At 51.7% G+C, this 124,383-nt stretch overlaps 29 protein-coding genes across 29 annotated transcripts; 14 read left to right on the top strand and 15 right to left on the bottom strand.

The window, feature by feature from the left end:
• Positions 1 to 9,709: 9,709 nt before the first annotated feature.
• UCRPA7_7851 (putative upf0220 domain protein) lies at positions 9,710 to 10,385 on the bottom strand (the record flags this gene model as incomplete). The annotated part of the gene is made up of 2 exons (XM_007920373.1): positions 9,710 to 10,132; positions 10,293 to 10,385. 2 exons carry the CDS (start codon positions 10,383 to 10,385, stop codon positions 9,710 to 9,712), a joined length of 516 nt encoding a protein of 171 aa, XP_007918564.1.
• A 1,160-nt stretch (positions 10,386 to 11,545) lies between these two features.
• UCRPA7_7850 (putative glucan synthesis regulatory protein) lies at positions 11,546 to 13,298 on the bottom strand (the record flags this gene model as incomplete). Its single annotated transcript, XM_007920372.1, has 3 exons — positions 11,546 to 13,107; positions 13,164 to 13,216; positions 13,288 to 13,298. 3 exons carry the CDS (start codon positions 13,296 to 13,298, stop codon positions 11,546 to 11,548), a joined length of 1,626 nt encoding a protein of 541 aa, XP_007918563.1.
• Positions 13,299 to 16,569: 3,271 nt separating this feature from the next.
• Positions 16,570 to 18,519, bottom strand: UCRPA7_7849 (putative ribosome biogenesis gtpase protein; the record flags this gene model as incomplete). The annotated part of the gene is made up of 1 exon (XM_007920371.1): positions 16,570 to 18,519. The coding sequence occupies one exon, from the start codon at positions 18,517 to 18,519 to the stop codon at positions 16,570 to 16,572; it is 1,950 nt and encodes a 649-aa protein (XP_007918562.1).
• A 617-nt stretch (positions 18,520 to 19,136) lies between these two features.
• Positions 19,137 to 20,291, top strand: UCRPA7_7848 (putative low-temperature viability protein ltv1 protein; the record flags this gene model as incomplete). The annotated part of the gene is made up of 1 exon (XM_007920370.1): positions 19,137 to 20,291. One exon carries the CDS (start codon positions 19,137 to 19,139, stop codon positions 20,289 to 20,291), a length of 1,155 nt encoding a protein of 384 aa, XP_007918561.1.
• A 5,590-nt stretch (positions 20,292 to 25,881) lies between these two features.
• UCRPA7_7847 (putative arginine biosynthesis bifunctional protein argj protein) lies at positions 25,882 to 27,362 on the bottom strand (the record flags this gene model as incomplete). Its single annotated transcript, XM_007920369.1, has 2 exons — positions 25,882 to 27,198; positions 27,249 to 27,362. The coding sequence occupies 2 exons, from the start codon at positions 27,360 to 27,362 to the stop codon at positions 25,882 to 25,884; spliced, it is 1,431 nt and encodes a 476-aa protein (XP_007918560.1).
• Positions 27,363 to 28,217: 855 nt separating this feature from the next.
• On the top strand, positions 28,218 to 28,553 carry UCRPA7_7846 (putative der1-like family protein; the record flags this gene model as incomplete). Its single annotated transcript, XM_007920368.1, has 2 exons — positions 28,218 to 28,264; positions 28,334 to 28,553. The coding sequence occupies 2 exons, from the start codon at positions 28,218 to 28,220 to the stop codon at positions 28,551 to 28,553; spliced, it is 267 nt and encodes an 88-aa protein (XP_007918559.1).
• Positions 28,554 to 29,676: 1,123 nt separating this feature from the next.
• Positions 29,677 to 30,909, bottom strand: UCRPA7_7845 (hypothetical protein; the record flags this gene model as incomplete). The annotated part of the gene is made up of 5 exons (XM_007920367.1): positions 29,677 to 29,686; positions 29,761 to 30,091; positions 30,151 to 30,378; positions 30,434 to 30,666; positions 30,725 to 30,909. The coding sequence occupies 5 exons, from the start codon at positions 30,907 to 30,909 to the stop codon at positions 29,677 to 29,679; spliced, it is 987 nt and encodes a 328-aa protein (XP_007918558.1).
• A 5,962-nt stretch (positions 30,910 to 36,871) lies between these two features.
• UCRPA7_7844 (putative deah box polypeptide 37 protein) lies at positions 36,872 to 40,534 on the top strand (the record flags this gene model as incomplete). The annotated part of the gene is made up of 1 exon (XM_007920366.1): positions 36,872 to 40,534. The coding sequence occupies one exon, from the start codon at positions 36,872 to 36,874 to the stop codon at positions 40,532 to 40,534; it is 3,663 nt and encodes a 1,220-aa protein (XP_007918557.1).
• Positions 40,535 to 41,035: 501 nt separating this feature from the next.
• Positions 41,036 to 42,296, top strand: UCRPA7_7843 (putative 2- -hydroxypropyl- dehydrogenase protein; the record flags this gene model as incomplete). Its single annotated transcript, XM_007920365.1, has 6 exons — positions 41,036 to 41,087; positions 41,148 to 41,381; positions 41,850 to 41,908; positions 41,966 to 42,015; positions 42,071 to 42,215; positions 42,267 to 42,296. The coding sequence occupies 6 exons, from the start codon at positions 41,036 to 41,038 to the stop codon at positions 42,294 to 42,296; spliced, it is 570 nt and encodes a 189-aa protein (XP_007918556.1).
• A 163-nt stretch (positions 42,297 to 42,459) lies between these two features.
• Positions 42,460 to 43,396, bottom strand: UCRPA7_7842 (putative mediator of rna polymerase ii transcription subunit 6 protein; the record flags this gene model as incomplete). The annotated part of the gene is made up of 2 exons (XM_007920364.1): positions 42,460 to 42,966; positions 43,016 to 43,396. 2 exons carry the CDS (start codon positions 43,394 to 43,396, stop codon positions 42,460 to 42,462), a joined length of 888 nt encoding a protein of 295 aa, XP_007918555.1.
• Positions 43,397 to 45,562: 2,166 nt separating this feature from the next.
• Positions 45,563 to 50,713, top strand: UCRPA7_7841 (putative neutral zinc metallopeptidase protein; the record flags this gene model as incomplete). Its single annotated transcript, XM_007920363.1, has 1 exon — positions 45,563 to 50,713. The coding sequence occupies one exon, from the start codon at positions 45,563 to 45,565 to the stop codon at positions 50,711 to 50,713; it is 5,151 nt and encodes a 1,716-aa protein (XP_007918554.1).
• A 4,561-nt stretch (positions 50,714 to 55,274) lies between these two features.
• UCRPA7_7840 (putative formate dehydrogenase protein) lies at positions 55,275 to 57,009 on the top strand (the record flags this gene model as incomplete). Its single annotated transcript, XM_007920362.1, has 4 exons — positions 55,275 to 55,346; positions 55,827 to 55,981; positions 56,052 to 56,596; positions 56,663 to 57,009. 4 exons carry the CDS (start codon positions 55,275 to 55,277, stop codon positions 57,007 to 57,009), a joined length of 1,119 nt encoding a protein of 372 aa, XP_007918553.1.
• A 398-nt stretch (positions 57,010 to 57,407) lies between these two features.
• Positions 57,408 to 59,326, bottom strand: UCRPA7_7839 (putative amino acid transporter protein; the record flags this gene model as incomplete). The annotated part of the gene is made up of 2 exons (XM_007920361.1): positions 57,408 to 58,253; positions 58,310 to 59,326. The coding sequence occupies 2 exons, from the start codon at positions 59,324 to 59,326 to the stop codon at positions 57,408 to 57,410; spliced, it is 1,863 nt and encodes a 620-aa protein (XP_007918552.1).
• Positions 59,327 to 60,620: 1,294 nt separating this feature from the next.
• On the top strand, positions 60,621 to 63,305 carry UCRPA7_7838 (putative leucyl-trna synthetase protein; the record flags this gene model as incomplete). The annotated part of the gene is made up of 3 exons (XM_007920360.1): positions 60,621 to 60,872; positions 60,936 to 62,039; positions 62,157 to 63,305. The coding sequence occupies 3 exons, from the start codon at positions 60,621 to 60,623 to the stop codon at positions 63,303 to 63,305; spliced, it is 2,505 nt and encodes an 834-aa protein (XP_007918551.1).
• A 5,558-nt stretch (positions 63,306 to 68,863) lies between these two features.
• UCRPA7_7837 (putative phospholipid-translocating p-type atpase protein) lies at positions 68,864 to 70,945 on the bottom strand (the record flags this gene model as incomplete). The annotated part of the gene is made up of 1 exon (XM_007920359.1): positions 68,864 to 70,945. One exon carries the CDS (start codon positions 70,943 to 70,945, stop codon positions 68,864 to 68,866), a length of 2,082 nt encoding a protein of 693 aa, XP_007918550.1.
• Positions 70,946 to 76,631: 5,686 nt separating this feature from the next.
• UCRPA7_7836 (putative copii coat assembly protein sec16 protein) lies at positions 76,632 to 79,730 on the top strand (the record flags this gene model as incomplete). Its single annotated transcript, XM_007920358.1, has 4 exons — positions 76,632 to 76,750; positions 76,814 to 78,075; positions 78,652 to 79,101; positions 79,153 to 79,730. The coding sequence occupies 4 exons, from the start codon at positions 76,632 to 76,634 to the stop codon at positions 79,728 to 79,730; spliced, it is 2,409 nt and encodes an 802-aa protein (XP_007918549.1).
• Positions 79,731 to 80,214: 484 nt separating this feature from the next.
• UCRPA7_7835 (putative checkpoint protein hus1 protein) lies at positions 80,215 to 81,425 on the bottom strand (the record flags this gene model as incomplete). The annotated part of the gene is made up of 3 exons (XM_007920357.1): positions 80,215 to 80,241; positions 80,295 to 81,207; positions 81,277 to 81,425. 3 exons carry the CDS (start codon positions 81,423 to 81,425, stop codon positions 80,215 to 80,217), a joined length of 1,089 nt encoding a protein of 362 aa, XP_007918548.1.
• A 561-nt stretch (positions 81,426 to 81,986) lies between these two features.
• On the bottom strand, positions 81,987 to 82,742 carry UCRPA7_7834 (putative checkpoint protein hus1 protein; the record flags this gene model as incomplete). Its single annotated transcript, XM_007920356.1, has 1 exon — positions 81,987 to 82,742. The coding sequence occupies one exon, from the start codon at positions 82,740 to 82,742 to the stop codon at positions 81,987 to 81,989; it is 756 nt and encodes a 251-aa protein (XP_007918547.1).
• A 922-nt stretch (positions 82,743 to 83,664) lies between these two features.
• On the bottom strand, positions 83,665 to 85,620 carry UCRPA7_7833 (putative phospholipase c protein; the record flags this gene model as incomplete). The annotated part of the gene is made up of 3 exons (XM_007920355.1): positions 83,665 to 85,041; positions 85,090 to 85,454; positions 85,506 to 85,620. The coding sequence occupies 3 exons, from the start codon at positions 85,618 to 85,620 to the stop codon at positions 83,665 to 83,667; spliced, it is 1,857 nt and encodes a 618-aa protein (XP_007918546.1).
• Positions 85,621 to 92,324: 6,704 nt separating this feature from the next.
• UCRPA7_7832 (putative cytokinesis protein sepa protein) lies at positions 92,325 to 96,712 on the top strand (the record flags this gene model as incomplete). The annotated part of the gene is made up of 2 exons (XM_007920354.1): positions 92,325 to 95,076; positions 95,133 to 96,712. The coding sequence occupies 2 exons, from the start codon at positions 92,325 to 92,327 to the stop codon at positions 96,710 to 96,712; spliced, it is 4,332 nt and encodes a 1,443-aa protein (XP_007918545.1).
• Positions 96,713 to 101,615: 4,903 nt separating this feature from the next.
• On the top strand, positions 101,616 to 102,364 carry UCRPA7_7831 (putative uncharacterized conserved protein ucp014753 protein; the record flags this gene model as incomplete). Its single annotated transcript, XM_007920353.1, has 2 exons — positions 101,616 to 101,622; positions 101,673 to 102,364. 2 exons carry the CDS (start codon positions 101,616 to 101,618, stop codon positions 102,362 to 102,364), a joined length of 699 nt encoding a protein of 232 aa, XP_007918544.1.
• Positions 102,365 to 102,765: 401 nt separating this feature from the next.
• Positions 102,766 to 104,170, bottom strand: UCRPA7_7830 (putative phosphoserine aminotransferase protein; the record flags this gene model as incomplete). The annotated part of the gene is made up of 3 exons (XM_007920352.1): positions 102,766 to 102,942; positions 103,002 to 103,194; positions 103,254 to 104,170. 3 exons carry the CDS (start codon positions 104,168 to 104,170, stop codon positions 102,766 to 102,768), a joined length of 1,287 nt encoding a protein of 428 aa, XP_007918543.1.
• A 1,769-nt stretch (positions 104,171 to 105,939) lies between these two features.
• Positions 105,940 to 106,752, top strand: UCRPA7_7829 (putative short chain dehydrogenase reductase family protein; the record flags this gene model as incomplete). Its single annotated transcript, XM_007920351.1, has 1 exon — positions 105,940 to 106,752. The coding sequence occupies one exon, from the start codon at positions 105,940 to 105,942 to the stop codon at positions 106,750 to 106,752; it is 813 nt and encodes a 270-aa protein (XP_007918542.1).
• Positions 106,753 to 107,347: 595 nt separating this feature from the next.
• UCRPA7_7828 (putative l-aminoadipate-semialdehyde dehydrogenase large subunit protein) lies at positions 107,348 to 111,118 on the bottom strand (the record flags this gene model as incomplete). Its single annotated transcript, XM_007920350.1, has 6 exons — positions 107,348 to 108,100; positions 108,160 to 108,489; positions 108,547 to 109,707; positions 109,820 to 110,288; positions 110,340 to 110,435; positions 110,487 to 111,118. 6 exons carry the CDS (start codon positions 111,116 to 111,118, stop codon positions 107,348 to 107,350), a joined length of 3,441 nt encoding a protein of 1,146 aa, XP_007918541.1.
• A 3,160-nt stretch (positions 111,119 to 114,278) lies between these two features.
• Positions 114,279 to 116,133, top strand: UCRPA7_7827 (putative hypercellular protein a protein; the record flags this gene model as incomplete). Its single annotated transcript, XM_007920349.1, has 2 exons — positions 114,279 to 116,072; positions 116,128 to 116,133. 2 exons carry the CDS (start codon positions 114,279 to 114,281, stop codon positions 116,131 to 116,133), a joined length of 1,800 nt encoding a protein of 599 aa, XP_007918540.1.
• A 3,280-nt stretch (positions 116,134 to 119,413) lies between these two features.
• Positions 119,414 to 120,034, top strand: UCRPA7_7826 (putative aminodeoxychorismate synthase protein; the record flags this gene model as incomplete). Its single annotated transcript, XM_007920348.1, has 1 exon — positions 119,414 to 120,034. One exon carries the CDS (start codon positions 119,414 to 119,416, stop codon positions 120,032 to 120,034), a length of 621 nt encoding a protein of 206 aa, XP_007918539.1.
• Positions 120,035 to 120,339: 305 nt separating this feature from the next.
• Positions 120,340 to 120,800, bottom strand: UCRPA7_7825 (putative vacuolar protein sorting 55 superfamily protein; the record flags this gene model as incomplete). The annotated part of the gene is made up of 2 exons (XM_007920347.1): positions 120,340 to 120,473; positions 120,539 to 120,800. The coding sequence occupies 2 exons, from the start codon at positions 120,798 to 120,800 to the stop codon at positions 120,340 to 120,342; spliced, it is 396 nt and encodes a 131-aa protein (XP_007918538.1).
• Positions 120,801 to 121,357: 557 nt separating this feature from the next.
• Positions 121,358 to 122,281, top strand: UCRPA7_7824 (putative proteasome subunit alpha type-1 protein; the record flags this gene model as incomplete). Its single annotated transcript, XM_007920346.1, has 3 exons — positions 121,358 to 121,395; positions 121,450 to 121,561; positions 121,631 to 122,281. The coding sequence occupies 3 exons, from the start codon at positions 121,358 to 121,360 to the stop codon at positions 122,279 to 122,281; spliced, it is 801 nt and encodes a 266-aa protein (XP_007918537.1).
• Positions 122,282 to 122,601: 320 nt separating this feature from the next.
• Positions 122,602 to 123,425, bottom strand: UCRPA7_7823 (putative lysine decarboxylase protein; the record flags this gene model as incomplete). The annotated part of the gene is made up of 2 exons (XM_007920345.1): positions 122,602 to 123,152; positions 123,230 to 123,425. 2 exons carry the CDS (start codon positions 123,423 to 123,425, stop codon positions 122,602 to 122,604), a joined length of 747 nt encoding a protein of 248 aa, XP_007918536.1.
• Positions 123,426 to 124,383: the final 958 nt, after the last annotated feature.

Here is a 124,383-nt window from a genome sequence, read left to right as displayed (position 1 = left end):
GTCTCTGTCTCTAATTTCTGGTTGGGATACACCCATGCTGCATTCTAGCTGCAGCAGCAACAGGGAGCAGGGAGCAGAGAGCAGGGAGCAGTTGCAGCGGACTAGCAAATAATAGCCAGTTGGGCAGACAGACGCTGCTGATGCTGCTTCTTCTGCTTCTGGGTCTGATGCTGGCTGATGCTGGCTGATGCTTCTCAATTACGTGCTGCTCCCTCCCCTCCATGCAGCCAGTGAGGTCAGATGGCAGGCTCTGGGTCTCAGAATGGGACTGCATGTACTCCAAGGTACCCGATCCTCGACTCACGAGCTCCTGACCCAGGTTCAAAGGAGGGGCAACTACTCCCTGTGAAAGGCAACGGATGGGCTACCTAGTGTAGGGCAACGACGAAGAAAGAGTAAAATGACAGAGCCGTAAAAGGAGAAGTGGAAAATAGGGAAAAAGGGAGAGGGAAAGATAAAAATGCACATACGGAAATCTCGAAACTCGCGCGCACACACACGAAACCACACGGTCGTCTTACAAGGTCGCGGAGTGCAGGTCGATCCAAGTGGACAAGCGTTCACTTCACTTGGGGAAGCGTAGGAGGAGGAGAGAAGAGAGGAGAGGAGAGGAAAAGAGTAGTGGCAGCAGGCAGAGCTGAAGCTGAAGCTGCCGGGCGAGTGAGTCGAGGAGGGGTAACAAAATAGACAGACGCCTGAGGTATAAAAACGGTCGATGATGTGGTTGGTAATGCCAGTCCTCAAAGATTGAAGTGGTAGCTGTGGCTGTCGTCTGCCCTGCTCGAATCTGAGCGCAAGACAATCGAAGTCAGCTTCTCCCCTCAGGTAGGGCTGAGGCGAGATGGAGCTAGGCAGGTCGCGGGTCTGCTCGAGCCCAGGGGAAGAGTCAATCAAGGTCAAGGTGAAGGTGAAGGAGGTGGAGGGAGGAGACGGGATCTCTGAATTGCCTCGTGGCGGTTGGCTGTGTGCTCTGAGCTCTGAGGTGAAGATGAACGACAGAGATCAGAACCAGTCAGTCGTTTCAGTTTCAGTCCAAATCCCGTCAGTAGTAGTAGGTAGGAAATAATAGCAGGCAGAGGACGAGAAAGAGGGGCAGGCAGGTCGACACAAGCTCGAAGAGAGGCAGGGTAAGGTACGGTACGGTAGGTAGGTAGTCGCTTTGGTCCGTCTGTCGGTCGGGAGCGCGGTAAGGAAGGTCAGGTAAGTAAGGTAAGGTAAAAAAGTAAGGTCTACCTAAGGGTGGAGTAGTACCTGAGGTCACTCCAGGTAAGTAGGATGAGGATGAGGTACTTTGGGTCGTGGTGGCTACGAGGTCAGGTAGGGATGTAATGCGAGGTACCTTAGTTGGGTGTTATATGGGTACCGCAGCAGCGCTTTCGTGAGGTCGGGTTGGCGCCGCCTTCGTTTTAAGCGTGGTTGTGGTATCGTGTGATGCAAAAGAAAAAGGTAGCGTGTGGGCTGGGGCCCGTGACCGACCGCCTGTGACGTGACTTGGACAAAGCAGATGGCCAAAATAGCCTCAATGGCTGGGCTGGGCTGCCGGGGTCGTCAAATGCAGTCAAATGCAATGAATGAGCACTAGGATTTGTCCGAGGCTGGGCTCCAGTTACTCTCCTCATCTCCTCTGTTTCAAACAAATTTGAATTGAATCTCTCCACGAACACCTAAATACCTGTCTTAAGGTTGGAGCTCTCTCTCTCTGTCTTGTTTTCTCATATGCAGGCCAGTCGGGTCCCAAGTTACCTAATCTCAAGCAAGACTTAGCCCCTCTCCATGTCGACTCATGTTTGCTAGCAAAAGGCCACAACTAAGCAAATACATGGCCAGAGGGCCTGGTCCCGTCAGATGGTGCTGCACGTAGTATATACTTGAGCCTGTATTTGTGTGCGTGCGTGATGTCCAAACTCTGATCTGATCTGATCTGACTTAATCTCCTATGGCTCATCTCGGCTTCTATGCTCATGGCCCCTCCCCGTCTTGCCCACTCGCTCAGAGAATAGTGAGAGCAGCCTTCAGCTGGATCTAGCAGGTTCTTCTGCTGGATCATTGCCACCAATTGCTCTTTCGACCTTGATATCTCATCGTTACTGGCAAAGGCAAGGGCTGCTGACTTCCTCATCCCAGCGCCGTGGCAATTGGAGATGTGAGGCGGCGAGGTCTACAGCACCGTACTTTTTACCTACCTTCCTCCAAGTCCTTGCAGCACTCATATAGGTTTAAAGTGCACGCGGCGCCAGGTGGTCGAATTCTGTGTGCGTGCCATACCGTGCCCTTGTTCTTTCTTGGATACGTATGACGACAGGGAAAGCATACATACCATGCAAAGACAAGCAGCCGTAAATGGGAGCGGATCCTGGCTGGCACTTCTCGTTCCAATGGATCCGCCGGACTGGGGGTCCCAGTCCGTTCAAGAGGCTCCTCTTGCTGCTCATGTGCTCATCTGTGGCCCTGTGCGAGCCAGGCCCGCAGGCGCTAAACACTCGGCAGCAGAAGTCAAATCCAAGGACTGGCAAGCTTGACCTGCTGAGTGACCCGACGACCCTGCAGGGTCTCAGATTCTGTTTGTAGAGTCGCTCGAGTCTGTTGTTGGTTCGCCTGCTATTTGTGCGGCGACTCGTCCTCGACGAATTGGCTCCTTTCCTTGCCCGTTCAGCGGTCATAAACCCGACAATTGCCACGGGCTATCAGGCCCCTCAACTTGTGAGCGAGCAAACCGGCGAGCTTTTCACCTGAAGTGACTGCCGGCTCCCAAGTTGTGATTCGTATTGACTATCGAACCTGTACCAGATGGGAAGAGCCGAATGGCGATCTGAGCAACGCCGACTACGGAAGGACCGGTCCCTGCAAGCTTGGCCGCAGGGAGACGAGGAGAATCATCGGGTCTCTTTGCCATGGCCCACGGATGTTTTCCCAATCGTCAGGGTACCTCGAAAGCCGCACGCAGAGATGCCCGAGTGTTGGGCTGCATGGGGGCACGGTTCACCTAGTGAGGGCACGGCGGCCCGCTTCGCGCATGTCAGGATCTATACCGCCTCCATGCCTGAGACTACAGGGGCATCGGGACATGGACAATTCGAAGACTTAAAGATCGGTAGAACGCCCTCAACAAGCCCCTGGTGATTCAAAAAGACAATGGAGTGACTCAGAACTTCCCAAAATAGGGCTCATGTCTTGCTCGGACAGTACATTGACGGGATGAGCCCGTCCCTTTCGTCGGGTATCGGCATACAATGGATTTAGTTGTCTCCTGACACATGTAGACTTACCAAAGGATAAAGGGTGAGAAACGGTGGGAACTCGCATACATTGAATAGTCAAGCTGCGGTGGTCGTGACAGAGGAGCACCTGACAGGGGTGTGTACTTGACTGCCATCCTCTCACTGTGGATGGCTACCTCGTTCCGTCCAGAATGGGATCCTCAGGGCAGGTGCCCTCGAACTCTGTTCAATACTGTTATGCAAGTATAGTTTGATTTGAAAGCCGCCACTCTCTACTCGCGGGTGTCATTAGCGTAGAGCGTCGTAGGAGAGACGGGTGCCTCTTTGGGGTCAAGTCTATGGCCACCGATCTGGGCCGCCCGCATGGGCTTTCTATTTTCAGGTGAATCGCGAGCCTCAAGGGCAAGGACTATCAACAAGGCGAGCATGGTTACCGGCGAAACAAGCTCCTGAGACCAGGCGGCTACACTACTGCGGGAGCAAAAAACGATGTCGTCTGATCGGTACCACAGCAGGCGTGGACGCGGCAGCCAGCTTTGTCCAGCTCGATGAGAAAAGCCCTAAGAAAATTGACCGTAGATGAGGTACCTAAGGATACCCAAGGGTCTCAACCACAAAAGCGAGGTGATCACCTATTACCCGCATGTTCTGGTTTATTACTGGCGTGGATCATAGACGAATCAGCGAAGGCGCTTCCCGGCGCTTCTGACGTTTTCCCGAAAAGTCTTCAGATGTACGGACAGGGATCCGCCGTCCTCTTTCCAAGTTCTCCCTGGCGAAGAGCCGGTGCACCAGCCAGCCGGGGGTCGATGGGTTTGAGTGTCTCCTCTCGCCATGGTCAATGCAGCAACAGAGCAAGCCTCTCTCGAAGCTGTCCGTTCCTGCACATCGGATAGGTCGATGGCAGAACCGCCATTGAAGGCCCAACCATCGAGATTCTTGGAGGAAGACGTCTCGTGGGGCTTCTTCCCACTGCCTGGCATCTTCGTCTTGCTTCAATTGATGACAGCTCGACTGAATCCACATAAGAAGAGAGCCACGCGCGGTCTCCAGGTCTCCTCCAGAAAAGGAGGCCACCGGAGTTCCCACAGCAAGTGCGGGGCAGCAGAAGCGTGGCTACCTAGGTAGGGGTGGAGGGGAGCAGAGGCGACACCAAGGAGGTGGTGGAGGGGTGCAGTGGTTTGTGACGGAGACTGGAGACCTGGGAACGTGTGGGTGTGGTGTAGCTGTGCTCCCCTGCTAGAGGACCACTCGTTCTGTGGGTTCTCTGGAGAGAGAGTGGATCCCCAGAAACACACGACCAAGTTAACATTGGTAATATGTTCCCTTCGGCTGGACACCATGTGGGCATTCACAGTCATTAGCTGCAATGAGACGAAACGGACGGCTGGAGCCGGCCAGGCAGCCCAATAAGTAGAGGAAACGAGGGATTTCCAGGCATTAGATCCGCTGCGTAAAGGTATGGTCTTAGTGATGGGTGAGCGAGAGAGAGAGAGAGAAAAGACTGGCAGGGAGGGAGATGTGATCGTTAGGTGGAGAGACCAGACAGCTCTCCCGAGCAGCCGTTCTATCTTGGAGGATAAGATAAGATCACAAGCTGGCATAGGTAGATGGACTCACTCCCTGACACGCCTAAACTCAGCGATCCAATCTGCAGCTCCTGCTTGGATTCGGGTAGGCAAGCTGGAGGCAGGGTAAGCAATAGGGCAATGGACAATACCAGGATGCTCTCTGCACTGCTCCCTCGACGACCACAGCTTCTTTCGAGTCCCGCAACTAGACGGTCTGCCGTGGCCAACAGCCATCATCATTAGTCCGGATGCCGTGAGAAATGGTGGTACACATTCCGCACATTGCATCAATTGACTTTGCCCGGCACCCAATCACCAGGATCAAACACATTGCGATGGTGCATCGGTACCTGTGGTACCTGGCTCTGCAAGAGCACCTCAGGGATCCTTGGCCTGTTTCTGGAGCAATGAGAGGTCTCATGACCTCTCAGAAGCCACGCTAATCACGGCTTTAGGTTCATGTTGGGCCAGGAGCCTTACTAGATCTCACCACAGGTACCTATAGGAGGTTTTGGGAGCAATATCGAAACGAGCCAGCGCGCGGCAAGCGGTTTGACGGACGCTGGATCATTGGGCTTGCAGAACGTCGAAACTGCCGCAGCCGGCCATGGACCAGAGGTTTATCAATGCATCATCGGATCTGTACCATTTCGGGCCTTGGGCATGTGTGTTGTGATGGACCACCATGAGATGATCCAAAGGAATGAAGCAGGGTACGAATGTCACCAAAACCACCAACTAAACTGGCAGCGTGCATGAATTTGGTGGGTAATCTCTGTCACGAGGCTGTTCTGCGGTCCCCTATTGCACACGCAGTAGCTAGGCCTGTCAAATTCGTGCGATGTTGGGTTACCCTGTCCTTTGGAGAATCCAGTGAGATTTACTCTTTCGCCAGGGCAATAAGCTTTGATTTTTAAAGGGTGAGGATACCAAATGTTAAAAGCCATGATACTCAACGAGATATCGAAGATACAGTTCATTACTAAGTCTATTGACTTCTACAAGTGCAGTAATCCCCCGTTGAGGAGGTAATAATACTCTTGTCAAAGTAACATATCACCCTGGCGGACGAGTACTGCGAAGAGCGTGCGTAATCATCCCCTTTACCGACATATCTACCAGCCATCATCCATGGCGGAGCACAGACATCGGAGATTCGTTTATTTATTCCATGTTCGCCGCATGACCCTGGTATCCGCCAATTTTCTTAATACGCCCGGAAGCCCGTTGGAACGTTTACTTCCATATATGTACAATGTTTGAACTTGGGCGTTGGTTGGAGGTTCCGGTGCATGCCATTGCTTCAGGATAATCCTTTCACGGTCGGCGCGTCAGCTTCCAGATCTCGCAGACGAAGGCCCCAGCCCACCAAACACAACTTGACATGAAACTCTGTACCTACATGAACTATCATACTGCGCACTCGCAGCAAGCAGCCGGATATAACCGACATGTTGTACATCGGGCCAGGGCTCGCCATATCATCTAAAGCACAGGCCCGGCGCAGATGCTGTGAGATGGTCACACGGTTTGGTGCTTGCTGCTAGGTCATCGTGGCAGCATCGCCCCTGCTTATGAGCTGCAGCATCTAGACCTTGCGACATGTGATTGCCAATCCATGTGTCAATATCTCACCACGATGAAGATGGAACAAACAAAAGAAATGCGTCAAGATAACGACCGAGCTGCCGGTGAGCGGCCACGCCGTAAGTATGTCTCACTACCAGCCCGCTAACATACTCGGTGAAGGCGGGGTGTTGAATATCTAAGACAACAACCATAAAGTACAGTCTATTGAAAAGTTTCTGTGAGGAAGATCTGCCCGAGGTTTATTATCCCAAGTTTCGGAACTATCATTCATAGGATTGGATAAAAATAAAGAAAAGATCGAGAGGCATCTTAGATTTTGAAAGGTTAGACCACCACCTCATCATGGTCTTTTTTCTATGCTCATTCTTCCCCTTTATCTGCACACATCACTCATCGGTTCTCATATCCCAGTCATACCCTTTCTGTTGGTGTTTAAATAATGTGAACTCCTATACTTACCGTCTATTTACGACGTCTAAAAATGAATTGATAAGCCTCAGATCTCCGAAACAATGAGGTCTATTTCCCGTGATCATTTCATGTAGGATGAGATGGGATCCGCCATCGTGCTTCAAACAGGATGGCCGGGACCACATTCCGCCAATCTCAAACATCTCGTGATCATGCTTGGGTTTCCAGGCTGCATGCGTCAAGAACTCTGTTCATTCGCCCAGAGCACGATAGGGAAGCTATTGGCTTGAGAAGGAGGGGAGTCGGACACTAGCTCCCGGCAGAGGGATCACTTCAACCGTGTAAGCCTCCTCACCTAACATGCCCAAGTCACAACTACAGTCAGGCTTTCTTAAAGTAAGCTCATTGTCTATCGCATCTAGAAAGTGACTTCAAACGATCGAATTCAGCAATTTTCAGGAGCCATCACCATCGCTAATGGAAACATTGAGCCTCGAAAGCCTGGTCTGTCTTTGAAAGTGAGGCGAACAAGACGCCAGGATGCTAGGAGCTTGGGCCAACTGAAGCTCCCCCTGTCATTATCTTACATGTAGGTTTGGAAGAGGGGTCAATGACGGGGGTGTTTTGACTGTTACTTGAGAGGTTCCAAAATACTTGACCAGCTTGCCGTTTCTCCCGATCCATCGTGAGTGTGATTTCAGATCAGCCTGGGTGCAGAAGCGAGAACCGACGATCTTTAACTTCCATTGAACGTGTCTCCAAAAAAAAAAAAAAACTATCGTCAATATGCAAGCCGTGGTCATCCTATCTACCACATTGATAAGCTTCTTTCAGGCACTCAATCTGCCCGGCGGGGTAGAGTTACCTCTTACTTGCATCAGCCAGGCCAAACCTCCTTAGAAGTCTCCTCCCCAATTCTGTCATTTATGACCACTCCAATCCCATAATGCCAAATTCCATGATGCATCCAAGGCATCATTTCCGTCATCTGACGGCGCAGCCCTCAGCCATCCAGAGCCATGAGCTTATTGCACAGATGCTAAGCTATGGATTGGGTTTATCGGCCCTACCTTATCTCGCAATATGCCCTTCCCGGACCTCTTAGACTTTCGCTTTACTCATCAGAATGTCTTTTCTTTACGAGGGACTTATGCAAGTTGAGAGACAATGACAGACTCTTCAGCTTACGATCGACAGGACCTGCTGGGTTGAGTTGTGCCACATGTCCCCATTGGGCTGGCTGCATAGCCGTCGAAACGTCGGGTCCCGTGCAGTTCACCGGTTTGCGATCCTGGTTGCCTCCTCTGACTCGCTCCTCTTATGTGAGAAGGGTCGGGACGAGGCGAACGTGGAAAATTGGAGGTGAATGATTCACCGAGCACACCGTATATTTTTGATTCTTCAACGCCCTTTGCCCGAGTGACGAGACATCGAAGTCAGTTCTCACTTCACTTGCACACCATTACCAGTCACCGCAACACAAGGTCCTAGGCAACACTTAGAGAGCCACACGTTGCTCAAGTGCATTCAACAACCTGTTGATCGTTGATTGGCCGCGGAAACTACGCCATGCTGCTCCCAGAATAGCCGGGTGCTGCAAGCATGGTAGTACAGACACATCCAGACGGGGCAGGGTTTAATGTGCAAGGTCATTCCTTACCACGTGCGTCTTTTCTCAACTGCAGATATGCTTCTGCTCGCCAGCCTTCACGATGATGGCCGGCCGTGTGGTCTTATCCTCGCGGATTCATCCCGGTCCTCAACAGGAAAAAGCAACGACGGGTACCGCAACCGCTGCATAGTGGTGTGACTAGGCCAATACTGGCTGCGGCTGGTGCGAAATGGCTTTTCTTCCCAGCGCTTGCCTCGTCTAGAGCGGGTTCTGTCGGCTGTCTCTGCCGTTGTTACCTCCGTCTTCGTAGCTTTCGATGTGCCGTCTTTTGGTAAATCTGCAGCTGCAAACACCACAATCAGGCCACGCATGCCAAAGATACATGAGCCCGTATTCCTTTACGAAACCCCTAGACCATCCCGTAGATATGTTAGTCATTGGTCTTTGATTTCGACTCGTGACGTATTTTATTTTCTATGGAGTCCAGGATAGAATATGAACTATATCATAACTTATTGAGGACGCACTTTGAGACCAGAACTTTGTGATACTGAATACTGTGACTGAAAAAGGAAGAGGGTTTCAGTCTTACTGTATGTACAATTAGTACGGTCTATAGATTTGAGGCTCTAACAACATCAAAGGTTGATACTTGCTCGCTCTGATACCAAATAGCTGTTGAACCAGGGTGATCTTGTTAGGTATGATTGTACCAAAATCATTGTAGTCCCTTCACGTTGACTACTTGAGCCACTGGTATTCTCCAGCCATCATCCCATAGTCAAGCGGACACTTGCTACCGGAATGCCTGGCCCAAGCTGATTTACCTAGTGCAGCCCGAATAGGTCTCATATGAACTGTGCTGAATGTCAGGAGGGCTCGACAAGCATCCGAAACAAATGTTACATGCCTTTGACATGACCGCTGGATGGCTGTCTGTCGTGGTAGCTTTGAATTTAGATACTCCGTCCTTACTAGAGAGTCGTGATAATATACTTGGTAGAATCTTCCTCCGACGGGGAGGAAAGCCCGCCACGTAATGCAACTCTGATTTTGACTTTGATATTGATAATGCATTGCTTGTCGCTGTAAACACCTATTGATACAAAGATGCAAGAAAAGTGCGGTTAAGCCTGTCCAAGATGCGCCGGGCTACCGTTTCTCAACGACCCTCGAAGCAACAACCGTCCGCCCAACCCAACACCCTTTCGCTAGCCGAATCTGAGTACACTCCGGTTGGCTGCCCAGAGCCGTCCCTCGTTCTTCCGCCAATCTATCGTCCCTCGCCCCCATCGTCCTCTTTACCCTCACAGGGCCAGGTTGTATGAGTACTCGTCCTCCATGTTCTGGCTGATCCACAACACGACGCTGCTCAGGCCGACCAGGGCGTTGGCAACAACGTTTTCGACGCCCATGCCCATCATGGGCCAGTCGACGTGGGGGACGACGAACTTGAGCACGAACACGGTGACGCCGCCGGCCATGCCACCGGCCAGCGCCGCGAAGCCTAGGAACAGCACCACGCGCGCCTTCCAGGCGACTCCGGACCCGGAGTAGCTGAACGAGTCGGCCGACAGCCGCGTCTTCTCCACGCTGTTGATGATCAACATTCCCAGGCTGCTGAAGATGAGCGGCAGCCAGTCGATGAAGTTGACGTGCACGTCGGAGCCGTTGCGCCCGGACTTTGACCACACGGCGGCGTCGAGGAGGCAGTAGAAGGCTAGCGAGTACTATGTGAGGGGTGGTGTTAGTTTTGACCTGCTGGAGATCGGAGACGTTGGGCTAGAAGCATGAGGGATCCCATGGACAAGAAGCAAGGCTTCCTGGTTTGGCCGTCTAGACTGCCTACAGCCGGCTGGGAAAGGAAATCTAAGATAGATCAAAACATACCAGACCACCAGCTCCGTAGACACCTGCGTTGCGCGCCCATGCGCTATTCAGCCATTCTGGCTTCGAGAACTTCCAGAGACGCTCCTCCGACATTGTCTCGATAGGGTTGATCCAAGAGGGAATGTCTGAGGTGGGGGATATCTAGAGGTAGATTTTTCACCTCGTTTCGATATAGTTGACAAGAGAGATTTCCAAGCGAACAAATAAGACGGAGAAAGGAGGCACCAAGCAGCGGTGATGTTCGTGGTAGGTTGCGGTGTTCGTTGTATCAGGTCTGGGAGGCTGAAGATGACGACGTCTGAGCTGGCTTAGCTGGAGCTAACCCACCTGGTTAAGCCTCGCGAGCTCGGCACGTGACCTCCATTTGAGACCTGGATCTCAGATACCAATTCATATGGTAGTGATTGTGTAGTTCAATCTACAAGTGATATTCTGGGATTTCGGTGTGGCTTGCTTTATTGCGAATACCAGATTCGAGGTCTCAATTTCGCTTTATGGTCACGGAACAGCTACAAGGAAACAAGTCACTCATCAGTATTCAAATAGTTCCAAGCATCCACCTTGCATTGATGTGCCCCTACTAAGACAAAAGCTATAGACCGCGCCCGCCTCTCGTTTCTTTCCGATGCTGCTGTCTCTCAGTGCATGTATGCCGGACTAACAGAACAATGGATCTGTGCCATCCAGAACGCCGTGAAGGGTAACTCAACCTCAACTCCAAGTGTTGAAACCAACGATCCCCGTAGGGTAGGTGCAGGGTTGTTGTAGAATGCAATTATTGAGTCTTTTCATGCAGATAAGTGTGCCATCAGCCTGTCGTCCCCTTCCGCCATATTATACAGACAAGGCCACTCGCATGTAATATGAAAATGCGGTGGCATAAAGTGTAGCCTTTCCAGTGAAAATGACTTGCCGGGAAGTCTTGTAAAGTCTCCCGCTAGCGAAGTGGAAACAGAATCCAATGATCTAGTCATACAAGAGAGAAACGTTGAAATCGACTGGCTGACCATGGTCACGAAGGTAGGCTATGTCCCCAGAATCAGTATTTGCGCGGAATGTCCAACTTGGCCAGGAGACGGTTCGTCACGAGGCAAGAGTACTGATGATGAATGAATGCCAGAAACACAGGCTGCCACTTGTCGACTTTCTATGAGACCGTAAAAAAAGACGCCACAAACGCCGATCCGCTCCTGGTGTTGTAGTAATGCTTTTCAGAACCTTTAGAGATGTCGTTATTTCATTGTCGGAGCGTTTCAGATCTCAATTTCCTTCATGGCCTCCTCGATGGTGATAGGTTTCTTGCCATTCGCCTTGGGAGAAAGAGCCTCGCCATCATCGGATGCCACAAGTTGACCATTCAGGCCAGACTCCCGCTTGGTCAGCAACGCAAGCCTTGGCGCCTTCACTCCATCCTCACTTGGTCGTGGGGTCTCAACTTCTACCAACTTTTCAGGCTTCTTCACGCCATTTGACAGAGCAGCTTCCGGAATCGCTATTTCCTCGGTGACTCGGGCAAGCGGGCTGGGTTTACCGTAGCCAGGGCGGTTAGGGCTGGCCAAGGGAGAGCTGTTGCTCAGACGTTGCAGTTGTCGACCACGAATCTCGCCGCCCGGTTCGGTCGGACTGGCATACGGTGATGCGGAGCCGGTAGGAGAGGAGGCGCCGCCAGGAGCCATGGATCTCCTCTTGGCAGCGCGGCGACCGTACTTCTGATCCATTCGCCATCGCAGAATATCGAAGTAAGCTGGCTCGACACGAGTTGCCTTAAACTCACGCAGTTTCAGCTCATTGGTGTCCTCATCAATGAACCATTTACCGCTGTTCAAGTCATCCGCGACCAGAGCTACGAAGGCCGCCCACGAGCGGGCAACCACGTACTTGGTATCGTAGTCTCGACCAAACATGATGATCTGACCCCAATGGCCAGCGGGACCAGGCGCCAGGTCCACAGCCAGATTATTACCGCCCCAGTCGCGAACCAAAGGAACCCAGCCTGGGTGAGCGTAGGCTTTTTGAATGGCGTTCGGGGGCACGCAGTCCTGGCGGGCGAGGAGGTCTTGTCTCCAATGAGGGTTATTGGGCGAGGTCGGACTTGGAGCGGCCTTTGAAGACGAAGCCTCGTTACTCCCGCCAAATGCTTTCGACGGCACCGCGGGCTTCACCACATTTGTCTCCAGGAGGAACTCCTGATTCACTCTCCGCCACTGGTCCCATTCGCGGACAATTTCTTCGCAGTCGAGCAACATGGATCCAAAGATGATACCCGTGGGAATGCCGCCGATTTCTTGTCCGTCATGTACCTGCCAAGACTCCCTAACATCCTGAGGTAAAGAGCAGTCAAGTTGGTGCTCCAGCTCGTTGATGTCGTTAACGGTGCATCCTTCGCCTAATTGGTCAAAAAGCTCTGGGTAGTTCTCTTCGCACCATGCATCGATACGGCTCCAGGTGTGGCTCACGGGTGGCGGAGGAGGGAGGCCATCTTGAAAGGACTGCATTGGAATTTCACCAGCAGGACTATGCGTCTCGAAGCCGTCATTCGTGTTGGAGCGGGCATTCAGAGAACGCAGACCGGGGGAGTAAGGTCTGCCCGAACCAGGGCTCATCGGCAGCACGGGAGAACCACCCGCACCTTGATACGCGGTTGCATTGTTGTCTAATGCAGATGAAGAGAACCTCCCGGTCTCGTCTGTGTAGGGCGAGGTGATGTCGGCTCTTGATTCCGATGCCGTCGCGACTGAGGTGAGAACACCCATCCTTCCTCCCTGGCCAAGGGGGACATGTCGGCCTGTTCGGTACGGTGAATCGTAGGTAGAATCTAGCAGTGAAGTCAGTTTTGATCGCCCGGAAAGCTGTCAGGTTGCCAAGACATACGTCGGTCATAGCTGGTCATCGTGTGCCAGAACGAACGGAAAGCTGAGCCGAAGCTAATATAGATGGACACGGTCAGTATTGACGTTCTGGTAATGCATGGAGGCGCGTCAAATCATGCACTTACGAGGACGCCATCCTGGGCGACTGTTCTGCGGCGTCCAACACGTCCGTTCACTGGGTTGCTGAGCAAAAAAAAAAAACGCGGTCTCGATGCGTCAGGGGTTGGTGAAAGGTCGATGACAAAGAACGAAGGTTTAGAGAATTCGATCCAGGTAGCCTATCGTGGGGGAGCGATTGCGAGGCAAGGGGGTTGGATTAAAAAAAGAGCAAAAAAACGAAAGGAAGAGCGATCCAAGGGGGGACAAAACGTGTCGCGATCAGCTTTCAGAGCCGATCAGATCAGGGTCGTCGCGGGGGAGGTGAGAGTGGGAGAAGGGTCTCCTGGGTTGGCGTGGTGTTGAGGAATGCCCCTGTGTTCTAGGTCGAGTCCGACTGGAATCTTTAAGTGAGGCAGTGCGCTGCGATCCTTCTCAGACGCCGTCCGTGTTGGTTTTTGGCGCCCTTTGTTCTCAGCGGGCAAGACAAAAGGTAACGTTAGCTGCTAGTCGTCATCCGCCGTGCCATGCAGAGGAAATACGAGAGAACAAATAGTCCGTCCGGTCCACAGGATGCAAACGGATGATTCTCGCAGTGTGTGCGCTTGCCGGTGGGAATGGAAAACCAAATAACGAGTGATTGATTTTTCTTTTGATTTTGTTTGTTCACGAAAGACGAGAGGAGAGGAGAAGAGGAGGAAGGAGGACGATGATGTCGTTGAAGGTTGTGGAGAGCGAGATGGAAGATCAATTTCCAGTGATATTAGAGATTGGGGAACAGGCCATCCCGGGGAGGGCTGCTGGTTGGGCTGGGCGATTTTGGGGGGGCTGCTCCTCCGGTCTTCTGCGTCGTGGTCGTGGTTGCAGGATGAGCAGCTAGAATCATTGGATTCTTCCAATTAATTGGCACCTGTGAGTGGGCGGGCCACGGAAAGGGGGCAATTGAGGTAGCTAATCTTGGTGGCTGCGGAGAGTGGGAGAGGCAAAGAGACAGACCGAGAGACAATGGAAGAGAAAGTGGCAGGCACGATCCAGGGCAGGGGCAGGGCAGGCTGGCAGGGTGCCTGCCTCCTGTGACGCTGCAGCGGGTGGGCTGGGGGACCATGGGATGGATGTGCCGGTGATAGCGAGATACTTCATCTTACGCACGAGGTCGATAGTATCTTCAAGTCCTGGCTATCAAATCCGTGCTCTACCGTTGGTCCTGCATGGAAGAACCCTGGCCACAACGTCACTGAGCGTCCATTCAAGTTTTCCATTTGCAGGCTTGTCAATGAATCCGCAAATGAGCGGCCCCCCTCCCATTCGACATTATCATCGCCCCCTGGCCCAGTCCTGCTAATTCTGCTAACGCGGCCAAATTTCCCCCCATAATGATAATTAACAATCAGGTACCGTACTGTGCAGTGACCTCTAGATACAGTACCTACATGTAGGTACGCTACTCAAGATCCTCTTCCCGCCCGGAGCTTCTTCAGGAGAAGCTTGTGCTAAAAGAACCGCCGTTGATTAAAGCAATTACCTCGTTTGGCAAGGTCAGGTCCGCGCGGATGGCTCCTTCTAAACGCAACGGTGCCGACCGGGCCTGCCGTTAGCTGCTACCGCAGCACTGTGCTCAAGCTAAAACGTCGAAACCCCCCTTTCTCAGCCCGCCGGTTCGATCTTTTTCAGCACTCATGGATCGCTAACCCGAGTCAGCCCAGCGCTATCTGACTCGCCCCGGCTGGGTCAGCTTGCGTGTCGCGGCACAACCAACTCCATTGTTTATAGTACAGAGTCGGTAGGCAGGTAGGTAGATGCTGGGACACACCTACAGGCGGGAAACAAACAACTGAATCTGGAAGAGGAGGGGAGGGGGACACCATCCAAACTCTTCATCCAATGAGACCGACCGTTTCACAAGAAAACTGCCAGGAGGAGCTTCAACGATGATGGCGTCTCGGCTGCCCGTTGGTCGCAGATGCAACCTTGTCGCAGGCTTGTTTGTCCTGGTGCAGGTGGTGGCTCTCACGCCCAGATCGTCCGCTATCTCCTACAAGCGTATCTGCTACATGGTAGCTTGGGGCACCGTCTGATCCCGTTTCGTTTCTCAACGCCCCTCTCATGCATCATGGACGTCAACTAGCGATCCGCCAGCCTCATGCCTTCCTTTTGCCACCGTACCTACGCAGTAGGCCTTTTCCCAAGAAGCTCGACGAGGTAAGGCGGCGGCGTTGACACCTGCAGCCGTCGTCGTTGACATCTGTACACCGCATCTCCCAAAACGGGCTCGCAGACCGCACGATGCCACCTTGTGACGACCCTCTGATCCCGGATCGTGCATTGAGCGCGGTTTAAAGATAGCAATCGCCACGCGCCGGCGAACGGGATGCTGTAGGGGGCCGAGGAGCCACGAGAGCCTCTCGGCTTGTTATCACTACCGCCAGATGTGGCAGATAGGAAGCGAGGGGGCCTATACCTTAAGTTTTATTATGCCTTACAAAGCGGGCGGCGCCAGCACGCATCTCGCCTCCCTACTGCGTGGGTGGTATGGTAGTACCTACTGTAGGTAGGTACCCCGCAAAGTGCAGAGCGATCAGCAATCGACTGCTAGCAGGCAAGTGCGAAACAGATCCTCCTTTCGCGATGCTGTCGCAATTGGGCTTTCTTGATTCTCGACTGGAAGCCCTAGGGGCAGTGCACCGCCACAGGTCTTATCTGTCTGTCGAATTTTCCGCCCCCCTCGGAGCTGTGCTCCGCTTTCTCATGTGCTTCGACGGGCCGAGGAGGCTCTACTGTTGCGGCGTTCCGCCATGAACAGATGGATCGCCATAGGTCATGAGGTTCCTTAATAGCCGTGTTATGCAGCATCTCTCCGCCAACCTTGGCAGACGTGCATACGTCACGCATTGCTACAATGAGCATCCTCATGAGCCATTGGAGAGCTCAGGTCTACAGATAGAGCAATCGTGATGCAAGAAAGTCGTTACATGAAACAAACATATTCGCTGGCAGGTAATCGAGAACAACGGGAATCCTATGCATCAACACGTGTGATACGTGTGCAGGTATAGCACTTCCGTTATCCTCAATCCTAGAAGCCGCTGTAAAATGTCCTGTGATCATTGGCTAGAAGACTTGTTGGTTAGAGACTACTACGCCAGTCACGTTGTTGAGCCTCTATCGGGCCTAGAGTAACAACATCAAAAATATATTTTAGGTAGTCGATTTAAGCAGCAACTAGATGCGGCCCATGTTGGGGGCCTGAAAGTAGCTTGATGAATAAGCCCTACTGCTTCGCCAGACTACATAAAGGTGTACCATAAGCTCGTCTAATTATCGTCGTCGGCCTTATTGGCGCGACGTTTTCCTTTCCCCTTTTGGCCGCCTTTGAAATGCTTCTTCCCGGACAAGTTCATCTGCACATCCTTCGGATCGATGTCGTTTTCCAAGGCAATCATCGCTCTCGCCTTCCGCCCGGTGAGCTGTTTCCTCGCCGCCTCTTGACCTTGCTGAGAATACTTGTAGCTGAACGGCCTGGCCACATGCCCTGCACTCCCACTCCCCGGTCCAAAGAAGGTCTTATCTAGCTTCTGGGATTTCGACCCAGTGGCGGGTAGAGGAATGAAGTCGGGATCTGCCATAGACTCGCCATCGTCTTCAGCGACCGACATAGCCTCCATAGCCGCAGCTAGGGCAAGCCGTCTCTTTCCGGTAAGGTGAGAGGGGTCGTACAGCTCGCTATTGAACTCCCTCGCGTCGAGATCGCCTGGGGGCGGTTCACAGTAGAGGAGCTTTCCGTTCACGTAATCCTTCAAGATATATCTTGCTGCCCTTGATTCATCCGGATTGCCTTGTCCCTGTGTTGCGAAGCCTCTTGCTCGAGCATAGGCCTTTAAAAGCTCAGATCCCGTCGGAGTACCGGTACCTCCCTCCTCCAAGGGCCGTATGTTGATTGTGATACCATACAGAGCTTCTAAGAAGCTTTGTGGTATCCTCTTGGTAACCAGAGCAGCTGGGCCGCTGAATTCTCGTAGCTGGTCGATCGGGAGCACACCGTTGCACACAAGATCCGCTTTTGTAGTTGCAAAATTAGGAAAGACCAATCCAGGACAGTCACAAAGCACAACCTTATCACTGAGGTGGATAGTCTGGAAGTGCTTTGTCTTTCCGGGCGTTGATGAGACGGAGACCTTTTTAGCTCCGATGAGTGCGTTGATGGTCGAGGACTTGCCGACATTAGGATAACCAACAAGACCAATAGTGAGTTTCTGATCCGGGTCCTGACTGTCCGGCGCATGCTGCAAGAAGATATCCTCCAGCTCCTCGACTGTCAATATCCTAGTGTCCACATCGTCCTTGTCCTCCTCTGCGTCATGCTCTGCTTCGCTGTCGCCTTCTTCCTCGTCCTCTTCGTCCGAGACATCCTTATCCTCGTCTTTTGCTGGCCTGGAACCATCACTCTGACCATCAACCTCCCCCTCTGCATCCAACTTGGACTCGTTCAGCTCTTTCGCCATACTTGCAGAGAAAAATCTGTACGCGATCTTGGCACCCTTCAGGTAGGAGGCCCAAGCCCTGCGTTGCTTGTACGTCATCATATCAGCTTTGTTGATGAGTAAGAGATTCTCCTTTCGTTTATCGACGTCTTTCACGTATAACTCCAAGTCCTCTGAACGAAAGAGGAGGGGGTTTCGAGCATCAACGATCTGGACGATCAGGTCTGACCTCTCAATAACTCGCCATAATTGTCTCCAAACCTCCAAATTCCGCTCAAATGGTGTCATAAGCAAGTCGTTGTTCTCCTGAAGCTCTGCTAATCCTCTACGCCAATTCAAAAAGCTCTCTCGCTCCAGGACATCCAATTCGGCCGGCGTAGTGGAAGCATCCCAGTGCGGTCGTCGCGGGACAGTCAGCCTCCCCTTATTTTCCTTGTGTTTCCTCAGCGTGTTCCTCTCTTCTGTGGCAGAAAGAAGATAAGGATTCTTCTGGTCGGTATGGATGATCTTGACGTTGTTCATCTTCTCCGCTGTGAAGTCTGTGCCTGCCAGCTCCGCCGTCGCCAGAAACTCGTCGAGGGCGCCCTGCTCCGTAACGGAGCGCATTTTGACCCATGCTGCCTCTTCCTTTGAGTTCGTGATATATTCTTCTCCAGTTGCATGATTGATTCTGGTGACTCCTTGTTGTCCTCGTTTTCTATCTGAGCCTTTGCCCTTACCAAACCGGTCATTCATCAGCGTGTTGCCGAGCCCAACGGCATTCTTGGACTTTGCTTGCGGCATCGTGACTGTTGCTCTCTTCGAGCGAACTCTTGATTGAAATGCGAGTAACGGTCGGCGACCGGATATGGGATCCCCTTTCTTAAAGAACGGAGAGTTGTAGAGTGAGGTCGCAGGAAAGGAAATAATATTCCAACTTCCCGCTGAATAATGGCGGGGCAAAATTTCGATATAGAGAGAATGAGAAAACCACCTGCAAACCCCGCCAATAAAAACACCGATAAGATAACTGGCACGCTAGTGAGATACTTCTTTCATATTGTGCTTTAGTTGTTGAAAAAGGTTTCTAGCTAACAGATATCGTCCATGTCACTGTGCCCAGGTGCGCCCCGCCAAAACTTTTTTATCCTGCAGCATAATTCTTGTCGTGGTCACGAAAACCATCAACGCCTAAACGTCGTCTTCACAATTATCCCACACCACAATCGAGTAAATTTTCATAGCTCTGTTGTGAGACTGGCTCAAAATGCCCCGGAGAAAGTGGATGTAAGACAGATCTACTCTCCATTAAGAGTTGGTACTGACAGGAGAACCGCAGCGACAAGAGAACTGCCCAGCACTTTACGCTGGTGCACCGTCCGCAGAATGACCCTCTTATTCATGATGAATCGGCACCGTCTATGGTCCTAAATCCAGTTCAGAACCCAAATGGATCAAAAGTCAAGAAGTTGGATGACCTAGCGTCGGAGCTCGGATCTGATGCTGCCAGTATTCGGGAGAACGAGGGCGAGGCGGCGAACTACGGCATCTACTACGACGACACAGAGTATGACTATATGCAACACATGAGGGATCTAGGATCCGGCGGAGGTGGTGATGTAGTATTTGTCGAATCCACAGCAACTCAGAACAAGGGAAAAGGCAAACAGAAGCAGTCGCTGGAGGAGGCGTTGCAACAGCTGGAGATAGAGCAGAAGTCAGGCGATCTGCTGGATGAGGAGATCCTCCCATCCAAGAACCTGCAGCGACAAACTTATCAGTCCCAACAAGATGTGCCGGATGCTATCGCTGGATTTCAGCCTGACATGGACCCGCGTCTCCGAGAGGTCCTCGAGGCGTTAGAGGATGAGGCGTATGTGGACGATGACGAAGATATTTTCCAGGCTCTAGCGAAGGATGGGCAGGAACTCAATGACCATGAGTTTGAAGATACCTATTTCGACGACGACGATGATGGCTGGGAGTCGGACGACACTGCGAAACCGATCAAAGAGTTCAAGGACGACGACGTACCAGACCTGGTGGATACGTCAAGCCAACCTGCGGAAGGACCATCACAAGACTGGTTGGAGGATTTCAAAAAATTCAAGAAGGACCAAAAATCAGACAAAAAGCCGGTTGTGCCGGCTCGTTCAGAGATGCAGTCCTCTATATGGACAACCACAACGAATGGAGGCAGGCGCAAGAAGAGAAAGGGTGCCTTGACAAGCGAATCCGGCTACTCCATGACTTCATCCTCGCTCGTAAGAACGGAGCAGATGTCGATCCTTGATGCCAGATTCGATAAGATCGAGGAAGAGTACCAGCCCGATTTTGATGATGAAGGGTCCATGATTTCAGGTGTCTCGGGTATTTCAGGTCTCTCTTCTATGTCTAGTGTTCAAGGTCCACTTCGATCGGACTTTGATGGCATCCTCGATGAGTTCCTTGGAAACCACTCCGTAAAAGGCAAGAGACATGTAAAGAGGGGCAAAGATCAGACCGGAGTGCAAGAGCTAGATGAGATTCGAAGAGGACTTGGACCAGCAAGAATCAGATCCCGAAACGCTAGATAATGGACAATAGTAACAGGCTGCGTGGCCCAAGATACCTAGGTCATTATGACCTACAATAAAGATACCCAATCAACAAAAACGCTGGAGTTATCTCGCTCCCTAACTTAGCACCTTCAAGTGCCTTTTTCGGCCTTTGTGCTCCATTCAAGCCATTGTGATTTGGCCAAACTACAGTTGATCAATTGAACAAAGGCAGTTCAATCCACGCTTCAGTAAAGATCCAGCTTGCACTTGGACAGTCCCTACTTTCGCGAAATCTCTGTGCGAGACCGATTCGCAGCCTCTTAACGAGTTCGCAAGTTTGTCGAAACTACGCGCGAGAAACTAGGGTAAACATCATCGCCTCGACAATAGTAAGGCACCGGTAGTTGATGCTATGGTCCGTGCGTTGGGCGGCTAACGGGGCCAACATCAGGCGGTCAATCAAGGCGGAAAGAGCAGATGCGATTAAGCAGCTTAGGATAGCTCTCTCGCTCGTTCCTTCTTCCTCTCTTCTCGCGATTTGGCGAAACGTCGTCAGAACACCACAACCCTATACACTTTGGCCGGGGTATCGCTGGCGATGTCGGGCTTTGGGTCAACGTCTGCCTTCGGGGCCCCGTCGTTTGCGGCGCCCGCCGGGCAGGCGACGACACGTCCCGCATCCCCCTTCAACCCATCACCAATGACCGCGCCTTCACCATTCGGCCAGCCCAGTTCATTCGGCGCATTTGGGGGCATGTCAACGACCACATCTCAGCCGCCACGCCAGAAATCACCGTTTGACCCTTCAAACACTGCGCCTAGCGTTTTATCGTCACAAGCCAATGGGCTAGGTTTCGGTGGCTCACCCTTTGGGGGACAGAGTACTCCTGCGATCCCCAACCCCTTCTCAGCACCATCCTCCTCAGCTTCGACGAATGCCCTCGCAATTCCTAATCCCTTTGCGCCAAACCCTACTACGGTAGCGACGGACAATCCTTTTGCCAAGCCGGCCGAGAACTCCTCTGAAAGCCGTCCAGTGTCACCATTTAGTGTAGCGCCTCCAGCGACTAACGGCGCGTCGAACCCCTTCGCCCAGGTAACTGGAAACGATCGCAAGCGAAAGGACGGACTTTCCGAGAGACCGACGTCAAAGCCGCATGCCCCAGTGTTATCTCAGCGAACAGGTTCTCAAGCCAGCGGCTTCGGGGCAAAGCCCAAATTGGCGAGCGGCTTCGCAAGCTTTGCTGACAGTTCGGGCAAGAAGGCGGTCACCTCACAAGCCATGAAGTCTTCTACGCCGAATGGATTCGCAAAACCGACGACGAGCTATGCACAGGCTATTCATAGCCAGCTCCAACGGGACGGTATCAAGCCTCCACGTTGGCCAGCAGAACCTGGAAATCCGAAGAAGCGAAAAGCCCTGGAGGATTTCAAAGACACATATAAACAATACCTGAGTCGTGTACGAACATCACTGATAAAAGCTGGCCTGGTCGACGATCCAGACGTAAGAAAGAGCCTGAGTGATGCCATCGATTTCAAAGGCATTTGTGAGGACATGTGCCCTGAATATGAGAAGGTATCCCGCATAACGGAACATGACGTCAGGCGACCAGAGAAAGAAAAGCAAGCAGATGGTTCCGAATGGGATATCCCCAATCGTATGGTCAAGGCTTTCAAAAGATCTGCTGCTGGTGCGGATTACCCTTTACCCATGGAGGTTCGTTCACCCGCAGCGCTTAGACGGACGGTGGACTATCTCGTGGACGACCTCTTGCGGAGCGATGATAGGTTACCCGCGCTGCACAACTTTCTATGGGATCGTACGCGAGCTGTACGGAAGGACTTCATCTTTCAGAATGCAATGACAACAGACGAACGCTTGGATCAAATTTACTGTCTCGAGACAATTGCACGGTTTCACGCCGTGGGACTTCATCTTTTGTCGCAGGAGGGAGTTGCTGCCGACGACTTCTCAGAACAACAAGAAAAAGAGCAGTTGGGCAAGACCCTTTTGTCGCTTATGCAAGTATATGATGAGAGCAAAGACGATGGTCTGGTCATAAAGAACGAAGCAGAGTTTCGGGCTTATTACCTCCTGTTCAATGCTCACGATCCCTTTGTCAAGCAACAACTTCAAGACTGGGGTCGAGAGATCTGGTTTGAGTCTGATGAGATACAAACTGCCGTTTCTTTGATGGAAGCTATGCAGAATGTCTTTCGACATCGTGGGCCTCTTCGGCCTACAGCACCTCTGACCACTGCTTCAAATTCATTCACCAACTACTTTTCCATTGTTGAGGACTCCAAGGTGTCATACACGATGGCGTGTTTTGCCGAGATCCACTTCACTGAGATTCGACGACATCTCCTTAAGACTATCAATAAGTCCTATGGCAGGGTAAGAGATCACCCAAAAGACCTGACTGCCGAGATTGTCAACAATATTCTGCGATTCGACGATACGAGCCAATGTATTGACTTCCTCGAGAAGCACGATATGGAGTTCTCATCTGATGCAAGCCCGCCTTATCTGCTCGTGGAACGAAGAAAGCACATTCCGAGTCCAACAGTCAAGCAATCACACTCAGGCCAGATGGTTGAGCGAAAACGTGGAAATCACTCACTTCCCGAAGTCATTCACTCGACAATTTTCGAGACTACTTCGCCGTCTAACGAACAAGGAGAGAGTCCAGATGGCATGTTCCTTCCAAGTGAAATTTCTATGGAAACGAGACCAAGCCAAGCAGATCAAAGTGACTATGATGTCACTGATGAAGAATCATCAGCATCGTCCGCTTCGAAACCATCGATAGTTTCAGCTCCAGCCAAACCTTCGACAGGCTCCTCTCCTTTCTCAAGTGTGCTGCCTCAGTCTGATACAACAGCACAATCTAAGCCGGCTTCGAATCCTTTCGAAAGCGCCACATCGCATGCACAGCCAAATGTAGAGAAAAAATCTTCCTTTCAGCCAGCATCAGGATTCTCTTGGCCCGCTAAAGCCACAGGATCAGCTGTAGAAGCAGGTATTTCATCGAGTACAAAGCCAGCATTTCCTCCGGCGCCGCCTTTCGCTCAAACGCCTCCCACAGGAGGGTCATCGGCACCTAGCGACCCAACTGCATTCTCTTTCCTCAACAAAGGCACAGAGCCAGTGAACCAACCTCAATCGACCAAGATTTTCGAGACACCAAAACCGCAGACAAACCCTTTCTCTAGCACCACGGCATCTTTGAGGAATGAGCTTAAGGCTCCAAGCATAACATTCACGCCACCCACCCCTGGTCGAACGAATGCTGAACAGCAGCAAGCTACTACAGCTCCGACTACAAGCCTGGATAGCTTACAAGATAAACCATTCCAAGGCCCCCAGACCACTGGTTCGACGGGATTGCCAAACACGGGATCTTTCACTGAATCACAATCAACTCCACAGCAGGATGGCATATCTAATATCATTTCACAAGCTCCACTGTCCGTGCCAAACATACCGACGCAAGAGAGTGTGCCAAAGACTGCTTCAATCCTCAAACCGGCGGCGCCTATTCAGCAGTCTAAGCCTAAGGATTTGATGGGTGATTTCACGAAGTGGATTGTCTTAGGAGATGATGGTTTGATCGATCAGTTTCAGGATGCAATCTTAGAGCATCTTGTACAGGGTGTATTTGACAGATACCAAGTGGAAGAAGAAGAACGGAAGAAAAAGGAAGAAGATGCGCAATCTTGGGCAGATGCTCTGAAATTCAGACGGTACAATCTTGGCTTGAAGTTCTTCTATCGTTGGAGGGAGATCACTCGAAGCCTTGTACGTAAGCGAATGGGGCGACAAAACAGGGAGGCAATAAAAGCGTATCGCGAAGCGCAAGCAGCCGAGGCCAAGGCCGCGAAGGCTGCCCGAGAAAAGACCAAGCGCAAGGCGGCAGAAGACCACAGTAGAGGCATCAACGACGCTACGAATTTTGTCCAACAACTGAAAGACCGAGCCAACAAGAGAGCCAGGACAGCTTCGTCACAAAGAGAAAGCTCCACGGACAGCCTCGAACATGCACTTCTGGCGAGTGGCGTATTTGCTGGTACCAGCAATGAGCGTGAGGCAGTCTCTCGGACGATTCGGGATGAATCTTTCCAGGCGCCTCCACATCCCTTCGCGCAGACAACTCCGGCTACGGCTTTTGCGGTTCCAACAAGTAGACCTAGGAATCCTCTGAGACCCGTGAAGACCGGTGTGTCCAAATCTATTGCCAGGCCGAAAGAGTCCGCCAAAAAGCGATGGTTGCGTGATATTGCCGCAGGGAAACATACCGATGGTACTGTCAATGGCCTTCTCAACCACAAAAGCGTCAACAACTTTAGTCAGTCATTGCCGGCTGGCACTAAGATGACAAATTTCACTAGATATCAAACATCTAGCCCGAGATCATCTGTTGGGCCAGAGTCGCAGGGGAGCAAACAGTCCAATGGTGTCAAATCGGACTACTGGCGCTTGAAAGCAAGAGGCTTGGTAGTCATGCCTGATGGCCGTGCTCTACATGAGTCTCTGGCCCTTCCTATGATGTATGATGGCGTACGGTATCCAGGAATCGGCGATTGTGGTCTTGGGCCGGGCAAGAACCAGCCGGCAGAGCCAAATGAAGCCGTGGATCTCGAAGGGAACACAACTGAGCTAGCAATGCGGCGTAGGAGCAGCCTGCAGGGTCGGACCAGCCAATGGTCTCCACAATCGAGCCTAGGAAAGGCGAATGTCTTGAGACGATCTTTACCAGACCCTCAGGCACCGTCACCTAGCGCGGCTATGGTTGACCAAACGCAGGCGGACGAGAAGGAGAGCTTTATGCCAGCCGATGTCGAGGCAACTCTTCGGGAATTCAAAGCCCTTGCCGCGGAGATGGATGAGGGTACGAGTTGGTTCAGGGAGCAGAACGACATGATGCTCAGTGGACAGTCACCCTTCGATCAACACAATTAAGAAGAAACGTGTCTGAGGACGCGGTTTATACTAGACGAGAATGAAGGATTATGGAAGTGCTTACTGAAATGTTTGAAGGTGGAAACTGTCTACGAGATTATGAGCTCACATTATTTGAGCACATTGTGCTATTGCATTGGAAGGCGTTCCTGGAAAACAGAGGAAATATCTGGCGTTGATTTGCTTTGGTTTTTGTCTGCGGATATACCCGACACGGATCGTCAAGGGCGGCATCATATATCACAGCGATTTGCAATGGTAACTTGAAAAGGAGGACACAGAATTCGCTGTAAAGTAGGACAAATGTCGGCACATAAAATGTGTTCGAAGCGTCATGTCAATGAAATTCGCCCCAATTGCGGGACAAATATCAAGCTCCCCATCGTGATTCATGTTGCAATGCAAATATGGCTTTCATTATCTCAACGCTCAATATACATATGAGCGCAGGATGGTAGTCTACACAATGAGGCTTAGACGATCTCGATTTCAATCGTGTTAATTTTTAGCCCAACTCCTGAACACCTGATCTGCTTAGCTCTAAAGACCGTCCACACAGATTCCTCGCCGAGAAAGATGGTGCCTTTAGGTGCGATAATCACCGTTGATAGTTCTGAATGAATTAGACTATGACTGAGAGAGAGCAGGGTAGAGAGGTACTCACATGTACTCGTGGCTGTAGTCGCAGGTCCAGTAGGTGGCTTGCTTATCACCAGTGCCGAGGCGCACCAGAATCTCTAAATCCTCAAACTCCAAGATTTCTGCTGCTCGGGCTTCGTCAACGAGCTCTGGCTCGCCGTTCACCAGGAGCTTCAGCTCAGCAGAACCATCCGTAGGGATGAAAGACACGTTCGTCTTCTCAGGGACAATCTCCGGGACGTCGTTGATCGGCTCACTGGGCTCAGAGATCAGGGAATAGCCGGTGGCACAGAGGATGCGGCCCCAGTTCGCGTCCTTGCCGTATAGAGCGGTCTTGACCAGGGGCGACCGGGCAATGGTGCTGGCAATCTTGCGTGCTGCCTCCTCGGACGCCGACTCGACCACGCGGATCGTCACGAACTTCGTGGCGCCCTCGCCATCTCGGACGATAAGCTTGGCTAGATCAACGGCAAAGTCTGTCAGGACGGCTTGGAACTTCTCAAAATCGGGTGAATTGTCCGAAGTAATCTCCTTGCCGCCAGCAGCGCCGTTTGCTAGTAAGGCCACAGTATCATTCGTGGACGTATCGCCATCGATGGTTATGCTGTTGAACGACCGGTCGACAGCGTGTTTGAGCACAGAGGGAAGGACGCTCGGGGCGACAGGCGCGTCAGTGGCAATTATGCCCAATAAGGTGGCCATGTTTGGGTGGATCATTCCGGCGCCCTTGGTCATGCCTGCTATCCTGTATTCCACGGATGGCGAAGAGGGCAGGCTGAATGTCTTGGAGATGAGCTTCGGGAAAGTATCGGTGGTGCAGATAGCCTTGGCAGCAGCCATCCAATGGTCGTGAGAAGAGCCAAGGGACTTGTGAGCCGCAGGCACATTGTCCACAATCTTCTGGATGGGCAACCTCTGACCAATGACTCCTGTGCTCATGACGATGGTTGCTCCGTCGTTTCCAACAGACTCGTCGGCGGCCCGTGCCATCTTCTCCGCATCCTCAAGACCTCCCTTGCCAGTGACGGCATTAGCACATCCCGAGTTGACGAGCACACTCTGGACGCCCTGGTTGCCTTTCTTCTTAAGCAAGTTCCGGCTGAACGTTACGGGGGCGGCCTGGAACTTGTTCTTGGTGAACACGGCGGCGGCAGCACACGGCCGATCTGAAGTGATGAAAGCAAGGTCCGGCTTCGTGGTGTTATTTGCCTTTACACCGACGATTGTACCAGAGGCGCTGAAGCCCTGGGGATAAGAGCCGCTGGTAGGCACATACTTCTTCTTGGCGGCGGGTATAGAGCCAGAGACGGGGGCCGAGTAGAACCTCTTATTCCGGATCTGAGAGGCCAATTGAGCGCCGGAATGCCTCAATTGGCCCCAAATCTTACCTGAAGGCGCTTCCATGGCTCGGACTCGTTTTGGGAGACGAATCTGAGGGTTTGCGAGGATAGACGGCCTTGTGAGAGAACAAGGAGAGTCACCGTGAGTGAGTCAAGAGGCATATATATCTTATAAGAAATGCACGGTCTTTTGCGCCAGTGCGTAGCGGCACCGGAGGAGTGCTGGCGCCCCGGCACGGCTCCTTGTACAGATGTAGTAGCAGCGCGCACTCGGCCCAGCCCACTAGCCAGGATAGCACTACCAATTACAGCGATCAATTGGTCTGAGCTCCTCCAAAATTTTCTTTCTCACCTCCACGAGGACATAGAGAGCTTTTTACTCTCTCTTTTCTTCACAAACCTTGGGAATCTCGATATCTTCCATATATCAAATCTGCCCTGTCCCCTTTTGTCGAGACATACGCTTGTCTACCGTCACACTGTCCCCTGAGAAAGAGAGGACTGCATTCTGCAGTGGTAAACCTCCTCGGAGCCCGCCCTTTTGGGCAAATTTTCTCGAATCCTCTTCACTGCACCTCTTCACTGCTTTCATTTTGAGCTCCAGGCCTTTCCAGTGGAAGGAGGGACCTGAAGCTTCAAAGCTTCAAGCCACACATGGCCGACATTGAGCTGTGTGGTGTATGGTGAATGGTGTGTGGCACAGTTGAATCTGCCCCGCCGCCAGCCACACTTTTCGGCAGGCAGGATTGGAAAAGCTCCGTCCAGCTTCCGTAATTCTTCACTTTCTTTCTGTCCTCTTCGCCCAGCTTAATTAGCTAAGAAAAGGACACAATTCACCCAACTCCTCTCCAACATCATCACCACTGCTGCCTGTCGCCCGCTGTGGTAGTTTTTTCCCTCTCTGTTATGCTCACTGTCAGCTAGTAACTGACTCCCTTTCTTCTGTTCTCATCCTTAAATAAGTGCTATTCTGTTGCGGCGCGAAACGCCAGGCAAGCAAGCAAGCTCCCTCACACAATGGCCGAAGTCATGGACGCCTACTGGCAAGCGCCACCCTTAGCGAGGTGAGTGACAATCCCTGGTGTCCGAGGATCTCGAATGAGGGCGCGAGGTGCTAATGGCAATTGTTACAGAACCTTGGCTACCGCCGTCCTGGCCTCGTCGATAGGCATCTACATGGGCTTCATACCCTACACATGGTTCTACTTCGATTATAGGCTGCTTTTGAAGCTACCGCCGCAGATCTGGCGCCCCGTTTCGTCCTTCTTCCTGACGGGCCCGAAGCTGGGCATCGTGTTCGACACATATTTTGGTATGGATCTTTGCGATATTGTCCGAACGACCTATTGCTGACATATGTCGGGTGACAGTTTTTCAATACACAAGCCAGCTTGAAACTGGCCACCCCAAGTTCCCGCGCAAGGAGGATCTCCTTTGGTACTTCATTTTCGTGGGTACTGTCATCATTGTAGGTAACCCTCCGCCTCTTGCACTGTCTTGCAATGTCGTCCACACTATTCCCGCGTGTTTCTCCTTTCTTGTTGTCCCTCATATATCTGCCCGGATAGTGCTACTGCTCCTACTGCTATCACGGTTCCTGGAAATGAGGAAGATTACCCCTGCACTGTAGGCCGGCCCGTCATTCGCAAATCCTAAAAGGGCTGGTCTGGGGTGTGGGTATGGTGGGATGTCTATATGGATGACTCGGGTTTTGAATCATGTGCACTCGGGTGGTTTCTAGCTCCCTACATCTCTTTGACTACATGTTTTGTGGCTTGATGCGTCACGCTCCCATGGATGTCCTGGATGGTTAGCTGACAGTCAAGCAGTTCCTCGCATCATACCTTCTCGGATCTGCGTTTTATCTACAGGCTCTAATCTTGGCCCTTGCATACACTGCAACCCAGGATCAACGTGGAGTCAAGGCCACTTTCTTCTTCTTCACAGTCCCCGCACAGCTGGTTCCAGTCTGCATGATGGCTGTGACTTTGCTGATGCAAGGTCCCGAGGCTGCCATGCTTCAGCTTACTGGACTGGTGGCCGCGCATTTACACGACTTTTTGACAAGGCTGTACCCTGAGTTTGGGGGAGGACCCAATTTGATTCCCACGCCTGCATTCTTATCGCGCCTAGTGACTACTCCTAGGGTATTGCAGAGAGACTACGGTACTGCTATCCGCGGCGGTCAGGGTGCAGGCAGCAGCACGGGCTCATCAGGGAGTGGTCCCCTGCCGGACTCGTGGAGGTCGCGTGGATCGGGACACCGTCTCGGGTAGGAAGTAATTTTGCAAACTTCTGTGTATAGAAAGCGCCGCATCATTGTAAACCTGCTACATAAATGTAACGAGCCAATATTTTCAAACAAGTTTATGCAATCGTGTCCCTCAATGTATCTTTTTGATAGAGATTTAGTTTCCGTTGCTTGCTGACCTTAGTTGCTTATTCCAGATGAGTTTCCGGAGGTCGAGCCAATTTCTCACTTATCTCTAAAATATTGCCAGTATGTTTGGCGGGCTGAGACTCATCAGCATCTTGCGTCTGTGACGAGCAGAAGACTCACCTCGCTACGCCGCCAGGGACATTGCACGGCTCACTGGCAACAAAAAAACTCCACCGCTTCTCCTTCTTGCACTGCTCAGCAAGCTTCTCGAGATGGAAGAGCTCTCCGATGGGACAGCCGTAGCCCGCCAGTAGAACTTCATGCAGCGACCAGTCCTTTTGTGTTGGCCAGCACTCAAAGGACGGCTGGTCGCCAGCCACAGCTGAGAAGTTCTCCCATATCCAGCGGATCATCTCTTCACTCTGCTCCACGCCGACGAAATGTGGAGGTTTCACGTCTTGGAACGCTGACAGCTCGGCCTCGGTCTTCAGGGCCTGGGCGACCATCCATCCTGTGTCTGTCGGTCAATACGATTCTGTGGGGCTGACAAGGGATGGGATAAGCACTTACCAGAACGAATAATCAGTATATCTCCAAACTTCACCTCCGTTCCCTGAGCTTGAAGGCAGGCTTTCAAGTCGTTTAGGGGAATGGGTGTCGTTTCAAAGGCGTCAAAATTGGTGTAAGCCGAGTCGTTCTGCTCCAGTCTCCAACTATGAAAGTCCACAAGAATGCCCCTTCCAACTATACCTTTCTCTGTCCAAGCTATCATCTTGGTCAGCTTCAAGGTGGCGGGAGCTGATTTGGGGATATTGGGATGTACCTTGGATACCATTGACTGTAGTCTTCTCACCGTTACTATCAACGCCATGAATATCCTCCATCGTCACGCCATTGTAGAACTTCGCCTCTTTTTGATAGGCAAAATGGCGTAAGCCATCCCACTGGCTGGACACCTGTGAGTTGAAAGACCAGAAGTCATCGTTGACTACTCTCGGTGGCTTGGGCCACATCTCCTGATGGAAAAGTTGTCTGTCAAAGAAGGACTTCTTCGCCTGAGCATCCAAGGGCCAGTTCAATGAAATCCTGTGTCGAGCTGGTCAGTGCTATCTCATTCCGGGTTTATACTTGAAGAAAGACTCACCTAGTACCGTTTCTGATCTCATCCTTTGCAGCGGATGCTACTCGCTCATTAGTGAGCCGATTCAAGGTTCCAAGCTCGTCAGCCTCTCCGTATAGGCCCCAGGCGGAGTGGTGTGGATCTCCTCTCCTCACAGGTAGGTCGTCGAAATTCGGAATGCCATTCTCGTTTAGCTTTGGCTGTGCCATTATGGCAGTTGTATATCAGCGATATTGAGGTTGCGGGGACCAACTTCTCAGTGATTCTCATACACATCGATCTAATTTCGGCGGCTGATGATAAAGTGTTACGCCAATGTCCATTTTGATTTGCTTTGACACTCTTGGTGAGGGGATCGTACACTAATAGCTCTTTGCCCGCACTTCGGGCATAGCTCACACGAAAGGCCGGCTTTAAAACGGACGTTTACCACTTTTGTGTTTATCCAAGTTGATGAGCGACGTAACACCCTATTGAGAAGCCAGTGATAAACAACTCTGTGTACATCGGGAAATTTGCAAAGACTCTTTTCCAATTGCCTTCTTCTTTGACCTTAGATAATGTCCTATATAAACCGGGCTTGAGAGCCTGATTCACTCTTTCCAACTGTAAAGCCATTACCTGACATCCACATTTGCACATATTACCAACAGTTGTGTAGAAAGCCTATTAATCATATTGACTACTTGCGAAGAGACTCAAGTTATATGCTTCGTATATTTATGTCAGGTGCTATTTGACGGGATGACTATATTACCTGTAATGCATTCTCTCTTTTTCCTTTCCAACTCGAGCTTCCTTGAACTATCGTTTTAACAATGGTCAATGCTCCTTCACTCATCGCCCTTCTCACTTCATCGCTGCGGCTGTGGGTTCGGGGGATACCACGGACCGTGAGATGGCTGCTGAGGCGGTGGAGGAGCTCCCTGTCCTCCATACCCGTACTGCTGACCCTCGTAACTGCCGCCAGACGGATAGAATGGTTGAGGTTGCGGGGGAGGGCTTCCTGACGGCGCCTGTTGTTGATTGTAATTAAACGGATACTGCCCCTGGGCATTGGGCGCTCCGTACACGGGACTTCCACCACCAGAGCCATGGAATGAAGGGGGGTGACTGTACGATGCCGCGCCAGCACCTGCCATATAAGCTGAGTTGTGTGGGTTACTGCCGTTTCCGCTGAGCTCACTGGTTCTTCCCTGCGTGTTATGAGAGAGCATTGAACCACCAGTGTGTTGAGACGGTATTGCTCCTGTCGGCGCAAAGCTACTGTTGCCAGTTGAGCCGGGTGCTGGGTAGACTGCAAAACCCGGTGGTGCCTGGTGCATTTGTTGCGGAGGGGGACTCTGAACGGTAGAGACCGTGGCGGTATCAGAGCCCTTGTTCTTCCTTGTCTGTCTCCAAATGACAAAGCCCAACAACCCGAGCGCAATAGCACCCACGGGAACTCCTACACCGATTCCCGCTTTTGCTCCTGTAGAGAGCTCGTCTGATTTCTCCTTGATTTCATACTGCATTGCCCAGACAACGTTGATCACGGCTGATGTTGGCTGGGTCGTGTCTGTCGGTTGACCTGCCAGTCCAGCTGTGAGCGTTGGAGGCGAAGCATAGTTGTTTAGGGAACTGAAGCACGGCGTTGCTCCTCCTAAAGCCGCTCCGTAGGGTTGATAGTTACTACAAAATGTCAGACTCTCCATATTCGCTAATTATCCCTATGAAATGGTAATGGTAAGCCCAGAGTTGAGTAACCAGACTTACCTAGGGCAACAGCTACCAGATATCCTGTAATAATCGGCAGGACAGGCGCCCAAGGCTTGCTGACCGCTTTCTCGGGCAAAAGGATAAGCCACATCTTGATGATTCTCTGAAGGGGTGCTCGTAACCACAGAGGTTGCTCCATTGGTAGTGACCGTGACTGTCGTCGTGAGGGCGACGGTCCAGGGGCAACATTCGGGCCGGTCTGACACGCAACCAACGAACGGAGCGTAGAAGACAGTACTGCCCGCATCTATCAGGGTGAACTCTGTTGTGCTGCACTCGCCTGAGAGAATCGACCCTGAGCCCGAGTAAAGGGGCGTATTAGTAAGATCTGGTTGCGACACAGGCCCAGTGGGGTGCACAATATCAACGGTCCTAGAGACAGTTGTTACTAGATGGATCATCCGCGGTCATTTCATCTACTTACGTGAGAACCAAAGTCAATGAAGTGAAGGAGACGGAAGAAGATGATGATATGGGTCCCGAAGACACACTTGGTGTTGTGTCTGTCACTGTGATGCCGCCACCAGTCATTGTAAGGCCCAAACTCGTCGTCATCTCGGTCGTTGTTGGCGCAGACTGTGCCGTGGTAGGAGCTCTAGACACGCTTGTCGTAGGCTTTGCCGTTGCGCTGGATTGCCAACACTTGGAAGCTGAGCAGACCTCTCCAGCATCGCAGTATCCGCCACCATTGCAACAGACAGAGCCGGATGGCATGCATCCATTTCCGCATGCAGTTTCGCCAGCGTCACAACATGGCGTCGAATCCGGAAGGCATTTTCCATTGCAGCAAGCCTCTCCTGAGTCACAATACCCAGCGCCATTATCGCAGCACACAGAGCCGGTTGGCATGCAGCCATCTCCGCAAGCCGTATAGCCTGCATCACAGCAAGTTGTGCCACTTGGAATGCACCTGGTTGGTGTTTTAGCAACACTGGGATAGTTTGAAAAGGCAGAGTAGTTTATTACTTACTTCCCGCTACAGCAATCATTACCTGCGTCACAGTAGTTGCCTAAATAATTAGATTGTAAGTCTTATTGTCGTCCTCATGAAGTCTCTTACCAGAGCCAGAGCCACAGCATGTTGCACCGGAGGGTATACAGTAACTGAACCTCTATTAGCACGATCTTGCAAAGTATGGTCGATATATTAACCTAGAATCACAGCATTCTTCACCGGAGTCGCAGTACCCGCCATCTGGGCAGCAGTCTGTTCCTGTTGGTATACAACCGCTCCCGCACGAGGATTCCGTTGAGTCGCAGCACGACGCGGAACTCTCCATACATTGGTTTGTGTACTGGGCATTATTGCAACAGTAATTTCCGGCATAGCAATATTTCGTTCCGCAACAGGTGCTTCCTTGAGTGAGAAAGATATCATAAGTAAAGATGTGCTCAAAATAGGACCGACAGTCGCCTACCGTCGCCTGGCATGCAACCATTAGTGCAGCAAGCCTCCCCTGCGTCACAATAGCCGCTATTATTTGTACAGCAAACAGCGTCACTAAGTGATAGCTGGGTCAGTCAATGATGATACAAGGAAGGCCCGAGAATTTGTCATCGACAAAGGGTGATGAAAGTGAAGAGGTATCCAATCAGGAACATGAAATATTGAACATATTCATAGCAAAGGTAAAGGAGGGAATGAGTGAGTAAAATGAAGTATATATATACCTTGGCATACAACCTGAGTGGCATGCCACTTCGCCAGCATCACAGGCTCTTTGCACGAGCAGACCCAATTCAGTCCTCCCACATACCGAAGAGACCCAAGTATGAGCAGATTGGAAGTCTAAAGGACCACAGGTCGTGCCTATACACTGTTCAAATGTGTTAAAGGTTGAGTTCCCTGACTTGCAGAAGCAATTGATGTCTGCAGCACCACAAGTCTTGTCGACACATGTTACCTATGTGAGCTGAGTTAGACATGAATGAATATCAAAGAGATAAAGAGGCTTCAGAAGTTCTCTTTATTTGATTGACGTACGCCACATTCTGGCTGTTACATATGAAGATTAGCCACAAGCTGCTCTTGGGATTGAGGGATATATCTTACAAGAAGCACTTCCGACTTGGCTAGTACTATGCTTGCCCAAGCAAGCACAATGATTGCGCTTAGTTTCATTATGTCAGTCAAGACCCTGGAATAGAACCGCAGCCACTGGTATCTGCGAGAACTATCGAGGTACGTTCCGAAAACAGCAAGGCTGTTGTCTCTGGATACCGAGACAATGGTCTGGAGTGAACATATAAATGCACGAGAGCTCGAGGATCGGCCGAGAACGCCACGCCGGCGGGGAGAGCCTCGCCTGGACATCCATTACCACGACGATCCCAGCCTGACGAGCAGCTTGCATCTGGTGGTGATGGTCATGAGGCTTGCAGTAGCGTAGAGGAGGAAGCGAACTCCCCTTGTAATTGGCACGATGTCATAGTCGAGCTCTTGGCGTGCGGGCTGGCACGATGAGAATTGAAGGCTGGCGATGGCAGAAACTGCGTAGTTTATTCTAGGAACCAGGGTCCTTTTGCTCCTAGGCTGATAAGAAGCTAGAGCTGAAGGTTGAATATGCAGGCTATCCCTGCGATTTACATTGCGCCTCGCGAGAGCCACCAGAAAGCAATTTAGCTACCCGACACCGCCAATCGTAGACTGATTTCCTTGCGGCCTTGCGAGCCACGTTCTTTCCGGCCAGACCAGCCCTTAACCGCACCGTTGTTATCGTCTTGAAAGCCTGCGGAGTTGTGGTGCCATTTTTGGGGGCGATATGCACGCCAACCCAATAGTCGTTGTAAGACGGTTGTGCATTCCTCCGAATCCCACATTGTGAACTTGGCCGAGGAGATGATCGTCTCCACAAAGCTTCTTCAGAGCCTCATGCGGAGTCATCCATTTGTGAACCAATGCAGCACACTCTTTTCTGAATAGGGTTACTCGCTCAAAATGAGGAAGCTCGTGAGCTACTTACATTTTGCAATCAGTTTTGGTACTACAATTACTACCAAAAGCATCCAAGTAGCATTGGCTCCTACCAGTAGCAGTAATGGCTATTACTGAGGTATATTGATATGACGAGAATTCGCAGCGATTCGCAGCGATTTGCAGGGGTAGTGTGGACATTGGGATAAATATATGCAAGTAAGGAACCACCACCCAGAGATGTGGCGTTGTCTCAAGTGCTTGGCTTTCACATATGTATGTTGAAGAATTCCTATCTGTCCCTGCATTTGACTAAAGCAAAATTAGATATATGATGGACGCATGTGACGGCTCGCTGATCTGCGGCTCTGCGATTCACATTTCATGTGTCTGTGAAGGAGGTCACTCGCACGGCGGCGAGGTCTACTTCCCCTGAAATGCTATTTGTCAGCCTTTAGGCAATGGGGCCGGCTTCATGCTAGATGACTTGGCCGCTTTCCAAAGTCTTCTTGTCTGATAAGTGAGCTTATCCTGTACCATGCTGGCCGTTTGTCTATAGAAACCGAGTGGGCTCAACCTATTGACTTGTGGACGACCCGTAATCGCCTGTTCTGTTCCAGCTCGGTCTTCGCTGTCTCTGTAAACATCGTCCCTCAACAGTATGGTGCCATTCACAGGACTTTTTGTAACAATTCAAGGACATCAAAAAATGCCTCCCGTTGCGTATCGATTTTCTGGAACCCGAGACCGAGAACCAGCGTTCTCTTATCCTCCGGACTTCTCATCGCGAGTAGACTTGCGATCTGAGCGGCATATAGGTGCCCCAATGTCTCTCTATCTTCAGTACCACCGCCTAGCAGTGTTTTGGGCGTGAGATGTAGAGACGGTAGTGAGCCGAGGTTTGCACTTGGCAATGACATTTCCACGGCGGCTGAAGACGGTGCAGACAAGGGCACCTGGACCTAAGCAAGCATGAGTTCATCAATATAGTGACTGAGGAGTCGAAATAAAATACCCATTGTGATAAGCGTCCTTCTTGGGAGATGGTTACAAGGATCTTGTCGGCGAAACTCATAAATAAGACCTCAGTGGGAACGTCATTGACAGCGCCGCTCGCCTGCCTTGAGGCAGCTGGATATGACTCCTCTCTGACGTCGGTCGAGGACTCCATAATTAGAGAGAAGCAGTTCGGAGCTGCGAGGTGGATAGGCGAATATTATGGAATTACAGTGCAAGTTTTTGAAGCCATGTCGAGCTCTGAAGGCGAAGAGATGAGGCACGGCCCACAGTGCATCCCTCTTAGCGATCTCGTACTGTAATGGGAGATACTAATCAGGCCCCACCGGCACTATCGTTAGCGGCACCTTATCGATAAAAGATTCTGCCACAGGCGGTCAAAAAAGTTATTTTGAACATCGCCATCACCATCCTACTCGATGCTGGACTTGGTGCTTCCGCGAAGATGTGGTAGTCAGCAGGCGTCAGATTAGCAGCGCATCATGGCCAAATTTGTTCGTCGCCAGAGAAAGCACAAAGTCCTCGCTCGCGAGAAAGCGCGTGAAAATGGTACGCATGATGCGACTGAACAGGACTCTAACGTCCAGGAGATACTACCGGCACAGGTGAGGGAAAGGGAGGAGAGAAAAGCTCGGCTGAAGGATGAATTGGGAGGCCAAGGAGTCAAAGTTAGCAGCAAAAAAGCTAAGCGGTTTGACAAATATGTTGAGAACAAGCTCAAGAAAGACGAGACCAGGGAGCTTCTCGCCAAACTTGCTGAAAGCAAGATCGACACGAGTCTTTTGAGCAGCACTAAAACTCTGGGAAGGGGGCGATTAACGAAACGAGAGGAACTTGGTCGCGCCCTTAAGCAACATAATGCTGGTATCGCGACGGATGATGGTATCAAAGGGCTGCTCTTCCAAGAAAGACTAGATGTGGGTGATGAACCTGCATCTTCATCAGATTCTGAAGAACAACCCGAGATAAAATCTCACTCACCCATCACCGCGCCAGCGGTAGTTGCCACAACTGCGCTGACGATCACCAATTCTGAAAAGGTCTCCTCAGCTGGCTCTGGTCTAAAACGCCCCCTGCAGTTGGATGATGACGGTCGTCCAAAACTTCAAAAGAGACAGAAGCGTGGCGGTGTCAAATCAAAGATATCCATTCTCCAACCCGAAGAAGTAGAGAATTCAGGCTCTGACGAGTGGAGCGGGTTCAGCTCAGAGAGCGACAGTGATGACATGGACCAGGACGAGACCTCAGTTGCCGGTGATTCAAAAGAAAATGTATCTGGAAATGAATCTACTGAGGAGGATGATGATTCTAGCAAGGAAAACTCGAGCGATGAGAGCGGCAGCGAGGAATCCGAGTCCGGGTCAGGAGACGACGAGGCAGAAGATGATGAACAAAAATCGAACAAGAAAGAGAGATCCTCTGCTTTCAAAGCCTGGGCTCACCAGCAAAGGAACGAGGCTTTAGGATACCAGCCAATGGATTCGGAATCACAGATACTACACATACCAAAGCCAGCAAATTTCGAACCCAGACCGGTTGAGCAAGATCCTCTTCCGATGGAGTTGCTACCGACAAAGAACACGAGCCGTAAAGCTTATAGCGTTACGGTGACCCGGCCACCCGATATTCAAGCTGCCAGGCTGCAGCTACCGGTTGTTGCTGAGGAGCAGAGGATCATGGAAGCAATTCATAATCATGACATTGTGGTGGTGTGTGGTGCGACTGGCTCTGGTAAAACAACACAAGTTCCTCAATTCCTGTATGAAGCGGGTTACGGCTCTCCTGACTCTCCAATGCCCGGTATGATCGGTATCACGCAGCCCCGGCGAGTTGCGGCCGTCAGCATGTCCAAGCGTGTGGGTCAGGAGCTGGGTGACCATTCTCACAGGGTGGCATACCAGATCCGGTTCGAAGGCACTGTTGATCCGAAGACATCCTTGAAATTTATGACAGATGGCGTGCTCCTTCGTGAGGTTGCGCAAGATATTGCGCTGAGAAAATACTCGGCAATTATTGTTGACGAGGCACACGAGAGGAGTGTGAACACCGATATTCTGATTGGCATGTTGAGCAGAGTTGTCAAGTTGCGGAGCGATATGGCTAAGGAGGACACTACAATACGACCACTCAAACTTGTCATCATGTCTGCTACGCTGAGAGTTGAGGAGCTGACTGAAAATCCAAATTTATTCTCGACTCCTCCGCCAGTTCTGCAGGTAGAGGGGAAACAGTTCGATGTCACCATACATTGGGCGCGAAGAACACATCACGATTACGTAGAGGAAGCGTACAAAAAGATATGTAGAGGCCATCGAAAACTGCCACCTGGGGGCTTTCTTGTTTTCCTCACGGGACAAAATGAGATTATACAACTAATGAAACGACTAAGGACGGAATTTACTGGAATGGACACTGTAACTGGACCAAAAGTACGGATTCCAACAAGCCAAGCACCTATAGAGGCTGAAGACATCGACTTCGGGGACATCGATGATAGAGGAGTTCAAGATTTTGACGATGAGCCACCATCTGACGAAGAAGTAGAAGATGAGGACGCCGAGTTTGATATACCTGAGGAAGAAACCGGGACTGGTCCTTCACGAATGCAGGTTCTTCCCCTTTACTCGCTTTTGCCGACAAAGGAGCAATTGCGCGTGTTTGAACCGCCTCCAGATGGGTCGCGCCAAGTTATCATTGCGACAAATGTCGCAGAGACTAGTTTGACGATTCCTGGAATAAGATACGTCTTTGATTGCGGTCGTTCCAAGGAGAGACGATACGACCGCATCACTGGAGTCCAGACTTTCGAGATTGGTTGGATCAGCAAAGCGAGCGCGAAACAAAGGCGTGGCCGTGCCGGTCGAACAGGCCCTGGTCATTGGTATCCGCTATATTCTTCGGCTGTCTACGAAAGGGATTTCCCCGAGTTTGGTGATCCGGAGCTTTTGCGAATGCCGATTGAGGGGGTAGTCCTCCAGTTGAAGGCCATGAATTTGGAGAACGTGGTCAACTTCCCTTTCCCGACACGCCCGAGCCGGGAGAGTCTGATAAAGGCTGAGAAACTCCTAACATATCTATCTGCAATCACAGGGGAAGGGAAGGCTACCCAAATTGGAGCTACAATGTCCATCTTCCCCTTGTCTCCTCGGTTTGCTAGAATCATACTTGTTGGACACCTTCATGATTGCCTGCCCTACACCATTGCTTTGGTGGCTGGACTGTCAGCTCCAGATTTCTTTATACCAGAGCATGAAGCCATCCCGGCCTTGCCAGCCGATGACGGGGAATCGATCCGCACTCCAGCAGATATTGCTGCCGAAAACGAGCATGCCAACAAGAAACGAGCGTACAATGCGACCCACAAGAACTTTTGCTTTCTTGACGACAGATCAGATGCAATCAAGCTTCTCCAAGTTGTGGGTGAGTTTGCGCATGAGCCTACTGAAGAATGGAGCAAAGACCACTTTGTGCGCTTCAAGATCTTGAAGGAGATTCAGCAACTTCGACGGCAAATTGTCGACCTGCTGAGAACCAACATCCCTAACTTTGAAGGTCTCGCCTTCCAGGACAAGCTTGATCCACCGTCGTCGAAGCAAGTGACAGCTCTGAAACAGATGGTTGCTGCTGGCTTCATTGACCAGGTCGCCATACGGGCTGACAAGTCACCCAATCCGCCAGAGGAATGGAGGAAGCCCCGTCGTGCCATCGACGTCTCTTATCTGCCCCTCATGCCCCTTGACGTTGGCAAATCGGCAGATATTACGGAGAGAATGGTTTATATCCACCCGTCATCCCCGCTAGCACACTTGAGCCCTGCAGAGTGTCCCGAGTATATTGTTTACTCCTATCTTCAGAGAGGGCAGGCGTCTGGAGCGGAAGGCGAGAAGAAGGCAAGAACGAGGATGCACGCTCTCACGGATATCACGGGCGGACAACTCGCGGCACTTGCCAAGGGCACCCCACTGATCAGCTATGGGAAGCCCATTAAGGAAGTCAAGGGCTCCGAGTCAGAAGATGGGCGTGTAAGAGAAGTATGGGTCGTACCGTATCTGAGAGCTGAAGGCGTGGGAGGCATGGGTTGGCCTCTGCCTGCTAGGAAGGTCAAGCAACGGAAACTCGCCGGTAAAGGGTGGGTTGTGGAATGAGGTATAATATGAACCAAGACTGCCAATTACAAAATCTATAGCTGGCAGATTTAACGAACTATATCAAACTGCGTATTGTTTGACACGTCTATGCTTTATAGTGGGTGCCAATGACATTCGATTGGTGATATTGACTAAAATGGAGTATCAACGCCGTCTTTTCAAGAACTTGACCATTGGGGCCTCTTCAAGTTAGGTTCTTGGGGACATGTGGATATTGCGAGACTTATCACATGTTGGTGTGATAGAATGCTGAGGTCTGGTGATCCTCAATCAGTTGAAGCTATTTGGGACTTGCCCAGGTGGTGGTGGAGACTATCTAAGGTCGCCCGATAAGCTCCCGGGACTGGGGAAGGTCAGTTTTGTTGACTTACATATGACTTCATTCCCCCACACAAGGTAACTTGATGCTTAAGGCACCACTACACCTGTCGTCGGATATCTTGCAGACTACAGAATTATTCAATAATCATTGAAAGACTGAGATAAGCAAAAAGAAAAATGGCCGAAACGCTGTTCAAAGGCGTGGCTCTTGTCACCGGGGCTGGGTCAGGTAAGTTTAGAACAGTTCTATATCTGCACGGTCTATTATTGACAGGGCTCTCGTGCATAGGCATCGGCCGGCAGGTGGCTATATCATTCGCCCAGGAGGGCTGTGGACGCATCGCTATTCTCGACCGGGATGAGGACGGACTGTCCGAAACCTCTCGGCTCTGTAAAGAGCAGAATCGGTCTGTACGGACTTTCATCATTCCATTTGACGTTCGTAATGAGAAGGATGTTGAAGGCGCCGTTGACTGCGTCATTGAAGAATGGGGGAGGATCGACTACGCTGTAAACTGCGCTGGTAAGTTTCGAAATACTTTTGCCCTCAAGTCGTCGAATTAAAGCGCCAAATTGGAGAGTGCTTGAGAACTTCATTTTGTGTTCAATTGTATGATTCACAGACAAGTCTGGCCATTTTTTTCGACAGAAGATATCACTTAGACTGTTTCAAATAGTCATACCACTGAACATTCTGACCACATATATATCTATAGGCATCATGGGTCCATTGGCTCCATCCCACGAGCTTTCTACCGAAGACTTCGATAAGGTTACTAGTATCAACTACCGTGGGATATGGCTTTCATCACGAGCCGAAATCAAACGGATGTTGAAGCAGGACCCACTACCTACACATGATGGCCGACCTGGGAATAGGGGCTCGATTGTGAATATAGGCAGCAATCTGTCAATTGTGTCGCGCGAAAATACTCGTAAGCAATTTTGGATACTGTGCGATCTAGCCGTCCTAAGCTGACACCTCTGCAAGCGGCATACAATGCGTCAAAAGCTGCGGTTCTCAGTTTGACCAAAAGCGATGCTATCGACGTGAGTGGATGCTGCAACTGGTGGTCGAAGAATGAGAAGGGCTGATATCGAGAAAAGTATTCAAAGCACAACATCAGAGTCAACGCTGTCTGCCCTGGTTTGATAGAGTGAGCCTCTCCTTGCCAAAGGCCTGATATCTCCAAGCTGATCATCTACTTTTAGTACGCCAATGACGGCAAATGTGCCCAACGATGACAAGTACGTGCTGGTCGCGCCCCTAAAACGTAAAGGGACGCCGCAGGAGGTAGCAGATGCTGCTCTCTTTCTTTCTAGCTCGAAAGCCACCTTCATTCAAGGGGCTGGTTTGGTATGTCTTCTGCAAGCACTTGTAGAAACAGCTCTTGCTAACGAATTATAGTCTGTTGACGGGGGATATGTGATCAACTAAGTCATCACTAGGATTTCGGGGGCTAAGGAGCGTTTCACGGACTTATGCTATCATCATTTCTTTAACCTAAATAATTATCCTACAATTAGGATGGGTATCATGCCATGACCATTTTGAACGCCTTATAAAATGCCTCGAGAACCCGATCATATAAGTTACAGCTTCACGATGGTGTTATAGTACCGCCCTTGCTCTTTCTACGCTTGAGTTTCCCAGGCATGGTGCTCGACTTTGGGGTCTTGTCTGCCTTCGAGTCCTTCGTCAAGGGGTTCTCCGCTGCCGCCTTTGTGTCTAATGTGGGCAGCCTGTTGGTTGCGCCTGACTTTCCAGTTTGTGGTACTGCAAGCTTCTCTGTCCGGCCGGTCGATGCAAAGTGAAACTCGCCTGGTTTTCCCGTGATAGGGATTTCGTCCATGTAGTCACCTCCAAACCGGAGATGAATAGCAAACGACTCTTCCGCAAGACGAGAGTCTAGCTCGGTCTTGCTCGCCTTCTGTGCGGGTGGGCCAGCTTTGCCGGCACCGTCTGGCATCGGTGTGGCCTCCCTCGGTTCAAGACCCTGTGAGCGTGGGACGGTGGGAGTTTTGTATACGTGGCCCCTGGATGGCGTCCATCTCTGTATGCTGTTCGCGGATGTGAAGAGATTTTCAATGGAGGAGGATATTGTCGCCTAGAGCTGTCAGCAGCGGAGCTATGCACCTCCAGGGTTGGCTACTCACGATCCTCGAGCTCATGATGTCGGCGAAAGTTGGCGCCATGTAGATATTCTCTCCCACGACGAAGTAGGACGCATGAACAGTGATCTCGTCCTCTTGAATAGACTCATCTCTTTGCCTCTTCCTTCGCGTCTGCTTCCGGATCACCCAGACACCAGTGCCTGTCCCAGGAGCCATCTCAGCCGGCTCCTGAGCCACGATGAACTCTAGCCCGGCCATGCTCCTCAGGCGGTCCTCGAAGGCCTCGCGGGTGCTAATGACAGCGCGCATATTGGGATTGTAGAGTGCCTGGCTCATGATAACGGCATTGTTGGAGGTGCGATCGAAGAAGGGCGACTCGGCGAAGTAGAACAGGATCGAGTTCGAGTGGAGGCCGTTCTCCATTATGAACTGGGGATGCCGCCATTGGATCTCGTCCAAGGCTGTTTCGGGCTTCGAAGCCATCTTGGGCACTTTTCTGGAGTGAGGTGTCTGTGGTGTTCTGGAGTGTTATAGTAAGATTGGGTATAGAAGCCAAGGGTTGAATGGAGCTCAAGAGCAGTTGATCGCATACGGAGTTTGGACAAGTTCTCCAAAAGAGCTTGGGGGTGATCGCACCGGATTTGAGTGGCAGGGGAGCTGCACTAGCGTGACAGGGTGATCCATACCTAGTGCCCCGCGCAGTACTTAGTGAAGCCGCACCTGGGACTGGTATCTCGCAAGCGGCGCAACTTTCTTGAACCTTTCTCCGTATTTTTTTCAGAGACAGGTCTACGATTGCCTACCTACCTTCTACATTATCCATGACCACCTTTACCGATTGAATACGAGGATCAGAAATACGAGGCTAGAATGGATCTGTTGTCGACGGTTCGCAAGTCCGGCTCGCGAGGCGGCGTCAACTTCAGCTGGGACGAGGTCGCAAATTCCGCCCACCGAGAGAACTATCTGGGACACAGCCTCAAGGCGCCAGTGGGTAGATGGCAGAAAGGACGCGACCTCACATGGTATGCCAAGGCCGACGACGCATCGGCAAATCCAGATGAGACAGAGGAGGAGCGCAAGGCGCGAGAGCGTCGCGAGGAGATTAAGAGGATCAAGGAAGCAGAGGAGGACGCCATGTCAAGAGCACTCGGTCTACCTGTTGCGCCCCGAAATACCACAGGAGCCAATGCTGTTGAGGTATCAGGATTGCGAGTGGCCAATATACAGGCAGAAACGACCGCAGAAGAACCCAAGGAACTGAAGGGCGGCTTACAAGGAGGTCGAGATCGACGAGGGGATCGCGAGCCACGGGACCGTGACAGGTCTCACCGCCACCATCAACATCATCACCGGCGAAGGCACCGCAGCAGAGATAGGAGCCGAGACCGCAGCCGTAGTCGAGACCGACCGCGAGATAGGTCTCCACTCAGGGAGGCTGAGAACTCAGAACTGCGAACATTCCGCGAAGATAGGAGACGAAGGAGTCGAAGCCGGGATTATGAGCGTCGCGAAAGGAAACACGACCGCTATCGGAGCAGAAGCCGGGAGAGGCGCAAAAACAGAGATCACGGGGAGTGCGGAGACAGATATCGGCGTAGATCTGCCGAGAGAAGGCGGAGCTCAAGCCCAAGGCAGCCTCAGCGGAGACCTAATGGTTCAGAAAGATCATGAGGATAGTAGACTAGGCGCACCGAAGACTATAGTCTCGAGTCTTCTTGGGATATGATACCCACCGAGGAGAGAGCTCCACAACCCATCAGTTAGGCGTACCGCGGTCTTGGGCGTTTTTATTCTCCAAATAAAGTTACAGGCTTTTGGCCGTGGTTCAAACTATAGAGCAATGGCCATATTAGATCCCTCGCATGAGAGGAGGTGCCAAAGCGGCTGAGTAGATTTATATCATATCCAAGAGCTAGAGTAACCCGCATGAGGTCCTTACACTGTGAATTAGAGATGCCATCTCGGCAGACATCGGTCTTTAGGAGTTCCCGATTTGCCTTGTAGACGGTGGCGGGCGACCCGGGGCGGTGCGGACTTAGCGGGCTTGCGGTAAGGCTGCAGCCAGCGCGCAGAGTGCCCGCCCCGCTAACCGACCACTGACAGTTGAGATGACGCTTCAGGTTCGGGTGGTTTGCCCCCCCGCGGCAGGCAAGGTTTCAGGGTCCGGGAGCCAAAAGCTGTGTCAACGCAACGAAACGTAAGACGGCAGCCTCAAGCTCCAGCTTGACTTTGGAGAACCGAGTCTTGCGAAGGCGAAATAGCATGTTCTATATCTTTCCTAGAGATACGACGATACATTGTCATTCTCTGAAGACGCGTGCTTGCATATTCTTTTCTTCTTTTCTTCTTTCTTTTCGGTGACTGTTTTGTTTCGCCCCTTTGTCTTGTCGTCATCCATATGCCCTTCCTCTAAACGCCTGACGGATTGCACGTCTTAGTCTCTAGGATATCACTCCGCTCTTTTCTCTCTTTCCCAATTCCAAGAATAAAAGAAGAAACCCCTTGGGGCTGGCAGGCCGACTGTTGATATCTCCCAGATCTGTCCTGCCTAGTTGCTTGCAGCTCTAAGCAGCCGACTGCTTTATCATGGATTACTCCAGGTTGCGCGCTGCGGCGCTGAAGGATGGCGAAGACGAAGAGGCCGTCACAGTCGACACACGAGCCCTAATAGACAAGGTCCTCGCTAGATACTCTGGCGAATGGACAACCCTACGAGAACTCATCCAGAATGCCGCTGATGCGCAAGCGACATCGGTCAAGATAAAATGGGAAACGCTCCCCTCAACATCCGTGCCCCTTCCGAGTACCACGAACCGCTCCGAGCTGCTCAAGCATGTCCTCACAAACCACACACTGCGCCGGCTGGTCGTACAAAATAATGGGCAACCGTTCACAAAGACCGATTGGGGAAGACTGAAGAGGATTGCGGAGGGTAACCCTGACGAGACAAAAATTGGTGCCTTTGGCGTGGGTTTCTATAGCGTCTTTGCAGACTGCGAAGAGCCCTTTGTCAGCTCCGGCAGTGAGGCTATGGCATTCTACTGGAAAGGGAATGCCTTGTTCACCAGGAAGCTACAGCTCCCAGATGGCCAGGGGAACTCAGAAACGGCATTCGTCTTGGATTATCGGAACACCACGACACCCCTACCAAATCTCCTATCCGTTGGGCAGTTTCTTGCAACCAGTCTTACCTTTGTGGCTCTACAAAACATCGAATTCTGGATCGATGACTGGAAGGTCCTATCCTTGCAAAAGAAGACATCCCCAAATCTCGATATTCCGATTCCTCGAGACCTGGAGACTTGGACGAAGGATAGAATCATGAAACTAGCAGCTGTAGAACGCACAAGTGCTCAGATTGATGCCTCCTTCATGAGCGTGCTTGGCTGGAAGCCACAAGTTACGTCTTCTGCGACCAAGACTATCGAGAACTATGGCGTGGGCGAGATGCCCTCATTAAGAAATTTCTTTTCCAGGTTGACATCCAACTCTTCGCAGGTAGCGGCCAGAGGGAAAGCTGCGAGGGAAGAGAAGGCTGCTCAAGAAGCCATAGCGGAAGATTTGACCGCACTTTCCACTTCGAGCATCTTCCTCCGAGTGACGTCCGCTTCTGTGCAAACCCATGTCAATGCTTCATTCGCGGCAGAACTGGAGAGAGCTACGAAGAAGCCGCCACCGAAGGTAACCAAGCTATCTATTTTGACCTCGTCGTATGATGAGACACTAGCTTCGGAGAAGTCATCCACCACTGGAGCCGCTGCGAGAGCCTCAGATATCTTTGCTTCGGTGCTACCGAGCAAAAAGCCGGGCGGGAGGATTTTCATTGGGTTTCCAACAACCCAGACAACTGGTGCTGGTATGCACATCTCCGCACCGTCTGTTATACCAACCGTGGAACGCGAGGCTATCGACTTGAATGCTCGTTGGGTCCGTAGCTGGAACATTGAAATGTTGCGCGTAGCTGGCATCATGACAAGACTGGCGTTCGCGAACGAGATGACTGATCTCCAGACCAAGCTTCTTCGAGCAGCAGAGTCTAGGGGCAAGGGCTCGAAAATTTCAAGTGAAGATGTTGCAAAATTTGTGCCTGAAGCACTGCACATTCTCAAAACATATACCTTCGAAGACTCAACCCCCAGTGCCCATGTAGCGCAGATCATTGAGGAGGCCTTTTGGACATCTTTCAAGAAGCCTTCTATTGAGGTTTACTCAAGTTGCGGCGTGCTTCTGACAACCAAGGTGCGTACCGGGTCCGATGAGCTGAGCAAATTCGTCGATGGCATCCCCGTCATCATAAAAGATATGAAAGACACGCCGTTCATTAGAAAATTGACGGATTTTGGTCTTATTAAGGATATCAATGTTGATGATGTCCGACAAGAGCTCGAGGCGAAGGCACTGACAAAAGAGCAATTAATTCATTTCATTACTTGGGCAGGTAAAAGTGCTGCTTCAGGGGAATTGGATCCTCCAAGCCGAGCTGGCCTCCTTGGCGTGGCTATTGCGACAATCAGTGATGGTGGTGATTCCGGAGGCATCATTGCACTGGGCTCAATTAAGAATTACTTGAGTACAAACAAAATTCCACCGGATCTGCCGATTCCTCCCACGACCCTCCCCTACGCCTTTACTCATCAAACCCCTGTTGCTCACTTGCAAGCCCTTGGTTGGGAGACGCTCGAGATCGTACCCTGGCTACGGTTTCTCATTGAGACAGGTCCGAATAAGCCAGATGAACAAAACATCATGAAGTCCACGAAGTTCTCTATTCAGGTTCTCACTGTTTTGTCTAAAAATTGGGACAATCTCAGCCAAAGCTCGAAGAGTTCTGTCGTGTCTGCCTTGCAGAACGTCACGGCCATGCCCACAAAGATGGGAATGAGAAAACCTGCAGAGTCATTCTTCCCTTCCGTTAAACTATTCGATGATCTGCCAATTCTCCAAGGGACACATGGTATCAAAGACAAATTCCTGACAGCCCTTGGTGTAAGGAAAACAGTTGATCTTGAAACCATTTTCACTCGGCTATTAAGTCCCTCCCCCGAAGCTGGAGAAAACGGTTCCAAGAAATGGAGTCATGTCGAGCTAATCAAGTATCTCGCCTCGGTTAGGGACGATATCCCAGCTGATGACATGAAAAAGCTTAAGAGCTCGCAAATATGCCCGGCAGAAGCTGGACCCACTGGAATGGAGTCCACGAAAGCAACTACGCAGTTGTACAAGGTGTCTGAGCTCTTCGAGCCCAAGGACACGCTGCGTACTCTCGGACTTCCAATTCTCCAGTGGCCTGGTCCACCAGGCAGCTTCCGGCCATCAAGCCCTGAGGCCCGGTTTCTCACAGTGCTTGGTTTGAGACCATATCCAACAGTACCAGAGCTGGTGGACATGATGTCTTCGTCCGATGCGTTTCTGAGAGAAAAGTCACGGACTTATTTCATTGCGAACCATCACATCAATGGATATGCCAATTTCAATATCGCGAACACCAACAAGGCCATTCTGCCTCTACAAGGGAACGAAAAGCAACTCGTACCACCATCTTCTTGTTATACAAATGAGGATGCTGCTGTTTTGGGATTCGATATTCTCAAAAAAGACCTACACTTGCACGCGAATAAATTTGGTGTAGTGCGAGATCCTCCTATCACCGAGTGTGTGAATAGACTACTGGCAAGACCGCCACAAAACCGACAAATGGCCATTACACTCTTCGAATACTTCACCAGCCGGTTGGGTGACCTCGGAGAAAACAGCCTGTCCAAGCTCAGAGATGCTCCCATTGTGCCTATATTAAGAACTAAACGAGAGAAGAGCGAAGGCACGACCAGTTTCACCCACGTCCGTCCACAGAACTGTTATCTTGGCAGCTCTTCCACGTATGGAGAGATCTTTGACTTCGTGGATTTTGGGGCCAACGCAAACGCCTTTCTTTTCAAGTGTGGCGCGAAGAATGAGCCGACAAAGCTTGAGATAGCTCGACTGGCTTGCACTGAGCCAGTCCGGCTATCGACAACCTTGCAAAGCTCAGAAAAATACTTGAATCTTCTGAGATCACTGGCTGAGGATCTGCCGGCACTCAAAAAGGATAAGGACCTGTACAAGAAGATGAAAACTCAGCCATGGCTGCTTGCCTCGCGGGAGATTTCTTCATCAAAAGGAGGTGCTGGCGATGACGAGGATGAGACGCCTATCATGCAATATCAACTCGCGGCCCCAAACAAAATTGTCATCTTGGACGACTATATTAGCTATAGACTATTCAAGGATTCGCTGATCTGCGCTCCTCAAGAAGAGATTCTTGAAAATTTCTACCTTGCGCTTGGCTCGCAAACATTGGGCAGCATGGTGCAGGAGGATCTTCGCATCGGTCCTCATAGCGATAAACAACAGGGTGCTGCATGGCTCAGGAAGCATGTCATCGAACGGTCGAGGATCTTTTTGTATGAATACGCCAAGTATCGAAAAGATGTCATCAAGCACGACGCAAAGTGGCTGGAAAAACACTTGACGGTCGAGGTTGTCAAGTCGGTGGCACTGCGACGGTCTCTTCGGGGACACCCCCAATCACACACCGAGAAGAGGTCAGCTGCAAGCGCGCAGGCGAACTCAGCGTGGGTACTCTATGTCGCCGCTGAACAAGGTAGACCCGACATGTACCAGGTCGGGCAGGCAGTATGCCAGATACTCTTGACAAGGCCAAGCCAGCAGGCGTATTTCTTCTTCGAGCCGCTGTTGAAGCTCGACTTGTTGGACTTGCGTGCCCGGGGATACAATGTGGACAGAATCCTCCGCGCTAAGCGAGAAGAAGCGCGAATTGAAGAAGAACAGCGCAGGAAGGCCTTGGAAGCAGAGCAGCAGCGGATCAGAGAGGCGGAGCAGGAATGGACAAGGCAAAATAAAGCAGCAGAGGCCGCAAGAGAGACTGTAAAGACACCAGACCCCGTCATGCCCGGCTCGTTTGGTGCAGACTCTCCTGAGGACCGCCATGCCTTGCCGCCCGTACAACCTTCTCATTCTACCAGGAGGCCTAAAGGCCTCTTTTCGAACCTGTCCAAACGGTTCGGATTTGATAAAGATGAGGAGTCGGAACAGCATCTGCAGAACTTCCTCCACGAGCCAGAGAGCAAACCCGTCCAAAGCGGACCCTCACAACCCAATGGCACTGATCAAAAGAGCAAGCGTCCTCAGGATGATGGCAGAGTCACTTCACCCGCAGTGGTTCAGCAGAACCTTTTGAATGCCATCAAATCCACCCGCCCTCATGATTCATCAACTCTGTTTTCTCCACCAAAGACTGAGCAAGTCAAGGAACAGTCGACTTATTGCGATAGCAAGCCAGCTCATAACATCAACTTCGCTGCCGAAGCACCAAATGGAATGAGAGTCTTCGTCGCCAAAGATCTTTCTGTAGAGCCTGTCAAGTTCTTGTCGTCAAATATCACACCAATAGGCAACTTCGAGAACCTCTTGCGTGATATTGGCAACATCTATGGGCTCCCAACGAAGGCTATGCACATGTTCTATGACGAAAAGGGCGGGACGATAGCCTTCAACAGCAACGGAAGTATCTTTTGTAACCTGCGCTTTTTCATTCAGTTGCATGCGAGCAAGCTAGAAGGAGCTGGGCAGGGAGAGGCCAAGGTAGAGGCGGCTGTTTGGTGGTGGGTTGTCATTGCCCATGAACTGGCGCACAACCTGCAGTCTCAGCACAACTCCGAGCATAGCTACTACACGTAAGTCGACTGTTGTTTAATTCTGATTTTGAATTGCTAACGAGATACAGCGAGTCCTTCATCCAGCAATACTTCCCGAAGATGATGGCAAAGGCCGTCTCTTGGGCTCAGGGGACTCCGTCTGCTAGCATTCCAGTCACGACAGGTCCTCGTCCAGCGTCGACTGTAGAGAGCCAGAGGTCGGTGGCACCACCGCCATATACAAGTCTACTTGATTAAATGACCAGCACGATGTTTAAGATAGCACTGTAACAATAAAGCGCATGGATAAGCGACTGGAGTTTACATAACGGAAGACACATTGGCTTGGCTTAGACATTGGGGTTTGTTGCATATACACAATATTGATAGACAGAATATCGGAGATTCCCACCTTCACCACCCAGGCTTTGCCTTCTCTCTAACTGTCCGTTCTATTTGCCTGGTAGTGCAGGCGCCAGTTGCGCCTAGCTGCCGAAGGTCGACTGAGCGAACTCCATATGTCGAACTATCCAGACGTTTGGTCCCCCACTACTCCGACACTAACTCTCCGGATCGCCCGAAGCGTTGAATGCCGAGGTATCCCCCTTAGTTGTGGTAAGGGCGCTGTTGTCCGCTTTCTCTGCTGATTTTCACTATGACCTCTCGCTGTCTTACGGCGGGAAACTACTTGCTGCCTTCAGTATGTTTTCCGTCAGTTAGGCTGCTGTGGTCAGATGGGAGTGGCCATCCAATCGCCGAATCTCCTCCCTGAGCTAACGGCATTGGAGATGGTAGCCGGCGCAGGTGAGATTCTATGAGGCGAGTTCAAGACTTAGGATACAGAATAAGCCACAATCACTGCGCGATGGTCCCCTACCTTATCGCGCTGTATGGACAACGTCCCCCAATGGGAAAGCAATCCAGCCGCAGCAAGGGTATTTCCCAGGTAGGCAATGGGAAAATGGTGTGCATCCATGAGCTTTCCACATGTGCTACCCCTTGTTACCCCGCATAGTGATAGGTGGTAATTCTTCGAACCCCGATACCTCCTGACTACATTGCGACCTCCTCGATCAGGACTGCCACTTCCTCCCGTAAGAGAAACTGCATCGCGGAACCCTCGCCGGCATCTATCCGTCTGGGCAGGCTTGCCTGACGAGATGCGTATAGGCTCCCTCACTTGCTTGGCGGCGGTCGTGTCTGCCCATGCTACTTCATGATCTGCCCCGGCACTTGGCCGGGTCGGCAAGCATGGCCGGTCGTCTCTCTGCGCCACGCCAACGGGCGGCGTTATACATGGCCGGGCTGGGCTTTCGTAAGAGGCATCCGGCTGTGAGGGAATCACATGAAAATGAGAATCAATGGCCTCATTCGCGACTCTTTCTCGTCTATGGCGGGTGTTGGACACTTCTGAAAGGCGGCGCAGGGGAGAGGTTGCGCTGCTCACTCTCTGTGTCAGAACGAAAGCTTGAAGTCATGCTTCACCGAGTACGTCGAAGCCGGCGCCAAAGGCCTGACGCAGGCCGTGAGGCATACTGTGTGTTCGAGTGAACATCTAAACAGCAGAAATTTGTCAAAGCAGTGATCAATGTGATCTGTTGGGGATAGTATGGAAGGTTTACCACCTGGCTGCCTCCTGTGTCGTTGAGACCTGGCGAGTATAAGAGATCCGTGATACGGACCACGAAGTGTCTATGGAGTCATTGAACCATCTTACTTTCGGAGCAGGTAAAGTCAAAGAGCTCGGGATCTACTTCAAAATTACAGGTATCGATTACTTGACACCACCGCCTCCTATCGTATATGATGACGCAGAACATATATGACACCGCCGAGTTCTTCGAGAGGTACAGCAAATACCCACGAGCTATCGATGGCCTCTCGGGTGCCTCGGAGTGGCCACGACTCAGGGAAATGCTCCCGGCCACGCTGTCTCGCAAACGTGTGCTTGACCTTGGTTGCGGAGATGGATGGTTCTGTCGGTGGGCGCAGACGCAAGGGGCATCGAGGGTTGACGGTGTCGACGCCTCTCATAATATGTTGGACCGCGCTGCGAAATTGACGGCTAGGGGCTCAGGGGTTGGGCATGTTGTTACATATCGCCAGGCTGACCTAGAGGAGATCGACTTATCGCCCAGTGCGTACGATGTTATCTTTTCGGGCCTTGCAATTCACTATGTCGAGAATCTGAGCTCTCTTTTGGAGCGCGTGCACCAGGCTCTGTTGCCCGGTGGTCACTTCGTGTTCTCGGTCGAGCATCCCGTCTTCACAGCTCCACCTCAACCTGGTTTCTTAGAGCGCGAGGACGGCAGCAAGCACTGGGTGCTAGATCACTACTTCAACGAAGGTCGGAGGGAGGTCAATTGGCTTGTCCAGGGCGTTCAGAAGCAGCACAGGACACTGGGCACTCTTATGACGATGCTCTTGGGCGCCGGCTTTGAGCTGGCGGCGCTTGATGAATGGGGCCGGACGGACGACGGCGGCAGGAAGCATCCCGCGTGGCCGAACGAAGAGGGCGTGTGTCCGCGGTTCTTGTTGATTGGAGCTCGCAAGCCTTTGTCACTGTGACGAGTGTCTATTTTTCTATTCCCGTAGTTTGCATTGTTCGGGGTCTCAAAGTTCCTATACATAGATTTGGAATTGGCAAGCAAGATGCATAGAAGCTGGGGAGAGAGTCCATCTGGTTGGTTCTGTGAGATATCGTCTCCTCGGCCAGCGCACAGTTTCTAGTTAGACTATGGATGGTAGCTGCTCCCATGACACCAATCTACCTGTTTCCGAACGTTTCATCTTGCCACGAGTGGGAGTTCCATTGCCATTGGGAAGGGGGTACATAGTGAGGGGTTCCTCGCCGTGAGATCTGCCGCAACTTCTCGCCTCCCTTCTCTGCAATAAGCAGCATAACCGACTGCGTATCCAGAGCTCTCCTTTGCTGGATAGGTGGGAAAGGGGATTGATGGGTAACCAGGTAGGTAGGTAGCCTCGTAGCTACCCCACACTCACACACTTCGCGGGATCCCGAGGCATATCCGAGAATCAGCCGCTACAGAGCCAAGCCAAGACGCTTTGCAGCAGGCTGCCGGGGCAAGTATTGGATACTTGGGGTGTAGTAGGGGCAATCTAGAGATGCATGGGGACTAGAGGCAGGCAATGGAGGAAGGATTACCCAAGATTACGGGCTGCATGTGAGCGCAGAAAGCCGCTGTACGCTCTGTCGTAGAGAACCGTACCGCGTCTCGAGCAGTCGAGCAGGCGAGACAGAGAAGAGGGGAGAGGGGCAATTTGCGGGGTTCACATCTTTGTACGTGTGTTGTATCAACTTGCCTGTATGAGCGGGATTTGGAGGCTGTTCTTGAACAGAAACTATGCCGTTACCGTACCACACATGCAGTAAGCCCCAGGATGGTGGCCTCTCGAGCTAATAGGAGAGCAGCAGTGAACGGTTTCGCGATTGCCATCCGTCAATGGCGTTGCACGGGGTGTCTCGGCTGAAGAATCAGTGGGATCCTCCTGTGAACACTTGCATATAGGCCGATCGTGGGTGCATGTATGTACCTGCCATGTATCTATTTGCTCTCTGCTTCTAACTGCCTCGATGCGGACCCGTTTGAGCTCCATCTTCCCGAGAGCTCTCCTGGGACCAGCCTCTGCCCCGCTGCCTACCTCCTTCACGCCGCCCTCGATCTCTGTACGCCGGGACACGACGCATGTGTCCACTGTGCTTTGATCTGCAGAGATTTAGGACTGGATAAGTGGCCGACACGGCTCAGTGCTGCACAATAGTGCTGTCTTAATGTAAGTGATATGTGTAAGTAGTTCACAAGTAGCTTGTATCTCGGTCGTCGAAGCTCCATCGAATAACCTTCTTGGAGCTTCTGGGTCGGTTCCCGTGTAAGTCGTTCGGAGCTCGGTTTACCCAGACCCAGCCAACAGCTGAGCGATGACGGGAAGCTGGTAGCTCGTCCCCAAGGCCCCTCTCTCCTCGAACGCCGTCGTTCATATGGAGTGGGTGAATGAGAGCAACAGAGAGAGAGAGAGAGAGAGAGGAATGCCCACCCACCTCGAAGCATAAATAACCTTCTCCCTGCTCCTGGCTGCTCGGACCTGATTTTCCTATCTTGATCTTCGTTTGTTTCCCTCCAACCGCTAGTTGCTTCAGGCTTGCATTGCTCCCCCTCACGCCTCCTCCCAGGCTACATCATCACCCAGCTCTCCGAGTTTACTCCTGCATAAGAGACAGGTTCAGCCCAGCGAACCCTCTCTTGACCTCAAACATCAACCTACCTAGCTCTCTCTTTCTCGCGAAAAGAAAGCATCTTATATAAACCATAGTGTATATATAAGCTTCACTTGTCTTCAAAATGGTATTATTAACCTCATCCCGCTCCATCTTTGCTGCCCGGTCCCTGGGTCCCGTTGCTTCACGCGCGCGAGCCTTCCACAACCTCACGTCCTCGACCGCCCGCCTGAGGAGTGCTGCTGCCAATTCGGCTGCGGCCTCCTCCTCATGCGGCGTGACATCACGACAGGCTGCGGCGTCACTGCCGCTGGCCTCCTCCACGCGGCGGCGGAGCAACGCACTGGGACCGATCACGTCGATTCGAATGCTAACTGGTGTCCGCGAAAAGGTCAAGGTATTGCTGGTCCTATACGACGGTGGCAAGCACGCCGAGGAGGTACGTTCAAAAAGGAGTCATTGAGACGACATTCTTCCACTTTTTCAATTCAATTTTGTCATCATTCCTCTCCGGGGGGGCGAGCGTCAGAGGGTATGCCTGGGCCGACCAGTCTGATCTGCCCTGCTGGAGACGCGGTTGTTGGCTCATTACATGCCGCTGTCTCGAACGGGAATGATAGACGGGCAGAAATGCACAAGAGGTGGAGGAGGGGCAGAGCGAATGCGGGGTAGCAAGCAGAGGGTTGAGAGGCGAGTGTGGTGTGTTACTGCGCAGTATGTATGATATGCGAGTTGTCAGTGATTGCCAATCAATCCTGACTGGACGAGCAAGCATACGGCAATTGAAGAGGGCGGGTGGGCAGTGTTAGTTGGTGTTAGTTGTGGTTGGCTGGCTGGAGCTCTTCACTCTTTTCTGTTTTATTCGGCGCAAGAAGTGAGGTCCGGCTGTTCCTGATGCTGACAAGCGGCTCCCGTGCAGGTCCCCGAGCTTCTCGGCACCATCCAGAACGAACTCGGCATCCGGAAATGGCTGGAGGACCAGGGCCACACCCTCGTCACCACCTCCGACAAGGAGGGCGAGAACTCCACCTTCGACAAGGAGCTGGTCGACGCTGAGATCATCATCACCACACCGTATGTTGCCGCCGTCGAGAGAGAGACTGTGAAAGAACACCCATCCTGACAATATGTGCCCTTGATACAGCTTCCACCCCGGTTACCTGACCGCAGAGCGCCTCGCCAAGGCCAAGAACCTCAAGCTTGCCATCACAGCCGGCATTGGCTCTGACCATGTCGACCTAGACGCAGCCAACAAGACTAACGGCGGTATCACCGTCGCTGAGGTCACAGGCTCCAACGTCGTGTCCGTAGCCGAACACGTCGTCATGACCATCCTGGTGCTTGTCCGCAACTTCGTGCCCGCACACGAGCAGATTCAGGCCGGTGACTGGGACGTCGCCGCCGCTGCCAAGAACGAGTACGATCTCGAGGGCAAGGTTGTCGGCACCGTCGCCGTCGGCCGTATTGGCGAGCGTGTGCTGCGTCGCCTCAAGCCCTTCGACTGCAAGGAGCTGCTGTACTACGACTACCAGCCCCTGAGCCCCGAGAAGGAGGCCGAGATTGGCTGCCGCCGCGTCGAGAGCCTCGAGGAGATGCTTGCCCAGTGCGATGTCGTCACCATCAACTGCCCGCTGCACGAGAAGACCCGCGGTCTGTTCAACAAGGACCTCATCGCCAAGATGAAGCCTGGTGAGCTCTCCTTCCCCCTTAACGCCGCGACCCCGCGATGATCCCTACTAACGTTTTACCCCTTAGGCTCATGGCTCGTCAACACCGCCCGTGGCGCCATCGTCGTCAAGGAGGACGTCGCCGAGGCCCTCAAGAGCGGCCACCTCCGCGGCTACGGCGGTGACGTCTGGTTCCCCCAGCCCGCGCCGAAGGAGCACCCGCTCCGCTACGCCAAGAACCCCTTCGGCGGCGGCAACGCCATGGTCCCCCACATGTCCGGCACCTCGCTCGACGCCCAGAAGCGCTACGCCCAGGGCACAAAGGCCATCCTCGAGAGCTACCTGACCGGCAAGCACGACTACCGCCCCGAGGACCTCATCATCCACCAGGGCGACTACGCCACCAAGGCGTACGGCCAGCGCGCCAAGAAATAGGTTCTTCCTCTGTTTTTGACATGTTAGCTAGGAAATGGGATGAGTTAGTTGGATACCATGGATCGTCACGATGGGAAGAAAGGAAGGAAGGAAGGACGGAAGGACTCTGTCGTCTGGGAAGCCTCAGATCGGCTTGGGATGAGCTGGATTGGACATTGCTTTCCCATCCATGTATGAACCTACACACTCCAGCTAAATTGTAGCAAAAATATAAGAACAAAGTGAAAAAAAAGGAAGAGGACCATCAAGAAGCACGAAGTGCATGCCTCCGACTGTGACAGATTATGTTGCCATTGCTTATCCTACAAGGGCAACTGTTTGTTTTGTTACCATAGCTAGGCAGCTGATATATATGACACATTATGTACAATTGATCATCCAAGGCGCAGTAAGCAGTATTATCTCCGCCAGCGTCTCCAAAACTTCCATTTTGAACCCGTTCCGTCCATGTCTCCGGCTTCGTACTTCCTTCCTGAAGAGCCACGACCCTTCACACGCCAGAAATATACTGGTATTCCCGCAATCACGAACGCGATGACGATCATGGTTTGCAATGGCTGTGCAAAGACAGCTCTACTGAGCAGGAAAAGACTGACACAGCAGAAGATAATTGGCGTCGTGATCCATGTCCTGTAGGGCCGCTCCAGATCAGGCTCCTTGACTCGCAGGATGATCAGACCGAGAACGGTCAGGAAGTAGAATGAGTACCCAGCGACTCCGTAGAAGGTAAGCAGGGTTCCGAATTCTCCTACTATGACATACGCCGCGGTAAGAGCCCCATTAAGGATAAGAGCGTATATAGGGGTGAAGAACAAGCCTGTATCCTCATCTCCCACAAGACGAGCGAGTCTTTTTGAGAACCAAGATCTTGTTCTGGTAGTTGACAAATGTGTCTGTTCTTGAGAGGAGGAGCCCATGCCAATGCGGCCGAAGAGGGCAGGAATATAGCCTTCTTTTCCAGCTACATACACCAGCCGGCTGCTGGTAAAGGTTGAGCTATTCAGCGCACCAAAGCAAGATGCGCTGACGATCAGAGCGAGAATCAGCGATCCTACAGGTCCAAAGACCTTCGCGCCGAACATGACAGCGACAGTGTTAGATGAGTTGATCGTTGCCAGTGGCAGAACGAGGAAATAAGCAACATTTGCGAGTATGTAGCTGATAATCACCAGGGGCATTGCCGTGTGAATGACCCTGGGGAGGTCCCGAGTGGGGTTCTTGAATTCACCAACGACGTAGTTGGTCTGGAATGGAGTCAGCCCAGGTACCGTAGAGTTAGTTCCCATACCAAAAGACTTACATTGTCCCAGCCGTCAAAAGCCCATAGACCGGCATATAACGCGACCGCCCAAGCTGAAGCATCCATCTTGGTACCCTCGAACCATTCATGTGTCTTCCAATCCAGATTGGCCGTGCCAGAGAACGAGTATCCAGTGGCAGCAACGACAATACCAGTGACCGTAACTCCAAGCAATGCAATAAACTTCATGAACATAAGCAGGTCGTTCATTCTCATACCCAGCTTCGTGGATACGCAATTCAAAAATGTCACTACGAACAAGCCAACAAGTGCCACTGACTTGTTGATCCATGGATTGATGGTCTCCGCCTCGGCACCGATAGCTGCTCGTACCAGGTACTCCCCCATGATTATGGAAATGATGGCTGCGCTGCCTGGTTTCAGAACGAGGACAGCAACCCATGTGAAGAGGAATCCGGATAGCTCTCCTAGGATTTTGGCCAGGTATACCTGGGCTCCTCCATTGAGAGGAATCGCCCCTCCAAGCTCCGCATAGCTCGCGGCTCCGGTCCAAGCAAGCACTCCAGCAATTACCCAAACAATGAGAGCAGCGCCTGGAGAGCCAACGTTAGAGTTGACCTGAGACGGCGACGAGAAAATGCCCGAGCCGATGATCAACCCCACGATAAGCGACAGCCCGTTCAAGTATGTCAACGTCTTGTGCTTCTCCAGAGAGGCACCGCCCACGCCGCCATTCGGTTGTGTTGAAGCTATCGGTGCGCCTATGGGAGCATAACCTGCGCCGGCGGTAGACGAGAGAGGGAAGAGGTTCGCAGAGAAGTCGAAGCCGGAGGACACGGAGAAGGAGCGGCCATGGTAGTTTGGTCTGCCGCTTGATGCGGGATTCCCATTGTCTAAGGGATCGTCTTGCTCGAGCGAGAGCTTTCGCGAGGACGAGATACTGGGACGGGAGTCTGTGTCGGCAGTGTCTGCGCCATTATCTGAGCTTGCGAGCGATGCGAGTTCCAAGGAGTCGCGGGTGTGCGGTTGGAGATTGGACGAGTAAAGGGGCGGCATGGCATGTGAGATTGTCCTTAGGGTAGCGGGTCGATCGTAAAGGTCTTGCTAGGGTGGAGGTTCCGACCCAGTATCTTCAGCTATGACTGTCGATTGAATTGTCTAACGTGCCGCCATGAGCGCCGAGTGAGAAAGGCGATGCGTGGCAGAAGTTCTGGCGTGAAGAAGGCAGTATTAGAGTAGGATTGTCGAAGCGAGCAGATCTACCCCGTAAGACCCGACCCAAGCGCCACAAGACCGAACCAGTATTACAATGATATAGTGCTAGAATGTAAGTTGCCTTGAACAGCCGTTGATCCCAAAGGGGGTTCTGGTTCTAGAAGAGTGAAAAGTCGAGATGCCGTGGGAAAGGGGAGGAAATGAAAAGGTTACAGTAGCGAGGAGATCGACTCCAGTGGCAGAATGCGATGATGTCTTTCTTGGGTGCCAATCTTCGACCAGGAGGCAAGGCCCGGTTCTGAGTGGTCAGGACTGGGCGCCGTGGTCTGTGCGCGGGGCATCACTAACAAGGGTTGTTTCGGCTGTTGAGCCCCTTCTTTTACACGTATTCAAGGGCTTAAATTTCTCGTCAAAGTCAATAGGATTTCTTATCGTACTGTAGCCTTTTTTGTTAACTGATAAAGCGGACGACCATATCTCTTCCGAGGAGAGTCCCCATAGTCTCTTCACTTCAGAAATTGATAGTTCTTCAATGGCACTATTGTGAACTGTCTTATTGTTACCTAGGTAGTTACACGTCACACCTTCAAGAGCTTCCAGGTTGCAGGGCAGACAAGGAGTTACTTAGGTACACCTCAGAGGAACTGAGCGGGAGGCGCAACTTGGCGTGGTACCGTACCGAGCGTACTTCCAAAGGTTTGCTTGTGCCGCCACCGATCATCCGACCCCACGCGACCTCGGGAGCTGCAGTCACTTAGTGGCCTGTCAGTCATGAACTAATTAATATAGCTGCTGCGCAAACAGAGCTCTGCAATAGCTTCAACTTTCCACAACACAACATGCCCACACCATGTCTCTGGCGTATGGCGCTTCCATAAGCCGCTGTCTACCCAAATCAAGTCTGTCTCGCTCGATTCTGACCGCCAGTCTCTGCCGGGCCAGGCTACAATGGCGTGCATCTCCGAAGCTGCGGCTCGCGCCTCTCGCTCCACGCTGGTCGAGTCAGTTGACATACGCTGACAACAAGCTTGATCTGCCAGCCCTAGACAAGAAATGGCGACAGAGATGGGCTGCTGCTGGAAGCAGCGAATCCTCGACTCCCAATGGCTCCAAGGAGAGCATGTACATCCTCCCAATGTTCCCATATCCCTCCGGCACGCTGCATCTTGGCCACCTTCGAGTCTACACCATCGCCGATGTCCTCGCCAGATACCGAACGCTTCAGGGCTACAATGCTATCCTGCCGATGGGATGGGACGCATTCGGGTTGCCTGCTGAGAATGCGGCTTTGGAGCGAGGCGTCAACCCGGCGACCTGGACCAAGCAGAATATCGAGAAGATGAAGAAGCAGCTCGAGGTCATGAACGGGAACTGGGACTGGTCACGCGTGAGTTCCAGCATGCTTCAAACACCCCTTACAATACTAGACAACTGATTGGCTCTGTCACAGGAGCTCGCAACCTGCGATCCCAGCTTCTACAAGCACACCCAAAAGATCTTCTTGATGTTACACGAGAAAGGGTTGGCATATCAAGACGAGGCCGAGGTCAACTACGATCCGGTCGACAAAACAGTGCTAGCGAATGAACAAGTAGATGCCAACGGCTGCTCCTGGAGATCTGGCGCCAAGGTTGAGAAGCGCCGGCTGAAGCAATGGTTTCTTCGCATCTCTGAGTTCCGCGAGAGCCTTCTACGAGATCTGGACGTACTGGCAAAGAATGACGCCTGGCCTGAAAGAGTTCTGGCTATGCAGAAGAATTGGCTTGGAAAGTCGACTGGCGCCATGATCAAATTTCCGGTATTTGCTTTCAACCAGGATATTCACGCTGGGATCGAGGTCTTCACGACTCGCCCAGATACTCTGTTCGGCGTGCAATATCTGGCGCTAGCTGCGTCTCATCCAATTGTTGCTGATTTGGCAAAGAGTGATCCTGAGTTGCAAGCTTTCCTTGACACATTACCGGGTTTGCCTCCGGACTCGAAGGTTGGATACTTATTACCCCATATCCGTGCCATCAACCCCTTGGCGTATCATGAAGATACACCAGAAGCTACAAAGGAGTCAATTCCAGTATATGTCGCACCTTATGTTCTCGGCGACTATGGAGAAGGCGCTGTCATGGGAGTGCCAGGCCATGATTCCCGTGACCACGCTTTCTGGAAGGAACATCATTACGACAAACCAATCCGTGTGGTTCTCTCAGCTTCCGAAGACGAGTCTACCACTGCCATGCTCAACGAACCTTTCGTCGAGCATGGAGTCATGACAGCACACAGCGGGCCATTCAAAGGCCTGTCATCCAAGAAAGCGGGAGAGATGATGCTCACAATGCTAGAGGCTGCTGAGCTGGCAAAGCCTGTGGAGAAATGGCGTTTGAGAGACTGGTTGATCAGTCGTCAGCGCTACTGGGGAACGCCGATTCCCATCATTCACTGCAATTCGTGTGGCCCGGTGCCAGTCCCTGATGATCAATTGCCAGTGGAGCTTCCTGAAGTCGATGCGCACTGGGCAAAGGGGAAGACTGGGAATCCGCTGGAGAGTGCAGAAGAATGGGTACATACCTCCTGTCCACAATGTGGCGGAGCGGCAAAAAGAGACACTGATACCATGGATACATTTGTTGATTCGAGCTGGTATTATATGCGCTTCATTGATCCCCACAATGAAAAGCTGCCGTTCGCAGCCGACAATGCCAAGACTCTCTTGCCAGTCGACCAATATATTGGTGGAATTGAGCATGCGATCTTACATCTTCTTTATGCTCGATTCATCTATAAGTTTCTCATGAACTCGTCTCTCGTCACTGAAAACGGAGGGCCACCAGAAGCTGTCCATGAACCATTTACGCGTCTCATTTCCCAAGGGATGGTACACGGGAAAACATACACAAACCCAGAAAATGGCCGGTTCCTGCAGCCAGACGAAGTCGATCTCACTGATCCATCTCAACCGAAGGTCACCGCAACTGGCAAGCCTGCTACAGTCAGCTTTGAAAAGATGTCCAAGTCGAAGCGTAACGGCGTTGACCCTACGGAGTTCATCTCGAGGCATGGTGCAGATGCCACCAGAGCGCACATGCTCTTCCAAGCGCCAGTGAGCGATGTAGTGAACTGGGACGAGGAGAAGATCGCTGGTATAACTAGATGGCTTGGCCGACTGTACGACGTTACCCTTCGGGCCGGCAGTTGGTGGAGGGATGATGATGGGAAACCCATTAAGACATGGTTTGAAGAGAGAGCTAAACAGCTTGACTCTATGGATGATACCCAGCTTGCCCAGTGGGATAGCGACTCTTCGGTTTGGCGACATGTGCAAAACACCATCACCTCTGTCACTTCGTCGTACAATGAAGTGTATTCGCTGAATACGATTGTGTCTGACTTGATGATATTAACGAATACCATTGCGGACACCGATGCCGCTGATGCATTGATCCGCAGAGAAGCACTCTCAGCACTCATCCGAATGCTTGCACCCATTGCTCCTGCATTTGCAGAAGAATGCTGGAGCATCCTCCATCAGACCTCGCACTCGCTATTCAGCTCAGCTTCGTTCCCTGTAGTGGACGAGTCGCTTTCTCTCCTTGAGCCTAGACTACAGACTTGCGCCGTTCAAGTAAACGGAAAGCTTCGAGTGGCTGTGGACATACCTAAGCCGCCGGCGAGTCTGCAGGGCGATGAGCTCAGAGACTGGATAGTAGGCCAGATTATTAAGACGGAAGAAGGCAAGGCGAAGCTTGTCAACGGATCGCTTGACATTAGCTCTGCCAAAAAGGTGGTTGTAGTGAGAGGCGGCAAGACCGTAAACTTTGTACTATAGAATATCATAGAAAAGCTATAGCAGAGATACCCAATTCTGGTAATACAATGGATAAAATACATTCGCTCATGGCAGCTCAGTCAAGCTGAATATAAACAGATCTCCCGTGCCCACTGCCTTTGATCCGAATTTCCTTCCCAGCGACTGTTACTGACGTAGCCTCTTGCTCCTCCGGCAACGCATCGGGCCAGTCTCTCCAGACTCCAACTTCTGACTTCTGGAAGGCAGGGTGCTTAAGTGCCATGCCAACTACTCTAAGGGCCTGGTGCAGGTCGCCCACTTCAAATAAAAGAAATTTTGGCTTGAGCACGGCTCCAACTTCTAACAACCTTGCATAGAACACATCCTCGGGGGCACAACCGTCATAGTGTTCTTTCCGTGCGGGCACTTGAGCTAATTTGGGCTCGAAGTTCCTCACGGACCGTGAAGTGTCGTGCGAGAAGCCATGTTGCGATATGTAAGGTGGGTTGCAAGTGATAACGTCCCATTGATGGCCTACTAGATCATTAATAGATTCATCTGAAAACAGATCGCCCTGGTCAAATCTGAGGCTCTGGGTCTCGGAAGAAGCCTTCATGAAACCTTTCGCGATGTTGTGTGCTATGTTCTCCCGCGCCAGAGCAACAGCCTTCCGAGAGATGTCAATCCCTCGGACGTGCAGGTTCGGGATGGACGATTGCAATATGGCATGGAGCAGTAGGGCGATGCATCCTGTACCTGTGCAGAAGTCAAGTATCCTGAGTTGCCGACGGGCAATATCGTTTGCGGACTTGACTGTTCCCAGGATGCCATCTTGGATCAAGCCGGCGAGGTGCGTTGTGTATGCCTCTGGCTCAGGTCTGTGACCGGTTAGCACTAGCGGTCGCATATGATTCAGTGTGAATGTTCTCGTTCACCTTGGGATCAAGACGCCTGGACGGCAGAGGATGTCGAGCGCACCAAATGGCTGGCTGCCCAGAACGTATTGGAGAGGCACACCTCTGCCCCTGAGCCGGCACAGTCGTGCTACCTCAGCTTCAACCTTGAACGGCGGAATGGCTGAGTGCGAATTCCCAAGCCTAGCATGTTGAACATGCTCCCGGATCCAGCGTAGCTCATTCAAAGCTGAAGCTAAATCTCGACAGGCAGGGAGAAGTGCTGCCGCATGTGGAGAGATGAGTCTTGCTCGACGCAGAACCAACAGCGAGATTCGCGGCATGAGATGTATGATAAAGATGTATGTAGTTCTCGCGAGACTGTTAGGAGCTCGAGCACATTGCCTATACTTCTATCTAACACCTAGAACTGGAGTGTCTAAGCACCTAGATAGGTACCCAGGTACCTTTAATCAGGCGCCAACCCGTATAGCTCTTAGCGAGCTGGACCTAGCTTACCAGTAGCACTAGCGACATCGTAGGGCCCGGTAGAAAACCGTAGCATCGAGTGCCAGCCTCACAAAGTTTTGCAACACTCCTTTCAATGACTGGGTGTTAAAAACACCATCTAAGGTAAAGGATGGCCGCTCAAAGGTGGACACTCGAGTAGTTTCCAGGGTTCTGCTATCTGTATGGAAAAGGTACCAGTGGCAATGAATCGATGGGAAGTGGTCGTTTGAGACGATCGTCCTTATGCTCCCGCTCTATTTGACTAAACAGTCTCAAATTAAGCCATACGTCGAATATCTATCTAGCTATTTGGAACGATGTAGGTGTGTCTCTGGGGAAGGCTATTCACCACTTGGGTAGCCAGCATTGCCATGGTGCTTGTGGCACATGTATGGAATATCTGTCTGCCCAAAAAGCTAGTCGAGTCAATGTTTAGTTCATGGTGGCGTATACGCTCTTTAGACAAGCCTCGTGGACGTGGACGTTAGAATAAAACTGTGAGATAATCATTGCAGAGATCAGACAAGATTTCCAAAGCAGTGAGTTTGTCATAAAGTTCGAGGGATATCAATTTCCACTACGATTCATGTATGACTACGTACACTGCGTCTCTTGTGATTCTTAAGGGAAACGACAAGTATCTCAAATTTAACCCCTGGATGAGTAAAACATCGTGCAGTAATGCATACGAGCATCCTATGACATAAGCATAACTGGGGATTTTTTTGTCTGTTCATTTACCTTGATCAGTTGAGGCCTGGTAGGCGGAGATATGACCTAGTTTCGGCCGAATCACGTTGAGGTTAGCGAACAACCTCCAAAAAATTACCATTCCAAGATTAATCATTCGCCCGCCAAAAACTAACGATCTCCTTGCATTGCCTAGTTGCTGCTTCGTAATATGCTTCAATAAGGCACTCTACTCCAACGCCTTTGTTTGGTATTATAAATGACATCTCCAATACCCTTGCGCTTGGCGCGACTGGGTAGACGACATGTAGCTGCATCACTTCACAGGTTCTACAGCGCCAAAACACCGGCATTTCCGACGGTTCAGACTTGCCCAGCCGCAACCTGCGACTGCGCCGCAACGCCTCAGATGCCCGAGGGTCTTGATATAGACCACAAGAGCAAACTCAACGGGCTTATTTCAAATTATCATGAGCATGTACTCATCTGCACTGGCAAGGATGACTGGCCGTCGCGTATCGAGGAGGACAACTCTGGAGATAATCTTGCAGCGGACTTGAAAGAGCTGTTTGGGCGTGGCGGGATATACAGCGATGTGAGTCGGCCACGATGGGTAATCTTCGCGGTGAGTGAGCTGGTGCTAATGTAAGTTGTCTGCTTAGCCGTTTCATAACATTTCTGTCTTGAACTCGTCTTTCCCGTCCTCCGTTCCCCAGAGGACCGAGCTTCAAACCACGTCGGCATACTTGCTGCCCAGCTTCAAGTATGTCCCTTTCTTGCCACGAGTCTCCTTTGAGAGCGTAGAGGCATTAGCCAAGGGCTATCTACTACCTGAGAAGCTCCATCCTATGCACGATGGCCTCTCCCCAATTCATCGTGACCGACTATTGCGAAAGACGGCTTATCAGCGGCTGCTCTGGGGTGTCCGAGATGTTGACGACATCATCGTGCTCATATGTGGACACGGAGGCAGAGATCAGAGATGCGGCATCTATGGGCCCCTGCTGAGGGCCGAGTTTGAGGAGCAGATGCCGAAACTCGGAGTGGATGTGCTCCATGGTCCGGTCACCGTCGACTCTGACGTTGCTGCCATATCGGGAACGATAGTCAAGCCGAAATATACGTCACGGACCGGGCTCATCTCTCATATTGGCGGCCATAAGTTCGCCGGAAACGTTATCATATATTTGCCTCCATCTATGAAGACGCCTGAGGGATACGACCATCCGTTGGCGGGTCACGGCATCTGGTATGGTAGAGTAGAACCCAAGCATGTGCAAGGAATAGTTCAAGAGACAATTCTGAAAGGCAATGTCGTTGCTGAGTTGTTCCGGGGAGGGATCACACCGAGTAGAGATATCTTAAGATTATAGAGTGGCGTCGTGATTTAGGCGTACTATGGACATTGTCGTGATTGTACAAATATGTATATTACTTATATACGAGCTACGATATGTAGAACATTGCACCGAAAAATTATTCGATCAAAATGAAGAAGCGTGTTGACGAAGCGCTCTCTTCGGTGAACTCTTTCTTGCAAATGGTGCACGTGACCTTCACTTCCGAACCTCAAAATCTTGAGGTTCAATAATAATTAAAAACAAGATCACACAGCATACTCAACATCGAATGACACAGAGTAAGGGGCGCGAATGGACTGGATATAATTGCCAAGCACAGTATGAGTCGGAGGGCTTTATGCAGTACTGTGAAGCGCTTAGACGCATCAAATGTGACATTGCTTGATGGCTTAAGGCCCAGCCAAGATGTCTCTTCAAAACGAGCCGTATGGCTCTCCTCTCATTTGACAACAACGCGGCGGACTCAATTCTCAACCTTTCATACTCATCTTAAATTAGTTCGACATTCGCTGGGTACTTCCAGGGTATATTGGACGGAATCTCACAGTTCTCATGGCCCTAGCAGCGAAAGAGATGAGCAGGAGCAAAGATCTAGTCCAGCCGCCTCCTCACGAAGATTTGTCGTGGCATCCACTATCATCGCGCTGTCTTCCTTACTTGCTACGACATTTGCCGTCGACTCACTTGGGAGACTTCTAGATGATACAAGTCTTGCCACGTTTCTTGTTCGGATGCGCAGAGGGAACCCGATGAACGAGGACACATTTGTTCCCTTCGTTGTCACGTCGAAGGAACAAATCTCGTCGACTAGTTTTGTAATTACAATCCGCCCGCAAAGCAGCCACTATATCACGGCGGTCCGAAAAGGTCGGCCTCAGATTCATGATATCCACTCGAACAAGGCTGTACTGAGAAAATGCTGGGAGCATGGACTTTGGTCTGTTGAGATCAAACAGCCTCAACTGCAAATTGCAAGGAATTACACACCTCTGCCACCTAGAAAAGGCGACGAAGACGATGAACACCAAACAGGCGCTTTGCGATTTCTCGTTCGCAAATACCATGGCGGCGAGGTCTCTACGTACCTGAGTCGACTATCTATCGGCGACAAGGTCGAGCTTCGTGGCCCTCATCTGGGCTTCGATCTTAAGAAGCGCCTCGGTGATGCCAGGCGGCTCGTGTTCCTCGCAGGTGGGACTGGAATTGCGCCAGCTCTTCAAGCAATACAGCTTCTACATGGCCATGATGTTAGAGATGGTAGTGAGCCGATTATATCGATACTCTGGGCTAATCGTCGCCGGGAAGATTGTACCGGTTCTGCTGGTTTGTCACCTTCCAAGAACCCCATCATTGGGCAACTTGGGGAGATGAGGCAGCAAGCAAACAATCTTGTTGATATCAAATACCTTGTGGATGAGGAGAAGACGTACATAGGGGCAAACGACATCACGAAGCTCCTTGAAGTGGACCGGCTTCTTCCATCGAACACCGCGGCTAACTGTCGCTACCACTCGGGACGCGCTATCGAGACTTGTGCAGAGAGTGATCCAGCGGCTCAAGAACTTTGCCCCTGCCAGCTCCAGAGCCAGCCCGGTAACGTGGGAAAGAACATTCTTATGATATCTGGACCTGATGGGTTTATCCAGCACTACGCAGGCCCAAAAATATGGGCAGGCGGAGACGAGCTTCAAGGTCCTGTTTCAGGCGTCATTGGCCAACTCAAGAGAAGATACCCAGCTACATGGAAAGACTGGATTGTACTCAAGCTGTAATGGATATGTCAAAGAGCACACGGATGTGAGGTCATTGTTGTAAGATCAATGTAACATTTAGTGGGAGATGTACAAAATCGCTATGCGTATGCACGCCTACATAAACCTGTGTTGTAACTACAGCAGCATGTTTTCAAAGCTCTTCCCCAACGCCAAACGATGCATGGTGTGATATGATAAGATCGATTGTCCATAGCCAGGTCATATGCCTTGGACCTTTCTGTATGAAGGTGGCTTCATTGTTCTCCTAATCAGCTTTCCTGCGTAGGGTGGAATAAGTGATACTGAGCCGATGGCTAGAATACGCCATAGGAACCCCCTGGTCTAATTTAGCAGGTGATCATCCTTGTCATTTGAGATTGAAGGGAAACTTACCATGTAAGAATGAATGCGAGATCGAAATATCCACCCAAGAATGGGATCGATGCAACGAACATCAGGAAGGTTCCAACAATGGACAACACCATTACCCAATGCCACGTTGTGATCTCAATGGCAACCATGAGTAGCTCATTGAGAACCAGAACTGTGTAACTGACAGTGATCATCCTCTTTCCATCGACCTCGGTCAAGATCTGGGATAAGCCCTGGATCATGCCGCCTTGGTAGATAGAGACAAAGACCCAGACGAAGAACGTTCGGTACGATAGTGATCGACCTTCTGTGAGTTCTTTATAGAGCTCTGGATAGAGGTTTGCTAGGTTCTCGTCTACATCCTTATCAAGCACCAAGGATAGAACAGGCGCGGCGGTGTAAATAGTTGCGTAGCCAACAAGAAGCCAGTCCTTGTAAAGGCCTTCAGGCTCGAACTTGATGGCAATGCTGTACATTGTTTGGCATACAGCAATGATGAGACCACGATGAATGACGAATTGAGCAAGCTTGGCGCTTCTCTTGTAGCTGTTTCGGCCGTGCCACACCAAGAGTTTTGTCAGATGGTAGAATTGCTCAATAGAGAAGTCAGCCGCAAGACTTGCTTGCCGACCTTCCTTGCCAACAATGCCGACGCCAACGTCGGCCGCTTGGATCATCGAGACATCATTTCCGCCGTCGCCAATACAGCATACGCGCTTCTTGGTGTACTCCTTGATCAGCTTGGCAACTTCCGCTTTCTGAGTTGGCGAGCATCGACAAGCCACAACAGTCGGCAAGAGAACAGCCACGGAGACAAATTCAGTGCGGAAATGCGTGAGGAACAAGCTGAGACTCTCGCCATCGATTAATAGACAAGAATCGGTCTTGCTTCTCAAGAAATCGAGGTGATCTTGCGCATTGTCTTTTCTCTTCAGTTTCGCAACAGTGTAGATGTATTGTCCTCTTGCAACTAGTTTTGAGCTGACTGCAACACAACGTGCTGTCTCAACCTTGTCACCAGTTAACATCCAGATTTTGATGCCAGCATTTCGTAGCAGCTCAAGGGAAGGTTTGACGTCTTTTTGAAGCTTGTCCTCCACGCCTGTCACGCCCAGCAGCTCAAGATCGCGTTCAAGGTATTGCGACACAACCTTCTGCATGCCAGCATCACGACCGGCTATGGCGAGGGATGCCTCTTGATATCTCGCAGTAAATTCCTGATATTGCTCAGGCGACAACCGTTTTCTGCCGACTACTAAGGTGCGCAGGCCTTCACGAGCCATATTAGCTGTTTCCTCATCCAGCCAGTCGTTCGCTGCGACAATCGAGCTCATCACGGTGTCAGCTCCTTTCTGGTAAAACCAGATTTCACCGTCACCAATGCTGGGGACACCAGCGCCCGAACGCTCATAGAATTGAACAATAATGCCCATTCTCTTGCCTTCAGATGTGAAGGGAAAGATGTCGAGAATGCGAACTTGCACCACGGGACGACCGGACTCGGGTGATTCCAATGTCATGCCCTTTCGATCTCGGTAGGCAAGTCGCAGCCCAACCGCCTCTGTCCATCGCACAATGGCAATTTCGTCAGGAGACGAGGCTTGGTATGAAGTAACCATCTTCCCGTCTTCTTCTTCGACAGTCGGCGTGACATTATGGCATAGAGCGAGAGCGAGCACAACGTCGCGCACTCTCGAGCCAATCTCTCGGCGAGTACGAGTCGCACCACCAATGGCTGTCGCCGTGTAAGTAGAAGATGGAGTGAAGAGAATAGAATTGACTGCTAGGTCAGTAGAAGGAGGAGTGTGAAAGCCCTGCTTCACGTAGGCCGTCACTTCATCCATGGCTTCATTGGCATACGATACTGTGCCGACGTGGATTTTCTTCATCTCCATCTCATTCTGAGTCAACGTTCCAGTTTTGTCGCTGAGCAGATATTCGATACGACCAAGATCCTCCGGGATGGTGCTTGTTCGCACAACAGCTCCAGGGATGCCAGGGTCTCTTTGTATGAACCAGGAATAGACGCTCTTGCCAAGGTCAAGATTGACACGCAGACTGATTGGTACAATCGTAGAGAATAATACCAAGAATCGCATGATCTTGACGTACCAAATGTTACCTTCCGTATTCTCGAAGCCTTCTAGTGCCACGAGAACGACAGAAAGCCCGAGGGTCAATGCACAAAGAATCTTGGTCAGTGAGTTGATCTCATACTCAAGGAGACCGGTCTTTGACCGCGAGGGTGCTGTGGAGAGCGCAGAGCGTGTCTGAGGTCCGGTATACAGTATGACAGCCAAAGTTGTGGCATGTGAGGCAATCACTGTGTTCGCCCAAGCAGTATTATCGATAGATAGTGGCGCAGAGGTTGAGAGCTCATCACCATTTTGCAGGGAAGTACTGTTGCTGAGCGCATCCTGCCTTGATGGTAGAAGTTCAAGCGTGCCAACAAATTCGTTCACTTTCTTGTCAGGCTTGCCTCCTGTGACGCGTAATCTCACCAACTCTTCTGTAGGAAGAGTCTGAGATAGCGGCGATGCAAGGCGCAGCTTCCAGTCAGTCTCACCATCCAGTTGATCAGTTCTGATGAATGTTTCTCCGGTCGGCCCGTTATCGTCTCCACCGCTTGATTCCACTTCCTTTCCTTTTGGCGATGCCGCATCATTTGTGTTCGACTCAGCAACATGGTCTATCAAGAGTGGCTCCTCTGGAGGGGTTTCTTCAGCAGGTGGAATGCTCTGATTGGAATCTAGTGAAAGACATTTCAGAATAACAACATCCGCAGGAACTCGTTGGCCCCTCTGGAGCTTGAGTACGTCTCCAACTTTCAAATCTCGAGATCTTTTGGTAATCTCACTGACTTCAGACGAAGGTTGTCGCCTGATCCCCTCGCCCTCTGTAGCTTCCTCCTCTTCCTGAATATCTGAGAGTCGATCAGGTTCTCGAGCAGGCCGCTTCTGACCCTTGCGGGGAGCTGCCGACTTGAGCTTCTTTTTGGGCCGACTCCCCCCAAGAGATCGCCCAGGTTCATCAAATTGTAGAACCGCGTAAGGTTCCGCGTTGGCCTCATTATCTCTCCGTCGTCGTTCTATATCGTCATATGCTTCCTTCCCCAATGTGATTGCCAGGACAAATGCGAGTGGCGCGACATAAGTCGATAGATAGCCAATCCTAAGAGCTGGTATTGCCTGTGAAAGGGCAACTAGGAGGAAATACATGTTGAAGAAGAATGAGAATTCGTTGTAAAGCGTGACCGGAAGGAAGGACCAAGCAGTGTATTTTGCATTCGACACGATGTTAGGGGGAAATCGAGTGGCTTGGTTAGAGCCAGCAGCCACGAGTCTCGACGCTGAAGGATCATCCTCCTCTTGTTCTTCTTCATCGTCCGGACGTTCTCCCGCATTCGATATGAAACTCGGGAGCCGCAAGCTACCTGTGAAGCTGTTCAGGCGCTTGCGCGCCCCTGCTCGCCGTGAGCTCTCTCCATGGCCCTGCAAAAGGGGCGCATCGTCACCAGAGCTTCCTCTGCCTTCTGAGTACCTCGATGAGTGCCCTTCCTCGTCAGCGAGTAGACCCTCGGCATCTTCGTCCCCGTCCCTGCTGTTTCCTAGCTCGCCATAACCTCGTCGTTTGCCGTTTCGTCGCAAGCCACCCATACGAAGATTCCGCAAGGCAATTCTCGGGGCTCTTTGTTCGGCAGCTTCACGATCGTGTCCTAGAAGCCCGGCCTTTCGAGGCTCGCGGGCTGGTATGGGGTCAAGCTCTTGGAGATCGAGTTCGAGATCGGAGTCGGAATCATCGACGGGGGAATCTGGCGGCTCGGTCGGATGGTATGGGGTTGAAGGAGGCATCCCGCATCGGGCTACGCCCTTCGTGATAATATTCGTATGTCTGTGACGAGAGTGCGGCTTGGTGTTGTCTGCAGTTACAAAAAGTCTTGGCTGGCATCACGCGAAGCCAGCATTCTTTTGTTATCCGCTGTTCCGGTCTCAACTGTTTGGTGGAAGAGCTTGGGGAATGGCCGACAAGATGTGACGCTCAGGCAAGGGCCAGCAGTTATGGCGCGCAGTATCTAGGTAATCTGTCAAGGTGAAGCTTGCGGTATGGGAATTGTCATAAAAGAGGCCACCTGACGGCTCGATGCCTTTGAGACAGACCGCATGTGGCAGTCTAGTATGGCATGAAAGCCGTATCGCACATACGTATGTCCTACAGGCTGCGAGGGAGGTGTCCTAGCGTGGCGCGGCTCTGTTAGTGCGATACCATAGCCAGCCGACAGCAAGCACCACAAACGCTCGCTAAAATATCCAGACCATACCCCTATTTTTAGGCGAGAGGGTGGTATATCTTAACAACCTCACATGCTGACAAGGGCAATTGCAGCTACTGGCAAGGGCCCTAATTAGACGGGAGGCGTTAGTTAGCAAGGTAGTGAGTGTTTGGTGTCGGAGCACGGAAGTTACAAGGTGGCTTTTGGACTTTCGGAGGGAGATTCCTTGCAAGCTAAACTGAGGCAAGGTTCCATTGCGTCTAACTTCCAGATTGCGTCTCGAATCCGTCCAGACACTGAAATCTGGATCTGGCCAGCTTTCAACCTTTTTCCGTTGTCAACCGGGCCGCAGAGGCAGAGGACATCTTCGACTGCCTTATACCCATTTCCACGATGAAGCGCAGTGCCTAGCGAAAATCATACTGCATTTGAATTCACTGTACCAGTATGCAACGCTCCTTTCCTCCAGTCGCCCTTTCTTCAATCTCCCTGTCGTTTCCCTGATGCACAGAGTAGCTCGGTGCAAGTCGTGTGTCGCGATGGTGTCATCCACTTATTTGCAGCCCCCTTTTACGCTCAAGGGCTCTTTTCACTGACAGAAAACCGCTAGTACTTCTTTTAATTATCGCTGCGCTTCGTTGTTCGTTTTGATACCTGTTTAATTATCCTCATTGAAGATGTCGGACGCGCCCAGTGCCGCGTGGCATCCGGCGCTGATGCCAAATGCACCTGCGGCAGTGGCACCGGCAGCGAACGTGGAAGAGCCGGAGCAGCCATCGAGTGCGACACTCGACAAAGACCAGTCCGACGAACCGATCGAGTCGAAGACATCCCCTCAAACAATCGATCCTCCCGCGGACAGCAAACCCGAGGTCGATGCATGGTTCCAAGGGGATGACGGAGATAACTCATGGCTTGAACAGCCGGCACAGGGCGAGGATGCGAATGATAACTCTGCTGGCGACCATGTTGGCGACGACGATGTAGAGGATGCGCAGTCTATTTCAGCAACCGCAGCAAAACATGCAAGCACCGTGTCATTCGCGCGAACTGTTTCTCACGAGGTGAATTGGATGGATGACGAGGATCCTGAATGGAGCCTTCCGCGGACAGATACAGATCCCTTCAAGTTCATGCCCCCGAACGATAGGACGAACTCCTTCCCTCAAGTCCCGCCTGTTACCGACCATATCCACGACCAGACAGAAGAGCCTCTTCCACACAATCAGGCCGAGGACGTCATTCATGAGATCGAGCATGAAATCGAGCAGGCCAGACATGAACCTACATCGCATTCGTCGAACGCGTTACACCAGGACACATTCTGGGGAAATGAAGAGGAGGCGTCAGACTTCCCAACGCAGAGCTTTCTGGGGGGAGACTTGCAAGGGCCGGATGAAGAGGCATCAGAAGCACGTTTTGCGGAAGGACTGCCGTTGATACCTCACCAGCAAGCTGAAGGGGCGGAACAAGGAGACAATATTTTAGCCCATGATGCTTTCTCTCACGATGCTGCTGCTACTGACGACGATTTTTTTCAACAACTTGGGGGCGCTAACGGTGTTGCACCTGAAGAGCCTCTACACGAGTCTCTCCAAAGAAAATCAACGATGCAAGTCATAGACTCCCTAAACACCAATCCCTCCTCCAGTCTGGGCTTTGACTTGGAAGATACTGCCGAAGGCGATGAGGAATCAGATGTTCAACCTTCTGATGTGGTCGCGGAATCTGAGGTGGTCCCGGATCAGAATGGCCAGAAAGGGGAGGGCGAAGATTTAGCTGCAAAGTGGGAGCAAGCGTTCGCCGACGACGACGACGACGATTTTCTTTTGGATGACTCGGCCACTGATAACAAGGAGGCCAAGTCTGTAGACCCGGCGGCCTTCTTTGCTGACGATGACGAGGGCTTCCTTGACGATCACGAAGATCAAATTGCGCCTGCTCAGCCAGCTCCCGAGGCGACCACAGTTCCCAGCAATCAGTCGCAAGGGATAAATGGCCGATATCTCCCATCAGATGCGGTGTCAACCCAGGCTCCTCCAATAACACCTTCGAATCCATATCTACCAGCTGCCTCTCCGTTCATCGCCCAACAGCCTGTTCAAAACCCTTATGGCACGGTTACAACGCCGTTTGCTATACCGCCGTCTGCGCCGCCAGCCGTATCAGGGTTATACAATGCCCCTGCTTCGCGTCCAGAACCGAACAAGGCACAGAGTTTTGCAGACAAGGCTAAGGGTGGATATCACTCGCCTTATGATCTGCCCATGGAAGTTGTCAAACCACGAAAACGTGCGAGCATGCAGCATATTCCCCGTAGCACTGGGTCTCCCATCCAGCCAGGGCCACCTCCACCTCCAAGGAGCACAAGTATGAATGGACCGGGGGCAGCCCCAGCACAAGAACCAGCTGCCGTTCTGTCACCACCTTCCTCAAGTCACTCCAATCAAGCTCCTCCTCTAGCAAATAAGCCTCCACCGCAATTACGCTCAAAGTCAAGCTTCTTCGAGGATCTTCCAATGACAAGCAAGCCACGGCCAGCATCTAGACACAGTCTGCCATCACCTTCGCAGCCCAGCCCCCTTGGTCCGCCTCCCGCAGCTCAAACGCATAGTCATACTCAACACCTCCCTACGCCGCCGCAGGAACCGCATGTGCCTAGTCAGCCTCCTATTGGTGATGTACCAAAGCTGGTGGCCCCGGAGCGTGTGAATCCATATGCTCAACTCCATTCGGCGACTGGTGCGGCCCCAAGCCTACCGCCTACGACTTCATCGAGATATTCTCCTGCACCGCCATCATTACCAGGAGCTCATGGTACTGTGCATGCTGCAGGACCGAGCCGGTATTCACCTGCACCACCTCCCCAACGCAGCCCTTCAGGCTATGCTCCAGCTCCACCGCCTGTCCTCCCCCATCAGCCACGAACCTCCAGCCCTTTGGCACATTTTGAAGTATCATCTCAAGATAGGTCAAGGTCTGCACCTGCTCAGCATAGCGAACCTGGGCTACACGAGCGCCGAAGCAGCTCCTCCTTGTATGAGCCAAGACTCAATCGTGTCTCATCTCTGCCACCTACGCGTGAAGTTGACGAGGACGAACCTGCAGCCCTAGTGCCTGTAGCTGACCAAGTCCAACCATCATTGACTCATCCAACAACGGCGGCCGATTCAAGATACGGTCAATTGGCAAATCGCCCAAGGAAAACCCCTCCACCACCTCTAGGCCCCTCCTATGCTCAGGCCACGCTCTCACCCCCAAAGCGTGGTGGCTCAAACTATACGCCTCACTCTCATCCTAGCATTTCGCCACAGACTCACGAGTTTATCCCTCCCCAGCGATCTCAGACACAGTCACCTGGGGCATTGTATGGTAATCGACCGAACGTGAAGCCGCTGGATCCTGTTCCACGCCCATCATCGGTTCACGGGCCAATGTCCCCTGGATCGATTGCACCGGTTTCAGTACAGGCGCCCCTTTCATCAAGACCACGTGGTTTCTCACAAAACTTGAAAATGGTTCCGCCAACGGACGGACGCGAGAATGATCCATTGCAACGATGGAAAGGAGCACCAGTTGCATTCTGGGGTGTTGGTGGGACGATGGTAACAGCTTTCCCTAAAGACATACCAAGGTATGGGATTGGCCAAGCTTTGCCGATGATTACGCGTAGCCCTGGCGAGGTAAAGATCAAAAGTATTAAAGACACCGATCCTCTCGAGGAACGACTCGCCAAATTCCCAGGGCCATTAAAGGGCAAGTCTAAGAAGAAGGAAACCATCTCGTGGCTCAGTACTGGCATTGAAGAGCTTGAGAAGAATCTTCCTAGTCCATCATTCCAGACCCAGATTTCACACGAACATAAGCGTGCCGAAGAGCGTGTTTTGTTGTGGAAGATTCTTAGACTATTTGTTGAGTATGACGGTGTGCTTGAAGGGAATGCAGCTGTGGACAAGGCAGTTCGCGATGTGCTAAGCCCAGGAAGCGATGGCTCGAAAGACGTTTTGTCTCCGATTTATGCCACAGGCGCAGAGTCAACCGGCCTTCACGAGTCGTCTACTACACAGATGCAGGCGGATTCAGTCGACTCAACCACAATCGAACAGATCAAAAACTCTCTTGTGAGCGGAGATCGCGAACAGGCTGTGTGGGCTGCTGCTGATAAACGATTATGGGGCCATGCACTGCTTATCGCCAATACAGTCTCCCCTGACTTGTATCACAAGGTGTCGCAGGAATTCATCAAGAAGGAGGTCAACATCGCTGGCCATAACAATGAATCACTTGCAGCTCTATATGCCGTTCTATCAGGGAACCATGAGGAGTCCGTAGATGAGTTGGTACCGGTCCACGCGAGAGCAGGTCTACAAATGGTGTCCAAATCTTTGTCAACGGGTCCGGCCAAAGCAGGTCTAGAGGGCCTTGACAAATGGCGCGAAACCCTCACACTCATACTAAGCAATCGGAGCTCCGATGATACCCGTGCCTTGAACTCGCTTGGAAACCTGCTCTCCGGTTATGGCAGAGCTGAAGCAGCTCATATATGCTTCATATTTGCTCGAAACAATGCTGTCTTTGGAGGTCTCGACGATCCCCAGTCAAGTTTCGTTCTCGTTGGTGCAGATCATAAAAGGCAGGCCGAGCAATTCGCCAAGGAGACGGAGCCTCTCCTGCTAAGTGAAGTCTACGAGTATGGCCTTAGCTTGGCTGGAACATCAAACATCGGGGTCAGCTGTCCCCATCTGGCTGCATACAAGTTTCAACATGCTATGACCTTGGCAGAGTATGGCTTCAGAGACAAAGCTTTGCAATACTGCGAAGTGATTTTCAACGCTATCAACTCGCAAACAAGGAGGTCTCCCTACCATCACGCAGTTCTGGAAGGGGCTGTTGAGGACCTTATGAAGAGACTCAAACAAGCTCCGAAGGAAGAGTCAGGGTCGTGGATCCCTAAGCCAAGTATGAACAAGGTGTCTGATTCAATGTGGAATCGTTTCAATAAGTTTGTTGCTGGAGACGAGAACGAAAGCTCGGGACAGGGTTCGCCAGGGGCAGCCGACGAGACTGGTCCTTTCGCTAGAATTGCAGGTGGCACGCCAACAATCAGCCGACCGCCATCTACATCAAATGCAATGGAGATGTTTGGAAATGGGAACAGTTATCCTGGTGCCCCTATTCCGGCAGCTCCGCTCGCGTCGCCTCCTGCGACCCGAGCAGCCTCGCGATATGCGCCAATGGCTGCGCAACCTGCCTCTGCATCATCCTCATATGAGCCAAGCTCTGCGTATAACCCACCAGGCCGCAGCTCGATGGAGCGATCCTCAGGAGAGTATAGCCGTAGCTCGCATGAGCTGCCACGCCAGTCACTCGAACACCAGTCTAGCTATACAAATGGCTACGTTCCGCCCGGTTTGACAAGCAGTCAAAGTTATCCTGGACCAGGGTTGGCGGCATCGGGTGGATCCCCCTATATGCCTAACTCACATCCTGCTGAGCCATTCGAGGTGGACCAGCCTAGTGTGCCTGCTACAATAGGCTACTCTCCTTACGCGCCACAAGCGCCGTCCGGCGGTGCTTCACCGTACGCACCAGCCGAACCTGCTCCTGAAACAAAAGAGGGAGGGATTGGAACTGATTCCACTCCAAGCTATGGCTACCAGCCACCCTCCTATGGCTATGAGCCTCCATCTTTAACTACTCCAGAGGAATCTCAATCACAGGCTCCTGAGCATACTAGTAGCGGTGGATACGAGCCTCCATCTTACCAGCCTTATGGATATGAGCCGCCTTCCTATGAAGCCAACCCAGAGCCAACAAATGATGATGGTGATTCTGGATCAGAAAAGGCCAAACCTAAGAAGAGCTTTATGGATGATGAGGACGATGATATTCCAGCATTGCGCTCTCAAACACCTGGAGAAAAGTCAAAGGCGGAGAAGGACAAGGAGAACGAGGAACTTTTCCGCAAAGCAGCAGAAGAGGACGGTAAGTGTCAAGACGTCTTAGAGCGATTTCAATTGCTAATAGTTGTTCCAGCGAAACGAGCAGCAGCCGAGAAGGAAGCCAAAGCCAAGAAAGGTTGGGGCTTTGGCGGCTGGTTTGGCGGTGCCAAGAAAGAGACTTTGGAGAACTCGCCAAACAAGCCTGTCCGTGCCAACCTTGGTGAACAAAGCAGCTTCTACTATGATCCCGATCAGAAGCGGTGGATCAACAAGAAGGCTGGTGCGGAAGACAACGCACCAAAGAAAGCCACCCCCCCGCCACCCAGGGGTATTCCACGATCAGCTACAGGGACACCTCCTCTCCCGGCTGCCACCTCCATGCCAGAGCTGGGTCGAGCTAGCGCCCCTCCACCTCGAACTACATTGACCCCTTCGCCCTTAAGCAATCCGAATGGACCACCATCTAACCTAGCGGCTCCTCCATTAATGGCAAGATCCGTGTCCAATACCAGCGCACCGGGTGCTCCTCCCAGCGGCCCGCCTAGTCGTCCAACCACTAGCATGAGCAACGCAAGCAGTATAGACGACCTTCTCGGCGCTGCCGGCACCACCAAGCGTGGGCCCAAGAAGCCGAAGAAGGGCGGTCGTTATGTTGATGTCATGGCGAAGTGAAGTGTCTCTTCGTGATGAGAATTGAGTTTTGAAGTATGAGTCAGAATGAGACCCCGACGTACCCAAGTCAGCGTCGTTGTGCGATTGTATGTACTATAGAGACCTACATGTTTTGTAATATGCAAACCTCGACCCAGCTGCTCATCGAGCGGGCAGGAGACATGGCTCTTGTCGAACAGGTTTTGAATTCGTTGTAAATTGGTGGGGATGGGGAAGTGGGAGTACACAGAATTAGGGGCCAGGTACATCTAATAGACGAGAAAGAATATGTTCTCTTAAGCTCTTCTCTACTTGAGATTGTCATGTTGTTCATTTTAAATGTACATATATGCAAAGCATCTTAGCCAATGTATCTTTGATAGCTTCCCCTGAAACGCCAGTAGCCCCCTTTTACTATTACCCATATCCTTTTCATGCAACAGCAAATTTGCAAACTTCAAATCTTCTACAACGCCGTCTATCCGCCCAGAAGAAACCGATGGTTTTATAAACTGTAGGATGAGACGTAATACTGCATCTCGTCAGTAAAATGACACTCTTCATACTCCAGTGGGTTGCACTCACGGTAACAACCGAGTCCTCCGCGCTCGCATCATCATACTGCGGCACGTACACATACAAGATCAAGGCGTGATCGTCCGCAAAGCACGCAATGACTCTCCCCTCCAGACGGCCGACACTGAGCACCTTGCTCCAGTCTTTACCGTCCACACGCACCGTCGCCCACTTGTCCGGGCCAGCCTCTCTGAACTTCGTGCTGGGGTGCTCCTCGATTGGCACCGCCAGCACTGACGGGTCCAGCTCCGGGTTCTCCAGGTTGCTCCACACGGACTCAATGTCGAGGGACTCGGTGCCAATGCGCAGGCGCAGCGACCCGTGCATGTTAGCAGAGAGCTCGAGCTTGGGCGAGCCGCCACCTCGTCCGCCGCCGCCGCCGCCGCCGGCCGTCGTGGTGGTCAGCGCGAGCTTGGTGAAGCGGTCGGAGATGGCCTTGAGCTGGAGCAGGGGCGGCAGCTGGATGTGGACGTCCGGCTCGCGCACCTTGGGCTGCATGATGGTCTCGACCGTGTCCGGGTGCAGCACGCGCACGGGTATGTCCTGCGTGATGATCTTCTCGCGCTCGCGCTTCATCGTCAGCTCGAGCGCCTCGGCCTGGAAGTCGGCGTCGGCGAACGGGTCGTCATAGGGGTTGGGCGCATTGCTGTTCTGGCGTCCGCCTGGGAAACCGCCCCCAACACCACCGCCGCCGCCGCCGCCGCCCGGGCCTTGGCTCTTCTGGTCGGGAGTGGTGTGGATCGTCATAGAAAGAACGGGTATGCCATCTTTTTTTGTGAGGCGGAGGGACGCCTCTGTGCTGTTGATGGCGGACCTCAGAGCACGCTGGAGCGGTCCAAGCGGCAGTTCAAGGTTGATAGTATTGTTCGCTTCGGCGGATTGGATATTGTAGTTCTCGAAGATCAGATCCATGGACAGAGAGCTGCGAGGCGCATTCATGTAAGCGGACTGTCTGGATACAAATTGCTACCGGTACTGGCAGAATACTCACGCCCAGACCTGAGACCCGGTGTCGGGGATGACGGTGAAGCGGGCGGTGTCATCGTCGAGTCGCACCCACGCAATCTTCTCGAGGGTGTTGAGGGCGGCGGTGAGCTTGTTGAACGTCCGAATGTTTTTCAGCTCTGTTTTGAACCTCATCTTGTCTTTCTAGCCCCGTATAGAGGCACTTATGAGATGGGCACCTTCTTCATCACGGAGAAGACGCGGTCGAGGATTTGGTGAAGTTGGAGAACGCGATCGCTAGTCACTAATTAGCGGCGGTGCGGGGGAGCTATAGAGGTAAGCTGATCCACAGCATGGATATCTAGCAGCCACGGTCTGCCGATAAGAAGCACTGATAGAGCTCTCAATATAAAGTTTAGCGCGGGGTATTGACGCCTAGCTACCTACCTGGGTACACTACACTACACTACAGTCCACTCCAATGACCCCGCATAGGACCCTTACAGATCCTACTTGATATTTGTTGCCGTGTGATCTGATAAGCTGTTCCAAGAGATCCATACTCCCCTCGCTTCATACAGCGTCTCGGTAAACGATGAAAGCTCCCTGCCATGTCTAGATGTAAAGGAAAGGAAAGGAAAGGAAATGCGCCAAGGGATGTGACAGCTCTGTATCCCGTAAACACTCCGTCTGCACACCCTAGTGTAAAGGTCATTATATCTCGTCTCGTCGTAGTCCAATCTCCCTTTCCACGACTTATTTCGTAATGTCGGCACTGGCGTTTGTCTTCGGCTCTTGTGCGTCGAACCACTTGAGGAATTTCCAATCTGGCTCCTTTGCTGCTAGCTCCCATCGTCCGTAGGCGCCTGGAACTGGCGGCAGGTCTCTTGATGCCGGCGACTGAGGCTCTCCCAGGCCTTCTTCCTCTTCCTCCGCCTCTTCTTCTTCTTCGGCATCGGACTCAATCTCTGGGTCTTGTTCGGCTTCCGGTTCTGGATGGAGTGGTTTCCGCTTAGAAACATGTGCAAATCGCAGTGCCGCGCCTACAAACCGGCGCGGCAACGCCCAACGCATCCAGATAGACCTACTGGTAGTATTGGTGCCGGCCCCAGCTCCGGCTGCCGCTCCAGCTTCTGCTCTCGGAGGGTTGTTCTTGCCGGCAACGCAGTACGGGCACAGGCTATTGCGCGGGTCGCCGTCCCAGGGGTACGACGTGCGGGTGGTGCCCTTCGCCCGGTCGTACGAGGCGGGAAGCACTGGGTGCGAGCAGTAGTGGAAGACGTCCTGGCGGCAGACGGGGCACAGCGGCTTGTCGGTGATGGCGAGGTAGCGCTTGATGCAGACGCTGCCGAAGGCGTGCCCGCACGGCGTCAGGGCCCAGCTCTCCTTGACGCCCTCGGGCGACTTCCGCCCGACCTCCTCCTGGCAGATCGGGCAGGCCGGATCCGTCACCACGGGCGTCGGAAGCGTGAGCGCGACCGACGCCCGGACGTTGCTCTTCTGTAGCTTCATCGGGGTCCGTCTGTGCGAGCTTCCGTCCGGCCCCGCATGTAAGTGGGCGAATATTGTATTATTCAAGGTTGCAGTTGTTTGTTGGGTGTGATGTAAGTTCAGATAGGTTGGAGGGGTAAAGATAGGCACGTAAGGTTGGTGGGACTGTGTTATTGGGAGAGAAGGCTGTGAGATCGGGGGTCACAAGGTTCCGAAGCTCCCAACGCGCGAGCGAGCAAGCAAGCAAGCGAGCCGCTGCTTGCTGATCGGGCAACGCGAGGTAGGTGTAAGTGTGTAGATTGGTGTTGGTGGTGTTCAATCACTGGACCAGGAGCAATAGCAGAGCGATAGATAATGAAATGCGCCGAGTGAAAGGCAGCCAAAGACGTAAGTGGCAGCCTGCCTGACTGACTGGTTGGCTGGCTATCTGGCCTGGGCCTGACCTTTGCACTATCTTAGCCCGAGGCAGACTGGTAGGACTAAGGTGACATTGTAGCAAATTGCAGATCTCTGTGGCTACCGAGACAAAAAGTCATAGAATGGATGAAATGGAGGGGATGGCGGAATCCGGTTCTTTTCAGGTGTTGCAGGACAGTAGATAAGCTTTTGGCAGCCTCGGGCGCTTAACCGTGGAATTCACCCTCCTTATTCCAGTTATCGTCGTTCTATAGCACGCTTCGGGTCAACCAAGGTTGTGTAGACACAAGAATTGAGCTGTACCTCGAGGTAGAGATCCTTTCTGGCTTGTGGATGACTTTCTGGTGAATAGCTCCAAAAGGCTTACACCAGTCCTGGCTAACTTTCCCTATTGATATTGTAACTCTGCCAGACTTCCTGATAAATGTTGATTGCTAACGCATTGCTCTTTTCGCGGTGGATTTATGAGTTCATCGATATCTTGGGAAGTTGTTTTGATCTACCTAGTGAACCTATAAGAGAATCTCTAGGCATACGTTACGCTGTATGTCTTCCAGTACTTGATCTCCCGGCTGTACTCAACTCCTTCAAAGCCAGCAACGAGATACTTGCCACACTTATTCTGCAGCGCATATCCCTTGCCTGCCTCAAATATAACAGTGTAGAGTCCGCCGACCTCAGGGCTCAGCACTCCTTGGCTCTTCAGATACTGACCATCCACAGCACTGGTGATCTTAAACTTGTTGCTTCCAACCTCCTCAACATGCACAACCCACCTCTGCTCGAGGCTCTCGTGCTTGGCCGTAACTGGAGATATAGTGACGTTTCCAGAGCCAGAGTTTGTCAGGGCAACGCCTTCCATCTCAAAGACCAGGTATCGCCCCTCTGTCAGCGCACCCCTAATTTCCTTGAAGCCTTCTTCGCTGAGACTGCTCACGTCCTCCACCTGAGATGTATACGGGACTGGCGGGCGCTGTACTAAATAAAGAGCTTCACAGTGAGCAGCCCCGTCGTACTCACCCAAGAGGTTCTTGTGAGGAGCTGGAGCGTCTGGTATGCTTGGAATGCTATAATCCGGGTTTGCGAAGTCAAATGCATCCGTGAGGTCCCCCATGTGTTCTCGGCGCCAAGGAACCATCTCGTCGGAGGTGACGTTCTTGCCCTTAGCAGCCTGCCATTTCTCAATGAACTTAATTTGGCTGTTATGGTCCACGTGCTCGGCATATACCGCACCTCCACGCGTCCAAGGGCTGATGATATAAAAGGGGAGTCTGAAGCCAGGCCCGGCGAATACCTCTCCCATATCTGCAAAGGGATCCTCGATCCACTCGCCGGGTGTACCTTGCGGAGCGTGATAAGGGGACACGTGGTCGCCGAAGCCGCCAGTCTCATCGAAGGATATAATCAGCACTGTCTTGCTGTACTTGGGAGACGATGTGACGGCGTCTACGACCTGCTTCTGTAGCCAGGCTCCGTCTCGAGGTGAGTATGGCGGATGCTCAGATAGCTCTGACGGACCAACGATGAATGAAATCTCCGGGAGGGTGCCATTGGCTGCCTGTGCATAGAATGTGTCAAGACTTAAGCCCTCAAAACCTCGCTTGTACAGGCTAGAGCTCTGGTCGGCCTCTTGGAACTGCTTGAACCACGCAAAAGGGTTGTCATCGAAATTGTCAGCGTCCTGGTAGACTTGCCAGGTGATATTTGCCTTCTCGTAGATCTCACTCGTGGTGAGCCACTCCAATGGGTAGCAGTTGATACCCTGGGAGTCACACCCTGGCGTTTCGTTATTGTCGATATAGGGATAGCCACCCTCGTCCGAGTCTTGGGGAGATCCGGGAACATTGATGGAACCAGATACCCATGTAACACGGTTGGGATTGGTGGATGCAATCACCGATTCCTGTCCGGTTTAGTACATTGTATGGCGACGCGGAGAGTATAGACTCACTTGGTACATGTCGCCTACTGTCCACCCATCGGCAATGGCAAATTGAACGGGGATATCAGACCTTCTGAAGTGACCCCAGCTCCACGGTGTGTTATTGACAGCCCAGTGGTCATTGAGTCCGAAGTTGTAGGATAGGTGGTTGCTCGTCCAGCCGTTGTCACCAGCGACCATGCATTGCGTAGCATTGAGCCAGTCTCCGCCCAGGTAATTCAAGTACCAAGGGTTGAGATAGGATGCATTTGTCGTGAGATCGGCGTCCACTTTCTGCTTCCAGACCGGCGTGCCATCGTTCACTTGAATATTAGGGTCTGAAAAGCCTCTCACGCCAGCCATTGTGCCAAAGTAGTGATCGAAGGCTCGGTTCTCTGCATTGCGGACTTAGCGAGGGAGACACAATATCAGACTAGTTATCGTACCTTGCATAAATAGCACGACATGATCGATATCGGCTATGCTGCCAGCTTGACCATTGGCCAGTAGCGGGTACATGAATGCCGCCATGACTGGCAATAGCTTGGACGCGACTGCCATGATAATCAATTGACTGGATCTCGGGAGCTTTCTTGGAACACTGAGAATGCCAGCCCTAGCAGGAAGAAGATCCGAAAGGAACAAATAGCCCGGGCATGTGCCATTTGATGTATATAAATGCCGGAGCGCACCGGCAGGTGAGCCAGCCCAGCAAGCTCTGACCGTGGCCTTGGTAGCTGAGGGAAGCCATGGAGGCCAACGTGCATCAGGCCGCTCGGTTCATCACCAAATGAGATCTCCTGCCAGGAACATGTTCTTGATCCATCGAAGACACCACTTCAAATAAAGTTAGCTGCTTACCTTCACATTGGCTTTGAGAGGCTGGTTTTGACACGCGCGAAGTCTACAATTCAACGGTACCTTGCGTACAAGGTGGAGAGACTTGGCACGTGCTGCACAAAATCCATGGTTTCCGGGAGATGAAGAGAGCGGCGTGCTGGTAAATAACAAGACTCGGTTGGGTTTCTGTGATGCGGGTGTAAGTGTGGAGGAGTTGCTTGGAGGCGGGAAGGGCCGCTACAGCCAATTACATTGTCCCTGCTTGGCACATGTGGTTATGTTTCTGGCGATCAATTCCCTCAGGATTTGAACTTCTACTAGACTCTATGAACATCCGAACAAGGAAGGTCGAAATTATCTCCATCTTGCATCTCAGCTATCCTCATCATTCCGCACTATTTGAGGGGTTTGTAAACTGAAAATTATGAGGTGAAGTGCCGGCCTACTGAAATGCTGGGCGATGGAGAATGGTCTGCATCAACCGGGCAGCACCCCAATACTAGAGGAAAGCCCTCGGTCCTCGTTTGGAGATGAGATAGAGTCTCAACCTCTCGCGAAGCCGCCCACCGCGCATAAGGTTGCACAAGCCCCAACGAGAGTATATGCACGAGATCTTCTAGCTTTTTGCTTTCTCGTACTGTGTGCCCTCGCCGCTTTATACTCGTCTCTGGGCCGGGGTCTACCGAACCTCATATTCTGGAAGACATCTCATGGAGGAGCTGCCAAGACAATTGGAATTCTACTCTCTCCCGATAAGCACATACATCGTGATGCGTACAACATTTCGCTTCAATGGAATATAAGTTCTGGCTTTCGAGAGCCGGATGGTGTCAAGAAACGGGTATATCTTGTGAATGGTAGGCGGCTCACCCGTTATTCGAAATACCGTGTTTAACTAATCAAAATGAAGATGAGTTTCCTGGCCCTACAATAGAAGCTCGCTCCGGAGACACTCTGGTAATTGAGGTGATCAACAGCCTCGGAGAAGAAGGTGTTTCATTGCACTGGCATGGCCTTAAGCTTCTAGGTCAAAACACCTATGATGGGGCCGTCGGCTTCACTCAGAAGCCAATTGCGCCTGGAGAACGCTATGTGTATGTTCTTCAAATAGGAGACCACGAGCACGGGACGTTCTGGTGGCATGCTCATTCCCAGACCCAGAGAGGCGACGGACTCTTTGGTGGTCTTGTGGTACATCATCCACAGAACACCATCGATGGCCGTTCTAGTGCCTCAGAGATGCAGGAGTACGATTATCAACGAGACGTTTTTCTCATGGTGGGCGACTGGTTTCACCGCTCTGGAGACGAAATCCTAGCATGGTATGCTAATCCTGCATCATTCGGTAATGAGCCGGTGCCAGACTCACTACTTATCAACGGCAAAGGCCAGTTCGACTGCTCCTTGGCTGTCCCTGCCCGTCCAGTCGAGTGTAGGACCGTTCCAGAGAAGGACTTAGGGGGTATATTAGGGCGCGTACCCAAAGGGACACGTTTGAGATTAGTCAATGTTGGCTCAATTGCTGGATTCTCCATTGCGGTCAATGAGGCTCTTTTACAACCTATCCAAGTTGATGGAGGCTTTGAGGTCCAGGCTCCGGCTGCTCACAGCCTTGGGATCATCTATCCAGGAGAAAGAGTCGACGTGATACTGCAGTCAGACACAATATTTCCCAAACGCACACTATTTGTAGCCTTGGATAATGAGTAAGCAACGCTTTGTGAATACGTCAAGCAGAGAAGCTAACCATCTAAGGAACTTCAAATACACCAATCCAGCCCTTAATCCAAATCAATCGTTTCCTTTTAGTAACGATGGAACGTGGGATGACTCAACTGATCATTTCTCCGTCAACCACCTGGATCTCTCTCGTCTGGAGCCCACGGCTCAGGCTGTTGGCGAGATTTCGTCCTCGGTTCAGCAGACCTTGGTTCTATACGTCAAGACACAGAAGCTGGCACAGTATGAAAACAAACCACTTGGTTTCATTAATCACACGTTCTGGATTCCGCAAGACGAACCACTACTATCACTGCCAAAGGCGGACTGGGATGACCACCAATTTGTGCCCTTCATAAAAGAGAGAACATGGATTGACCTGGTCATTAACAATCTTGACGACGGCTCACATCCCTTTCATTTACATGGGCATGAGTTCTACGTTCTGTCCTCATATAGAGCTGACGGTCGTACTGGATGGGGCAGCTATAATCCCTTTGAAGGAAGCGAACCGCCTTCTGGGCTGGATCTTGCAAGTCCGTTGCGGAAAGACACGGTAGCCGTGCCGAGAAGGGGACATGTTGTGCTTCGGATTGCTGCAGACAATCCTGGCATCTGGATGCTGCATTGTCATGTCCAAGTCCATATGAGTACGGGAATGGCCATGGCGATCCATGTGGGCGAAAATGAAGAGCACGTCGATACCCATGACAGCAATATGTAGATGCATTTAGAAGTATAATGTCATAAATCGTAAGAACGCACGCTTAAATGCTATCGTGACCGTACAACAGGTCCTAATTCATCATCGCTTTCGTCTCGAAATCCTTCTTCCAAACTGTACGCCAAATTAGCCAAGGGGCACGTATCAAACCCATGAGTGGACCTACTCTCTGCTCAGTCGCCTCTCCAGATCAGGTCTTCCAGCTTCTCTTTCGTGCTGTTCTCTTCTGTCTTCATGAACTATCTCTAGCTCTTCTCCCTCCTCCGAGTTGAAGTCCGCATCCGATCCGTTGTCGGTGGCCACGACCACACGTTCCTGTCGCCGCCGCAGGATTGAGGGCATAAATGCGCCTATTATCCCGCCCTGGAACCTTTGACGAAGCAGCGACGAGCCACTGGATATTGTCTCCACCGGTAGGTACTGGCTATATCGGTTGCGGTATCTCTGCCACATCGGGACCAGAACATAGGTGATGAGAAGAAAGAAGAGAAGGGCGATGATGGCTGGAATGATCAAGGTCTGGGGTTCAGCCTGTCAGTCATAGTTCTGTCATTCTATGCCTAGTATCAAGACTCACCTTGATGACCGACAGTGTTTCGCCCATCTTGCCGCAAGGGGCGTTCCAACCGTTGTCAGGCCACGTAGGCTCGAGATCCCGCCTGCGATACTATAGCTACCAGACGATATTGGCCCAGGGCAAACTGGGATGATGAAGGACGTGTGTATATGGTAATAAAGGTGCCGGAGACGGAATTCTCGCTGGACTACACAGGGACGCAGCTGGCAAGCCGCGTGGTCACTTGGTGATACGGTACGGCGCAGAGAATCTCGCTGCGGGTTGAGGTTATCGGCTCTGAGGTGGAGCCCGGGCTGCTGGAGGATCCGACATGGGTAGGGGCGGCGTCATTCGCCATACCCGCTTGCCTAGTCTGGGCTGCCATTTTAGGGGCCGCCTTCTTAGGTGTTAGTATGCCATTCAAGTCTCGTCTGGCCAACGTTGGCATGGAGATATTGCACTAACAGCAAACAGCAACCTCCTTACATCGTCTATCAAAGCTCTTCCTAGTCGTCCTTGTAGGTTTTCGAATATTACTTTTCGAGTATGTCGTAGATATCGTCAAGTGATCTCGGGGTTCGACGCCCCTACCTCTTTCATTTTGCCGTGGCTGTGGCTTCTCGATAGATTCTGCTAATACGGATTGTGATACCAGCCCTCAGTGTCAGCAAGCTGACTGTCAGCCACAGCCGCATTTCTTCAATAGCGGCCACACAAACGAACTGTCAAAGAATCATCAAGGTGGTTCTATTGGCTGTTTCCCTCCTAAGGCTGCATCTCGCCAGGGCCCCTCCGCTCGTGGGTGAATGGGTGGGTGCGCATTGAGAATAGGGGTTCATGCAGCAGATATCGAAACAGTTCGTGCCACCAAGAACATAGGGGATATCCAGCCATGACTACTCCGTACATAACTCGGGCTTCAGTGTGAATAGGTCCATTTTGCTGCAGTAACTTACTCATAGGTCGTTGAATAAACTTGTACCGAAATATACACACCGTCTCATGTCTTCTTGATGGTAGCGCTATATTTGGCGCTGGATTGTTGTTTACACCCCTCCCGTCACCATTGTTTGGCTTCCACTCAACCACCGGGCTGAGGTACAGATCATGCTACGTGCAAACTCCGTGTACACACACCCTGATGGCAAAGCCGGTAAGCAATGTCAGTGGAATATGTCATCAACACGAAGTGGTTGTAAAGTGATTACCTTGTGAGAGGATTCCTGGCAAATATGGGCCCCTAAATGCACTAGATATGTGTATGTACATACCTAGGTACAGTAGGTAGATTAGACATGTCAATGCCCCGCAATTCAAGACAACCAGCGCAGTAAGGGGGAGGAGAGCAGAGAGCAACGAAAGCAAGGGAAAACGCGTGCCGCCAAGATCGGTTTGCGGTATGAGCTTTGACAAACAAGACTGGGCTTTGGTTATTTTGGCATGGCGCTGCGCTGGCAATGCTGGCATGGCATCGATCGCATCACATCAAATGCATGGCATGGCATGGCATGGCCGCACGGTTACATTTGTGTTTCCCTGGCGGATGAAACCACGCCCGTTTCAGGGGGTGCGAAATCACCACCAGCGTAGCATTTCCCATACTCTCTCCACACAACCTCTACTACATGTATGTATTAGTCGACCTGGCACTAGACTAACCGCTGGCTGCTGCATTTGGCCACCTTGGCCACTATCAAGCTTGATTATGACAGCAGCTACTTGATTGCAGAGTTGTACTGTGAATTGCTAGAGGCACCGTTAGAGTATACTAGGTACCTAGGTAGTCTGTGTGGTTGATATGATAGACGGGCTAACTGTCTTTGTCCCCAAACACGAGAAAGAGAGCCGCCAACGTGCCTTCTCCTATCGTAAAAAGGGCTGACAGACCCCCCTAAAAGAAAATCTGCTGGCGGTGCTTACCCATCCATCCACCATTTGCGCGTTTGCTGTCTGTTGCAGAATCTTGAGAAAAAGACAAAGAATCCAGGCGCCCATTCGTATTGATTCAGGACTGGGCCTGCTATTTATTTTATTATTGAATGTGGAGCGAGCTCGGGGAGAGGATCGAGGTCAGCAGGGGAGGCGCCGCCTATCGAAAGTGCCGCTTCCATTTGAGGAAATCCACCCAAAATTAACCCTCCCCAGGGTCCCCTGGATCTGGACCTTGTCTTGTCTTGCCTTGCCTGCCTTTACTTCCGACTTACCTCCACGACCCTTTCCCTACGCGAACCTTCGATGAGCCTTCGCGGCCAGTACGGAAAAAGAAGTGGGTGCCTTTCAAACAGCCTCGATTATGCAACACCTTGCCCGCTAGACATCCCGCGAATCGTCGTCCTGAGCTGGCCGGATATGCGATGCGATCGCCCTCGGTCCTGAGACGCAGACTACTATTTCGAAGCCAATCCGTCCCTCTCCACGAGACGAGCGGCTCGGCTCCAGTCCCAGTTCACGGCCAGTGCCAGTGCCAGTGCCAGTGCTCCACGCCCTGAGGTCTGCGATCTCGCGCGTGCGTGCGTGTTGGCTGCACACATCCACTCATCTTGACGTGCACCGAAGGCGGCTGTTTCACGATTCTTACCCGCGATCAACATGTCTTCTGCCGACAAGTCAAGGCAGTCTTCCACCGGGAAGGCCTCGTCCTTTTTCTCTAGAAGCAGAAACAAAAGTGACAAGAGGAACACGAGCGATGAGGGTAAACACCTGGCGGCCGAATACGACACATCGAGCTCTGTAAACTCGCGTACGTCACGGCACCACCATCGAGACTCGTCAACAATATCCATCGACCGCCCGACTACCCCCGATGGGGGCCTGAATATGATGGCGGGCGTGATGACTACTATACCCTACGAGAGCGTGAGCGCCGACCGCCGCTCACCTATCCCTGTCGAATATCTACCGAAGCCAGACCAAATGCCAGTACGGCGAGAACCGTTACCACACCAGTTAGCCAAAGCCACGGCCGATTTCCACCAGTACCCCAGTTTCGACCCTTCACAACTTCACAACGTTGCTGGCTCGCATCTCTCGGGTCCTCGACCACCTCCAGGATCCAATATCACCATGGCCAGCACTGGCCGACAGACACAGCTTCAGCAATGGGGTCCTCCAAGGGAAAGCAGCTACGCTGGATCCCATAATTCGAGATACAATTCATACCAGACCTCTGGCGGCCGAAGCTCCGCGGATCAGTCCAGCGTATTTTCAGGTAATGGCGGCTCCTATTATAATGCAAACAATCGCTCATCCAAGCCAGCCCTCCCCAGTGCCTCTTCCCTCAGCTCTTATTCTTCCCAACAATCCCACCGCGAATCGAACCGCCTGACCAAGCTTCCAGGAGGATACCAAGCGGGTGGCTCCCACGACGGCTTCAACTTCTCCAAGCCTGACGATGACCGAGTCGTGGAGCAGATGTTTGTGGAATTGATGCAGAAACGTGGTTGGCACAACCTTCCCGACCAGGCTCGCCGACAGATGATCGCCTACCCGGCCGCGAAGAAATGGACATTGATCTACCAGGATCGCCTGACAGAATGGCAAGGCGATCAGAAGAGAAGGGCAACAGCGAAGCCAGGACAATACTCGAATTTTGATGTCACAACCTTTTCAGACGAGGAAGGCAGTCCCGAATGGTACGTTAGGAAAGTCATGGACAACAGCCTCGATACGAAAGGGTTGGGCAGCTTGGAAGTCAACTTGAGAACGCAACAGATTGGCTGGGTCAAGCGATTTATCGAGTGCCAGGGTCAGGTTGCTCTCACCAATGTGCTCCTAAAAATAAATCGAAAGTCTGCGGTCGGCCCGGCAGCTCCTGAGGGCAGCAGAGGCGAGAAGAACCTGGACCGGGAATACGATATTGTGAAGTGTCTGAAGGCGTTGATGAACAACAAGTTCGGCGCCGACGATGCCTTAACTCACCAGCAGGTCATAGTTGCGCTGGCTACATCCCTCATCTCTCCCCGACTATCAACACGAAAACTGGTCAGTGAAGTCTTGACCTTCTTGTGCCATTGGGCCGATGGCCAAGGCCACATGAAAGTCATTGGGGCCATGGACAATGTCAAGAACTCGCAGGCAGAGAATGGCCGCTTTGATGCCTGGATGCGGCTTGTCGAAGTCACGGTCGATGGCCGAGGCAAGATGGGCAGTCTCGTCGGTGCAAGCGAGGAAGTGAGGAGCGGTGGAATTGGTATGGAGAATCTCCTCATGGAATATGCCGTTGCGACACTCATCCTCATCAATATGATCATCGACGCCCCTGAGAAAGATCTCCAGCTCCGGATTCATATCCGAGCGCAATTTACTGCATGCGGGATTAGGCGGATCCTGACGAAGATGGAATCCTTCCAATACGACCTGATAGACAAACAGATTGAGCGTTTCCGGACAAACGAAGCCATTGATTATGAGGATATGCTCGAACGGGAGAATAGCAGTATCAAGGACAGTATCGAGGGGGAAGTCAAGGATCTAAACGATCCAGCTCAAATTGTAGACGCTATCCAGACGCGGCTACAGGGCACCAAGACTCAGGACTACTTCATATCTGCTTTGCAACATCTCCTCCTCATCCGTAATAACGATGGCGAGGAACGTCTCAGGATGTTCCAGCTTGTGGACTCCATGCTCAGCTACGTTGCTATGGACCGTCGTTTGCCGGATATGGATCTCAAGCAGAGCCTCAACTTCACCGTCCAGAGTCTCCTAGACAAGCTACACACGGACTCTGAGGCCCGTCAAGCCCTAGATGAAGCCCTCGAGGCCCGGCAGATAGCGGATGCTGCGATGGCCGAGAGGGACGAAATGCGGGCAAGACTTGAACTTGGTGCAGATGGTCTAGTCGCCAAGATGCAGAAGCAATTAGATGAGCAAGCACGCTTCATCGAAGCTCAAAGGAGACAAGCCGAGGGACTGAAATCGGAGCTAGAAAACATTCAGACCCTGCGTGCTAAGGAAGCTCAAAGATACGAGCTTGAGACTCGTGAGCTGTATCTCATGCTTCGGGATGCGCAAGACGTTGCTGCGTCGAACGCTGTTAAGGGTAACAAGCTGGGTGATGAAGATCCTGCTCGTATGCAGGGTATACTTGACCGCGAACGTCTCATGGACCGCCTGGCAATGCAGATTGAGCGCCAAAAGACCCAATTCAAACTGGAAGGCAGAGTATGGGGTGATGCTGCCGGACCTTCTGACAGATTACGCGCACTACGCGAGGAAATGGACGGATATGGGAACGCGGCTGGCGCCGGCACTCCGCCTCGAGATTTCACAAACAGCATGCTTGGTAGTGTCAACAGACAAACCAAGATCCCCCGTAAACCCGTCAACTCTCAAGGGGAAGCTGCTGACAGAATCGCTGAGAGCGGAGATGAAGGAGAAGATGGTGTCATCTACGAGAAGCCCCGTGTTGTTGAGATCCGTCGCCCAGTCATGGATCCAAAGCAGCAGAGCAATCTCCTTGGCGAGATCACTGGCAAGGTCAAGAAGTATGAAGGCAGTGATTCCGAGGATGGAGATGGTGTCACTACCGGTCCATCACACCCGAGCCTTGAATCGCAATCTCCTATCACACCCAGTGACAACGAGCCTCCTAAGATCGAGATTACTGGCACTTCTGGGCCACCTCCCCCGCCTCCTCCACCTCCTCCTATGCCAGGTCAACTTCCTGGCGCACCTCCCCCGCCTCCTGGTATGCTATCGCCTACCTCTGCTACGGGAGCACCTCCACCGCCGCCTCCCCCCCCTCCTCCCCCTATGCCTGGTACGAGCGCAATGCCTCCTCCTCCACCTCCTCCGCCCCCCATGCCAGGTGTTGCTGGCATGCCTCCCCCTCCGCCTCCTCCAATGCCTATGCCTGGGACTTTGTCTGGTCATTTCCTGGCTCAACAGCCTGCCTTTTCGGCGACACCAACTATTGGTCTACCTGTCGTTCGACCCAAGAAAAAGCTTAAGGCTTTGCATTGGGACAAGGTTGATACCCCTGTGACCACTCATTGGGCCGCCCATGCCCCTACAGCGGAAGAGAGAGAAGAGAAGTACATGGAGCTTAGCCGTAAGGGTATTCTTGATGAAGTCGAGAAACTCTTCATGGCCAAGGAGATCAAGCAACTGGGTCAAAGCAGCTCTAAGAAGGACGACAAGAAGCAGATCATCTCTAATGATCTCCGTAAAGCCTTTGGTGAGTTATCAATGCACTCATTTCTTGTTTGTTCTTTACGCTAACCTGGCTTTTAGAAATTGCTCTCGCCAAATTTTCACAATATTCTGTAGAGAAAGTTGTTCAGATGATCATCCATTGTGACAAGGAAGTACTTGATAACCAGGTCGTCATGGATTTCCTACAAAAAGATGATCTCTGCAATATCCCTGACAATACCTCGAAGCTTATGGCACCATACAGCAAAGACTGGACTGGCCCAGAGGCGAATAAAGAGAACCGGGAACAAGATCCGGCCGAGCTTACCAGGCAAGATCAGATCTACCTGCAAACCGCATTTGAGCTCCATCATTACTGGAAGAGTAGGATGCGAGCTCTGGCTTTGACAAGGAGCTTCGAGCCTGACTATGAAGAGATTTCTGAGAAGATCCGCCAAGTTGTCAACGTTTCAGAGTCGCTGAGAGATTCGGTATCATTGATGAACGTACTGGGTCTCATTCTTGATATTGGTAATTACATGAACGACGCAAACAAGCAAGCACGAGGCTTCAAGCTCAGTTCCCTTGCCCGTCTTGCAATGGTCAAAGATGACAAAAACGAGTCCACGCTGGCTGATCTTGTCGAGCGTATTGTTCGACAGCAGTATCCAGAATGGGAAGAGTTCACCGGAGATATCCAGGGTGTTCTGACTGCCCAAAAGATCAATATCGAGCAGCTGCAGGCTGATGCCAAGAAGTATATTGACAACATCCGCAATGTCCAGATGTCGCTTGACTCCGGTAACTTGTCTGATCCGAAGAAGTTTCATCCACAAGACCGTGTAAGCCAAATCGTACAGCGCTGCATGAAGGATGCTAGGCGCAAGGCGGAGCAGATGGAGTTGTACCTTGAGGAAATGATCCGAACATACAACGATATTATGATCTTCTATGGCGAAGATCCTCAAGACGACAATGCTCGCAGAGACTTCTTCGCCAAGTTGGCCCTGTTTATCTCGGAGTGGAAGAGGTCCCGCGAGAAGAACGTCCAGCTTGAAGATACGAGAAGGCGGAACGAGGCAAGCATGAAGAGGAAGCACGCGCAGTTGAAGATTGCTTCTGCTGCCGGTATAGAGAGTGCACTGCCTAGCCCTAGCAGTGCAGGTGCCATGGACAGCCTGCTTGAGAAACTCAGGGCTGCTGCACCGCAAACCAGAGATCAGAAAGATCGCAGAAGGAGAGCAAGACTCAAGGACAGGCACCAAGTGCGTATCGCTTCTGGCCAAAAGATTCCTGACTTGAACGAGATTCCGGAGGTGGAAGCCGGGCTACAAAGTGCCAAGAGCACAGGAAGTGCCCCTACCGACGATGATGGCAACCTGGTTAGCCCTGGGCTGTCCTCGCCGAAGGAAGCCGAAGAGGATGATGTCGCGGCGAGAGCAGCACTGCTACTCCAAGGCATGCGTGGTGATGGCGCGGAAGATAGTGAAGAGAAACGTGAAAGCCTTAGGAAGGCGAGAAGACAGACCGCGCAGGATGAGAGAACCGCCAGGAGAAGGAGGATGCGCGAGAAGACGGCTAGCACTCAGCCGAAGGAAGATGACGAGACAAAAGACGACGCCATGGCTGATGCTGATGTACCAACACCCACGGCGGAGGAAACCCCTACTGAAGTGTAGAAGGGTAAACCATGAGATGAGACACGCCGCAATTGGCGGTCTTCTGTTGTGCATCATCGCGATCATCAGAGCATATAAAGCAGTACGTAATGTTTACTAGTCGACAACCATGGTCGGAGGTGTCATACCTGGAATTTTTCTACTTCTGCCAGGAGGACCTTTGTACTACATTGCAAGGAGTTTCAATCCAACATTCGGCTATATTGGGCGGCCAGGGATGAATCTTTTACGGAGTGGTGTTCAAGGGGTGTGGTGTCATGCGAATTGCAGGTCTGTTCGGTACAGCACACTTGATAGTGCCTCCTTGACATCGCCCCTGAGATGACAAGTACGAGAGAAGGCAAGGATTGTCAGTGAAATAGCCCTTGGTACTATATTATACCTTGTAGTGATATAGCGAATGCATACTTTCACTTCTTTGATCTATACATCTCCATCTCTACGCTCGATTTTCAAGTCTATGCTGGTGTTGGGAGAGATGTGTAACGGAGTGTTCAATCTTAAGACTTGGGCCGCAATTTCTTCTATAACGGGCTGTGGCTTCGTGGTTTCGGCTGAGAGAATGTATTCACATAGATGTTCATTTATGGTCGAATGATACAATATCCATATGGTTCTATTTGTGCCCGGCCATGACGAGCGTCAGGATGACTTATGCGGAGTTCCGCCCTACCCTGGAAGTCAGCGAGTAATCTGACGTGCGTTGGGGAGTACAAGCCAAAGACCGACCGCCTCCAAAATTCCCGTCAAGACGACTCTTTCTAACTGGCTCTTTTTCTTTCGTTATTTTGGACACGAAATGGCATTTCTCCCGACTACGGTGGAGAAAGCTGAGAATTGGGTTGGGCATGTGCGGCACCTCCATCTCATCAAATGGCGACTTGATAATGTCTAATTTATACCTTAACTCACAGTACAATACCGAACTAGACTCTCTTGATGTTGACAGGATCACGCCTCTCTATGCCTCGGATGCCGTACTACAGCTCAGCAAGGACAGGGCTATCGAGGGCCGTGATGCCATCAGGGCATTCTTCAAAGAGAATTTTCAAGCATTTGAGAGTCAATCTCACGTTGCTGAATCAGTTGGTGAGTGCCAAGTCATTGTTTCAATACTGATTTGGAGCACAGACCTTGCTGGGAGCACTATCAGTGTGGAATTGCAGGTGTTTTACAATATCAAAGGCGATCCCGAGGACGGAGCACTTCACAATCCGTCATTCCTAGTGATTAGACTAATGTCAGAGGGCGAAGAGAAAGGTTTAATCCAGTATATGGAGGCCAAGCATGATCTAAGTCCCATATTCGAGAGGATCAAGGCGGGTCAAGGGGTATCTTGCCATGAAGAATGATACTTGAATAAGATGTCCCGTAATATGGCGCAAAGTAATCATCGTAACTATGGCTACACTGAAGGATGCCTGAAGCGATCAAGTCTGCTGAGACAAGGAGCTGACATCAGATGTAAAGTAATTTGCTACTTGACATAGCTGCAACAAGAAATGTTGCTTCAAATGTAGACAAGTGTCCAGAATGTCGATCAAGTTGTGCTTAATGGCAAAACGGTAGTTGTTGTTTGGTCAATGGCTTAGTCTAATGTAAATATATATTTCAAAGCGATCTGGACCCGTCACTAGACGAAAATTTTCACATTATCCAGTCTGAATTTGAATATCAACGGTAATCTCGGATACTCGTGAGCCTAACACGGATACTCGGACTCAATAGTGTGGTGAGACCTAACTACACCAACCGGCTTTCAGATCCTAGCAGATCCGACATACGACGGAACATGATGATCTGCGTTCCCGATCGCAATGTCTCATTCCGGTGGGAGAAACAGTATAAAAATGCCCAACCCAGTGATTGAAGTCCCTAAATGAAGCTTTACGACTGTTACTGGCAACTAGTAGAACGTCTTTGGGAGACTGGGAAACATCATGAACAGTTCAGCAGAGAGAAAGGAGACAAAGATGCAGGTGCTTGCCCTCGGACTACCGAGATGTGGGACAACGTCTCTGACAGCCGCCTTGGAGTCGGACATCCTCAATATCAAACCCACTCTCCATGCCTTTGAGACAGTGACGAACCTCAGCAAGTTTCAGCTCATCCTCGACGCGTTCCGCCTTCAGGGTGACGAGAACAAGGCCCGGCGCCAAGCTCTTCTGCATCAAGTCACGGACGGCTACGCAGCATGTATGGAGTCGATGAATGTGGTAGCTGGGGACCTCATGGATCTATATCCAGAGGCGAAGCTTGTGCTCAACGTGCGGCCACCTCCAAAGAATGGCGAGCCGGCTGGTGTCGCCTGGGCACGCAGTTGCGACGGATCAGTCCGGTTTTTCAGCACCTGGTGGGGAGTGTTGGCATGCTGGCCGTTGCAACGGTACCGATTCTGGTGGTATCGATACCGCCTGCAGACCAATATCTGGAGAAGCAAAGGTGTTTTGGCCCAGGCGGAGACACCAAGATGGCTCGAGTCCAAGGGTAGTGCTTGGATGACCGTTGAGTTCTATGAGAATTATCTTGCCTGGGTGCAAGAAGAGGCCAGGAAGCGCGGCCGCGACATCTTGATCTGGCACCTTGGTATGGGCTGGGGACCGCTCTGTGATTTTCTTGACAGGGAGGCGCCGCCGAAGAGCGTTCCGGTACCCTATTTGAATGAGTTGGCGACCACCAAGAAGAGGGTGCGGAACTATGTCAGACAAGGGTTGCAGTATTGGGCACTATATAGCATAATTCTGGGGGCGGCTTGGTGGCTGGCGACAATTTAGTAAGGAGCGCACTCAACGAAGGTCATGTACTAGCGAGAACTGGATAGACTTCCACGAGCGATGCCATGTTACGAGGCCGGCGGTGGTGGGGGTCATCATAACCAGTATAATACACTGCCGGCATTCGGCACGGGAAAGGGGGCCGACCGGGGCACCCGGCACTTGAGGTCCATTTTTGTCCGGTGGGGTGGAGCTTTTGAGTTCGGCCCTCCGGTGTAAGTCAAATCCGGCAACTCGGCTTGGTCCATACTCTCCCCCTCGTAGAAGAGCGCCGGTCTCGCTTCGATCCTCCATACCATCAATATAGATTCTTATCTGTAACCAAATACACTGTGCACGACGTCACGTTATTTAGCCGGGAGCCTTGAACCCCCACAAATCCTCGATGGCTGAACCCCTCACACGCTTTTCCGTGAGTTCCTCAGCGGGCGCCCCACTACAACCATTCAACCTGATAGGAGGCATTGCTGCCGTTGATGAAGCGGGTCAATGTTCCGCGACCTCTACTCAGGCAATATAATGCGACTAGGACACCGCATGGCAAATTTCCGACTGGACATGCTGCATGAATCTAGACCTGTTCTCTTTTTGAGCTCGTAGAAAGGTAGTGTTGTTATTATCTTGTAACAATCGTCATCATGGACGCAAAGACCGGTATGGTCATTGGTTACAATGGCCTCCATCCGTTCTCTAAAGTTACGATCTCCGATCGTGCTTCCGTTCAAAAGCTTCTGCGCACAGTCCTAGACCCTCTTGAGCCTTTCTTCTCCCCAAACAAGGCGCGAGTTCGGTGTCCTGGAGCAACCGCCGTCAGATTCGACCAGACAGCTTCTGAAGTCGAGGGAATCTGCCGGCCGTTATGGGGCTTAGCATGTTTGCTGGCAGGAGGCGGGGACTATCATGGCAAGAGCTGGTGGATCGATGGCATCAAGGCGGGAACTGACCCTGAGAACCCGGAATACTGGGGCTTTCCCCGTGACAATGATCAGAGAATGGTCGAGATGTGTCCTCTGGGTGAGAATCTCAGTGCTTCCAATTTCTGCCTCAATGATTAATTTGATTAGGTTTCGCACTCGCTGCCGCACCAGAGATCTGGCAGTCGTTTTCTGAAAAGGAGCGAACAAACGTTGAGAACTGGCTAGGTAACTCCATAAACGAGAAAAAGTTAATCGCCTCAAAGGTCTTGATCGTTGCGAGTACTGACATTGTGGCAGCATGCCGAATACGAATTGGTTATGGTTTAGAGTATTTGCCAACCTAGGCCTGAAAGAGAACGGCGGTAAATTCTCTCAAGAACGTTTAGATAGTGATATCGAGCACCTCAACACCTTCTACCGTGGGGATGGCTGGTCGAATGATGGCCCAGAAGGCATTCATCGTAAGTATTGTGTAACTCACTTTGAAGTATGTTGCGTTAATACCATGGTAGAAATGGATTATTACTCTTCCAGTTTTGCTATTCATTTCTTACAACTACTCTATGCAAAGATTGCAGGAAAAGAAGAGCCTGAGCGCGCTGAAGAGTTTAAGAAGAGGGCCCAGATGGCAGCATTAGACATGGCTCATTATTATGACAAGGAAGGGCGTTCCATTCCGTTTGGGCGAAGTGTGGGCTACCGCTTTGCAATGGTATCATTTTGGGGTGCATTGGCATATGCGGGAGTTGAGCTCCCGGAACCGTTGACATGGGGGATGGTGAAAGGCATCGTTCTTCGTCATCTACGATGGTGGCAAACACAACCAAACATCTGGAGTCCCGCCGGAACACTGACAATTGGGTACTCCTATCCCAATATGTATATGGCCGAGAACTATAACAGCCCCGGAAGCCCAGTAGGTGTGCCATTTTGATATCGATCGAGCTCTACTAACATGATATAGTACTGGGCATGCCTATCGTTCATATGCCTCGCCGTCCCAGAAGACCATCCATTCTGGACTTCGGAAGAGGAGTCTCAGTGGGATGTGATCCCCAAGATCAAACCCTTGAAACACCCGGGGCATATAATGACGTTCGTAGCCTCAATTCCCGTGCTCGTAAGTAATGCTAACATGTAACAGAAACCTTGGCGGGCATTGTATGTTGCTGTCATCTGGTCAAGCTTGTGGATATCCCATGAAAGGAACACATGCAAAGTACGGCAGCTTCGCGTATAGCAGTGCATATGCCTACTCTGCTCCACCAGGGCTTTTCACTCTCGAGCAATATGCGCTTGCCTCGCAACTGGGATTGTCAGATGATGGTGGTGAATTCTGGAAAGCAAGACGACTATCAGAATACTCCGCTATTGAGTATAGAAGCGAGCAAACGATCCTGGTCTCTAAATGGCAGCCATTTCCTGATGTCAAGATCAAGACTATTTTGATTCCACCTGAGGAGGAGACACCAAATTGGCATATTCGTGTCCATCAAATCGAAGCTGGCAGAGAAGTGATGACAGCCGATGGCTCGTTTGCAATCTACAATGAGAGAACTCCGGATGGAAGATATCTTGATGCATATGACGCCACGAAATGCGAAGGCACTTATCCGAAGCTCATCGGCAACTACGACCTCGGCACTCCTGAAGCCTGGTCGACTGGAGCAGAGGGAGCATTCGCCGTATCAAAAGGAGCCGTTGGCATCAAAGCACTGGAAGACGACATCGGCAGATCGGCGATGCTGGTCAATGCGGATCCAAACTCGAACCTGGTGGAGAGCCGTACAACGATTCCGACATTGCAGCATACCATCAAAAAGGGGCAGACCGTGTTGTACATCAGCGCAATCTATGCCAAACCCTCTGGAGAAGGTGTCGCGAGGGAAACATATCTAGACGGCTGGGACAAGCCTCCAGCAGTGCCAGACTGGCTTAAGTCGGAAGCTGCAGGTTCATAGAGACAAGGCTTGTCTCATTTGCGTGGAATGGGTCCACCGCTTTTAGATAGATTTAGTGGCCTATTTGTCATACAGAAGAGGTTTCCCCAACAAGCCTGATATACCGTTGTCCACATCTTGTAGCTGATTTTGTACATATCTTACTACGACCATGCTGACTTGCGTCTAACAAAGGCTACAAAGACAACGTAACAGAAGACATATTGATTTTGGAGACCCCTCAGATTTATATTTTTCCTTTATCCAGCCTATGGTTGAATAATAGACTTCGTAAATCATGCAAGCGCTCTCCCTCATGGCTATTCAAATAGTTGATAGCTCTTCCTTGATATTCACTTATGTACTCACTGCTTTTCCTTGAAACCGATGCGCCATTATAGCTAATGATTACGATGACCCCATTATGCCTTTGCGAAGGATTCAATGAACGACACCAGCTTCTCTGCACCCGTAAGGGGTATCGAGTTAAAATTACTGGCTCGAATACCTCCGACTGAACGATGTCCCTTCAGGCCGGTAAGGCCCTGCTCAGTGCCTTGTTTTAGGAAAGCCTTCTCCGCCTCGTCAACATTGCCGCCCTAGAAATCTGTTAGACTTGCATTATTTCTGGTGTGAACAAGACACACGGCGAACTTACCTTCGTGACACGGAAGCAGATGTTCATCCTTGAACGAACTGATTTGTCTGGGACAATCTTGTACGCATCCGGATGCGCCTCGAGCGCGGCGTAAATCAGCTGGGCCTTCTTGTTTGAGACTGCCTCCTGACCAGTCACCTTGTCAGGGTACGTGGCAAGCGATTTCTTGAGCACTTGGCCAGCAATGTAAACACTACAAAGGGTAAGGTTCAGACAAATTCAGAAGGACAGAATATCAATGCAAGGACTCACTCAAAGATGCTCAAGGTGTTATACAAGCTGTTGTTCTTGGCGATGGTCTCGTAAGAAAGAACAATTGGGCCAATCGGCAGTCCCAAGTTCCTCAGCAGATCTGCTGATGGCTGTGGGGTTACAGGCGGCAAGAAACTCTTCTTGACGACAGCGACGGTGATTCCGGTAGACCCCAGGTTCTTCTGTGCGCCGAAGAAGAAGAGAGAGTAATTCTTGACAGGAAACTTCCTCGACAGAATGTTTGAGGACATGTCTGCCACCACGATTGGGCCGTCCCCATTTGCTGAGGGCTCCAAGATGGTGGGGAATTTGGGAAATTCTACGCCGTCGACCGTCTCATTGTCACAGTAGTACACCATCGCTGCGTTCTTGGACAAGTTCCAAGTGCTCTCGTCGGGGATCTTGCCGAACTTGCCGTCGTTGATTGTGCGAGCATCAGTCACAAGATTGACATGCTTCTTGCCGAGCAGTCGCTGGGCTTCTTGATATGCCTTTAGTGACCAGGTGCCGGTGACGATGTAGTCGAGCTTCAGCTCCTCAACAGCCTTCCTGAGCTCCCGCTCTATCATCTCTGGCTCGGCATCCTTCTCCTCGACACCATTTTCCTTTAGGATGGCAGCCTTCTTCTGCGTGACCCAGGCGCCGACGAGGTTGTACACTGTTGCTGAGAATTCTCCGCTGCCTCCCGCCTGCATGAATAAAATCTCATAGTCGTCGGGAATGTCCAGGAAGGTAGCAAGATCCGCCTTGGCATTGTTGATGATGTCCGTGGCAATCTGGGAGCGATGAGAGTGTTCCGCAATGCCCAGCCCAGTCCCTTGATAATCGACAAGCGCCTGAGCCGCCTTCTCTAGTACCTCCGTGGGTAAAAGAGCAGGACCCGCCCCAAAATATGTGATCTCTGATCTGGTAGGCATTGCTGGAGATATGACACAAATGTATCAGTTCAATTCAATGAAGACTCGATCGCATGCATGCATGCATGCACTACTGGTGAGAATTGGATGTGATGTGGTCACTGCGACTGTGTGTGCTGCTCAAGTCAACGTATGTGGTGTGGTGGGAGTCACGCAACGAACCAACGGATTGAAGAAATCGTAGCCGGTCTCGGATCTGGTCTAGAGTCACTCACCAAGCACGCCGCCTTACAATGACGTGAGTCATGGATTCCCCAGGTTTCGCTAGGGCTGCTGGGCGGCTGGCGGCGTGGGGTTCTGGATTCTGAAGCTCTGCGGCGGCGTTTTAGGTGCTGTAGACCCCACTAAACAACCCGGCCAGAGCCAGGATGCGGCGGCTCATGGCCCATGGCCCGCAGATTCGGGCAGCTGCAGACCGGACACGGGATAACCTCCAGCAGCCCCTTCCTTACCCTCCTACCTACCTAGTTGGGTTAAGATAAGAAAAGGCAGGTACAGTGCAGTGCCTCCTCTCCCTCAGTCGAGCTTGCCATTTGTGAACCTTGGGATGCAATTGCCAAGAGCGGAAAGGACGACCGCGGGTGGATGAGATACCTGACACCTACCTTCTCCAATGGACTCTTCACTCTCATCTTTCCAAGTTAAGTAGGCCTTTTATTTACAGAGCCCCAGGGGACTCTATATCAACTACAGGATCGATGGGCTAGACATACCTGATGTGCCTTCCGATGTGACATTCAATGCGTGATTGATCGACACCGCCTAAACAATCTTCCGCCGAGAGAGGTCCGAACTTGCGGCTTTTCCCTTTAATAACTGTTCGTGCCTTATAATAGTCAAGCCCAGTCAAGTGGGAACTGTTTAGGTACCTACCTACCTTACCCAGGTAGGTAGATAGTTTGAATAGCTCCAGCGGCTTTGACATCCTTTTAAAGTTGGTTTGCGGTGTTTCAACGGGCCCCTACTAATTGCCGGGGTCCCACCGGCTGATGTGCTAGACTAAACACTCCGAGAAACAACGCCGTTAAGATCTCCCCTTAGCGACTATGGGCCCCTCGGATTTTACCCAAACATGCCGTACAACTGCCGAATGGGCCTCCACTGCAACCATCATCCATGTTCACGAGTCTTTCGAAACGTTGAATTAAGCTTCAAGCTGGCCAGATGTTTCACAACCCCACTCAAGATGGTAGGTATAATATCCTCCCCTCTGCTTGTGCGTCCCGGTTGTCCTGCCTCCGCCTCTGCTCTGTTGCGATGTCTCTGCTCCCTTTTCCTGCTCCCCGCAGTCTGGCACCTCCAAGGGACACCCGCCGCCTCGATGATGTAGACTGGAACTGGATATTGGTCTAAGCGCAACTCAGATAACCCAGAGCCGGAAGTATCGGACGATATGGCGGAGAGGAAAGGGGCAGAAGCGGGCTCTTCTAGACACCCTCACGCAATACCGCCCGCCTCTTTCCGTGAGTTGACCCCAGTCCCTCCAAAGTTCAGTCGTGACGCCCTGGCTCATCAACCTCTTCAAAGCCACACACAACTCACCAAGAACATGGTTCTTGACACAATCGCTCTCGCCACTTGCAATCAGGCTCGTCAGGCTCTTGCTCGCTCATGGCGACTATGTGGTGGCTTGCCTTCCGCCTCATGAGATAGAGCACGATGACCGGAGCGCCGAGTTCAGGGAGCTTATCAATGAGTGCAAGAGCAATCGCAAGGACAGGGAAGGATGGAAGGATAGGATACGCGGCATACGCTGTGACGGCCGGTCCATGGGACAGTGCACTGCTGCTGTTGCCGAAGCCGTTCAGGTGTTCAACCGCATAGACATCCTGCTCTGCTGCAATTTTGAGGCCGTGGTAGGCACGGTCGAGGAGCTGTCCACATCAATGGCCACACAGAATCTTGTCCGGGACCAGTTTGAGACCATCTTCTTCTCACAGGTCAACTTCATCAAGGCAGCGCTGCCGCAGTTCCGAGCACAACACACTGGGCACATTATGGTCCTGACAAGCATTGGAGGGCATATAGGGACACCGGGCATGCCCATCTACACGGCTGCTACTTGGGCCCTGGAGGGCTTCTGCGACTCACTGGCCTATGAGATTGCGCCTTTCAACATCAAAGTAACCGTGGTCCAGCCGAACAAGGAGATCCAGTCTCTCACGAACAAGATTGTCTTCGCCCCCCAACTGCCCTGGTACGACAGCGAGAACAATCCAGCCCCTAGCATACGGGACATGCTGAGTAATGTATTGAACACGCACCCGGACACTGTGATCGAGCCGTCAGAAACAGAGATCTTGTACCGGTATCCCAAACTGCCAAGCGCGGCGGTGGACAGGCTGGTGATGGAAACGGTGCATGCTTTGACGGCTATTGGAGGGCACGAGAACCCCCCTTCTCGACATATTGTAGGCCTCGAGGGGAGCACTGCTGTCAGAGAGAAGCTGAAGACGGTCACAGAAGAGTTGGAGGATTTTGTCGAGGCTACTCTCGCGGTTGATATCTTTGAGAGTGAGCTGAAGGCCGAAGCGAGGGAAGGGAAGACCAAAGCTGATTCCACGGGATTTGTGTCATCATGATAGGAAACCTTGTACTTACTGAATACCCCAAAACTCCTGTCAGTCGTAGCACAGTGTTTTGTTTATTTCCATAATCATTAGAGAGCCTCTAATTGGGTGCTAGTATAGTTCTGTCGTCCTGGTGCGCAATGAGTTTCTAGTGGCTCCAAGCCCTGAAAAGTAAGGGATCAAAGAGGGAGCTGGTTGGAGACTTTAATCAGTGGCTTCGACCGGATGACTCTGTATAATTGAATGATAACTTCAGTCATGGATATGAAAGACGTGAGCTGAGTGATCCTCAACATAGGCCATCCATGAGATAGGTGCTGGACACTTTGATAACAAAGTGAACGGATCATCCCCAAAGGGCAAAGGGATCCGTTACGGTGATATGTCAAATCTCACAAACGATTCGACCTTGATCATTAGGGGGAAAGTGGTGTCTAAAGATCTCATCTATCGCTTGCAACAGAGCATCATAGACACAAATGAGATACATAACTTGTAAACTCAAAGAGTCCTGCCATTTTACTTTTGTCTAGGCTCTCCGATCTATCATCACATGTTTTTCACTGTCCAGGTTTGAATATGGTCCCCGTTTCCTCTTTCCCTCTCCTCACGCTGCACCACCACGCCCTCCAACGCCCCATTTCGTGTGCGCCTCAACAACACCAGCCTTGATAGCCGGCAGCTCCCTACCCCGTCCAGTTGGCCACGCCAGGAAATTGGTTTCGGCGAGGTACCTTAAGAAACGGCCAACGGCTTCCCTACTAACGCCCTCTCCAGCACTCTCATCGATACCCGTCCACCGGTCTGCATCAGCCTTAAGGACAGCAACAGCATTGCGATCATCAAGTTCCGGCGCGCGAGTGGTTGTGGGGAGATTGTTCGTCGCCATGTGGAAGAGAGGCATCAGAGCGCTCTGCTCCTCGTCTTTCTGCACAGGACCTGCCGAGACGAAGGTCTCGAGCTGGGCCTTCCATTGATCGTAATCTATCTCAGGAACATCATAACCATAGTAGCTCAGGATGGAGAGATATTCGTTCATGCGCAGGCGAGGATGGGCAGTGACGTGGATGACGTGGACACCGACATCGAAGCTACCGCTGCTGCTGTTTGCAGTCTCGGCCGGGATGGGGTTCAAGCTGGCTGCGACGACGACAGCAGAGACGTGACCTACAGGAACGGCGTTTACTGTGTTAATAATGTGCGGACGGCTAGACAGTTGGATACAGCCCTTGAGCATGCGGATAAGAAAGTCGTCGTTGTTGCAGACACCGGTGGCAGCGTCTCCAAGGATATAGCCAGGTCGGACGACAGATCCGAGGAGGCCGCGCCTACCAGCCTCACGGACGAGCTGTTCAGATACCTGTGGTCCATCAGAATGGATGTTACTCATGCAGAAAGTGGCCTGTGGAGGCTACTTACCCATTTGGACTGGCCATATCCGGTGCCTAGACCGGTGCGACTGCCCATCATGTCATCTGCTTCCATGACAGCGCCTTGTCCAGTGCTGGTCTGTTGGTGTGACAGATTAATATAGTGATCCGTGTCTAGAACACTTGTCGAGCTAATGAACGAGAAAAGCTTAGGCTTGCCCTGGTTACAAAGCCGCAGGGCATCAATCGTTGACAGAACATTGCTACGCTCGAGATGCTTATACTGCTTTACCCAGTGGACGAGGGCGCCGTTATGGATAACCACATCGACAGCGTCGCCAAGCATCTTCCAAGTGTCGTCATCAAGTCCAAGACGCAGCTGTGTCAGGTCACCAATGACTGCACTGAGCCTAGTGGCCCAAGAATCCTGCCATACGCTGTATCCGCGCAGTGACCTCTGGAGCCGCTCGAGGGCGGCCGGGACGCCTTTCGTTCCACGGACATGGGCGATCACGTGTACGTTCTCACGCTCGAGCAAGCTCCTGACGATGTAAGAGCCCAGGAAGCCCGTGGCGCCAGTCACAAAGACGGTCGTCTTGCCTGCCGGTGAGAGTGCCGCAGGGTCCGCCGTCTGATACTTGGCATCGAGGCTACCGAGCAGCTTGTCGAGTGACTGGGCATATGCAGCCTCGCCGTCCTCTGTCGTGGCCGAATCGTCCTTGCCCTCACGCAAGCGGTCAATTTGTGCGCTAAGAGCGCGGAGGGACGAGTTCGAGTAAAGTGAGCTGATAGATACGTTGGCACCCAGGTTCTTGCGGGTATTGAGAAGAAGCTGCTGGGCCAGCAGACTGTGTCCACCGCTTTCAAAGAAATCAGACTCGGGCTGAAGAGTCTTGGCATTCAGACCATTGATCAATGTTGCCCACTGCTCCGCTACTTCCTTTTCGGTGCTGGTGAGTGTTTCCCATCGTTTCAGATCCTCCTCTGAAGCCTCTTCTGAGATCAGGGCCGCATCCGGGAATGGCAGATTTGGGCTGTCAATTTTGCCGTTGGGGTTCAAAGGCATCTTCTTCAGGAAGATAAAATATGTCGGAACAGCGTGAACCGGCAATCGAGATTTGAGATGATCTCGAATCTCCGTTTGCATTGGCCTATAGCGCTTTGAATACACGATGACGGGTCCGATCTCGGTACCTTGCTCCTCAGTGTCTTCCAGACTGCGTTCTGCTAGCCACTTGAGCCACTCTTGGTGTTCAGGTATGATGTAGCTGACCAGTGTTGGCTCTTCGTTCCGATCTCTTCGAAGCAGCGTCTTGCACTCGCGGACTAAATGGTGTCCTCTCAAGTTGCTATCGATCTCATTGAGCTCGATGCGGAAACCACGAACTTTGACTTGATCATCAGCTCTGCCCGTAATTGCGCAATTACCAGAATCGTCCAAAAAGTAACCTAAGTCGCCGGTCCTGTAGATTCTGTCTCTTGGGCCTTTGTAATATTTTCTCCAGGGCTCGCTGACATGGTCGGCAACTTTGTTATCAGCCTCAACCCACTTCTGGTTGTCGACGAACCAGTTGTCGAGGAACTTTTCCTTGGTTTTCTCCAGGTCATTTAGATATCCGTAAAGTCAAATATCAGCATGACTCTATTAGGAAAAGAAAGGGACGACTTATCTCGGCTAAGCCTGCTGCTCTCAACATAATCTCACCGACCTCACCAACGCCGCAAATCTTGGTTGGATTCTCCCGGTTAACTACGAGGAGCTGGACGTTCTCGATGCCCTTTCCGGCAGGAACAATATCGCCAAATTTATCTAATGCATTCGGGTCTTCGGCTTGGCTCTTGATGTGGTAGTATGACACGGCGCGGCTCGTCTCAGTAGTGCCATATGCAGCGCAGATCTCCGCGTTAGGCGCCAGCTTGCGGAGTGCAGCACAATCCTTCTTGGTCAGGATATCACCAACGTATAGAACCCACTTCAATGACGGAAATTCTGCCTTGGCACCGCCGACCAAGATTTGACCCATCGCGGGCGTCAAATGGACCGCATTGGGTTCGTGATCGCGAAACCACTCAGCTAACCTTTCGTGGGCGATATTCTCGCGAGCAGGGATAACTAGCTCCCCGCCCATGAAAATCGGACTGAAAATGTCTCGCTGGATAGGATCATGACTTATGCCACTGCCATTGGTTAGCTGAGCTGTGACAGGCATCACCTTTGAGAGGGTTTACCTTAGACAAGCGAACTTCGTGTCTGAGGTCCAGTTGAAAGTTTTGGCCATCCACGGGAAGTACTTGGCTAAGCTGTAATGTCTGCCCAACACGCCCCTGAAAATAATCAGTCAATGTTTGATCTTCATGAGTTGCTGGATCTCGTACTTGGGTGTGGAAGTCGTGCCACTAGTAAAGCTCAGGATACTTGTTGAGTCTGGACCTACTAGAACAGCTGGAGGAGTCGATGCTTTGCTTTCAGTGTCGGTAAAGACTTGCTTCCCGTCAACCTCGCCACCGGTAAGGTGGCCAGCATCGCTCATCCGTAGCTCTGGTACTCGTAGCTTTAGAGACAATTCCTCGTCAATGTACTTCTGAACACGCGGCGCCAAATCACCATTCTCGTCCCTGGCTCTGCCAATTGTGACCAGGGCCTTTGGTTGTGAGACTTCAAGGTAGATCTGTTGTCTCGCCGGGGGGTACGCGGGGTCTAGGACAGTAACAGTGGCACCGGCAGCAAGGGTGCCCATGAAGGCGATGACGAGTTCAACGGAACGGTAGGCAAAGATCATAACGACATCGCCATTGGTGATGCCAGCTTCGTGGAGCTGGTTGGCCAAGATGTTGGACGCCTCATAAATCTGCTTATAGTTGTACCTCCTCTCGGGCGTGGTGGAGGACGCTGTTTCCGTGACGCACGGCGCGTCGGGAGTCTTCAAAGCATTCTTGTGGAATATCTCGTGAATAGAGCCAATGTAGCCGCTCCAGTCGAGATCGCTAGTGGGATCAGGAAGCCCCATGGCGGTAGCAATATCGCAAGAGTTACACTGAGTGGAAAGCTGCCTCGTAGCGAATGTGTCCCTGGAGCATAATCCAAAGTAATATCCTTAAAAGAGGCGTGCCTATTGAGAAATATAGAACACAACTACAGGCTTGAACATGACGGCTTGGAAGATGTGTCACCGCAAAAGAATTCTGCCGCACTCCGATCTTCGGGCTGAGGGGCAGTTTTCCCTATTATGGTAGGCGGTCACTAGCCGACCTCACCCTACTGGCCCGCCTTAAATACTTACATGGTACTGGCCACGAGGGGTAATAGTGCCTCATATGCATCAAAAGAAGAGAGGAATTGCTCGTAGTGATCAATCTTGAAATCGTATTCTGATGATGGGGTCCCGTGGAAGCAAGTTCACGTCAAGTCGCAATTTTCTGGTGCGCTGAAAGAGGGGAAGTGGCTACGGAAATTAGGAAGCTACTATAAGACTTGCCTGAGATGTGTACACTGAACTGCAGTTCCATAAGATTGTGTACTGCCTAGAGGTGGGCTCTCAAGCCTGGACGTGAGGTCTAAGTCTGATCGCATCCCGCCCAGTAACAGGGGTAAGTGCGACATTCATGAACAGCCCTGATATGTGCTGTTAGACCTGACTTTATCGTTGACGTCTTTGGACATCCTTTTAGAGGGCATTTTAGATCCAGCTTGAGATCGTCTTGTCTTTGGAGGAGGTTCAGAATCTTCTGACCCGGAAACTGCTCTTTACAGCCGCCATAGGTGCAGCGAAAATTATGCACCTTCTGGCAGCCCACTACCTGGCAAGGGCCGTGTGGCTTGGATGATTTTGGCATGGGTGTCTCGTAGTGTGCCTGCTTGTCCTTGCTTGTGTGGAATAGCCCATGGGGCCTCTAACGGAGGCTCGTTTGGTGTTTTGAGCCGTATCTGATCCGAAATTGACGTAGGGCTAACAGATTTGTATGCCAGGGATTCCGCTTCTGCATCGAAGCTCTTGGGCTTAGTCTGGTCAGTACAGTCGACAAACAAACCAGTAGGTAGCTTGTGGGGACTGGCTCTGGGGCGTGATTTTTTTGGGGGCCAGTTTCGTGGTCTTTGCGCGACAGCTTTGATTGAAGCTGAGAACGAACCTCGACAGATATATGTGGCCCACTGGGTATACCTTGGCCCCTGGGTTGGGGCGTGTTTTTGGGGGGGGGGGGGTGGGTCTAGTCTACAAGAACTGGGGACCTAGCGCTGGGCAACTCGAGATGCGACATGCTGGCAAGAGGAGCTCCTTACATATCTTACAGTGCTCCTGCTGCTGCTGCTACAAGCAAGCACTGGCATTTGAACAAGCCAAAATCGGGGCATTTCTGAGCAAAATATCGAAGATTTTGTTTTACGTCCATTAACGCATTGTTTCTCCGCATAGCGAGCGAGCACTTTCACCACGAGCAATACGTTCCTAGACGGTCGACATGTCCAAGACTGCATCCTACCAGCCTGCTTCCAGATAGCGTTATGGGCATGACTTTAGGACGATGACTGCCGACAGTCTTTTGCCTATTGCCCCTGCGAGGGTGAAGGCACTGGTTCTGCCAATTGGGCAGATCAAGCGCGAGCGATTCGTCTCCTTTGTCGAGAGGCTCAATGGCGAACAGGTGGTCCACCTGCGGGACATCAGCGCTGATGCGCGTCCGAACAGGAGTAAAGCACCTCGGATCATATCGAGATTTACCATATGCTGACTTGCCATCCTAGACATGTTCTCGCCATTGGCATTCCCTAGTGGAGCAATATTTTACGAGCTCATCGCACACGTGCCGCCTCCGTCCCATTTGGCTCTTTCCCCGTTCGACCTATACCGAGAACCCTTAGTAGTAATTGCGTTGGCCGATGGTTTAGAGTTGGAGAGAGTTCTGTTTTCTAAGAGGCAATCAGGAGGCCCAACCTTTGTGGAACGGAACATCCGGACACTAGATCAAGAACTGGAAACCCTCAGAGATGTATATCCGAAGGCAATTGTACACCAGGTCCTTGTCTTTGACTATGTGGCTCCGCAAGACGTCACTATACATATACCAGAGGGGCTCGTAACAATACCTCCGCCGGAGCAAAGTAAAAGGACGACTATGAGGACTGTTATGTGCGACATTTCGTCAATGCTACTTGCAGAGATGACAACGCTGGCCAAGATGTTTGAAGCCAAGTCATACATTGACTCTCCTGGGCATTCGACCACAAAGCAGCTTAATGGCTCAGCCTGGGCGGAGGATTCAAACCCTTTAGCTCGAAGAAACTCGCAGTACTCTCTACCTAATAACACAAGGTCGAGCTCCACAAGTGGCATACCGGACAAGACTCAGAATCGCATGTCTATGCCTGTGTCTTTTAAAGGGTCACCTATCGGCTCCGGAGGATCTAGTCCAACTCGTCCTTCGACACCAGTGAAGAGTGGCTTATCAAACCCGCCTACAACCTTTGACGAACTACCCAATGGCCCTAATTCGGAGCCAACAAGTCCGGAACAAAACCCTCGTCCGGGAACAGCAGAAGGCTTTAGGACACAGAGTCAAGACCGCGTCACAGTACAGGGGTTTGGGCCCGGTGGCCTTAATGAAAGATGGAGAAACAAGGGCAAGGGCCGTGTGACTATTGTCATGGGCTCCCTATACTTGCAGGCAGGCCGTTGGACTGACGCTTTGAAGGAGCTCATTGAAGGCGCATCTGTAGCAAAGTCAACTAATGACCATCTCTGGCACGGCAAAGCTCTAGAGCTCATTGTGATAAGTCTTCTGCTACTGGCGTGGGCTGAAATCGAGTTCACCGTCCCAACGGTGTGCCTTCCACCGCCAGAGAAAGCTGCTGCATCTACTACTGCTGTGGAAGAGGCTGCCAAAACCGACCCAAACCAACCGAAGCACCTGCGAAACTTCCAAGTTATCCTGCCTGACTTGCTAGACAGGATAGTTGCATTGTACTCGAGGATCTCGGCTGAACATTTACCCCCACTTCCTTTGTCCGAGGCCATCATCAGGTTCTGCAGGATACTTTCCGCGCTACATGTTTCACAAGGTCAGCTGGGGCAGAGAGCTTTGGAAATCATAGTTCTGGGGACAGCCCCTGACAAGCCTCTCACCACATCACCTCGCTTTTCTATTATCCCTACACGGACACAGATTGTCAATATGCTGTTCCGCGCTTTTCCAGCCTCGTCATCAGAGTTGCTGACTACAGTGGACCGGATAGTCATACTAAGCGGCATTGCGTCTGTGCTCAGTGTACTCGGATTTCAGAGAAAGAAAGCCATGGTCGTCCGTGAGCTGATATCCGTACTGATTGGAGGCTTTGTTGAGGCACGGACCCGTGGTGCGGCTGAGGTGGGAATCCATCCTGCAGCCGGGCTTGTCGCCCTGAACGGTGCAAATGGGCAAGTGAATGGCTCGGCAGCACTTGATTTGGCCGAGTCTGACGTAGAATATGGCGTTGATGCATTCCTGGACCTAATACTCAAGACGTACGGCGTAGTCAACTTTGATGTTGGCTCGCATGTTCTTAATGATGCCAAGATGCTTCCCGATGACTCGGATGCGGGTTGTATCGCGAGAATCCAAAGACAGTCTGTCGCTCGACTGTTTGGCATGCAGCAGATCAAGATTAACATTCTCCGTGCTTGCATCAACTTTTCCGAGGCCTTGCCAGATTTCGCTGGGGTCTTGAAATTCTCAAGCGATCTATTGCGGACAGCAGGGAGTGGTGTTGCGCCTGGGCCACGGCGAGAAGATGCATCCCCCCAATTGGCAGTTGATGAGCAAGTTCGACTGGTCACAAATATCTCGAAAACTTTCAGCCTCACCAAACGGCTTGGCTTGGGCCACCTCGAAGCAGAGTACTGGGACGAATTCCTCCTTAGAGGCGTGAAACTGGAACCTCTTGCCCGTACGAGGACACCGGTGGAACACCTGAAATCAGAGCTACCAGGAGCCTCAGCGGTGAGAACATCTCAGGATGTCAACCCGTTTATTCACAACCCGTTCCAGAAGCAGCCAGATAAGGAGGCTGCCCTGAATAATCTTGTCGCTGGAGAAGCCGCAATCTTCAAGCTCACACTACAAAATCCCTTCGATATCGAAGTAGACATTGAGAGTGTGCGATTAGATACTGAAGGTATCCAGTTCGAGTCGTCGGTCGAGAGTGCCATAATTGGCGCATACCGCACTCAAACATTAAGGATTGGTGGCACGCCGAAAGAGTCTGGATCACTCCATGTGACCGGTGCCATTGTACGAGTAAGAGGCTGTCGAGAGAGACGGTTCCCCATATTCCCTCAGCCATGGGCACCGGACACGGAGGTGAAGGTCAAAGCTATTGGGCTATCTTCCTTAGACTTACACATGTCTCTGCCGCCTCCTAGTGCACCAAAGACGGAACACGTTGGTCTCAATGTGATTTCACAGCAGCCTGTCGTGGTCGTCAAGTCAACCACCCTGCCACAATCATCCGTGATGGTTCTTGAAGGAGAGAGACAGGCCTTTTCCGTCACACTTCAGAACCTTTCGACGACTACGCCAGCGGATTTCCTCCTCTTCTCATTCCAAGACTCAACACAAGAAGCTTTGCAAGGCCGCCTCAACAATCGCGAAGCCACGCCTGCCGAGTTGTACGAATATGAGCTCATTCTTGCGAAGAAGCAAGCACTACGCCTACGAAAAAATGCGAAAACCAAGCGATATATAGCTCCTGGTGATACAGCGACATTTGATTTTGAGATTCTTGGCAAACCAGGCTTGACAGCCGGCACGATCCAAGTCGATTACGCACACCTCGGTGTTCCGCCCGAGGAAGTCAAAGACAAGTTCTACACCCGTCAAGTCTCTCTTCAGTTGACTGTCACTGTCAATGCAAGTGTTGAGGTGTCCCGAATGGATATACTACCTCTTCATGGTAGTATCCCACAACCTCTTTGGAACCGGACAAACAAAGTTGGTGGCCAGAGTTACGTACTCACAGCTGACAAGTACTGCTTGTTGCTATTAGACCTAAGGAATGCCTGGCCAAGCAACATGGTCGCGCAGCTCGAAATTGAGGATGGCACGCTGATTGAGGAGCATATACTGCCAGGTAATACTAGTCGAGTATTACTCCCATTGAAGCGCATATACTTGGAGGATCCTCATGCCTCAATACCCGCGCTCAATCCATCCCGGCAACGTCAATTTGTCGTGAGTGCGAGCAAAATCTCGCCGGATACAGAACGAGCGAACAGAGAGGCATTCTGGTATCGCGAGAGGATCCTAGACAGCATCAAAGGCACATGGAGAACCGCCTCTGGGCATAATAGAAGCGGAACTATAGAGTTGCGAAGTATGCGCCTTACGTCTCGAATGACAGAGGCAGTCAAAGTCGATGAGGTTGGCATCGACATTTCTGTTGAAGATCCAAGTGCCAGTGGCCAGAGGCGCAACAGAAATGCCATCTTTGTGGATGATTTTGCACAAGTCAAGGTGCATATCACGAATAGAACGGACCAACCAATATACCCAATGCTAAGGCTTATGCCAGCATTGTGTCATCGACCCTTGAATGTCGCTCTTGATTTCACGAGAAAATTCGCTTGGAATGGAACTTTGCAGCAAGCCCTACCCCTACTACAGGGCAAATCCAGCACGGACTTCACCATAGGCGTAACCGCCTTGTGTCGGGGCGAATTCGAACTTACTGCATCCGTGGAAGAGACCCAATTGTGGAAGCCGAGGACAGATGAGGAGAAGAAGCGTGATTCGGGCAGACCTCGTTCAGATACCCAGACGATGCTTAATGCAGCTTTAGGCGCGAAGGAAAGGAGAATATGGCACTCCCGACAGCCATGTCATCTCTTTGTCCGAGACCGCGAGTAAGCTTACACTAAGAGAACAAGACATCGTCCCGAATGATAGACGGTGTTTGATTACAGACACACCTTTGTATTTATCAAAACCCTTATTTACTGGCATATATTCCCCAACTGAAGCTGATGTTTGAGGCTTTGAAACCCGTCACTCTTTCTCGGCGTCCCCCGCACTGGTAAAGCAATGTTAGAGAGGTAACCGCGTTTCTATTCATAATAACTACCCAGGCATATCCTATCATGATTAGCAGTAAGACATTTTCCTCCTCTACCTTTCAAATTTTTGATCCCTTGGCTTTTCGGTAAGTCCAGCACGGTTGGCGGCGGGAGGAAGCGCGCACTAACACCGGGGCGTGTGGCTTTCGCTTACCGACTTTGACCGACAAAAATTTAAATTTCACCACGGACTACCCGTGGAGTTATATTCAACATTCCTCACCCATTCCTTTCCAATTCTCACAGCCTAGATGCAGGAATAAAGCATCTTGGGGACACAAAGTGACCACCCGAGTCAAGACTGGGTGACTTCTTAGCAGGATGAGCCCTCGTCACCTGAGCCCTCGTCACCGAATCTTGTTCCTCGATGCTTATGACTCGTTCTCGAACAATATCACCTCCTTGCTCACCACTCTCCTCGGCGTAGATGTTCACGTCTTGCCTATTGACACACCCCTTCTTGATCCGGCAAGCCCAAATTTCAAAAGTGATTTTCGGCGAGAATTATCTCATTACACGGCCGTGGTCTGTGGTCCGGGTCCCGGATCACCCGAAGCAGAGAAGGATGTCGGTCTTATGAGATACATTTGGGACCTTTCAGAAGAGGATGTGATACCAGCATTGGGAGTTTGTTTGGGGTTTCAGAGCCTCGCTCTGGGCTGTGGAGGTAAAGTTCGAAGACTTCAGCGGGGCCTCCATGGGATGGTCCGGAGTATAGACCACCAAACTTCTCGAGGCGCTAAGAAGGGAAATATCTTTGATGGTGTTGGAGAATTCAAAGCCACACTGTACCACAGTCTCTGTGTCGACATCGGGCAAGATGACGTTGATCTAGTCAAGTGGGACGACAACAAGTGGGAGGCATCGTCAAAATACCCTGATGTCGTTCCCCTGGCATGGGTGGAGGAAGACCGTGGTGATTCGAAAGAGAGAATTCTGATGGCCATGAAACATAGGAGTAGGCCATTCTGGGGAGTACAGTACCACCCAGAGTCAGTCTGCACAGAAGTGCAGGGCAATAATGTGATCAAAAATTGGTTTCACGAAGCACTTCAGTGGAATCAAGAGAAGGGCAGGAGCGTCGGCTTAAACGATCATATTTTGGCGAGGAATGCGGTTAAGCCCAGTCTACTACATCAAGCCACTCGCCTGTGCCGGCCTTCTGAATCATCCTCTCAGCCGTGGCTGAAGCTATGGTCATCCTTTGGAGTTGATGCACGATTGCAACAACGAACAATACATCTGCCTGACCACGTGCAGATCCCCGACATTGTGGAGATTTTGCAGAGGAAGGATTCGGAGCACCTCATTCTTGATTCAGCGAATGCGAGGACACCGCTTCCTAAAACAGCAGTAGACGTTCGTGGACAGTACAGTATCATTGCATTGGATGTGCCGGAAGCCCTGAGAATCGAGCATCATGTTGGGAATGACCACGCGACCCTACGACTCGAATACCTCGAAGGCAAATCAATCAATGTCGAGGGAGCGGTGCCAATGAAAAGTGGCCAAAGTATCTGGCAGCTCCTTGCTGAATTCCATGATGCGAGACGAATTGATGCGGAAGGTCTGACTGACATCCCCTTTCTAGGAGGATTTATCGGTTATATCACCTATGAGCAAGGCTTGAAAGATATTGGTGTTAGCTTTCTTGGAGCGAGGCAACATCATCGACCTGATGTTTGTCTGGCATGGGTTACGAAGAGCATCGTCGTTGATCACGTCAAGAATCTTCTTTACATCAATTATCTACACTCCTCGGAGGGCAAAGCTAGTTTGTGGCTAGATACGATCGCTGGGAAACTTGAGAGTTCCCACATGTGGCAGCATGCTTCGTGTGACTACACTGTTGATCGTCAAGAGAGTCAATTTTCTGGCGTGACGATACGCAGACCGGATGCAACCACTTACGAAGCAAAAGTTCGGCTCTGTCAAGATTTCATTGCAGCGGGTGATTCATACGAGCTCTGCCTCACTGATCAAACTACCCTCATTGGACTACGTGGTGATTCTCGAACGAGCCACGAACATGAAATGGCCATTCCGTTAGCCAAGAAACGACGATTGCCAACCAAGACACCCACATCCTGGAAGCTGTATAGAGCTTTGCGGACACGGCAACCTGCTCCCTTTGCGTCTTATATACGCCTCGGTGGTGCAACTCTCGTAAGCAGCTCTCCAGAGCGGTTTCTCCAATACGACCGTCGTGGCCTCTGCTCTATGAAGCCTATGAAAGGGACGGTGCGCAAGTCGGATGCTGTGTCGACACTGAAGCAAGCCGAGGAGATCTTGCATGTCCCAAAGGAGGAGGCGGAGAATCTGATGATTGTTGACCTCGTTCGTCATGATTTGCATAGCATCTGCGGTCCTGGCAATGTCGCCGTGCCGGAGCTGATGAAAGTCGAGGAATATCAAAGTGTGTTTCAAATGATCACGGTTGTCGAGGGACAGCTGCCGAGGCCGGCAAGCAACGAGCATAAAAGGTACACCGGACTGGATGTCCTTGCAGCAAGCCTGCCACCCGGCAGTATGACGGGTGCGCCAAAGAAGCGCAGCTGTGAGATTCTTCAGGAGATTGAGCAGCACAAGGAGCGAAGCCTGTACTCGGGAGTAGTTGGCTACATGTGCGTCTCGGGCAGAGGAGATTGGAGCGTCACTATCCGGAGCATGTTCCGCTGGGACGATGAGCGAGCTGCGGACGCCGAGGGAGAAGATCAAGAGGTCTGGCATATTGGCGCTGGTGGAGCTGTTACAATTCTCAGCACAGCTGATGGCGAGCGTGAGGAGATGCTCACAAAGCTTGCCGGCCCATTGGGACTTTTTACGGAAAGGGATGAATGAAAGGGAAGCGAGGCGTTCACGGTATTGGGATACACAGGATACTCAACTTATCAGTTCAACACAAAGACGGCCAATATGGGCCGGGCACTAGACTCAACGGAGCAATCTAGGACACATAGAATCAAATCAACCTAGAGATTTATTCATGCTGATAGATACGAATTCCAGCTCCGAACCTGACCCGGAACGAACCTCGCCATGTAAATGAACCCCAATGCAACCGTAATTAGTGTGACACTTTGAATACAGTGGCCTTCTCTTCCTTCTTCGACACTTTGATGCTTTTATCGTTGAATCGGTCTGTCTTAGAACTCTTGCTCCTCCTGGAAGAACATGCTGAAGCTAATGATGGTTCCGTAGATCAGCAGGCCGCCGGCAATTGACATGACCATGGCGCCAATCTCGATCAAGTTGGAGTGGGCGAGGACGACGGGAAGAGCTAAAGCGAAATAGCAGTCAGCGCCAAGTTTCTTTTTGGACGAGATGGCGCCCATAAATACATACCGATACCCATGACAACCAGGAAGCCCGTGCAGAATCGGCCAAAATCAACAATAGCCGATCCAGAGCTCTCAACGAAGTCATCAGGGTTGGCGCAGCGCCCGCAAATCCAGTTCGGCAACGGCGCTAGCACGTAGGTCGCGACGACGAGGAGCGGATAGTAGACCTTCCATAGCGCGCAAGACAAAATCACGAGGAGAAAGCCGACAGCGAGTACAAAGGAAAGGGCGATAATTGTCTTCAGCCCGGCGGTAGGCATCGTCATAGGTTCGGGGCCGCCGTAGCGGGGGTCGGAGGCTGGGGAAACTTCGGAGACGGCGAGGAAGCTTGATATAGACTGTGTGGATAGCAGACAGCAAATCTCTCCTTACGGGAAGGACCTGACTGTTATCACCAGAAGAGAAGGGTGGGAGGTAGAGGGAGCTGGTCGCTGCAGCAGGTTGGATGGATGATGTGAACTCGCAGTCGTCAGCCTCGGCGGGATGTTCCACGGACGGGTGGTTTTACCTTGCGCAATGGGCCCCAAAGCTAGGAAGCTTAGACACACCACACAGTAGAGCGTGGTTGCCTCAGGACCTGAGTTGAGCTAGCTCGAAAGTGGGCTAGCGCAGTTTTTGTTGCAGGGCGGCTGGCGGAGCCTCTTCCCAGCGGAGTACGAAGCTCTGAAGCTGCCTGCGAACGAACTGTCTAGCCAGCTGTAGTAGTCGTCCCTCGTCAAAGCTCCAGCCCGCCAAACGCAGCGACGACAATCCCCCCAAAACTCTATGCTGACTTCCCTGACGTGAATCTGGTTTTCATTACTCAATCTAGTCTCTGATCAAGATGTTCAGAAACAATTACGACAATGACTCCGTCACATTGTACGTGAAGCTCTCGAGACCGCTGTTCGTGGCGTCGCGCTGACAAGCTCCCAGCTCTCCTCAAGGGCGAATATTCCAGGTCGAATATGCGGCGGAGGCAGTGAAGCAGGGTTCCGTGGTCGTGGGAATTGCCAGCAAGACACATGCTGTACTAGTAGCTATCAAGGTACGGTGATTCACTCCACGAAGATCCATATACATGAAATCAAGCTGACAAACGGCCTCATCTTAACAGCGAAATGCCGAAGAACTCTCCTCCTATCAAAAGAAGCTATTTTCCATCGACGAGCATGTCGGCATCGCCATCGCCGGCCTGACATCAGACGCGCGCGTGCTGTCCAACTTCATGAAGCAGCAATGCCTAGGACACCGTCTCACGTACGGTCGAGATATGCCCCTACGCAGCCTGGTCGAGATGATCGGTGAGAAGGCGCAGATTAACACGCAACACTACGGCAAGCGTCCATACGGCGTGGGACTGCTGGTGGCCGGCGTGGACGAGAAGGGCCCGCATCTGTTCGAATTCCAGCCCAGTGGCATGACCGAGGAGATGGTCGCGTTCGCCATCGGCGCGCGGTCCCAGATGGCGAGGACGTACCTGGAGAAGAACATTGACAGTTTCGAGTCGTGTGATCGCGAGGAGCTCGTCCGGCATGGCCTCAAAGCACTGAAGGAGAGTTTGGTGCAGGACCGGGAGCTGACAGTCGAGAACACGAGTGTCGGTATTGTGGGTGTCACAGTGTCGAAGGAAGGCAAGAAGAATGTTGAGTCCTTCAAGGTCTTCGACGGCCAGGAAGTGCGAGCCTGGATCGACAGCGTCGCAGATGATGGCCAGGGAGGCGGAGATGAGGAGGCGACTGGCGAGGGAATGGAGGTGGACAGCTAGGTGTTTGTTCAGGAGAATCCCTCCAGAGGCAGCGCATCCAGTGGAAACGAATAGTCACACTGATCCTGCCTACGGATGTGTACTATTAAACAGGTATTAGAGGCTTGCAAAGGACAAAACCAGGTTCTTCCAGAGAGGCGTATTTATTTTGCCGAGACGTTAGAGAGTAGGCATTCTATCAGGGCCATATCTATCCACTGCCTCCTAAAACGTACAAGTCATGAGCCATGTCCTGCTACTTTGTCCCGTGCCGTAGCGAAACGCATAGCCGATATGTAGCACCAAAACTCCACAAGACATCTAGCTATGCTGATGCGACATCACTCATTACCCCAGGAGAGCTTGTACACAGCCTCGGACACTTTGTAGTCCCGCAGCGCCTTGATAGCATCTGCCGCCGTAGTGGCTGTGACCAAGATGTCTGCGTTCCTGCTCTTGATGAAACCCTGCTGAACACTTTTCTTGATCCACTCGAGCAGCCCGTCATAGAACCCGTCGACATTCAGAACGCATACGCCCCTGTTGTGGATGCCCAGCTGGTTCCAAGTGCAGACCTCGAGCAATTCCTCCATCGTTCCGTAACCCCCGCTCAACGCGATGAAGCCGCTGCCAGGGCCGCCGGCTATGACCTCCTGCGCCATCATTTGTTTGCGCGTGTGCATATCTTTAACGACCGTCGTCTTGCCAAATGTCTTCTCCTCGGGGATGGCCAGCGGCTTGTCCCCATTGACCACCGTGGAGGTGTAGGTTGGATCCCGCTCGTACTTGACCAGCGCCTCGGGTATGATGCCGTGGACGGCGTCCGGACCGGACAGGGCCACCAGCGTCTTTGCGACCTCGCCCATCAGACCGACTGTTCCGCCCCCATAGACTGCATGCAGGTCAGCGCGGTGTTCGGCGGGGCGCGCATTGAAGATCGGACGCAGGGACCGTCGCCGAGTGACTCACCTAGTCCAATATTGTTTGCCGCCATTGTGCGCGCCAGTTCCCGGGCTGCTTCCATGTGCGCTGGGCTCTCGCCCGGCATGGAGCCACAGTAGACACAGATCTTGGTCTGGCGAGGGCCATTGGGATTCTGGCTGGAGGGAGTGGATGTCCGTGATGCTGGGAAGGGGGAGACCCCTCCAGACTCCATGGCAACCATATTGATACGGTTGTATGCTTCTGCTTGTGAAGAGACTGTATAGCAAAGACCAGCGGAGAGTAGCTAGCAAATGCCCTGAAAGATTGAACTTGGAAAGTGAAGGGGGCAGCTGCAAGTTTGTCTAAGATCTCAAGAGCTCTAGCTAGAGCAACGGAAGCGGTGGGGAACCGGGCAACCTTAGACAACGACGTAACAATGATAAGAATGAGACAGTTTTAACGTACGTAAGGGAATGGCGTCGCTATTAAGAGAATCGATGATAATCGAGAAATGAGAAGGGAAGAGACGGAGCAAAAGAGAGAGCACAACCCAACTAGTTATACACAACACATGCTCGCCTTCAAATACCTTACCTACCTTAGGTAACTTTAGTAATGAATGAATCGTGACGCTCCAGCTGTTCACGCCCGTCATATTGGCTCCGGCCAGGTACGCTGGCGGGGCCGCCGCCAGCCGCCGTCTTCCCCAGGGCCTTGTGACCACGCTGATGACATGGAGAAACCAAGCCGGCGAATGAACATCACCGCATAGGCCTGCTCAAGCCCAGTGAACTCAGGTCAAGACGCCAGCCGGACCAATTCGAGGCTGGATATTGAAAGGGCCCCTGCGCAATGCAAATCAAGGCACATATGCCGTCTCCCGGGGCGCTGAGAAGCGCATAAGACCTCGATCGTCGCGCGCAGCGTACTGAATCTTGTAACAGTACATTAAGTATATTCCCGAGTCAGCTTTGTGGAATTGGATTGGCAAGGCCCGCGAGATCTCAGTGGCGTCTTCTCTCGGAGCAGGTGCAGGTGGTGGAAGGTCGGCCCCTGATTAGCCGACTCGCCGTCTGCAATGAACGCTATCGGCCATTGGATGAGGTGCTCGTTTAGCGGGGGAAAGCAAGCATTTTTTCGGGGTCCGCGTCGGCGCTCGCTGATCTGGGATCTGGCTGGCACTTGGACCTTAGCAAACT

Source organism: Phaeoacremonium minimum (genome assembly GCF_000392275.1).
Source record: "Phaeoacremonium minimum UCRPA7 unplaced genomic scaffold PA7_03_scaffold_558, whole genome shotgun sequence".
Taxonomy (NCBI): domain Eukaryota; kingdom Fungi; phylum Ascomycota; class Sordariomycetes; order Togniniales; family Togniniaceae; genus Phaeoacremonium; species Phaeoacremonium minimum.
This window is presented reverse-complemented; position numbering and strand designations above follow the sequence as displayed.